At 43.6% G+C, this 140446-nt stretch overlaps 7 protein-coding genes and 1 pseudogene across 16 annotated transcripts; 7 read left to right on the plus strand and 1 right to left on the minus strand.

Annotated features, from left to right (window-relative positions):
- Positions 1-23643: 23643 nt before the first annotated feature.
- LOC146760461 (obscurin-like) lies at positions 23644-27776 on the plus strand. The gene is made up of 6 exons (XM_085551451.1): positions 23644-23750; positions 24734-25000; positions 25645-25914; positions 26552-26818; positions 27446-27705; positions 27762-27776. The coding sequence occupies exons 2-6, from the start codon at positions 24751-24753 to the stop codon at positions 27774-27776; spliced, it is 1062 nt and encodes a 353-aa protein (XP_085407577.1). The 5' UTR covers positions 23644-23750; positions 24734-24750.
- A 1307-nt stretch (positions 27777-29083) lies between these two features.
- Positions 29084-36304, plus strand: LOC146760462 (uncharacterized). The gene is made up of 6 exons (XM_085551604.1): positions 29084-29721; positions 30216-30277; positions 30481-30600; positions 31817-32012; positions 34462-35663; positions 36104-36304. Exons 1-5 carry the CDS (start codon positions 29529-29531, stop codon positions 35439-35441), a joined length of 1551 nt encoding a protein of 516 aa, XP_085407730.1. The 5' UTR covers positions 29084-29528; the 3' UTR covers positions 35442-35663; positions 36104-36304.
- Positions 36305-36977: 673 nt separating this feature from the next.
- Positions 36978-43102, plus strand: LOC146760463 (kinesin-like protein KIF20B). Of its 3 annotated transcripts, none has more exons than XM_085551606.1 (6): positions 36978-37094; positions 37491-37652; positions 38603-38767; positions 39402-39521; positions 41030-41230; positions 42478-43101. In XM_085551606.1, exons 1-6 carry the CDS (start codon positions 36981-36983, stop codon positions 42676-42678), a joined length of 963 nt encoding a protein of 320 aa, XP_085407732.1. In that variant the 5' UTR covers positions 36978-36980; the 3' UTR covers positions 42679-43101. The 3 variants fall into 3 exon arrangements, with proteins under 3 accessions (XP_085407732.1, XP_085407734.1, XP_085407733.1); XM_085551607.1 differs by lacking the exon at positions 41030-41230 and adding an exon at positions 41669-41749 and having other exon boundaries at positions 36979-37094; positions 42478-43102; XM_085551608.1 differs by lacking the exon at positions 38603-38767 and having other exon boundaries at positions 42478-43102.
- A 1928-nt stretch (positions 43103-45030) lies between these two features.
- On the plus strand, positions 45031-58921 carry LOC107309745 (uncharacterized). Its single transcript, XM_085551452.1, has 6 exons — positions 45031-45148; positions 46706-46856; positions 47379-47462; positions 48840-48986; positions 49730-49839; positions 52857-58921. Exons 1-5 carry the CDS (start codon positions 45031-45033, stop codon positions 49749-49751), a joined length of 522 nt encoding a protein of 173 aa, XP_085407578.1. The 3' UTR covers positions 49752-49839; positions 52857-58921.
- A 5552-nt stretch (positions 58922-64473) lies between these two features.
- LOC146760464 (zinc finger CCCH domain-containing protein 11A-like) lies at positions 64474-73289 on the minus strand. Of its 5 annotated transcripts, none has more exons than XM_085551610.1 (9): positions 70631-70850; positions 68147-69841; positions 67050-67971; positions 66683-66770; positions 66508-66570; positions 66180-66266; positions 65593-65889; positions 65187-65257; positions 64474-64734 (listed from the first exon to the last, which is right to left on the minus strand). In XM_085551610.1, the coding sequence occupies exons 3-9, from the start codon at positions 67101-67103 to the stop codon at positions 64675-64677; spliced, it is 720 nt and encodes a 239-aa protein (XP_085407736.1). In that variant the 5' UTR covers positions 67104-67971; positions 68147-69841; positions 70631-70850; the 3' UTR covers positions 64474-64674. The 5 variants fall into 5 exon arrangements, with proteins under 5 accessions (XP_085407736.1, XP_085407739.1, XP_085407738.1 ...); XM_085551613.1 differs by having other exon boundaries at positions 67050-67240; positions 67670-69841; XM_085551612.1 differs by having other exon boundaries at positions 67050-67555; positions 67670-69841.
- LOC146760465 (kinesin-like protein KIF20B) lies at positions 71955-84094 on the plus strand (annotated as a pseudogene).
- Positions 84095-84581: 487 nt separating this feature from the next.
- On the plus strand, positions 84582-91971 carry LOC146760466 (kinesin-like protein KIF20B). The gene is made up of 4 exons (XM_085551453.1): positions 84582-84674; positions 87503-87698; positions 90132-91335; positions 91776-91971. Exons 1-3 carry the CDS (start codon positions 84582-84584, stop codon positions 91112-91114), a joined length of 1272 nt encoding a protein of 423 aa, XP_085407579.1. The 3' UTR covers positions 91115-91335; positions 91776-91971.
- Positions 91972-92648: 677 nt separating this feature from the next.
- Positions 92649-98054, plus strand: LOC146760467 (uncharacterized). Of its 4 annotated transcripts, XR_014947695.1 has the most exons (6): positions 92790-93225; positions 93465-93590; positions 93854-93991; positions 95189-95609; positions 96887-97006; positions 97950-98054. XR_014947695.1 is itself a non-coding variant. In XM_085551577.1 (5 exons), exons 1-4 carry the CDS (start codon positions 92654-92656, stop codon positions 93931-93933), a joined length of 381 nt encoding a protein of 126 aa, XP_085407703.1. In that variant the 5' UTR covers positions 92649-92653; the 3' UTR covers positions 93934-93991; positions 95189-95610. The 4 variants fall into 4 exon arrangements, 3 of the variants coding, with proteins under 3 accessions (XP_085407703.1, XP_085407704.1, XP_085407705.1); XM_085551577.1 differs by lacking the exons at positions 96887-97006; positions 97950-98054 and adding an exon at positions 92649-92767 and having other exon boundaries at positions 93165-93225; positions 95189-95610; XM_085551578.1 differs by lacking the exons at positions 93854-93991; positions 96887-97006; positions 97950-98054 and adding an exon at positions 92649-92767 and having other exon boundaries at positions 93165-93225; positions 95189-95266.
- Positions 98055-140446: the final 42392 nt, after the last annotated feature.

Consider the following 140446-nt stretch of genomic DNA (forward strand, 5'->3'; position numbering starts at 1 on the left):
TACAAGTATTGCATTCATATTTAAAGTAAAAAATTCCTAAGCTACACATGTTCTAGGTTTCCATTTGTTAGATACAACATACCTTTGGAAGTAGGCACCTGAAAGGATATGCCTTCTACTTGCTTCTCTGTCTGGCTCTTCGAAAAGAAGGCCTTTGGAGCAGGAAATGCAAAGGGCATCTCATTTCTTAACGCTGACTCTGCATCAACATTCTCTGTGTTTGCACGCTTCTTAGATGCCACTTTTCTTGTCACTGGAGTTGACAGTGTGAATTCCATATCACCCAGTTGAGTATCATGCCTCGAATGGTGCCAGAGACGGAACAAAAGGTTTTCTGATCACAGCCGGAGAAGTTACTGTCAAAGAAATTCTAACAGCTGAGAAGGTCAGGCACAATGCTTATGAAAATATCATACATTATTTGGCTATTGAACAAAACAGTTGAAAACTCTGATTCTCTCCTAGAATAAGTTCGTTTCTTATAGACTGTCAAACGCCATTTTTTGATTTGTTCATCTCAATTCTCCATTGAGGATTAACCCTCACCAGCTTATCTAAACATAAATATGAATTATCACTTGGTTTAGTTAAAAATTTGAATAATATCACAGTGGATTTTTTTGTCCAACACAGTAAGATTGAATTTCTTTCGGTACCTTTCAACCTCTGCCTACCTCCAGCCTAACTCCAGAATCTTATTAACTCTGCCTTATCTCTTCCCATTCTGTTTTAAAATCCTCACTGACTCCTTTACTTGTTCCCTTGCTTGCTGTTTCTGTGCAAACCAAACACTGGAGTTAGGGATCACGTCAAACCAACCATGGCCTACAGGTAGAAGGCAACAAAATTTATGCTTAACATACTTCTTTGCTCTATCTTTATCTTCCTTTGGTCAAGGTCCACTAGATACTTAAATATGGAGTAAGCACTAGATACAATGCGAAGCAGATTTCTACATTAAGAGCTGTATTTTTTCTGTAAGAAACTAGCTGTACATCTTCACACACCTGCTTTGTTTTCTGAGTATTTAGATCTAGTGGAGATTCTTCAAACACTGAAGCTACATCAGAAAATTCCATGGATCCAAACGCATCTGGCACATGGCTGCAGTCTGGCACATCTTCATATGCCAGAGCCTTTTCAGACAGAAATGTTCCATCGAGATTCTTTTGCAGAATTAGAAGGAGGATTTCATCAGAAGATTTCATCACTAAAGTCTAAATAAGATTGCTTTGCAAGTTCCAAACTATGGCTAACAGCTAATGGAAGTCCACAGGCCAGCAGCAACAACTTTTATATTATGTTCTTAATATTCTAATTGTTGATATGACGTTCATATCAAGAGCAGAAGGGAAATTACTCTTAGAGCTCAAGTCATCTTTCACAGCCTGTGTCAACAAGAGCAGCACCTCATAGCCTTTGGTTTCAAGACCCGGACCACAAGCTAGCTAATGATTTTACACAGAATTCCAGAGTTCAAGTCACTGTTTACATTAGGGCTGAAATTGTACTGAAAGCCTTCAAGTTCATCACAATTATCACTGGCACCACACATAACTCCACGTTACATATGTGATCACATGCAACCTGGCAACTTCAGACAATTCCAAAGCACTCCACTTGCACTTGGCTACTAAAGTACAGAAAAAGGAATTAACATCAGAAATAGCTGCAGTCAAAACCATCTAAGAATCCAAGTCTCCAGGAAACAAGGAAAGCAAATCCTCTCCAGGACTATGTTCTAAAAGGAAACAGATCAGAAAGGTGAGTTCTTCCCCCCTTTGACCACCCACTCATGTAACGTCCATGTCATTTCTAAGTATGCTGCCCAGACCAAGACTGAGGATGCTTCAGAAGAAGACCTTCCCTGCTAAGCCAAACAGAACAAGTAAGGTACCAAAATATGTAGAGCCAAACGAGGAAAGGTGCTCTAAGAAGGTAAGCATCACAAGAGACCAACAGGAATACTTACACAATCCAAACAATGCACAGTTTCTGTTCCACAAGCTGCCAAGAGGAATGTGTGCAGTACTCACAGCGCACCATGTACACTGCTTACTGCAGTCATACTGCTTCGTAGGACCAGCCCAACTTACTAAAACATTTTAATGAGCAGTCCGAACTGTCTGGATCAGCACGGTTCACTTGGAAGGGACCTTCACAGATAAACCTGAAGAGGTGAGGCGACTGCACTATCTAAACCTTAAAGCATATAGGACCTTAAAGCATAAGCTTAAAGCACAGAAGCATGACCAGCAGGTCGAGGGAGGTGGTGCTGCCCCTCCACACTCCTCTCATTGAAACCCCATCTGGAGCACTGCACGCAGTTCTGGAGCCCTCAACACAAGAAGGACTTGGAGATGTTCAGGCAGGTCCAGAGGAGGGCCATGAAGGTGATCAGAGAGGGCTGAAAGCACCTCTACTATGTGCACAGGCTGAGAGAGATGGGGCTCTTCAGCCTGGAGAAGACTCCAAGGAGACCTTAGAGTGGCCTTCCAGTATCTGAAGAGGGCCTACAGGGAAGGCTGGGGAGGGACTTTTCATAAGGGCAGGTAGCAACAGAATGAGGGGAAATGGCTTTACATGGGAAGAAGGTAGATTAGGATTGGATATTAGGAAGAAATGCTTTACTGTGGGTGTGGTGAGACACTGGAGCAGGTTGCCCAGCAAGGCTCCAATATGATTGCTTTGCAAGTTCCAAACTATGGCTAACAGCTAATGGAAGTCCTCAGTCCAGCAGCACAAAATTTTATATTATCTTCTTAATATTCTAATTGTGGATTTGACGTTCATATAAAGAGCAGAAGGGAAATTACTCTTAGAGCTCAAGTCATCTTTCACAGCCTGCGTCAACAAGAGCAGCACCTCACAGCCTTTGGTTTGAAGACCCGGACCACAAGCTAGCTAATGATTTTACACAGAATTCCAGAGTTCAAGTCATTGTTTATGTTAGGGCTGCAATTCTACTGAAAGCCTTCCAGTTCATCACACTTCATTATCAATGGCACCACAGATACCTCACAAAGAAGCATTATGACATCACAAAGGGGCATTATGATGTCAGAAAGGGCATTATGACATCACAAAGGGCATTATGAATCACAAAGGAGCATTATGACATCACAAAGGAGCATTGTGACGTCTCAAAGGGCGTTATGATGTCACAAAGGGCGTTATGACACCACAAAGAAGCATTATGACATCACAAAGGGGAATTATGACGTCAAAAAGGGTCATTATGACGTCTGAAAGGGGGAATTATGACGTCAAAAAGGGTCATTATGACGTCTGAAAGGGGCATTGTGATGTCACAAAGGGGTGTTATGACATCACAAAGGGGTATTGTGACATCACAAAAGAGCATTAAGACATCACAAAGGGGAATTAAGACGTCACAAAGGGCATTATGACGTCACAAAGAGGCATTATCACGTCACAAAGAGGCATTATGAAAACAAAGGAGCCTTATGACGTCTCAAATGGCATTATGACATCACAAAGGGCATTATGACGTCACAAAGGGGCATTAAGACATCACAATGGGTCATTATGACGTCAGAAAGGGGCATTATGGCATCAGAAAGGTGCATTATGATGTCACAAAGGGTGTTATGATGTCACAAAGGGGCATTATGATATCACAAAGGGGCGCTGGGAAAAGATCTCTGTGTGGAGATTGCTTCTACTAGAGGTAGTTCTATAAGACTGTTATATAGAGCTGTGCAGGGGCTGTAAATCTGTCTGCAGAGGGTGATGATCAGTTCCAAGTGTCTGCAGTCAATGCTCATGGACAGAGCCCATCCAACCTGGCCTTGAATGCCTGCAGGCCTTGAATGGGGCATCCACAGCCTCCTTGGGCAACCTGTTCCAGTGTGTCACCACCCTCTGAGCAAAAAACATCTACCTAAGATCCAACCTATACCTCCCCAGTCTCAGTTTTAAACCATTCCCCCTTGTCCTATCATTATCCACCCTCATAAACAGCCATTCCCCCTCCTGTTTATACGCTCCCTTCAAGTACTCAAAGGCCACAATGAGGTCTCCCCACAGCCTTCCATTCTCCAGGCTAAACAAGCCCAGATCCCTCCACCTTTCCTCATAGGAGAGCTGCTCCAGCCCTCTGATCATCACAGTGGCCCTCCTCTGGACCCCCCTCAACAGCTCCACATCCTTCCCAGGCCTGGACACAGTGCTGCAAATATGGCCTCACAAGAGCTGAGCAGGAGTGGACAATCACCTCCCTCTCCTGCTGGCCACCCCTTTTTCAGTGCAGCCCAGAACACACATGGATCTATCTTTTCCATACGGATATTCCCATCTGTGTACATATATATACCACACCTACACCCCCACAATCTGCTACAACTCCATAGAATTTTCAAGGTTGGAAAAGACCTGGATGATCTTATGATCTTATGATCTCAGATCTTATGATCTGGATGATCTTATGATCATCCAGTCCAACCATCACCAATACTTCCCAGTTAAATCACATCCCTCAACACAACACCCAAACTTTTTGTGAACTTCCCAGGGTTGGTGACTCTACATGAGAGAAAAGGGCACTCAGATAAGGGATTCTGCATTTGCTATTAGCAGAGGTGGGATGAGACCGAGCACTGCCCCAGCTCCTGGGATAATGCAGAAGGGCTGAGACCTTCCAGCTGCTTCCACCCAGGGTCACACAGCAAAGCCGACCCTGCAGGAGTCTGCATCATTCTTTGCATGGCATTGCTAAGAGGAAGATCCCCCCCCTACCCTTGGCTCTACACTCCAGCTGCTGTCTGCCATCTGTAAAGCCACCACAGCTCTCCTACTGGAGTTCCCATCTGCACAGTGACAGCTTGGTTTCTTCTTACTGTCAAAGCAGCCACAGCCTCAGTGCTTCTCAAATCTCCCCTTTTCAGCTGATTTCCTCATTCTAGTGGCTGGGCTATTCCTCCCTCTCACAGTCATCCCTCTGCCCCACTCTGTGCCCACAGACCCAGAGAGGGCACACAGAGCCAGCCCTGTCCCAGCTGCTGCTGCTTCACATCTGACAGTCTCAGGAGCTGAGATCCAGGCCGAGACAGCAATGCCCAGACATGGTTTGTAGGACGTTTGTGATAGGAAATAGGGAGGTTTGTGATTAAACCTGCCCCCTAAGGAGGAAGGCAATGCTGCCTGCAGCCCCAGCAGGCATTACAAAACATCCCCATTTACAGGAGGGTTTTAAATAGCACAATTCAGGAACTACAACTGCACAAATTCCCGCATGCCCTGGAATAAGTTTGGGAATGGACATGGTTCTACCACCTGTGCAATGCCATAGAAATAACAACCATCCACCTGTAAACCTCCATCCTCTCCCCTGCTGCACAAAGGGAAGCTCAACAGCAGTGCACAAATGTCCCAGCAATGTCTGAGCACTGCTCTGTGCATCCCAACCTGCTCATCCCATCCACTCCTGGCTGGGCAGCAGGATTGGGGTGGCACATTGCAATGGGCACAGAGGAACATGGAAGCCCCACACATGTGAGGAAGGGGCTGGCTGTGCTCCACACTCACGTTATCAGACGTGATTTGCCCTTCTGTGGGGAGCCTCTGCTCTTTCCCAGCTCATCCTCCAGCGTCTGGGACTCCAGGATCTCATTCAGGCTGTTGTTGGCTGCGGGGCAGCTCCATGAAGAGCCGCCCCTCCACCGACCGGCACACAACAGCCGCTCCCGCGCACTGCGGCTCAGCCAATCGGAGCCGGCGGAGCTGCCGCTGCCCGATGGGACCCCCCCCCCACATATTGACCCCCCAGACGAGGAAGAGGAGGAGGAGAGCGACGAGGAGCTGCCGCAGGAGCTGACGTTGGGGCGGGGGGGCAACGCGGGGGGGGGGTCGGCAGTGAGGGGTGGGGGAGGGGGTGGGGCAGCATTACCCCCGGACCCCGTGGACCCCCCCCAGCCAAAGTGCTGCTCTCCGACCCCCGCGGGCTCTTTGTGCAGCCGCTGCCCTCCAGTTATAGGACCCCCCCCCCCATATTGCGCTTTGCTCACCCCCACCTCCGGAACCCCCCCCCCACTCACCACATCGCCCCCTCCTTCCCGGGTGGGGTTATGGGGGGTGGGGTGGGGTCGACGATGTGCCGTAAGCCGCGCCGGGGTCGTGTGACAAACCCCCCCCCCCATCAAGATGAATGGGGCGCTGTCGGGGGGGGGCTCAGCCGTAAGGATAAAGCGGGGGGGTTAATGACGGGGGGGGGCAGTGCTATAGGGAACGCAACTAATCTAAGCCCCCCCCCCCCACATTAACACCCCATTGTGTGTGGGGGTGGTGGGGGTGGGGCACACAATAACCCCCCCAAAGGCCAAACAGCCCCAACACCCCCCCTCAAAGCCGCTGACTTACGCTGTGCCCCCCCTGCATGAAGGGCCCCCCCCCATCGATTGAGCCCCCCCCAATCCCATCTATAGTTGAGAGCTATGCTTTTTGTAACCTCCCCCTTTTAAAGCCCCCCCCCCCACAATGTTGTGCACGATGTGCTGCCCCCCATGAGCCCCTGACCCCCCCCCTTAAAAGATGGGGTGGGGGGGGTGGTCTCGGACCCCCCCTCCTTTAAACGATGGGGTGGGGGGGCGGATTGTCACTGCCCCCCAACACCAAAATGGACACCCCCCTTTTAAAGGATGGGGTGGGGATGGGGGGGTGGGGGGTGAAGGTGATCTCGCCCCCCCCCCCATTAAAATGGACCCCCCACCCCTTTAAAGGATGGGTGGGGGTCGGTTACGGGCCCCCCCGGCGCTGTGTGTGTATGTGCCCCCCCCCCCGTTTTGCTCCCCCCGTGGCGCAGTGTGCTGGGAAAGGATCTCTGTGTGGAGATTGCTTCTACTAGAGGTAGTTCTATAAGACTGTTATATAGAGCTGTGCAGGGCCTGTAAAGAGAGTTGAGGGGGACTCTAGTGGGCATATGGGGCTGTGGTGGGCAATAGGAGGACTAGGGGCTCTAGGGGGCTCTGAGGGTGTGTAGGGGTTGTGGATCAGGTTGGATCTTAGGAAGATGTTTTTCACTCAGAGGGTGGTGACGCACTGGAACAGGTTGCCCAAGGAGGCTGTGGATGCCCCATCCCTGCAGGCATTCAAGGCCAGGCTGGATGTGGCTCTGGGCAGCCTGGTCTGGTGGATGGCGTCCCTGCACATAGCAGGGGGTTGGAACTGGATGATTTTTGGGATCCTTTTCAACCCAGGCCATTCTATGACTGTACAGTTCCATAGTGGAACAAATATAATATGCTAACTATGTAAAACATGGAGTCAGACCTGTGTGATTTGTCCACACCAGGAGGTGATTAGAAAACAATTTGTAAGCTACAAAGCTGCTTGCTGGAAAGGAAAAGAAAATAAAACTACAAGAAAAAGGGAAATCATTTCTTCCTGAAAATAGGAAGAATTATAGATCTGACATGAAATTTGAGTGAAGCTCCTGATTTTATGAAGCTATTCCCATTATTTTCTTGGTGCTGTGTTTCCCAAATGAGTGGTTTCTGGCTCTGCTGCAGCACCAGTCTGCATGTGAACATCAACTCTGTTCACCATCTGGGAAGATTAGGACTTCCCTTCTCCTACCAGCACCACTGAATTACAGTTACTCAGTGGTTAAACAAAGGAATCCTTAAAGAAGGGTTTACAGCTGTCCTGTTGTCTGAAGTGCTTGGGGCATTCTGATGCTATTAAGCTCTATGTATTAACAAGTTAAAAAAGAAAAGGTAGGCATCTGATTGTTGTGACAGTTTCTAAGCGATTTGGAAAGCTGTACCACCCAACCACTCCTTCTATTTGATGGAGGTGACAAAGCTCAGTTTAATTTCTGACTGCTGTTTAAATTCTGAAGCTCGAGCTGGTTCCTGGAGCAGAAAAAGCTCGGAAGCTGTCCCTCCTACAAGCAGGCACCTCTGAGCAAAATATGACATCTCAGTTTCTGATGGTAAGGTCAGGAGATCTGATTCCAGCATCTAGCTTTTGGCTTAATACTGTGTTAGTGGGACCTTTGGCATCTAGCACTTAATGATCTTGAAGGTTTCTTCCAACCCAAGCCCTCCCATGATCCTATGATTCTGTGATTTCATTCAGGTTTATTGAGATGAGTTCTCCTGAATGTGCTGTTCTCCATATGATTATAATTGGAGTCCAGATGGGTGACTGAAACCAGACACCAAACTTTCTGATGGCCAAAATTAAATGAAATCAATCCTTTACTGTGTCAGTAGTCTGTAACTAGAGCCCATCAGGTAATTCCCAGCCTCCTGCCTGTATCAGTGGCTGCACACAGTGAAAAAGTCTGATGGGATTTTAACCTCTAAAATGTTCCAAAGCAACCAGAGGGTGAATATATTCACTATGTAAATACCTGCAGGAATAAGCTTGTCATGTATGTCCTCAGGTACCACAGTAGTTAATGGTGGGACTCAGTAGGTCATGCTGAAAGTTGAGTCTGCTGATTTTGAAGGTCTTTTGAAGGTCTTTTCCAGCCTACATGACCTTATGCTAATATTTCTGAAATTTATTTCTGTTCAGCTCCCAGAAAACCTCCCACCCAGCCCCCAACTGACCCCGTGGTGAAAAATAAAACAGAAACCTCAGTGACGCTGGCATGGTCCCCTCCGAAGATGCACCGCCCCATTCCAGTCGATGGCTACATTGTGGAATGCAAGAAACTAACTGGCTTCACCTGGGTGAGGTGCCACGAGTCTCATGTCCCCGTCCCAGAGTTCACGGTGAGCAATCTGTCTGAAGAGGCTGATGATCAGTTCCGAGTGTCTGCAGTCAATGCGCATGGACAGAGCCCGTCTCTGGAATTCCCAGGGAGCGTGCACCTTGGTAAGCACAAAAACCCCAATGGAAATGGGTCAGTGTGTGCTGAGCAGCTGTGTTGGTTCCCTAAAGATGCTTCCTTTGACTTTAAGGTTAGCAGTGCATTAACACACCAAAGGCTTTCCTTTATTCCTAGTTCTCCTATCTCCTATCAACCTCCAGCTACCACTAAAGTGATACGAGTTGTTTCTGTGACAGAGACATGAATATCCTTATCTTTTGATATCTCACATGTGCAAGAGGCAGAACTTTCTGTAACAGATCTTAAGCACAGAAGTGCTTCTTCTAGCACTCATGCAAAGGGAGAAGTAGAAATGTACCTATGATTTAATCTTCCATCTCTAAATGAGATACCAGACTTGCATCTAAAGAGCATTAAGACATACATGTTCTTCCTCAGACCCAGTCCTGGCTGTGAAATCCCCCCTAACAACTGGTGAAGCTGTACCTGGAGGGGATGCCATGTTTACTATTGACCTTACAACAACGTGCAAGCATGCCAGCTGATGAATGTCTGCAGTTCACAGCTATTGGCCAGTGCATTCAGTCACCAGGTTTACCACTGCATGACCATAGAGCAGTACTTTCAGCTGCAGGTTCAGACAGCCTTTCTGATTGCACTGGAATAGTTTAGAAGTAGGGGAGCAATCATTCCAATAATATCTCTATCAATCAGCTTTGCATGACAAAGTAGAACAAATAAACATTCATGATGGGAGGACCTGTTTGTCATTGGGTGGAAACCTCTGCAGAAGCATGTTTAGAGCATTATTAATCAGTAGAAGGAGATGTTTGGTTGATTTTTACTTAGTAAATCCAGCAAGAAGACCAAATGAAATATCGTGAATTGCTCAGCACTGACACAATGATGAGTGCAGGAACAGAAGGTGATACTTTTTCAGAGATGTTGCAGCAAACATTGACCACGTTAGCCTGATATAAATTGAAATAACGAGGCCTTTGCTCCTGACAGGTGCTGCAGTGAGATTTACCAAGAAGAGCAAAGATGTAGAAAAGATCTGCGCTTGGCTGCGTGAGGAAGCCAAACTGCAGGCTGAGCTTTCAGACACAGGCGCTACTGTGGAGTGGATGAAGGATGGGAAGGAGCTCAAGGCCAGTGAAAATTATGAACTGCAAATTGTGGGGAAGAAACACACCCTGAAAATTCACAGCGTCTCAATGGATGATGCTGCAAGTTATCAGTGCATCTGTGAGGGGGATAAAATGCTCTATCAGCTTTCAGTGAAAGGTATGTGACAGTCTGGGCTGTCCTCTTCCTGCCCAGGGCCAGCAGACTGCATTCACCTGACTCCCCGACAGTCCAGCTGTTGTCAGACAGCATCTGGGGTGTTTTCAGTGGCTGTTTTGACTTGAACTGGCCAATCTGCTTTGTAGAGCCATTTGATTTCTGTGTTCTGTCCTGTGATTCGTCCCTAAGATATAGAGGAAATCAAGGGAAAGACAGGAAAAAGAGCATCCCAGCCTTCCTGCTCTTCTGTCAGGGTGGCCACAAGAGATGATGTCAACATCTCTTTTTGTAGCAGTGATCCCAAATGTAGAAAACACCTGTGAAGAGTCACAGGGACTAAATTGATGGAGAGCAGAACTTCCTGCCAAGGCTTGTCAGCTAGTCTTAATTTTGCTTTTCTTCTCTCTCTTTGTCATGTTAGCATAATATTTCATACTGGCAGGTCTGCCCATAGAATTAACTGGCACAGGCTGCCCAGGTAGGTGGTGGGATCCCTGGAGGTGTTCAGGAGCTGTCGAGATGTGGCCCTGATGGATGTTATCAGGGGGCATGGTGGGGTGGGTTGGGGTTGGAATCAAAGGAGGACCCCCATGTATTTCATCGGGAAGCACTACTGGTAATAAGACCTTTGGAGCAAATCCTGGTAGGGCCACGCTCAGCTGGTCCAGTCTGGAGGCTGTTTCTCCTTACTGCAGTATCTGCAGTGAAAACCAGCAGCTGCTTTTGTGTGGTTGGGCTCACATCCAGCAGTGGTGACAGGACTACAATGATAAGAGACAGTTCCTGAAAAAATGAATGAAATTTGACTGTATGATAGGATGGAGTTAAATGTATTGACAGGATCTCAGTCATCCCAGTGTCCATCAGCTGGCTCTCGAGCTCCTAAATACAGGCATTCTGTAGAACGTTGTTGAATTTGTATTATACATGCGTGTTCTTGGAACTGCAGAACAAATGCATGCATAATCCAGACTTTGATTTTAGCAGCTCTGACTGCGCTGTCTCAACAGACCCAACTCAGTTGTGTGCGCTGTTTTGAAATGATATGTTAACAAGAAGTTGGAAAACAAGCTCAATTACCCTCAGTAAAATAGGACCGTGGACTTAGGCTTGAACTTTTGGCTAAGACAGTGGTGAGATTTTGAATCTTTGCAGTCAATTATTCCACTGTGTGTTAATAAGGGCCAGTTTTATCATCTAACTTTTGCACTCCAATTAATTTCCATAAAGGAATTCTTTTTTTTCTTTTTTCTTTTCAGTCCTAAGTGATATCTCTATCTTTTAGGCTTGATTTGTTTGCCAGGGGGTTACAGTGCAGTAATAGATACCCCCTCCATTGATTTCCTTCTAGTTTGCTTGTTCCAATTCTTTCCTCAGTTTTCCTATTTTAGACATTTTCTTGAAGCCTTGGGCTTCTTCCTTTGGCTCTGTCCCCTGTACAGTGTACGTCCTTCAACTTGTGGAGATAAGGTAATCTGGTACGTGGTTTATAAAAGCTGCCAATTTGCCAGCTTCTGAATTAGAATCTAGCAATTAGAACTAGGATTAAACGTGCACGTTTGATCTTATGATAAATGAATGCCTCATGGTCACCAATGTCCCTGCAGTTCTTTACCATCATATGTATTTTGTGTCTTCATATTTTGTTTCAGCACTGGCAAACTTCGTAATCAAAGAGACAAGTGGAGGAGTAATCAGGGCCGTTGCTGGAAAACAAGCTGAATTTGTTTCTGAGACCTCTGAAGCCAATGTCATGGTGAAGTGGTACAAAAATGGCAAAGAAATCAAGACCAGTAAGAAATTCACAATGGAAGATAAAGGGAAACTGCATAAGCTTGTGGCTTCAGCTGTAACGAAAGAAGACGAGGGAACATACATCTACACAATTGGAGATGACACTCTGATTTTTGATTGGAAAGTCTCAGGTAAGTTTGTGAGGCAAACATAGGATCACAATCCATGTAAAGCACTTCAGACTTAATTCATTTTATTTGTCCAGCCCTGTGGGTTTCCAGTATTTAGGACAAAGATTGCATAGCTCTATTGAAGCAATTCTGACCTTCCTGTTGTCCCTATGCAAATCCACAGTATGAGCAAATAATGTAACTGTGTTGTGATGAATTCAAGACAGCCTTAGCTCCAGCTGGGGCTGGAGTCACGACTTGAGCCCTGACATCTGGGCTTCATTCATCTAGTTCATGTATTGCCTCAGCACTTACATCATCTTTAAACCTATGACTGAAATGGTCCTAAGTTATTAGCATGGGAATCCTGTCTCCTCTTTGGACAAATTAAACTCCACATTTGGAGAGTTGAGTGTCTCCTGCTGTACCCGAAGGACATTGTGATCTCTGAGGTGTCTCCCTGAGGTGCTGTAAGCACAGCCATTAGCTCATAGTGCAAGTAAAGCACTGTTAGGTCAAGCCTGGAGGAGTAATGCTTGTCACTGACATGTTCCTGTTCAGGGTGGAGCTGGAGGGTAAAATAACACAAGAAATTGTCATTGAAATTCAATATCTGTGAAATTCAGCTGGTTGCATTCACAGAACCTGGCGTTAAGATCTGTTTTCTGTTTTATATCTTGAGCCTATTTTCCATAACCCAGTCCTCATTTATGAACTGAAGCTCTACTGAAAGCCTTTCGCTGTGTATGCTCATGCTGCAGTGCAGCGCTTGTGACCTTTAACAGCACATTCACGTTCCTCTGATCACAGGATCCTTACGGTTGATTAAGACCCTCTAGTCTGACTGCTCACCCATCACCACCGTGATGCTCACCATCAGCTTAGCTAAAAACTCAGCAGAGATGATAGATCAAGCACAACACTGGATTTGGGATGGCTAGAGATTCCTAAGATATTGAAGGATTGCTTGCAGGTGGTGTTGGTTCAGGTATTCACCCTGCATCCCACCTGCTGTTCTGTTTGGTTGAGAATCATGCATTCTGCAATTTCACTTTGTAATTCAAAGACCCTGGCTTTATCTGTTGAAAAACTGATCTAAAACAAGCCAAGAAGACTCCGTTGGAACTGGTTGATGCAGAACAAAGGCATCCCCAAAGGACAAGTTGCACTGTTTGATGAACATTATTGGATGAGAGCTAAGCTAAGATTTAAAAAGTTCTGGGGCTGTCTCTGAGCATCAAATACAGAGGAAGCCTGCATGATTCCCTGAGAATGGATGCCTCCTACTTTGGTGTAGGGTTAAGGGAACACTAGCAGTAACTCCTATCACAAAATGTCGCATGGCTCAGACAAAATGCCATCAAGAGGGCTTAATTAGGAGCACCAAATGGTCGCAAGATGGTCTTAGGGCAGGGAAGTAATCTATCTATGTGATATTGATTGATGCTATTAGTTCTTAACAGCTTGACTCTAGAAGGACTGTTGTTCTTTGGTCACCTAGTTATAAAAGAATAGATGTCTCCTGTCTATTACAATTTTTAACGCATTATTTGTTCACTGATGCCATAAATGTGCCTGTCATAGCAATTGGCCTTGGTGTATTCAGTGACTGAAAGCAACAGTTGTTGCTCTAAGAAATGCAGTACTAAGCTAGGTCTGCCTGTAGCTGACAGCCATCAGCTTGCTCCTCAGGCAGGTTCTGTCTGGATGGAATGAAGGGCATGAAATACTGATGTGCTCATCAAACGCTGCTTGTTAGCTTAGAGACAAGCTGTTGAATTGGTTTGTTCATGTATTGCAAACACGTTACTTAGCTGCCTTCATTTTAGCTTCAGAAGAACATGTGCAGAATACAGAATTGATTAAAAGAAATAAGAACTGTCTGCATAGAACTTACTCTTTCCTTACACAGGAGAATCAAGCACACGTTTGTATGTGAGTACCTCCAGAGGTGATACTCGATCACCCAAATGTAATGAGCAGAGACATTACAATCAGTTCTAACTGTATCTTAATGCTGCGCTGAATAAACCTGAGTCAGGATGTAAACCACTTTCTCTTTTTTTCTTCAGATGAAGCCATTAATTTTGTCAGGAAGTCCAAAACGACTCCAGAAATATCAGTCAGTCCTTCTGAAGACCTGGAGCTGGTGTGTGAGGTGTCAGCTGCAAGCGGAGCTGTCGTATGGAAGAAAGATCAAACAGAGGTGAAGCAGGACCAGAGGACAACCATCATCTCCCAGGGGACGCACTGCAAGCTCATGGTCAAAAATGTGACCCTGAAAGACCAAGGGAGCTATAGCTGTGAAACAAAAGATGACAAAGCAACATTCCAAGTGAAAGTCAGAGGAGAGAAAATGCTTGGAAACCCAGAGACATTTTGGCTATAGGACTTTCTTTGTCATCTATTGTCATAGCTACACTTTTCTACATGTGCTTTTCCATCCAGGAATGAATTACTGCAACAAACAATAGGCAAGGAGGGTAACTTGTGCAGCTCTTGTAGTCAGCTGGTGTCTGCAGGGTTACAGTGCAAGAGCACACCAGGCATGCAAGGAGTGAGAAAAGGGGAGGTGTTTGAAGAGATCTGGTTACAAAATTTGAATGACACAATTAGGTGGAAAATGCCACTAATCAGACTCATAAATGGCCTGGGTTGCAAAGGCCCACAGTGCTCATCCAGTTCCAACCCCCTTCTTCCTATGTGCAGGGTTGCCAAGCAGCAGCCCAGGCTGCCCAGAACCACATCCAGCCTGGCCTTGAATGCCTGCAGGGATGGAGCATCCACAGTCTCCTTGGGCAACCTGTTCTAGAGGGCCATTCCCTTCTGATTTACTGGAAATGTAGAGAGACATCAGAAGAAAAAAAAAGAAGGGAGGAGGTTCAGCAGTGCATGCAGGTGTTCTAAATCTCATGTCCAAATCTGCTATCAGACTGAGAAATGTTTAGCTTTGTGATATGATATGATATGATATGATATGAAAATTAATGAAATGAAATGATATGCCTATCATTTCCCAAGGCAAAATAGAGGGGAATGCATTTTCCTGTCTTAATGAGGCATCACAATGCTCCCTGTGAAGGGCAAGTATAGTGAAAATGGTGAACTGGAGTAATCTCTGCAGCAGACTACAGCAAAACGGTGTGACTGTTGTGATGTCCCTGCAGAGAAAGAAGACGTGTTTACAAACAAGGACAAGGTACAAAAGGAGGTGAAGGCTGTACTGACTCAAAATGCCACGCTGAGCTGCGAGGTGGCCCAGGAGAAGACGGAGGTAAAGTGGTACAAGGAGGGGAAACTGATCACCTCGAGCAAAAAGTTCAAGGTGGAGTCAGAGGGCAAACAGCGTCGGCTGGTGGTGAGCCAGGTGGAGAAGAAAGATGCAGGGGAGTACAGCTGCGAGGCTGCTGGCCAGAAACTCACCTTCAAGATTGATGTCACAGGTGAGAGAAATTGTTTTGACTGTATTGAACCCCCCAACAAAGAAGGAGGGGAAATTTAAGTGGTTTGACACATTCAACCCCAGCATTCAGTGATGTAGACGGTGCTTAAATTCTGTTTAATTCGTGTGCTTTTCTGTTTGCCTTCTGAAGCTATGAACACTTAGGACTTGGGTAGCCTCAGCTTAAGACAGGCTGGAAATAATTGGGGAATTTCCCTGGGGATCTCAAGTAGATGCAATGATAGCAAAATGAGAAGTCAATAATTACAGGGGAAATTAAAGGTTATTAATGATATCTTCAGGGCACAAGCACACCCCTGCAAATGCTTCTTCCTAAATAGTCTTAGAGACAGCATTTGGTCACAATGCTAGAAGGTGGCATTGGTGGTTTCTATTACATTAAAGAAACCTGCAACATAAAAGGTTTTCCCGTATTTTCTTTTGTTTTCTTCTCTATAGCAGGTACAAAAGAAATGCTTAAAAATAGAAAGGCTTCAAGCTGGTGCTTTTCTTTCCAGAAATGGAGGAAGGCAGGTGTTCTATTTATTAGGAGAGTCTGATAAGAAAGTGGAAAAAGGCTTTTTACCAGGGTCTATAGCAACATAAGAAGGGGCAATGGTTTCAAAAGTGAAGAGGGTAGACTCAGTTTGGACATGAGAAAAGTTCTTTATGATGAGGGTGGTGATACACTGGAACAGATTGTCCAGTGAAGGTTGTGGGTGACTCATCATTGGAGTGTCCAAGGCCAGGCTGGATGGGGACCCTGGGCAGCCTCATTTAGTGAATGATGTCCCTGACCACGGCAAGAGGTTGGACTGGATGATCTTTAAAGCTTCCTTCTATACCCAAATCGTTCTATGATTCCATAGGGGAAACCATTTTATTACTGCCTCTGAAAACTCAGGAGATATTAGAATTGTTTTCAGAAATATGTAGGTGAGAAAAATACATTTCCTCACTATGACTTAATTACAAACAGAATTTAACCTTGACCCTCACCTGGCTTTTGCTGGCAAAGCAACTTACAGCTGTCAGCTTGTTTGGACAATTTAATGCCTGTCCCCTTGTATGAAACAGACTTTTCAATGACTGCGTATGCTGGTGTGCTGCTGGACAGTGGGGAAAGGGGTGTTTTTTAATTTTTGAAGATTTTGGAACATGATACTGGTGGAAATGAAAACAAGTTTAGGGCTATCTAAGCTGTTTTGGTCTGGCAGGGAGGAAGTTCTTCACTGGCAATTGATATAGTTCAGATGTTGGCATTCAGTTCATAGCACTGTCAGGAAATGTGAGTGGGAAAGCTGTCCTCAACGGTACAGTCCAAAGACTAATTTGGGCATTTGGGGAAGGCTGTGTAGAAAAGATTCATGTCTTAAATGTGCCCGTTTGCCTTAAATTCCAGAAGCAGAAGATGCTTTTATCAACAAGGAGAAGGTGCAGAAGGAGGTGAAGGCTGCACCAACAGAAAATGCCACGCTGAGCTGCGAGGTGGCCCAGGAGAAGACGGAGGTGAAGTGGTACAAGGAGGGGAAACTGATCACCTCGAGCAAGAAGTTCAGGGTGGAGTCAGAGGGCAAACAGCGTCGGCTGGTGGTGAGCCAGGTGGAGAAGAAAGATGCAGGGGAGTACAGCTGCGAGGCTGCTGGCCAGAAACTCACCTTCAAGATTCATGTCACAGGTAAGACAGGTGTTGTCTGAAATACAGCAGAGAACAGTAAAGTAAAATCTAGTTTCTATTATACAGTGCTCCAGGTGCAGTAGTCTGTGCTGAGGTTTTTCCCCTATACTTGATTGCCTGGGTTTGTAGCAAGTATTTGGTTTTAGTATGGCACAAAGACCTGTTTCAGTCTGTCTGTAGAATAATAATTACTGATATATGTACAATGGAAGCAGTGTTCAAGATATTATTCAAATCTCTCCTGTGCCTGAGATCCCAAACTGTAATTCTTGTTCACCGAAACATTTGACTAAGATAAGTATGTGCAGTGAGGCTGGAGTGCATGTTCTACGTGCAGCCTTTCATGGCAGGAGAAGCAGGAACTTCTCCTAGTAGTACACTGCCTTTTTACTATGCCTTTATGTTGGAGGCTGCATCTGGATAGGTGAGTCTGCTACTCACAGTAAGAGACCTGGTAGAGCTGACTATTCCCAGAGCTCAAAGTAAGATAGATATCTGCAAATCACACACAAAGAACAAAGGACTGCGTTGGTGAGCATATTTCCTTTGTGCCTTTGACAGTCACAGTTGTGGCAGTGGTAGAGGCCATGAGGAGTCTGTTCAGGAAGCCAGGAGTACTGTTCTGGGTCATGAAAAGGCAGCCAGTGGTTTGACTATCACATGTTTATGTGTTTTGATGTTTCACAGTGGGTCTTAAGTAAAAGGAACTCAGGTTTTGGTTGCCTGCAGGTCAGATGTTCTTTTGGGTTCAATATGTTTGCATAGTGACTTGCAACCATGGGATGGTGTTCAAGGACCCTCTTGGTTCCTTCAGTTCCTAGGTTCTTTCTTGCCTAGATTTGACACTTTGTTTCAACAGAAGAGCTGATATTCTCTATGAAGGCTATTAGTTTGGGCACAAGTGGTAACCTAAACCTGTTCCAACCTGTACATACAAACCTGCAAGATGGTCTCATTTCAGTCCTTCTGTTTTTCTTTTCTTCCCTCAGAGCCAAAACCTGTGTTTATAAACCAGGAGCAGGTGCAGAAAGAGGTGAGTGCTGCCCTGGCAGCAAGTGCCTCCCTCAGCTGTGAAGTAGCACAGGATCCAACCAAAGTAAAATGGTACAAGGATGGAAGACTGCTTGCCTCCTCCAGAAGGTTCAAACTGGAATCTGTGGGCAAAACACGGCGTCTGGTTGTGGAGCAGCTGGAGAAGAAAGATGCTGGAGAATACATCTGCGAGGCTGCTGGCCAGAAGATGACCTTCGAGCTGGAAACAACTGGTGAGCATTCAGAAATTCTCAGCCAGGATTTTGTAGCCTTGTTGTGAACTGGGTTTTAGGGTGAAATCTCAGTTTTCTTTGCACCTGACAGTGTGAGAATTTGCTCTGGCACTTTGTGTACCTCCCCGGTGCTCAGCTGTTCCTTCCCTTACTTGGGGATAACGTCATTTATTCAAGGTGATGTCCAAACGGGCTTGTTAACAGTCCTCTGCAGTGCTTTAAGCTGTCATAGGTCAGCCAGAATTTATGCATGTTCTATAGCTATTCCTACATGTTGAAAACACTGCACTGTGCTTAAGCTTCAGCATATGTTCCAGTAAGCACAGTTCCATTAATTCTAGGGAATTGGGTGAATTAAGCATAGATCTGAAGGCTGCCTTTGCTGAGTGCAGAGATGGAAGGACTAATGTAGATTTGACTTGATATTTTCCCTTCTATGATGGGAAGGAGCTCCGTCAAAGTAAAAAAGTGGGCATTACTTCCCAGGGAAATAAGAGAAGTCTCATTATTCACAGGCGGTGAACTCTCATTTTCTCTCTCAGTCTGCAACCAGGTTGGGTTGCTGTTTCAGTACAGGCTGTTTTATGCAGGAACTCTGCTCCTCTGGTTAATCCAAGTTGTATCCAGGCCCTTCAGAAGGAAAGGGAAATAGCAGCACAGAAATATGGTCTGATTCTGACACAAATAAGTGCAGACCTGGAGAGTTAAAAGGGATTGTGTGATGTTCAAGGGATTTTGAAGCAAAGATGTCCCCTAGGTAAGATTTGTGGCTGACATTCCCTATACACTGTGGGCACACAAGCTAAGGAGAGACTAGTGATGAGCATGCAGAGAAGCCAATGATTCAGACAGGTTTGTAGTGACATGACATTGTAGAGTTCTGTCTAGTTCTCCTTGGCATAGTTTGGAAAATGAAGATGAGGAGATTGGTGGTAACCAATATGGGTTCCTCAAAGTCAAGCCATGCCTGACAAACTTGGTGGCCTTTCATGATGGAGTAACAGCATCAGTGGATAATGGGAGAGCAACTGACATCATCTACTTGGACCTGTGCAGAGCATTTGATCCTGTCCTGCATGACATCCTGGTCACCAAACTGGAGAAAAATGGTTTTGATGGATGGACCAGTTGCAGGATAGGGAACTGTCTGGATGGTCAGACTTAGAGAGCTGCAGTCAATAGCTCAGTGTCCAGGTGGAGGGTGGTGTTGGGACCAGTGTTATTTAACATTTTTGTAGGCAACAAGGACAGTGGAATCAAATGCAGCCTCAGCAAGTTTGCAGATGACACCAAGCTGAGCGGTACTGTTGATGTGCTAGAGGGAAGGGATGCTACCCAGAGGGACCTGGACAGGCTGGAGAGGTGGGCCCTTGGCAGCCTCATGAACTTGAGTGTGGCCACGTACAAGGCCCTGCACCTGGGTCAGGGCAATCCCAAGCACAGGCACAGGCTTAGAGGAGAATGATTTGAGAGAAGCCTTGACCCTGAGGAGAAGAGTTGGTCTGGAGGGAGGTGTCCCTGCCTATAGCAGGGGGATTGGAACTAAATGACCTTAAAGATTCATTCAGTTCTATTGTTTTTCTACCCTTAATTTTGCTTGAAAGGTTTTAGAATAAATGAGATTCTGGTTTCCATGAAAACTGTTTGCAGGGAGCTCCATTGTAGCTAGTAAGTCTATCTTTTAGTTCAATGGCAATAATGCATTGACTGTGTTGAAGAGAGAAATGACTCAGGAATGGATGATGGTTTAGAATAAAACATAATCCTACTTATTTTCTATGCAAATATGTGTAAGGAAAAGATGCTGCACTCAGTTCTGGAAATACCCTGACAAATATATCTCTACTGTTTCACAGCTGGAGATATCAAGATTGTTAAAGCACTGGAAGATGTGGAAGTGAATGAATATGGGAGTACATCTTTTGTCTGTGAGATTTCACACGATGAGGTTCAGAGCCAGTGGTACAAAGATGACAACAAGCTGAAGGCTGATGACAACATCAGTATGCGGCAAGATGGTAGGGTGTAAGAGGGGGATCTTTCTCCTGAGTGGGGGGTGGGTTGGAGATCAAGCATATAAGACATCTGAAATGAAGAAGGTTCAGAAGGGAGTTCCCCTTTTGTTTTGGGACTGAGGTTAGGGTGGAACAAGTGACATGGTGGGATGCTTAGTGTGGGAAGTGTGATGCTATCCCACCATCCCACACTGCCGGGAGCAGGTAGGAAATGAGTGCAGTTCTTTCCAAAGTGGGGGTGAACAGGGCAGTCAGTTCACCTCTCCAGAGAGGTTTTGTCTGACAGTGAGTGTGATCCTTCTGTATCAGGTACTTTGAAGGTGACGGTGGCCACATTTGGTCAGTCCTTGTAGAAGCCATGTTTAGATTACGCTTTGGTGGGGATGTGGACGTGGAGGAATGTGTGGTTTCATTGACATGAGAGAACAGGCAGTGATGCTGTGAAACCAGATGGATGATGCTCAGCCTGGCCACGTGCCTCAGAGCTCTTTGCTCAAGGAAGCCAAGTGTAGTTGTGGGTTTGCTCTCAAGAGCACAGTTTGGTAGGGATGAGTTGGTGGCTGGACTAGATGACCTTAGTGGTCTTTTCCAGCCTTAGTGACTCTGTGGTTCTCTGCTTCAGGAAAGAGCTACTTGCTGACTTACACACGTGTCCAAGTCAAGGATGCAGCAGAAATAAAATCTCTAGCAGAAAAGGCAGAATCTCGTGCCCATCTTTCAGTTAAAGGTAATTATGCTTCTCATGACAATTTTGATTAAATTATGTTATAAATGAGCTAACATCCTTTGCTTTAATGTCAAGGAAGTTAAACACCACCAGGACCTTTCACAGAAATAAAAACTTCTACCTACCTACCTTTCTGACCACAAAATATCCAGCTTCTCTTTTGCAATTTACTTTCGCTAAGTAAAACAGATTATTTTCTTAGGAGGTTGATTTTCTACGTTTAGACTTCAGATTTGTGTTTGAACGTTGAGGGATAAAAAACATAGCTTGACTTTTTCTTCATTTTCTCTTGCTGTTTGAAAAGAGCACAGGGTTGTTTTGTTTTTTTTAATATATACAATGTTAGGGTATATATATGATGTTAAGTGTGATAAAGAAAACGGAGACATTTGAGTTAGCACACTACTCAAGAGTTCAGTCCCCACCTTTGCCACTGTTAACATTATAAGGGCAAGAACTTCCTGGAAAATGAATTTCTCCTAAGTAGAGTCATTACATTTGAGCTACAGAGACCTTTACTAGGTGAAAACTTGTTGTTCAGAGCTAAGTTGCTGTATTTAACCAAAGTAATTATCAATGTCCGTGTTTCATTGAACCTCTTTTCCATTTCGTAATGCGAGGAGTTTGATATCGGGATGGGAAGGTCATGGTTTGATTTGGATGTTGGACTGGGAATCAGAAGATCTGGGCTCTCTTCAGGTTGTCAGTCTTATTCTCTGACTTCTTAACAACATTCTTTTCTTTCTATTATTTTTTAATGATGTTTTAAGGCATTCTGAGCTGATAGGTGTAGTTTTCATGTGCAGTAATGCTGACGTGAGTAAGTGGGGTGATAATGTAAGGGTTTTTTACATTCCTTCTAAATCTCTGCTTTCTCTTGTTCCATCCTTCTTAAAGAGCAATCCATTAATCTAGTGAAGGAGCTGTGTGATGACTATGTGACTGAGCCTGAAGAAGCCAAATTTGAATGCGAGATATCCATTCCTTCTGTGAAACCTCCCAAGTGGTATTCCTACGTGGGGAAGTCTTACAGGCTGGCAGAAACTTGATTATGCAGCAAGAAGGCACCATCCACCAGCTGACCATACCAAAAACCACCACTGATATGACAAGCACCATTCAGTTCTCAATTGGCAAATCAAAATCCACAGCCAATCTGCTTGTCAGAGGTAACATATCCAGGCTTGGTTTACATCATGAAGATGAAGAATTAATTAACGTACAGCCTTCCTTCACTGGGGTCTTTGAAATATTGTGTGTGTGTCTGGAGGGTCTGCTCCATTTCCAGTTCAAAGCCGTTGGACAATCAATGAGACAGCTGCATCTCAGTAAAAGATCTGTTTGAATAGCTGTGATGTGCTTACTATTCAGATCTACAGAGCTGAGGTTTTGTCCTTGGCTATACCAAAGAAGTCAGATCAGGTGAAATTAATTGTATTTCTGAACTAGACAAGTTTAAGTTTGGTAGCACCTAAATTTGAAGCAGTTTGTCATTGATTTCATCTGAAAGAAACTTGCAGGCTTTTTATCTGCTGTTGTCCCCAGCGTAAGAGTCTCCATTCACATCCTAAAGTACTTGTTATATTTTCAACTCACTCTTATTCAACTCAACTCACTCTTATTTGAATAAAAGCCTCAACAATTGGGAGCAATTTGTTTTGTGGGAGCACAGAACAAGAGCTGGACCTTGCATTTGGTAGATAATATACAGTATTACTTTATAGAAATGTAGTCAATGGCATTCCCTATAGACAATCGTTTGTTTTATCTTTAGAGTGGTTCAAAGAACCATTGTGAACATGACATTAATTGGAATGGAATACACACAAGAGACTTTCCTCTTCTTCCAATTGTCCTCATCCTTTCTTCTCTTCCACCCCTGCTTTGCAGATTACCATATAGAAATCACCAGGAAGTTGGAGGACAAGACAGCTTTGGAACGTCATTCTGTCATCCTGTCCTGTGACTTCAGGCCTTCTCCAAAGGTTGTGAAATGGTTCAAGGGCCACACACTCATCAAGCCCTCTGAGAAGTACAAGATCAAGAGGGATAAGCATTCAGCAGAGCTCAAGATTCTGAAGCTGAAGCCCGATGATGCTGGTGTGTACAAGTGCAAGGCAGGAATTGCAGAGACTGAGGCCACGCTGACAGCTGAAGGTATGAGCAGGGAGGGTGACCTCTTCCATGTCCTATTTCACCTCAGATTTCTCTTCTTGGGGTTGATTTCTGCCATTCTCTCCTGCTAAATTTATAAACGTATAATGTTCACTGAGAAGATTACACAAAGATCATCTAGTCCAACCATTCTACCACATCCCAGTATGATTTATAGTAACAGTGGTAACAGTTCACCTTGTTTCCCCACAGCCCGCAATGTAGAAGTAACGAAGCACCTGCAGGATGTGGAAATTGAAGAAGAGAGCTCTGCTGTCTTCTCCTGCGAGCTGTCCCATGATGACGAGGACGTGGAATGGTTCCTGAATGGCAACCTCCTTTACACCAACAATTACAATGACATCAAGAACGTTGGCAATTGCTGCACACTGACAATGAAGCAGGTTAAGCCTGAGGATGCTGGCACAGTGACAGTGAAGTCAGACAAGGTGTCAGAAAGCGCGCCTGAAGGTGATAGGTGGGTCTGATCACACCCCTCCTGGATGTAAGAGATGCTAAGGAGCTCCAGTTCATTCTATTGTGCAGCAGTCCTGCTTCTAAAGCTGACCTCTCTGGGGTGACAAGTCATCAGAGGCTTTCTTCCAGTGGAAGGTTCCATTGCAGCAGATATCAAGGAAGGAGGATGGTTTTGGTGTCCTGCCAAAGCATTCCATTGCTTTTTATCATCATTTTATTTAGCACAAGGAGAGTTACAAGAGCAGTTTCTTTTACTGCTTCAGTAACATGCAGTGTCAATGCTGTTGTCTCCAAGGATTTATGACTGAAGGAGAGATCATTCAATGTGTGTTTTGCCTCTGGGATGACTAATGACCAGGCTGTGAGCAACCTGATCTAGCTGTGAATGTCCCTTTTTATTGCAGGGGATCTGGGCTAGATGGCCTTTAAGGGTCTCCTCCAATTCTAAGGGTACTGTGATTCTAATCTGCTCTCCCCAGCAATTAAGCTCTTTTACTCTATGCGCTCAGAGTTTGAAGGATTTCCTCTTTCTCCTTTCTTTTGCATTTGGTGGAAGTTTTTTCCCCAGTATAAACATCTGATGTGTGAAATAGAAGATAGATAAAAGGAGTCAATAAAACAGGAAAATCAAAAGTGTTCAGCAGCTTATCCTCTTAATCCTGAGGCCTGCTGTATGAGCTCTGCTCCATGTGAGGGCAATGCCAGCTCTCCAGCTTTAGAAGAGCTGCATCCCAATTACTTCATATGATATCAGTCCCACCCAAGGCAATGCAGGCTGTCCCTCCTGTTCCCTGTATTCTCCTACTGATTAGTTCAGAATTCCATAAAGTGCATTCAGTCAACAGACATGAAACCACTTTAGGTTCTATATTGATGTCATCAGTACTGGTAAAGATTTATTTATCCCTCTTTAAAAATCTGAAAGCAACTGGAAATGTCTCAACTTCTGTATCACATTGTTCTGTTTTGGCTGTTTAATTGCAGAGAAGCCTGCTGTCTTCATGAAGTCCTTGGATGATGTTTTTGGTGAGGAGCGGGGTGTGATTAAATTGGAATGCGAAGTCTCTAAAGAGAAGGTCAAACCAGTGTGGAAGAAGGATGGTGTTGTGCTCACTTCTGGCAACAAGTATGAGCTGGTACAGTCTGGGAAGACCCTATGTCCCCTTATCCATGACCTTGAGAAGTCAGATGCAGGTTTCTATACCTGTGATATTGGCAGTGATGTTGCCAAATCAAAGGTCGGCATTCAGGGTAAGTACTGTGGAAAGTAAAGGAGTGCTAAAAGCACATTCAGTGTGGTCACTATGTCTTACACCTATTCCCCCACGAGCCTTAATAGTTTCTACAATAGAAGTGTATTACTGCAATTTAGCACAGTGATGTCTGGAAAATTCCCATTGCTTTTGATGTAAATTTATCTCATTTTGCCATGAAAATCACCAAACATGTCAAGAATGTCCTGGAAATATTTCCTTTCTAAACATCCCTAAAATGGAGAAATCGTTTGAACACCAGTAGGGGTAGGATGGTAACAAATTAGCTAATAGAAACATTTAATTTCTTGTCATAGGCAAAACCCTTTTTCTCACGCAGCATCCTAGAGTTGTCCTCTCTGTTAGGTTGTTCCCTCTGTAGCTCATTGAATCTTCATTCTGCTCCATGGACTGAGCTGCTCGCCTTGTAGTTCTTCCAGAGCAAAGACAAGTGATTTACGTCTCTTTTTTTTTATAGCTTTCTGGTAATTCTGAGTGGAGAATGTCTTAGAGAATACATCAGTAAGGAACGCAGCCATGTTCTACAAATCCTGAGTTAAAACACCAGTACTGCTACTCATGTCAGTCACAAATGCCTTTTCTCCATATAAACCTCATACTAACCTATCTCTTACCTTCCAGAGCTGAATAGTGGCATTACCAAATGGCTGAAAAACACTGAAATCCAGGAGGGAGAAGATTGTACTTTTGAATGCATTCTGTCCCATGAAAGCATTGATGAGTTCAAGTGGACACTGACTGGAAGCAGAGTGGAAAGTGGTGGGCGATTTAAAGCTTCTAACGTGAGTCGGAAATATACTCTCATTATCAAAAGTGTGACTCCTACGGACACTGAGGAAGTCGTTTTTACTGCCCGTGGTCTAACCTCCAAAGCCTCTCTGTCTGTGAAAGGTAATGAGATGGGAGAGATTCTGGGGCCTGATTCCTTCAACTGTCTTCTGATAAGATTGTCGTGAGAGCTAACTCATAATATGGTTAAAGTGAATAGCAACCTTCTACTTGAACCTCAAAGCACTGAGAATTTCTCTTAAAAATAAGTAAAAGGAGGAAACATTTTACACAAATGTGAGAACTACCCAAAGCACTGGGGTAGTGTTGGAAATGGGCATCTCACTACAGCTTGTTCCATTAACAGTAAATCAGGAATGATCTGTTGAGGGAACTGTGGGAGCAAATATCCTCTAAGTATAAGCTGAAGGGATGGCCTTCACATCATCTAGCTGTACAACAAATTCCTATCTAGAGCATGTGCATCTGAGAGCATCATCCGAGGCTCCCAGTGTGATGAGTGGAGAGAAGAAAGAGGCAGTTTTCAGACATGGTTCATCATCCTCAATTGGGTAGATTTAAGAGAGAATAAATGGTGCTTTGAATTCTATTGTCTGTACTTTGCAGATTACTGCTGGCTGTAGGATGGCGTCTGTTGCAAGTGCCTCTCTAACTTATCTCCAGCATGTAGATGTATGTATTTTGAGAGAGGCATCCTACCCTAAGTGTATGTTACTCAAAAAGCAATGTTTTCTTCCAGGAAAACCTACTGAGGTTTCAAAACAGCTGGAGGATAAGACAGCAGCAGCAGGGCAGGACATCAGCCTGAGCTGTGAGCTGTCAAAACCGGATTTGAACATCAGGTGGTACAAGGATGGCAAAGCAATCAGAAAAAGCCAGAAGTACGACTTGCAGCAGGAGGGAACTGGGGCCATTCTGATCATCCATGACTCTACTGCCAAGGACAGTGGGGAGTACCCCTGTGAGACAGAGGACTCCATAACAAAAGCCAGGGTCACTGTGCAAGGTGAGTTGAAAAGCACATGGGGATGGCATGTAGAGAAGTCGAGGTAAATATCTGCAGCCTGTGGGTGATGTTTTTCTCTTCTGTTTCCTTGAGCAGGATCAATTCTTAGTTTTCAGAAAATATGATGGATTAAAATCTTTTCCTTAAAATAATCTGGAAACTGAATGATTCTCCAGTGTGATGTGGATCTGGGCAGCCTGGTCTGGTGGTTGGTGACCCCTTGGAGGGGGTTTGAAACTAGATGATCTTTGAGGTCCTTTTCTACTCAGGCCACTCTATGATTCTGTGATCATTCTATGATTCTATGATCTTGGGTGTTAGTGAGCCAAGAAAAGATGGCAATCTGAATTAGTCTATATTGAATATGTGTAATCAAAACTATATGCAGTTTATCAGATGAGATCCTAACAGCACATGTATAATGGTATTGAACTTTCCAGATATCTACTGGAATTATCAAACCTATGTAAATGGGTGGACTCTGTGGTCTTCTTAGACTCTTTGCATCTCTATGTGATATTCTGAAATGAGGGCAAAGGAGATTCAGGACACCTCTGTATGCTTGGGACTTGTTGGGGTAACAAATCCCTTTGTCCTACACCCTCATCCTTTTTTTTTTCCTTCCAGAAAAACCTAATTACTTTATCAAGGAACTTTCAGATGTGAAAACTGAAGAAAGTGGAAGTGCACTTTTTACATGTCAGAGCGAGAAAGCTGCATCCTTCGTCATATGGAGGAAAGGCATTGCTGAGCTCAGGCCTGGCAGGAAATACGAGATGGCACAGAAAGGACGAGACCTGCAGCTGAGCATAAAAAATCTGGAGAAAAGTGACAGTGACGTGTACACCTGTGACATTGGTGATGCCCAGTCCAGAGCCAAGCTGGTTGTACAAGGTATGTGTGAGAGCCATATGACTGTGCATCCTGTTTCTCCACTACCAAGACATTATCCTGGTAGAATTTGTACATTTATGGCAGGTCTTTGGGGCTGCAGCTGTCTGGCCTGAATAGCGGTTCACAAGCCATGCACAGAGCAAGCTGCACAGAAAGGGAAAGAACTACCGACTAGAGCAGTGCCATTGAGAACTTTATGTATCATTTAAAAACCAAAAATGCTGATGTACGGTGAGGCTGGTGACCCAGAAATCAGTGTGAACTTTCTATCTCTGACCTTTCTGAGTTAAAAATAGTCCTCCAGAGTTCTAGGCAAAAATTCCCTGATGCTGCATTCTGGGTAGTTGTCACGGTTTAAACAAAAATCTACCTGTGTCCGTGACAGGGGGGCCACAGGCAAGCGAGGTGCTAGAAGGAGCTGAACCTCTGTCCCAACTACTTCAGAAGCAGCCCAAACCCCCTCGTACACGGCTAAGATCTCCTTCTCAATTGGAGTGTAGCACTCCTCAGACCCTTTATATGCTCGACTCCAGAGTCCCGGGGGTTGGCCTTGGGTTTCTCCTAAAGCTCTTTGCCACAAACTCCAAGTGGGACCTTTCTCTCCAGCAGCAGTGTAGAGGATGTTCTTTACATCCTGTCCCGTCCGTACTGGCCCCAAGGCCACGGCACGGGCTATCTCTTGTTTTCTTTGCTCAAAAGCCTGCTGCTGCTCAGGACCCCATGAGAAATTATTCTTCTTCCGTGTTACCTGATAGAGGGGGCTCACTATGTGGCTGTAGTTTGGGACATGCATTCTCCAGAAGCCCACTACTCCCAGAAAAGATTGGGTCTCTGTCTTGTTGGTGGGCGGAGACATAGCAGTGATTTTGTCAATCACATCTGCTGGGATGTGTCGATGCCCATCTTGCCATTTTACACCTAAGAACTGGATTTCCTGGGCAGACCCCTTCACCTTGCTGCGCTTAATGGCAAAACCAGCTTGCAAAAGAATTTGGATTATCTGTTTTCTTTTCTTGAAAATCTCTGCTGCTGTATGGCCCCACACGACAATATCATCAATATACTGCAAGTGTTCGGGAGCAGTAAAATTATTCATGCTTTATATGATGTTATGATGTGGAATACTGATAGCAAAATTACAAAATTATTAAACCATGACACCCTGGTATTTTTCTTTTTTTTTTTCTTAAATATTTTCCTTTTTACTATTTAAATGTTATGGGCACATCTTATAGAAACACAAGGCTGTTTACAAAGAAGTGCATGCTGTGTTGCTGTATGATGAGCAAGATACATCTATTCTTCATCTAGCAGGAATAGTTGCTGAGCCTTAAGAACAGTTTCAGAAAGCTTTGGGAATTTGGGCGTTTTCCTTGTTTCTGCAACACAAAATGAAAATTTACGCTGTATACAAAGAAAAGGGGAGTCCGAACTTGTACGTTAAATTTGAAGGAGAACAATCTGGGGTAATATTTAAAAAAAAAAAAAAAAAAAAAAAAAAAGGGAGCGTGGTCATCAAATACTATAAAATATATTAGCTGTTACTAGAATGCCACTTATCTTCCCCCCATACGAATCACTGTCATGTTGTATGTGAATTTGTGAGGTGGGTTTTGAAGCTGAAATTAAAAACTTCTTGTATGGCTGTCTTCATAGTGGCTATCCAGACTATCTGAAGAAATAACAGCTATTATGTAGTCAGCTATTCACCAGTTTTAACTGATTATAAATTACGTTTCAGGGTGGAGAACATAGCATAGTGCCTGACACCTGTGTTGATCCTGAGGGCATTCTTGATTCTGTGCATTATGATGTCATGGATATTAAAGAGCAAGCTGAGGCAGCACATAGTTCCATTGTATCCCTGGGGGACCCGAAGGAAGATACTGGCTGGTTTGAAAAGCAGCTGGAGAAAACTAACTTTGAACTGATGGAGACCAAAGAAGAGCTAACAGAGGAAAACACCAAACTACTTAAAATTGAAGAAGAGCTAATGCAGAAGAACAAAGGTGAGTTATGCGATGTGAAAGGTAGAAGACAGAAATAGTTCATTAATATAAAATAGAAATAACCAGTTTGAGTAGGAATTAGAGGAGATGTTCTACCTTTGGAACCATAGCCTGTAGATAAGTGATAGTTTGTTCCTTGTGTATATTCAGGTTCAGCAATTCCACGGTTTTTGGTTATTTCTTTTCTTTTTTCCCCCTCTCCTTTAAACTGCAACTAGCAGCTTTACGCTTTCGTAAGTATGGGGTTAAATGTCTATATCTTGATTTTTACTTTTATATTGTAATCTCTACTCTTCTTTATGTCTTGTTGATGCAATGTTTTCGTTCCAAGAAATATAGAAAACTTTTGAATCACTCCCAATAAGTGAAGACCACATGCAAATTAATTAATCTGTTCAAAAGCTACCTAAACGTTAGAATATCTGGAAAAAATGATTACTTAATAAACTATCTATTGGCTACTTATGTAATACAACCTTTTCTGTGTGTTACAGACTTTGAAATGCAGATGATTAAATTGGATGAGTCTGTTGAGCAACTTAAAGAAGCAACTGAGGTAACTTTATCAAGAAGATGTTGTGTAAAATTGTTTTAATACCAACTTGTGGTAGCTTAAAATGCTATTCCAGTAGGCTCCATTAATAGATTTCTTACCAAGCTTAGCTTAACTGAATTTGCCTTTAATGCATTGTGTAATTCAGCTACTTAACACTACATTAGAAACTGATGACTGAATTTTTTTTATTTTTTATTTCTAAGAAAATGAATGCACAAAATGAAAGGGTTCGAGAGCTAATGGACATCGTGGTGCAGAAAGATGACATTATTACAGAGCTACAAGACTTAAAATCTCATTTAGAGGAAAAAGTAAAAGATTATGTGAGTTTTACACATCTCCGTATCCTTATACAAAAAAAGAAAAACACTAATTCTATGCTTGTAATCAACACATTTTTGGAAAACTGATTTTCTGTATGTAGCTGGTACTCGCTTGAAATTGTAAACAATTCAAATTTATCTGAAGGTAGTTGTTAACACAAACAACAAAAATATCAGCGTGTTCCATTAACTCCTGCCTCACACTCCTACATCAGAGGAAGAGCAACAGTAAAAGTATGTTGAGTAGAGTTGGAAGTACGAGTATGAATGGTCAGGATATCTCCACGTTCTATGCAGTCCATAAAACTTTATCCTGACTAATGTACTGCGAGCTACTGAATATGTGAAGACTAGCTTGATTAAGTATGTGTGCATACCACTTCTGGTGGTTTTTGTTCATTTTTTGATGTTTGGTAGCCTGAAGTAGCTCTGAAAACATTTATAGTTAATTCTGTCACTCAGATCTCTAACCTTGTAAGCTTAGCAACTTGACCCTTCTTAGTCTTTGACTGTCTGCATCACTGCAACTTAGTATTTCCATGGTATTAAAGCTGACTGTGATGAGTAGTCATGTCCTCACCTATTACTTCTTCCAAGAACAAGGCTCCAACTCTATCTGTGAGATTGTGTGGCCTGAACACTTCTGAGGCTTTTCTTTTCATAAGCTACTAAAGATGAATAATCAGTCCTTGGCAGTGCCAGCATGGCTTAACAATCGTCATCTTGTAAGTAAGGAAGCTTCACTTGTGGTCAAGGACACAATCTAAAATATGCGTGACAGAGCTGACTAAGCTTTAAGGTTGGATTATATCTGTCACGATGAAAGTGATTTTAGCAGCTTAGCAGAAGTGTGATGTGATGAACTTGTATGAGAGCTGACCATTTGCTCTTTGACCATGTTTGTAATTTTGTTAACTTCTTGGAAACAGGAAATTCTTTGATAAACTGGTAAACGCTTGATTGTGTGCAAGTCTTTTACTTTGTAACCTGCTAGGCTCTTGCTTTCCCTTGTATACTCTACTGAGTATTGCACTTGTCATTATCTGAAGGTGTACTTGTTCTGTCTGCTATTGAGATTTGTAACTGATGTCTATAGAGTCACTGGGTAAATATTTTAGCTGTATGGTTTTGTGTAAATATTTGCCTACAGAAGATTACTGAGACTTAAGTGCTCCTTTTGTTAAGCTTCAATGTAACTGATCTTATATCAATACAGGAAAAGACTACCTACCATTTAACTACCATTAAAGCAGAACCGGCAGAAGAGAACACTAATAAAGGAACTGAAAGCAGCCAATTTTCAGTGCTTTCAGTTAAAGCACTGAAACAAGAGAAAACTGAGTTGGAAGTGGGAAGAAAGCGCAGTACTGATGAAGATAAGCCTACTGTGGAAGAGCCACCTCCAAAGAAAGGTACAGTTTCTTCCATCGTTGAACAGGGTGTCTTCCAAAACAATAAATTGCTTCCTATTCCGGATAGGAAGCAAAAGGCTGTGAAGCACGTTACCTTATGGTATAAGGAGAAAAGCCACTGTGTTAAACTGTAAATAGAAGTAACTGTTATGTAAATATCCCTTTTTCAGAAGGTCCTATGCTGTTCATTTTTGAATGCTTAAGAATAAAAGTTTTTTGCACTATTTTTTTCCTTTTTGCTGCTTTTTCCTCATCTGTTGATGCACTTGCAGATTTGGTAATAGTTTTAAAGCAGTTTCTTTAGGATTGTTTCAACTGCTGTTGCTGATCTTCTGAGTAGCATCAGCTGCTCAAGTGCTTTTTTTTGTTTGTTTGTTTTGTTTTTCCTGAAGCAACTATCAAAATTGTTGACGACCTGCTAATTGCTCGCTCATGGGCAATATTTGAGCAAAATGGTTTGGATAAGCTCTGATGCATTTAACTTCACTTCTGGGCACAGCTGAGCATCAGTGTTCCTAGAATTACGGAAGGCATATACAATGTAGAAGGGAAAATCTAAAACTTAGCTGTATTCCCTTCCTTTCTTGTATTCCTCTTGCAAAATATGTGCAAGGGAGAAAGTCAAGGCCTTCTTTGGATGAGATGCTGTTCTTGGATGATTTGTCCCTGCTGCCTTTATTTGGCATAAATATTGAATCCTAATGTGACCACTGAATGGCATCACGTATAAGCATCTTACCAGAGACTGAGGGAGGGATGTGGACTCCTCCATACTCCAAATAGTAGTGGGTTTGTTATAATCATATGACCAAAGCTCTCATTTAAAAATTAATGACAGCAATGCTCCACATAGGAATTAAAATGGGTAGCTGATAGTCACAATGTCAGCATGAAGTTTTCTGTTAAGAAGTACTGAGTATTCAATCATTTTAAAAGTTTCTTCTATTTGTGAGTATTAATAGCGTCCAATTTCAAAAAACTCTTAATATATATTCTTTAGCTATGTTAAATATACACAGTAGAACAATGAGCACAGGTATGTTGTGCTGGTTCTTTTGTAGAATTAGTTATATAAGTAGCACGAGCAAAAGTGTTTTAGGAGATGCTAGGTTATCTCAGCTTCAAGTTCAGGGTATTTACACCATTCTCTGAGCTTTTAGGTCTTGTTTCCTATGCTCTGTAATAATGCTTTTTCTCTACTTCCTGTGTAAGGAGCTTCTAGACTGAACATTACACATCTTCTCCCTAGTCTTATTTATCTTGCTTTAGTGCTTGCTTGTTGTTTTCAGCATAAAGTGTTTAGATTACTTATAAATCATATTCCCCTCACTAGTGTTGCTGGGAGCAGCAGTCAAAACCCAAAACCTGGTTTGGGGTGGAATATGCCACTGCTGTTTCTTCAGTATGACTTTTAAATCAGTTGAGGGCTGTATATAAAACTCCTTAGATGAGTTAAGAGGCTGTTTCCATGCAGTACATGTGAATCTGTATGTAATGCAGCCTGCACGTGGGCGCTATAAAATTCTGCATTTCTGTAGTTGTAGTAATAAAAGGACTGTACAAGAATCACCATGGAATATATTGTTGTGGTGACACAATCCCTAGTAAGTCTTGACTTATATTTATTTTTTTTAATACTTAAAGTATGCATATTATGGAATGGACATAACTGGATTCTAAAGCAATGATGAAATACAGCAGAAGTCGCTTTTGATAGAAAGAAAATGCATGTGATTTTAGCTAATTGCTCACCAGTTAAAGAAAAAAACAGCCCCAAGCTAATGGAATATTTATGGAAACTTGAATCTGCAAATTTGTACAACTTTATGAGTGAACTTTATATGCAAAAGAGTAAGTGTGGACAGAAGTAGGAATCCTCATATTTTGTTTAGAGATGAACTGAATAAGAGAGACAGATATCAACACTTAAGTGATCAACTTGTCCAGGATTTTATCTTTCTTTTGAAAGTAAGAGGACTGTGAGTTGGAATGAAATTTCTTAGAGAACTGTTTATCTACCATTTAGATGTAGATGGAGTGATTCCTGGCTGCCTTATAGGGATTGCTGAAGCACGGAAGATAGAAAGAATATAGCTGTGAATTATCTATCTCGTTCCCATGTTTCTTAAATCTAATTAGATTTTCTACTGGTGTGGAGTTGAAGGTTTGAGTAGTGCCATGGTAAACGTGTTCTTCCAGCCTGAAAACCTTTTGCTCTTAATTCTGTATAGAAATCTGAGGCACCTGATTACGTGTTCAGAGGACTTTAATTCCTTCACTAGTATCAAATACTATGTGATGTGAGGGCATGGCTTGCATATTACGACAGTGTTTCACTTAGAAGTTGCTACTTGGTGTTGTGAACTGCTATGTAATAATTATTTTAATCAATCTGAGCTACATTCCTTTTCCCCTTTTTTTTTGGTTTGTTTGTTTGTTTGTTTTACAGTAGTTGTAAATGAGAGAAAGAAAAAGAACACTGTAGAGCAAAGGACAATTGAACACATGAAACAAAAGTGCTCCGCGTACCGAAAGGAAGTACTAGCACTGAGGGAAAGAACTGAAATCTTGGAACATCATTTAACTGTGCTTGAAGAACAATGCAGAAGAGAACAAAATAAAAAAGAAGATTTCAGTAAGCAGGTAACAAGCCTGCGTATTGAGCTTTCTTTTTCTGAAGAAACAGCTGATGTCCTCCGTGAACAAATTCTGCAGGGTCAAGCTGACTATCGGGAAATTGCTTCTGAACTGGATGAACAGAAATCTATAAATATGACACTTGAAAACAAAAATGCCCAACTAACTAACAACATAGAAGTTGCCAAAGAATATATAATTGATAAAGTGTCACAAGTAAAAGAAATGCGGACCAAATTAGATGAATTATACAAATGTCACTTAGAGTTTCACGCCATCGGTACTGACTTTGTCAGTGTAAAGGATTCCTCAGACTGTGAAAAAGATGAGCCAGGGACATCTCAAATTAGTTCTGGATGCATTCAGTCACAGACTTCTTCCATCTCAGATCTTGTGCAGGACCTCTCCTTTAACTATAGTCTTGAAAGGATTTGGGAAGTATGCAGAAGTATTGTTGATGTTTCCTCACAAAAATGTCAGCACATCAAAGCACTGCTTCAAGACAATGAAAACCTAAAGGCGGGACTGAATAATGCTGAAAATCATAATCGTCAACTTGTAATGAAGCTATGTGAGATTACAACTCACACTAGTCAGGAAGATGATCTTGTGAATCAGTTACATGAGCAAATAGAAAAGAAAACTCTGGAGTTTGAAGAAAAGACTGCAGAAGATCAGAGAGTGATTGCACAATTTCAGGAGGAAGTTGCCAACTGTGAGGTAAAAATAAGAGAGCTTGAATCGCCTGGAGGCTTCCAAGACAATGGAAGACAATGTGTCAAAACTCAATGAATTACTTAAAGAAAAAGAATCTATTATTGTTAATCTGGAGACAGTTACAGCAACTCTGCAGGAGAAGTCTGCAAATGCAGACAAAAAGTTTGAAGAGTTAAGTAGCAAAAAAGCAAATCTGATTCAAGAAGTTATGCAGCTGAAAAACAGCTTGGAGCAGATGAAACATTCTCTTCGGGAAAAGGAAAAGAGTGAAATGGAGAAAGTGCAACGTATAGAATCGTAAGTAACCACTGAGTTAACTTAGAGCCCTTTGAGAATGAACTAGAGTTAAAAATAGTTAATGGGAACATCCCTTCGACTTAATGCATTTGCATGCTTATCAATGGCCAAACTACTACTTTAGGATGCTTTGGTATGCTACTTGAGTTCCAAGGGAAAACAGGAGTGTGCAAGGAAATAAAGAATAATATGGGGATTTCTGGTGGTTTTGTTGTCCATCCCTCAGAATAGCATCTGAATAATTTATTGCTTCAGAATCTGATTATGAGAAGCAAGCTGAAATTCAAAAGTAATTGTTTAAATCTTGTCACTGGTCTAGATAGATTTAAGAGTCTATTTACAAATAGAAACCAACAGGCAGGGCATGGATTAAGCTGTAATTGCTGTTTCCATGAGATGTGTAACAGTAATGTTCTTTGTCTCTTTATTTTTAACATAAGGCTAGAAAATATTCTTTCTGAGAGTTCTGCCCTTGTACTGAATTTGAAAAAAGATTTGCAGAGGAAAGAAGAAGAGTATGCAGATCTAAAAGACAAACATTCTGATGCCGAGAAACAAATTCAGCAAGTACAAAGCGAGGTTTGTAGTCAACTGAGCTATTTTTTTCTGTAAGATTATGCTTGGCTTTCTGCTGTTAAAACTTCTCAAACTTTAACTATGAAGCTGGAAATTTCACACTAGTGTGGCTAGCAGCAAATCTTAGGTAAAGTTGCCATTGAAGCTCTAGAGGGGACCAGAAGTTAAAACATGGTTTCGCATAGATAATGAACAGAGGAAAGTAAAGTTGGTTAGTAGTCTGGAATAAGGTTTGTGAAGAGAATAGCTAATCTGCCTCTGGAGGGGACTTGTTATTATCTCTAAGTTACTGGTGACTTGCCATTGGTATCCGTGGTAACTCCAAAGCCTAAAACCTAAGTCTTGTGAAAAAACACTGATAACTGGGAAGAAGAATGCTATTTACTTGAAGAGAAATAGACTAATTTCCAGAGGCTCTTTAATATAAGCATGTATATTTTTTTTCTTCAATTTCAGCTTCAGTGATGTTAATAGTTAAAATTTAATTATTAAACAAGTAGATATTTTAAAACCCATTTTGCAGGATCTTAGTCTGAAAGTTTATTGGGTGTGCTTGGGGTGGAAAATTGAAGCTTAAAAATGAATTCATGTCTTCCTTGGTAACCTTGCACTTGCTGTCGTTTTCCTACTCAGCACTTGTTTGTGAATTCCTCTTTATTTAACAAAGAAGTATTTGGCCAGGTTGGATTACAGAAGTCTTTTAATGAACCGTGAGCTGTGCTTACATTACAGGTGTCCACGATGCGTTCTGTGGAGGAATCCCTCAGGAACAAGATGGAAGAACTTGAAAGGATTAATAACCAGTTTAAGGATGAGCTGGATTATAAAGACTATACTATCCAACAACTTAAACAGGTATTTTTCTTGCATCATTCATTTAATAAAAATTAAGAGCACCTTTTCCAAGCAACAGGAAAAAGGTCAAAAAAAAAAAAAATTGGAGCAAAATGAAAGTGGCCAACTGAAATTAGCGGTAGACCATGAAAGATATTCAAATAATTAGTCACTACAGAGCACTGGCAGATTGCTTTAAATACAATAATCTGCATAGTAAATACATATATAATACATGCATATAACCTGATCTTGTTGAGTGACATCACGATATGTTAATTGAAATGTCTTACCATAAACTCTTTTTATCAGCTTGAGTCCTTATTTATGCTATATGAAAAACTTATTAATTCTAGGCTGTCTTAAAGATTCTGCTTGTTTCTACTGTGTATGCTTTTCTTTCAACATGAAATATAGGAGCTGGAGGAAAAGGACCATAATCTTCAAAAGTGGCGTGAGGAGAGAGATCAGTTAGTAGAAGATTTGGAAGAACAGCTCAAAACTTTGGCTTCTAATGCCATACAAAAAGAGACAGAAATAGCAGAACTGAGACAATCTGCCTTAAAGGATTCAAGCAAGGTCAGCTCTCCTTTCCTCCTACCTGATTAGCTACCCATAAATTCTGTAAGACTCCTGTACCTGCTCTTTGTATTCTGGGTGTGCTTCTGTTCTTGAACACTGTCGTATTGACATCATGTGCAACTAACCAAAAAAAGCACCAGCTTTTATTTTTGTTCTTCAGAAACAGAATTTCTGTTAATTACTAAAATTTCAATTTTTTCAGTAGTTCAGATAAGCAGATGTCAGTTTGATGCTTATGATCCTACAATCATACTGGACATCTGTAGCTTTTTCTGATAATTCACAGCATTTCCGGATCCCAAGCTAGGCTCAATACTCAGACAGTAGTTCTGTCTCAGGTTTCTTACTTTCTTTGCTTTCTCTGAGGTAGTATCTACAATGGCATGAAAAGACAGAAGGGGACGTGGAGAGAGATTAAGGGAAGCATCAAAAAGCAGAGGGGGGATGATCTCTGGAAGTTGCATTTCTTATTTCAACATCCAGCTTTTAATCAGGATAGCCAATCTAAGCCGTAGCATAGAATTTCAGAAGCTAAACAGAAGACTAAATGAGTTGTGCTCTTTTGAGAATGTTTGGATTCACTTTCTCTGAGAAGAAAGATGTTCTCATAGCAAAACTTCCCCTACAACTGCCGACTTTCTCACAGTACCGAAGATTTGGGAACAAATAAATGCTCGGGTTATTATATCTTAAGGGAGATGAAGGCTGAAGCACATAAGTAAAATAGAAGAATCAAAATATATTGTATTACAACTTCCCAGGCAATTCTGTGACTACTGCACTTGTAACAGTGACCGTACAAATCCGTGAAATGTTACTGTTCTTGAATAGTTAAGTGTTCTAGCCTGCAATTCTAAAACTGATGCTACTAAGTAATTGCAATACTGCTTGTGTGTGTTAATTCCTTTTGCCAATCCCACAACTCAGCAGTTTTTACTGTTTATTAGGATAATGCAACTGTGATAGAAGAGTTAAGAAAAGAACTGGCTGACAAAGATGACTTTATAAAGGAATTAAAACAACACATTAACCACAGTAGCCCTCAGTGTTTGCCAGAAATACCTTTACTTGAAGAAAGACAAAGTAGAAGGAATGACTCTGTAAATGAAAAGGTATGATTATATTTAGAGAAAGTCAGTACTTAACATCTTGTTAACCCCTTTTTGTTCTTCTGTTTTCCTAGGAGATACTGGAGCTGGAATCATTTTTCTTAGCATATAGTCCTTTAACTACATATTCAGTGATGAGTACTTGTTGGTTCTTTTTGTCTTCCACTCAAGCATGAGCTCTCATCTTCTCAAAAATATTTTATTTACTAGAACACCATCTCTCTGTGTACATTATGGAACTTTTCCATGCAGTTTTCCATGTATTCGTATGTGGATGCTGAAGATTAGGCAGAGGTTTAGCCTTTGGTGTTCTAACATAGCAGCTGTGAGCGTGCAGAGTATGGGGGGAATGGATGACAAAACGACCAGCGTTACAGATTTTGTCCCTAAATAATGTCTCGCTTTCTCTCTTTTGGAGGCAGAATACTGCCTGAGACTGTTAGTGAGACCCAGTAGGGTGTATCTGAAGATCACACAATGAATAGATGTTACTACCTTCCCACACTTGTGCTGTGTTTCAGCTTACGTGTTCATGTGGCGTCTGAGCTTGAGGTTTTACACTGTAACTTCAGAAAACTCGAGATATTTTGGAGGTCTAATGCATAGCCTAATCTTTACTCCTTTTAAATATTTACAGCCTAGGAAACAACAAAGCAAAACTAAAACTGGAGAAAGTATTCCATTAAGATGCAAAGCTGAAGACAATTATTTGTCACCTCCATGTACTAGGAGCCTCACTTCATTAAATGAATCTGAGGTTAGTATGAAACTTCAGATCTGAAAATGTTGTGATTGTATTGCTTTTGATAAGGAATGAGTAGGAAAAGATCTCATGTTCTCTAAACAATTCCCAAGTTTTAATTTATTTATCCCTTTCAAGGTGATCAGATCACCTGTTTTTATAGCCTTTGATAGGAATAAAAGCTGTTGAAACAATTGTGTGATGAATTTTTGTCACGTGCTGTTGAAAACTCTCCTCATGTTAATGCTTATGAAGTGGCTCATGATTAGATAAGTTACTTGGAAAAAATTCATGGAGCCACTGAAACGGGCACAGCAAATTGAACTTATTTTCTTCCTCTGCAGGATTTCTGGATATTGTTTTGTTAGCAGATGATGTTAATCATTCCTATATAAGTTTTTAATTGCTAACTTTCATAAAATAGCAGTTACATATATTTTAAAAACAAAGTATTTATTAACCAACTTAATTCTTGGAAATACAGTGGGTGGTGATACTCCATTCAGATTCCTAGCAGAGCCTGATAAAGTGGCTCTGACTACTTTTTGTCTTTCTACAATCTTTGGTAACTTTTTGAGAGGAAGAAGACTCCCCTCAGGGGGTCGGAACAGTGTAAGTAGTAAAAGCTGCTAGTCTGTGTTTGGGACACTGGAGTTTGCTAGTTACTAGCAGCAGTAGAAGCAGCCATCTACCATTTTCTGATGTCCCCAGCAGCCTGTCTTCCATGTGTTCAACCAGCATCTGAACTCATTTTTGATATGCTAGCTGAATTCCTGCCATAGAGAAGGAGGAGTCCAGGTGATCTCAGTTCTGACTTTGTTGTTCCTGTTGAAAAAAACAGGATTGGGTGGATTGTGGACAGTAAGTGCTGCTGGGGAAATGCATACTGACATTTCCCTGTCACTTAGCTGTGCATTTGCTGCCATTTGACCATGAGCAGGTACATGATAGCCTTCAGCTTAAGTACGGTGTCATTGCTTGAATGTCTGTATTCTCTCCAGGGAAAAGATAGCAATGGAGTTCTTTAATGACTTGTACTGGGCTTGCACCTTGCCAGCTGGACCTTACTTATGTAAATAACATCTCTAGTGTAGAAGAGGAAGGGCAAATTCCCTAAGATTAAGCTGGAAGTTAATCGAACACTTGAATCAAATGCTCCTGTTCCTGCCCAGTTCTGACACAGCAGAGTTGAGATGAAGAAAATCGTGTCAGTTCTACCACCATTCTCTATTTAAAAAAAGTGTAGTTGTCTGTGCCCTTGAGAAAAAATGACTTGTAAAGTATCAGGCTCAGTTTAACATGGAGAACTTTTTTTGTGATCATAGATTGGAAATAATTTTAAATGTAACAAGTTCTAGGAAAGAAGGGTAAAACTCTGCTGTAACTGAAATAGACTCCTTCTGTTACAAGTGTTCTTACAGCAGGAAAATTGAATGCTTACATATCCTTTTCCAGATGCTTTATAGCTTTTTAATCTCATGGCTACCTTAACACTTGCACTTAAAATTCTTCTGTGCTATCAGGAGCATTTGGAAACTGTCCTCGACTCTTCTGGAGTGTCCGCAGAAAATGGCAAAACTAGTCGGTTCCCAAAACCGGAGCTGGAAATCCCACTGACACCTCTGCAACCTGATAAGATGGAGATAAAGCAGCACGGCAGCATGATACCTTTAGGAGTGAAAATGCCTAAGGCAAAAAAGAAAAGAAGTGATGACATGGATGAGGTATGACCTAGACCCAACAGAAAACAAAATATCTGATGCCTTTTTACCATTCTCATTTAAGCATTAAAAAAATGCTATTTCTACCTCAGTAAAGTAGTTGAAGAATTTAATCAATGAACTGCTTTAATGAACAAAACTAATAGCCAAGCTCAGTGATAATGGTTTAAGAGAAGGGAATTTCTCTTAACTCCATTGTGTATTTTCTTTGAAACCTGTAGACATAAATCAGCTTTTTAGACATCATGAGATGTCTAATACTGATATCTTAATGTCCTGTTTTTATAATTGAATGCTTATTTATTATTTGATTTACAGTGGAATAGTTACCACTAGCAGATACTTCCCTACTATTAGCAAAAGTGTTTAAAGTGTTCACTTTTGTGACATCAATTGTTCTTTCCAAAAGAATCATGGCTGAAACTTGTCTTATTTTCCCAGGATTTTGTGAAAAGTGAGAACACGAAAAATACAAAATCTGTCATGGCTTTTAATTCACCCTCTGCAAGTGACGAGAAAATGGTTGGTTTTTGTTCTAGTTTTGAAGCTAGCTTGGGACTTCCTGTAATTGTGTGGTCACACGAAAGAAGCAGTGTCTTATCCTTATGTGTATACCTGAATGGGAATCTTACATGCTTATGAGCTCTTCCTATTAAATTCCATAAGCTAACCAAAGGGCAAGTCAGTCTGTCCCCAGAGCGTGTCATGGCTGTACTGTGTAATGATTTGGAGGGAAGGATATTGCACATTGAATAGTTGAGAAGAGAAGCTTTAGTGTATTATCGTGTGCTTTTGTAAGTGAAGCCCTTGTATTAAACTAAGGTTCATATCATTAATATGCATGGCAGTTATTAAAAACAGATGTTCACATGTGATAGCAGTATCCTTGGCATGGTCAGAGTATGAGTAGTAGATTTTTCCCATCTGTTGTCTTCTGTTTTGTATGTTTGTTTGTTTTATGTAATTAGAACAGCTTATGTAAGAAACAACTCCACCGCTTGGGAGCTACTTTTAAAGAAACTACTGCCTTATTAAGAAACTTTAAGAAACGTATGCCTTGAAATAGCTGAGATTTTGACAACTCCCTAAAGGGTATAAAATTGTCTACATTACTTGCCGTTGTGGTATCATCAGCATAATGAACAGAGGTGTCAGTAGTAAAGCTCAAAATGTCAACTTAAAATAACGTTGAACTAAAATGAAGTTTAAACAATGCTCTTGTTTCACATGTTCACATCTCTGTTGAACAGAAATCTGGAAAAGACTACTTCCTGAGAAAGCGAGTACATGCTTCAAGACTGACTAAAAAGAAGGATGAAACACTGCAAAAAGTTGGAGATTTTATTCAAAGCTCTCCTTCTATTATACACTCTAAAGATTGGTGTAGAATAAGTTTTATTCCATGTTTTCTAGACATTGTAGAATGGCTTGTTTCTGCTGTAGGCTATTAATGTATGTGTTCTTAGACTTGTCTGCCATGTTAAGTTGTCCTTTGATTTATGAAGTAAATGCATTCATTCGTCTCTTCAGAGATTCATTATTACATTTGTGAAAACCTACAAGTATACAGAGAAAGTTGGTTCTGTCTTGTGCTTCTGTCAGCACGAAAGTTAGGCCTGTTGTTTAACTCCTGCTGAAGTTTCTGACTTCCAACGACTTCTGAGCCATGATTGTCTTTCATACTCCATTTTAATGCGTGCTTTAAGCTGCCATACCTGAAGCTATAAACAGTTTCAGCTATAGAAGCAATAAAGAACCTCGATGAACAAATACAATTTCTGAGTATTTTCACTTAAATTTTATGTGTCATTTATAAACCAAGTTTGTTACGAAGCTTTTTTTGCATTCAGTGATTTAAAGACTCACAAAACCAGTAAGTTGATTGGTTTATGTATCAAAACAAATTTCTTCTAGCCAAGAAGCTGATGTCAGCAGTAAGTTCTCCTAAATCAAACGAACCTGAAAGTCTCGAAGAAGGAGAGACCAAGCCAAAACGATCCAAAAGGAAGCTGTATTCCACTGTCGTTTCTGGCCCTCTAGATATACCTGCTTCTTCGGTAAGCGATTATACTGTAGTCTTGGCTTAAAATAAACTACTAAGGAGTCCAAACAGACTGGAGGTTTCATCTATTTGCAGGAGGAGGTTGAAAGTACTGAGGTATTTCTTTATTCTACCAAGTCATTCTTGTTGGTCTTCCTGCTGTTCTGTTTTAGTTTGTCCTCAAAGATCTCTGTGTTTGGCTGGCTTACAGTTTACTAAGTAGGTGATGTAGCAATCACGGAGATGTCTTCTAATTTGGAATCATAGATAATTTCAGTGTGTCGAAGTGGGATTATTCTACTACACGCTTTTCTAGAGCACAACTTAGACAGCTTTTTAGGTATGCTTAAACTATGATCTCCTGTCTAAGCCAACTTGCAAGGATCTGATGTGCCAGTTTCATGACTCTGTCGGCAGCTATTGTGCTAAGAACATTCTTGCTCTGTTGGAACTGCATCTTTTAATTATATTAGAGTCCTTTTTCTGTTCAGCATAGTGATCATTTGCCCATACTGTAATATCCCTCTGAATTTTTTGATGATTTGACGAATGATAGGGGCAGAAAAAATGTTATTTTTTTTTGTTAGAGGATGAAGAAGATGAGACAATTTCTTCTCTCACTGTAGTTCTGAGAACATGGAACTGAACCGAGAACTGAAATTCTGGGCAAGTCATAGCTACAGGGATTGAGGCTAAAAATGTTTTCTGAACGCTTCATGTTTCACAAAACAAGTATTATAATACTCTTTTGAAAACAAGTATTTCAAAATGAAAGCTGCCTTCAGGCTTTCCTCAGATGTGTGTGCTTTTTTAAGATAAACAGGATTTTGTACATTCTCCATATTTGTTCCTTGTGATTATGCTGCATTAAAATGATCTCGGTATCCCATAGTTTTCTGAATAAAATATAATAAGCAAATGCCATTCTGAAATCCATTTAGGGGAAGAAATATGTTTGCGTGGGTCAAGAAGAGCTTGTCAGTCTTGTGTGAAAAGATGAGTAACTTTTGAAATGTTTTCTTCAGGAATCTGAGGAACAAAAGAAGGAAAGTGATCATCTGATCATCAAGCGACGGCTGAGATCCAGAACAGCTAAAAAACCTTGAAGAAGCGTGTTTGTTCCCCTTTCTCAGGACATACTTTTATCGTAGTATTAAAACTGGTTGTTAATAAACAGTAACAGTTACTCCGTTGTGTTCTTAAATTTGTATATAGGTGTTTGTTGCAGAACGGCGGGAGAAAAGCAGACGACCACACCTGTCATTGACATATGATCAGCGAATCTCATTTATTCCTTGGCTGCGTGTACCTTTATAATACGGATAATTAGCTCATACATATTGCAACATATCTCTGTTTCGTTCGATTTGTTGGCCTCAATTATATTATATTGTGTTATCTTGTATTTCGATATCATATTTAGTAAAGTAAGTTTTTCCTCCTTAGATTGCCGCTGTTTTATCCCATTCCCCTTTTCCCCCTCCTTTCCGGGCCCCGGGGGGGGGGGCCCACGGGGTGGCTTCCCCTGTCACAGGCATAGGTAAATCTAAGTAACCCGTGACACCATCCAAAGCCAATCTTCCCTCTTTCTGCCTGAAACTGTTTCCCCTCCTCCTATCCCAAGTGACCCTGCTAACAGCTTTAGAAAGCCTTCATGCAGCATGAAAACGTGCCTGTGAGCAAACAAGCAGAGAGAGCAGCAAGGATTGCTGTTGCACTGCGTCACGCCGCTCACTGCCCTCTCCTCCCTTACAGGTTTCAAATGGAATTGGTCCCCAAACTGCCGCCCCTGATACACCGCAAGTCCTCCGGGAGCTTCTCTGGGGCACGGAAGCCAAAAAAAGATGAGACTTTGCCACCTCTTTCCAAGGGCAGGAAAGGTAAAGTGGCTTCCAGCTCCTTTCCACGGCACAGGCAACCAACTGGAGGTGGGCAGTCTCTTGCTGACCATCATCCCAGGGCTCTCACTTGTTTCAAACCTTCCTGCCGGCTCAGCATGGCTTCTTCCCCTTAGATAATGGTTGGCCTGTCCAAAAGGGAAGTGCTGGGTGTGACGTACCCCCATCCCTGGCTATGGCAGGAGGATGTGGGGATCTCAGGCCCTGCCCTCCCCCAGTGGAAGGGCAGGGACCCCAAAAGTCATTCTGCTGCCTTCTTGTCACCAGCCAGGTCCTCTTTCCCATAGCCAACGTCCCTCCTGCAGCCCCAAAACAGAGCTGAGCTGCAGAAAGGAGGCCCTCCTGTTCATATGCTCCCTTCAAATACTACAAGGCCGCAGTGAGGTCTCCCTGAAGCCTTCTTTTCTCCAAGCAAAACAAGCCCAGTTCCCTCAACCTGTCCTCGTAGGAAAGGTGCTCCAGCCCTCTGATCATCTTCGTTGCCGCCCTTAGCATTATTTGCATTTCTCTTTTGCCTTCCTAAAAAACACACCTGCTTCCGGGCACATTTCATCCCACTGTTAGGCCTTGTAAGAAGCACTATGGCAAGTCCACATGCAGAAAACACTGTCATTCCATTCAGTAACAGAGAAACCATTCTGCCCTTGCTCATGACTCTCGTCCCTGTTTCCTCCTGAACTGGGCAGTGTTTGTGGGCAATGAAAGAAATCCCCATATTCCAGAAAATAAAGACAAATAAGAAATAGGCAGAAAAGCGGCACTAATACTTTGTCACTGGTGGGAATCTCCACAGAATGTGTTGTGCTGAAGGTGTGAGGTTAAGGGATCATCACTCTCAAGATAAAAGTCATAGCATGGAAGATTTAGGGATGGCGTGCTGACTAGAAGGAATAAACAACACTTACCTTGTATCTTATTCATTTTCTCTCTCTTATCATCGGATATCTTATCCTCATCTACAAAGCTCTGAGGTTGTCCAAAGCCTGTTGCCATGAGCTTTGCTAAACGCAGCAGTGCTGTGGCTCAGAGGTATTACACTGGCACATCGCAAAGGAGAACTCCATAACCCAAGTGTAGAGGGAAGAAGAAAGGGGAACTGTTACAATTAATTACCTCCTCTAAATTGGTAACTGTAGGCTTCTTGTCACACACTCGTGCCTTAAAGCAGAACACCACAGATGTTGACAACCATGACAGGGATTTCTGCATACAAGCAACCACACGAGGCTGGGCACACTCTCCTGTCTCTTTGCCATTCCTAGAAAGACCCAAAAGAGCTCAGTGTTCTCTTGCTGTTAGTTTACATCCTCCAAGCACTTCCAAAGGCACGCTGCTCTGTAGAAAAAGCTGAGCTGTCCAGAAAGTTTGTTCAGGAAGAAGGCAGCAGTGTCAGTGCATGTCATCCTGGGGGACCTGAATGCATTTGTGAAGAGAACAGGGAAAGTAGAGCTAAGAGAGCAAAAAACCAGGCACTAGCAGTGCTGCCCACAGGGGGCGGGGCTTGAGGCAGGGCCTGTGCCAGAGGGGGGCCTGGCACAGTTAGGGCCAGCTCAGGGCCCAGAGCAGAGGGGGAGCAGGCAGAGGCAGGGCCTTGGGGCCCAGGATGGAGGAGGACCAGGCACAGCTGGGGCCAGCTCAGGGCCCAGACTGGAGAGGGACCCAGCACAGTTGAGGCCACTGCAGGGCCCAGGTGAGAGGGGAACCCAGCACAGTCGGGGCTGCTTTGGGGCCCAGGCTGGAAAGGGGCCGGGCACAGCCAGGGCCTTGTGGCAGCACTCAGACTCTCCAGTTCAACCGTTAACCATAACCTCAAATGGTAACTGTAGTGGAAGGCAGGAGCTGATACAGCTGCTTTACTCTGTTTTAATTTTCCAAAGAATGGTGAAGGACTCGAGCTAGTATCCAAAAAAAGGAATTTCTGAAAAAAAAACCCAACACAAATCTAAACAAAAAATCCCAAATACACTTTTCTGAAGAACAGGATTCACAAAATGTTGCTATGGAGCAGATCTCCAAATAGAGACTCTTTCTCTTAGACAGCCAGCTCTAACATGAGATTAGGGAGGGCAGCAACCAGGCTCTCCCCCTTTTTTGCACATATGAAGTGCTTCCAGCTGTGCTGCACAGCAGAACATCTTTCAATGAAGATTAAAGCCTGTGAAATGAAAGAATCCATTCCTATTTCTTTCACATTTGTGTTCATTGACTTCAGTTCCAACCAGGTGGACTCGCAGTGTCTTGCAAGTGACACCTGGAAGCAGGTACAGAGTGGAGACCCAGCACCCTCAATCTCCAGGTGAGTAACAGCAGCCAAGGAGGCCTTTGGGCTCTGCAGGGTCCAAGTGTGGAGCATTACACACAGGAACACCTGAGTATAAAGACAGTGGCAGAGCTGTAGAGCTAGCCATAACAGAGAGGCACAGTGGCTCAGTTAATTTCCTGCAGTAACACAGAAAAAAAGAGCCATGAGGGAAATGCAGATGCTTTCTGCCTTCCTCTTTTGTCTCATGCCTTCTGCCCCCATCAGAGGGGAGGAATGAGCTGCACTTCCACAGAGACATTCCCCTCACAGCCACTCACACCTCAGGTGTGGAGGAGCTAGCTGGGGCTGCTGGTGGCAGCTGTGGAACACTGCCATCTGTGGTGCCCCATCCTACCTTTGACACTGTGCAAATGACTGCAAGCAGAGATGTAGCAGAGGGAACACAAAGCATTTAATAGCTTATCAAACAAAGCAATGAGTAATAGAAATGACAGTATTTCCAAAGAAGTGGCAGGGAACTGGGGTTCTGTAGCAGGCTTTAGAGGCTCTGCATGGAACACAGCCCCAGGACACAACCCATCAGCTGCTGGGGCAGCAGCATCCTTGTCAGTGGGGGATGTCGCCAGTGGTGGACAGGGACAGAGTGAAGCCACACCTTGATGTAGCTCTGCATCTGCTCCTTTCCTGCTCATGTCCAGTCCTTTCATCTATTGCACTTTCGATCTTCTGTCCTTCTTTCTTACCTTTATCCTTTCTTCTTTTCTGCTCTTTTCCTCTTCTTAAGTTGTTTTACCTGTATCTGCTTTTCCCCTCTTCTGTTGTTTTACTGCTCTGGTCTGCATCCGGTGTCTGCACCACAGCTCTAGGTTGGACTTTGTGTTGGGATGGAGAAAGGTTCACAGGGCATAGATTTGTACAAGAAGAGCTCTCGTGCTGTGCCCAACAGGTGATGAAAAGGAGCCCTCAGGACCCAGGACCACAAAGGCAGCTTTTTTTCCCAAAGGCCACAGCGTAAGCTCGTGTAACTGGGAAGGATTCTGTTGTATATCTCCTGGAAGTGCCTTTGAATGAATAATTTTCTGATTTGTTCCCAATTGTTGCTCAGAGGAAATGAGGCTTTTATCCTTGTATCTTTGCAGGAAGACAGAGAGGAGGGAACCTGTCTGGTGAAATGCTCAGGTGCCATTTCCTTCCTTGCACCAACAGCCTGTTTGTGTCCACGCGATGCCAGTTGTCCTCCTGACAGTTTCTACTGATGTTTCCCTGAGACCTTCTGCTAAGCTCTACTGTTTCTGTTTTCTCAAAGCTTTGTTAGGACTAAAAGAGGAGTGGATAACAGATGGAAGGATCTGGCCTTCTGCTGGATGATAGCCACCTGCATGTCATGTTCCTGCTTTCTCTTTTCCACAGGTGGCATTGTGCTTCCCAAGGAGCATATGGACCTTTTAGATGGGAGTGCACAGCAATGATCCAACAGGGTCTCAGCTTCCTTCCTGCTCTGCACCTGAGTGAGGGACACCGTGACCTGCTTAGGAGGCAAGATGTCATGTCAGGGAGGTGCGTTTTCCTTGTTTTTTTTTTGTCATCTGTGCTTTGCTGTGCTGTGATATTTTTTTGCGTTGCAGTGCTATGGTTTTCTTTCCTATTTGGTGTTTTCTATGTCTTATTCATTTATTTATTTTTATAATTTTTTTCTTGTCTTTCCTTCTTTTGACTTGAAGGGGTGGAGCCTGGCTGCACCTCTCTTACAGCTCATTTCAGGGGGCTGACTGCCCTTGGGTGGGATTTTTTTCTGTTGATTTCTCCTCTGTGGAGTTTGTTCTGTGCACTTCCATCCTCAGAGGTGGGTGAGCCATTCTTTCCTTGCCTTTGTAATATTGTGCTAGTCTTTCTGCTGCTACAGATAGTATGTGGTTGTTTTTTCTGGGTTTTTTTTTTTTTTTCTGGGTTTTTTTATACTTAGATTCCCTGGTCTTTGGCTTGCTTTTTTCTTTATTTTTCTTTGTATTGCTTTTTTTTTTTTTTTTTTTTTTTCCTTAATTTGCTGTGTCATGTTCTCCTTTATGGTGACATTTGCAAGAGACTGTGAATTCTCCTGGTTCAAACTGCAGTCGGCTTCATCAAATGTGTAAGAAATATATAAGGGCTGCTGAGGCCAGGCTAGATTTCCATTTCTTTATGAACTGGGGTGTTGCTGCGGATGCGTTTATCTCCTGTTTTGTCTCTTGTGCTTGTTCAAGAATTTTAGAACATACTATGTCAGTGTTTGTTTCTATCCTGCTTTCTCTTCTCTCTGGCAGGTCAGCTCATGCTAGAAGTTGATGGCATCACTGTATGAATCGAGGTCAGTTTAGGAGCAGCTGCTGGTGGAAGGAATCAAGTCCAGGCTAATAAATGGAAGCATCTCCTGGTAAGGTGTCAGAGGTGGCAGTAATGATGTCTGTCATCGTAAAAACCAGAGGGCAGGCTCATCCAAGTTCTTGCTGGCTGATGTTTGGGAGTATCTTGTTTTCCAGCTGAAAGATAAGAAAGCTAAACATGCTGAGCCGTTACAGCTTGAGCTGAAGTTGTGAATGTGCTCCCGGATGTTTCCTTTAGTGGTAAATCATGTTCTGGCACTGTGGTAGTCCTATCTCTGTCATGATTTGGAGCACAGTGTCTGGTTGCGAGCCTTGTGTGCCTGTTTCCATGAACCTTGCTTTCTTTCTGTCTTCAGAGTAAGTGCAGGGTGCTTCCTTGCTTTTGGTGGATTCATCCAGGAGGCTTTCAGAAGGCCAATTGCAGTATTCATAACACAGAGGGACACAATGGGAATGGACTGTTGTTACCACCAGGCAAAAGTTTCTTATGTCATGAACAATATAAACAAAATTCTTACTTCTGGCCTGGCCCTGAGCTGCTGCAGCTTAAAGGCTGTTTGCTTTTGGGTTGCCCTTCGTGGAATTACCTGATGAATTTTCCCCCAATTTTTTAATGGCATTTTTAATGGCACTCATAGCTACTAAATTTGGGAGAGGAGTTAGATAAGGTTAGGGTAAGCTGCTTCTTTTTTTTTCTATTCTCCTAGGTGACTGTATTTTCTGCCAGTGCTGTGCTAGCTCTGTAACCGGGGATGGTCCTAATGCTCATGAAAAGGCTCTACTGGCAGCACAGAATTTGACCATTGGGCTGCCTGCTGGATTAATTTCTGTAGACTGAACAAACCATCTCAAAAAGCATACAATCAGTTTATTTTTTGAAAGGCTGTCAGCTTTTGAGGTCGCTGAGAAGTCTTGGTTTATCAGTCACTAGCAGCTTGCTGGAGCTTGAAGTAGTTGAATCATCCCTTACAGAGCTGTTAAATAAAACCTTCTAATTACTTTGGCATTGTAGCTCTGAGCTAGGCTATACCGCTGGTGTGTGTGCCTGTGCTGCAGATGCCATCCTTCCTCATCCTTCTCCTCCTCCTTGGCAGAAGGTATCACCATCAGCTTTCTACCTCACCCAGCAGTTGTTCTCTGAGCAGAGACTTGGTCGCTTCCCAGTTTCTCTGTGGCACCCCCCTAGGCTGTTAGTTCTCTCTTTTTCTATTGGTGTTCTGTGTAGTCTTCAGTTTGCCCTTAGATGCCAGGCCACTTGAAAAGAGTTTTCAAATCATATCCATCCTGATTTCTTTACGTGTTGTCCTTTTTAAAAACAAACAAACAAACAAAAAATCAGCAACAACAACAACAAAAACCAAGAGGAATACTCTGGAATTTTCTATAGCAATCACCATTTCAGACTTGTCCATTATTCCTTTTGAGGCTGTTCTCTAATTTATTTAGTTCAAGATCAGTCCCCGTCCTTTGTTCTCCCTGCTTTTCTGTCCTGTCTGTATTTATTTGTTTTTCTCTTCAGCCTGCTTTCCTTCCAGTGCTGACAGTCATGGGGAACTCCTAGTTGTGTCAAGGAAAATGAATGCCACAGCACACATTCCTTCTTGATGTATAGCGGGTGCTGGTGATAGCAGAGCCCCTGTTCTCTGTGAGCAACTTGTGCTTAGCCTGCATTCGTTGATCTCTGATCTGCTAACCTTGTGAGAAGATGAAACAGAGCATCCAGCTACTTCACTGGGATTGTGGTTTGCACTGCTTTGACTTTAGTCCTGCAGGCCAGTGATGGACAAGGCAGAGGTGTTGGGATACTGAGAGAAGTGTTTGTGTTTGGAACTCTGCATTTTTTTATTTTTATTTTTTTCTTAACCATCACTGGGGACTGCTTCAGTTTAGCAGAGGAGCCTTAGTGGCGTGGTTGCCTCAGGTGTACCTGATCTCATGATGGTATGTGGCCTTTTGGCAGAGTTTGGGAACTGACCCCTCAAAACAGTGTTTAGAACTAGTTGCAGGTGATAGCAAGGCTAATCCAGTAAGGTTTTGATGAATCTGTCACAGAAGAGTTACCTGTCCTTATGAGCATGGCTGGTGTGTGGTATGTTGCTGCGACCTTCCTCCTTCTGTGTTTGATGAAGTAGATGCTTTTTGGTAGGGACGTTAAGGCTTTGGATGTGATAAGTTGGAATCCTATTGTGAGCCCAAATTCAGCAAACAGTTACTGCTTAACAGGGGCCTCAGGCATATGTTTTAAGTTTCTCTGTTTCCTGTAGGACTTAAAAACATGTTTATAGCTTTGCGGAGTATATATGGCACAAGGTGTGCTTGAGTATCTTGTGTTCTCTTTGGCAAGGACGTAATAAAAACCAGTCCTGGATGTTTGGTGAGGGAGCAGTGTTGAGAGGGGCGAGCCAAGTGGTGGTAGGAGTCCTGAGCCACCTAGTTTCTGTGCCTCTGTGTGGAGCTTTGTGCTTTGGAAATGCCCAGATTAGCTTTGGCTAAGCCTCTGAGCTTCTGGATGCTTCTCATAACCAGCTCAAACCTCTCAAAAGCTTGAGGATTGTCCATCGCTAATTTTCAAATGAATTGCATGGGGAAATGAAGATAAAAACCAAAACCCTCAAGTAGAAGTACTTGTTATTTTAAGAATAGAAAGGATAATGAATATGCCAGTAGTGTTTGATTGTTATGGAGGAGCACAAAGTAGTGGCCAGGAGATAGGAGAAATAAGGAGGAATGTCTCTTGGTTCTTTTCTCTAGGATCTTCAGGAACTGTTGATAAACGTAAAGATGGGTAATACACACATAAAGAATGATAGTGGTTTTAAGGGTTGGAAAAATATTGTGAAGCACCCGTGTTTCGCCCCAGATTAAAAGATTTGGAACTCTCCCAGAGTAGAGAACAGTTTGTCTGATTTCCATTTTGCTGAGCAGTTCAGGCCATCAGAGAGGACTTGCTGGCCTCTGGACAAAGGGAGAGTGTGAAGGAGAGGAGGAAATAAAGATGTTAAGATCTGTGAAGAAGGATGAATGGCAATGGTTGTTTGTCACCTTACTGCCCTTCTTGTCTCCCTAGAGCCCAGCTGACTTCCTGGGATTGCTGAATAGCTGCCTCTCGCTGCCTTTTGCTGCCTCCTACCTATCAGACTAAAAACCAGTGGTGTAAAACTGAGTGTGAATTTAGTGGGGTAAGTCCTTGAGTAATCGTTATTTCCGTAAAAGGCATTGGATGTCTCAGGATGGAAGTCCAGGTACCTGCCCAAGTGTATTACAGCAGTCATGGAATTTCTATTTCAGAGACTTTTTCAAAGCCCTTCAGATGGAAAGGCAAAGGGATGTGCAACTTTGGAGTAGTAAATGGTGCATATCAAAATGTAAAGAGGGCTAATTAATGTAAACAGACTCCAGTCATGTCGGTGTATAGCTTTCTTTAGGAGGGTACTCAGGAATTCTTTTCTGACAATGAGTGATAGTGTCCCAACTCCAGGTGCGTGCTCAGCTTGGAAATGCATGCACATAGCTTTTGCTTGGCCAGCTGCTTTGAATGCATCGCACTACATCATCTTGTCTTGACCTCTTTGCTCCCTCCATCAAAAGTTTTGCTCGGTCTAGACTCGTTGCAGGTGCTCACTGTGTTATCTTGACCCACGTGAGATCAATACAGAGATGAATACAGAAAATTAAGTAGGGTTGTGCAGCACTAATTTGAACGTCTTAGGGGAATGATCGTGCTTAGGATAGGGTATCTTCCACACTGCTGATTGTCATCGTCGCCCACCCTTTGTGGGACTCAGACTTGTAGAACTAGCTCTTTGAAGAGAGGGCTCCCAAGGTATTAACCCATGTAAACTTCAGAGTACCAGGTTGTGTGATGGCATTTATGGGGCAGAGCCCACAGGGAATATGCCTCTGTGTCACTCAGTCTTGTGATGACACAGCGCCCGCTGCAGCCTGGGGTCAGTGGGACTGCAGGCACAGCGGCATGGAAGCTGAGCCAGCCACAGCCTGGTGCGTGCTGTGCAAGTTGCCCTGCCTGGTGCTGGGCTTAGTGCTGCCCTGTGCTGATGAAGGCAGCCTCGGAGTGGTGTGGGGCAGCACTTTTTGCAGCTCCCTGCCAATCAGGACCCCGACCAGCAGCAGGTTACTTGTGTGAGCAGGGGCGTGGGGGGGAGCCCATTTCACTTGCTGTTACAGCCTCAGAGAAATGTGGTTATTTTTAAAATGAAGCTTCTGACTGCCGGAGGACTCGTGTCATTCTCGCATCCCACTTTAGTGGATCCTGTCATGTGACTTGAAAGCACAGGCTGAGAGTGCAGGCTTATTGGATTTCATTTGATCTTTCCTGACGACAGGAACCAATGGGTGGCTTCCAGAATAGTTCAAGATGTCTCTGTTAAGAGCGAGTTTTACTACACGTAACTGGAACACCAAGCTCTTGATATTGTGCTGGTGATTAAAGCATTCTTTCCAATCAGCTGAAGAAATAGGCTTAGGAACACAGAGCATAATTCCTAGCTGCAGTAGATGATAGTGTAGCTTGAAGAAGTGTTCCCGTGGCGGCTCAGGTAGTTTAGATCTTAGTAGCATCTGGTAGTCTAAAGTGTGACTAATTCAGCTGATGTACTTCTCTTTGTATTTTTGGCTCTTCATTGTTGGTGGGTAATTTCAGCAACCAGCCCAGCAAAGACTACTGGTTGGCAGATAGGCTTCTGTACTTAGCCTTGGAAGGCAGAAGGATGCAGAGAGTAACATTTTGCAGAGTGCAGAGTGATTATAGAAACTGCAGAAGGTCAGCTTTGATAGGGATCATAGAGTCATAGAATTGCTCAGGTTGGAAAAGACCTTAAAGATGGTCAAGTCCAACCATAACCTGACCAAACGTACCCTAAACCTGACAACCTGCTGCCAAATCATGTCCCTGAGCACCACATCCAAATGGTTCTTAAACACATGCAGGGGTGGTGACTCAACCACCTGCTTGGTTTTTCCTTTGAGGAGCAAGCTGTCAGAGATGTCACTGCAGGAGCTGGTGCGGAAGCTGGACAGAGGTGTGTACTTGGTTTTCAAGAAGTTGCAGGGCCTAAGAATCTGCCTGGAGAAAGTGATTGTGGGGAAGCCAGAGACACTGCAAGTTCCATCACAGCTGCCACAAGGACTGTGGTGTTAAATCTCATAGAATCATAGAATTGCTCAGGTTGGAAAAGGCATTAAGGATCATCAAGTCCACCCACAACCTAACCGTACTAGCCTAACTCTAACAGCCCTCCACTACACTTTGTCTCTGAGCACCCCATCAAAATGATTTTGATGATACCTTTTGCATACCCCTTTTACCTTTGCCTTTTCTTCTATGTCACTTACCTTTTGCCTTTCCTCTGTTGAATTTGCCCTCAGGTTTTTGCTTTTCGCACTGCCATTTGCTTTTGCCCTTTGCCTTTGAATTTTGCATTTTGCTTTTGGTGTTTTCCTTTTGTCCTATGTCATTTGCCATTTTCCTTTACCTTTGGCATTAGCTTTTTCACTTTACCTTTTGCATTTCCCTTTTGCCTTTGTCTTTTGTCCTCTGCAATTTTCCTTTTGCCTTTGCCTTTTGCTTTTTCTTTTGCCTTTGTTGTTATGCACTGTCTTTAGCCATAGCCATTTGCATTGACAAGTTGCCTTTGCATTTTCAGTTTTCCTTTTGGCTTTTGCCTTTGCCTTCTCTCCTGTGCCATTTGCCTTTTTCCTTTGCTTTGTCATTTTGCCATTTTCAGTTCCCTTTTGCCTTTGCCTTTTGTACTAACTGTCCCACTTAGCTTTTGCCTTTGCCTTTTGGAATCTGCCACTTACCTTTTGTCTGTGCATTTTTCTTTTGCCTTTCGCCTTTTCCTTTATGCTTTGTCTTTTGCTCTTTCCATTAGCTTTTACCCGTTGTCTTTGCATTTTCAGTTTTTATTTTGTCATTTCCCGTTGCCTTCTGTCGTATGCAATTTGCCTTTTCCTTTACTCTTTCAATTTTCCTTTTTCATTTCCCTATTGCCTTGGCCTTTTGATCTATGCCACGTACCATTTTCCTTTTGTTTATTGCCTTTTACCTATTGCATTTTACATTTGTCTTTGCCTTTTGCATACATATTACATTTTCCCGTTGGCCTTGGTGGGTGCATCTGCCCTTGTGTTTTGTATTTTCCCTTTGCCTTTTGCCTCAGCCCTTGGCTTTTGACCTTCCGTTTGCCCGTTGCCTTTTTCTTTTGCCCTTGCCTTATAGCTTTGCCGTTGCATTTTGTCTTTTCCCTCTGCCATTTGCTTTGGCCTGTTGCATTTGCCTGTTGCCTTTGCCTTTGGCAGTTTGCTTTTGCTTTTGCCTTTGCCTTTGCCTTGTGTCCTATGCCATTTTGTTTTGCCATTGCCTTTACCGTTGCCTTTTGCCCTTTTTATTTTTCATGTCTTGCTTTGCTGCTCCGTCTATGTTGCCATGGATTGCTTTTGAGTTTTGGTTTTTTTTTTTCATATCTGTGGATTCCTTTATTTTTTTTTCCTTTTCCAGTCTTGGCATTCTTTTATCCTTCACTATGCGGTATTCCTTTTTGTTACTCAGTATTTCAAGCCATTTTGCTTTCTTTACCTTGGCTTCTTAGTTCTTCAGCTTTCATTTCTCTTTTTTGTTTTATCTTTGCTCTTTAGTTTTTCTTTTGAATCTTTACCTGCCCTTGTTTTTGAGTGTTCTTTGTTTCTTTCCAGTGCTCAGCACTGGTGAGCTTTTTTATTGTTTCTTTGATATGGACTCTTTGCTTTGACATGATCTTGTGTTCAGGTGATTTGCTTTACTCTTGCATTTCTAGACCTTTTTTTGCTTTGCTCTGTTTTCCTTCCATGTTTCGTTTTCCCCTGTTTGATTTTTTATAGTGCTCCTTTTACTTTACTTTCCATGGTCCTTGTTTCATTATTGTTGCCTCTTTGTCTTTCCTGTTCCTTTATTTTCCTTAGTGATTTTTGATATTGTTTTTCTTTCGTTTCCTCTTTGTGTGTCCTGCCATTCTGTCTCCTGCCAGTATGTGTTTCCTGCTATTGCGTGTTTGTCTCCTGCCAGTGTGTTTTTTCTTTCTGTCTTATAATACTTCTCTGTTTACTCTCATGGCTGCTTAAATCCATCCCTTACCTCCTTCTTGGCATGACTGCAGATGCTTTGCATTCCTACAAAGATATGTTTTGTTCTAAATGTCATCCGGAGACCCAATCTGGGCTTGTCACCCTGATGTAGCATCTCTGGTTGAGGCAGCAGCATGCCCTGTAGCTACCCATTCCTCCTCCCTGGCATGGATGTATTACTTTTTGTGTCCTCGAGACTCTGTTTGCATGTCTGCATTCTGTCTTTGATACTACTTTTCCCTAGTGCTTTCCCTTCGTACATTTCCTCAGAGTTTTTCCTCATTGATTTTTCTTAGTGTTGTTGCTTATTGTTTTTCCGTACTGTTGTGTTTTTTTTATTTTATTTTTTCTTTTTTTTTTTGTTTGTGTTTGTTACCTGCCAGTGTATGCCTCCGGTCAGTTCGTGTCTCCTGCCAGTGCTTGTGTCCTGCTACTTTATGTTTCCTGCCTGTGTTCCTCTCCTTCCAGTCTGTTTTTTTTTTTTCTTTCTTTCTTTCTCTCTTTTCTTTTTCTTTTCCTCTTGTCACTTCTGAGATTCATTTCCCAGTATCTAGCCTTACCTTCTCTGGTGGAGGTAGCAGCATGCCCTGTAGCTACTTATTCCTCTTCCCTTGTATTGTTGGTGATATCTTAGCCTTTTTCTGGCTCTGTTGTCATCTCTGCATCACCATGGGAGTGCATTCTTTTCCTTATCCTTTGTTTGATCTGTATTCCTTTGTTTGTTTCAGTTGTTGTTGAATTGTTATTTTGTTGTTGTTGTTTTTTACTTATGCTGTTTTTTTCATTTCTCTTAATCTCTGAATTTTATCTCGTTATCACTTAGCCTAATTTATAGCCTGCAGTTCTTTTCCCCGTGTCACGTTCAGGTTTGGAACCAGTCAGCCTGGGGTTACACCTCCCCATGTTGCATCTTTGTTGTTGCTAGGGAAAAGGAGTGGTTCCTTTTCTACAAGATACTCTGAAAACATCTGTACTAAATGCGCGGGGTTTGATTTTGGTTGGGGAAAACAAACTGCTTCCCGTCTTACTCCCCCGTCACTTCCTTGGAGCCTTTCCTACTGCTTGCATTTGCAGTTCGTCTTGTAGACATGTAGTTAGATAAGAGCATCTCTGCTTTCCTCGTCCCTTTCCAGCTTGCCCTGATTCTTCTGCTGCTGTCCTGCCTCTTCTGCTTCTTTCTCTGGTTCTCCTTGTTAAATAAATTGCAGCCCAACCTTCAAAAAGGAAAGAAGAATTTAACTGCAGTGACCCATGTCCTTATCCCACTGTGGTCTGTGCTGAAATGGCTATTGACTGAATTGGGAACAAGGCTGCCTTCCCCCTGCTTTCACATAGCCTCTCTATGGCATACAATAAGTGGGGTTTCACAGGTTGCGTGAGGAGCAGCCAGGTCCAAACCTTCCCTCCTTGTCAATGCAGTGGCTGGGGAGGTTTCAAAGCTCCTTGGAGCCAGGGAGCTCTTTGGTGGAGCTGACGGAGGAAGGTCCCACCTCCATCAGGGGAAATAAGAAGGAACTCTGCCATGCAAAATAAGGAATAACATACCAAGTGGGGATTGTACAGTGAAGCAGGAAACTGATGCTCTGTTGGAATATGGAATAAAGGGGGACTAAAAGAGGGAAACTTAAAGCTAGTTTATAGAAACAAGTAAAGGATAGTTAAATTTTACAAGTAAAAGAAACAAGGGGCATAGGAGAGCAAAGAGGATGCAGCTAAGGAGTGAGACCTCACGGACGACATCAGGCAAGGAGGAGAATAACTACTTGTAAACTACCAGAAGAGGAGTTTCATCCCCCTGATAAGAACAAGAGGGGGTCTTCATGCTAAAGACCTACTGAATATGTATCAGAATTCCGAGAACTACTGACTATGTATTAGAATTCTGAGAAATCATTGACTATGTATTAGATGTACCTATATCTGTGTCACGATTTTACAAGTTGGTGTGCAAGTTTGGTGGAGCTATCCCCCTTGCACCCGGCACTGGAATAAACATACCTGCTTTATAACCCATCTCTGGATTATAGAGTTTTATTCCGCAAGTCAGGATGAAATGCATTCATTTGGCTATGGCTTTTTGGATGCAGCACTGCTCAGTAGCCCTGGGCTGTGGGAGCACTGACATGATGCAGCGGGATGCCACTGGGATGCAGGGACAATTCCTGCTTTTCCGCAACCCAAACTCAGGTCTTGTGGAGGCCCCGGAAGGAAGAGTGCAGTGCTGTGCAGTGTTACTGGGCTGGGGATGAAGGCTGAGGATGACTCATCCCCACTCAAGGGAAGTGCTGTGTGTGGCTGGTCTCATGCGTGTGCCATGGACTCTTTCCTTACCGGAACACACAGGAGTTTTGAGGCACAGCACTGAATGACTGTGCTGGGTTTTCCAGAGCCCCCAGGGCTTTGGGGACATTACTGCCACCATGTTGCTGTGCCCTGGCTGCTGGTGGGTCTCAGTTCATTGCTGTCCCTTTACCCCCCACCGCTGCCATCCCTAGAATTGATCCCTAGCTTGATGCCTTGTTCCATCCTCTTCCTGGTGACTCTTTAGGACAAATAGGGACAGAGCCACTGGTGTCTCCCCGCCTTGTAGGCCTGGGGATTGTCCTGAGTACCCAGTATCACTCTGCTGATGAGAACCAGTTTCTAGGGTCTGTCCCCTGTCCTCAGCTTGGCTGGGGTCCACCCGTATGGAATCACCTGTAAATAAGGGATAATAGGGACAGCAGCAGGACTGGGGGCTGCTGCAGCACCCATGTGCATCCAACCCCTCAGCATCACATAGGAGACCCCCTCTACTTGCTCAGTGAAGAAATAGCCCCCCCCCCCCCCCCAAAAAAAAAATCCCCGAGTGACTCATTTGGGGCTAAAAAGGCAGCAAAAAGCAGAAGCTTGGGAAGTGTGGGAGGGGCATGGGAGGCCTTTGCTCCTGTCCCCATTTGGGGTAAGAAAAGGGGCTAAAGGGTTGCAGAGTGGGACCCCCTCAGCTGTCTGCCCCCAGAAGCTGGAGGGGGAGGAAAGGAGAGGGAGAAGTGGAAGATGAGGGGGGAAATGAGGACACTTTGAGTTTGACAAAAAGCCTTTCATTCCAGGAAAGAAACGCTTGGCTTTGACTCAGCAGCACTCAGAGCAAAAGCCATCCCCGTGCCCGCTGTGACATCCTGCCAAACTTCTGCCCTGCAGCGCTTGGCTCACCTTGTTGCCTCTGTTTCCCCTCGTGCGACGTGCAGTGGTGCCACCCCCAGCCATCCTCAGGACCCACAGTGAGTCTGTTGGTGGCCAGTGTGTCACTGAGTGACAGCATCAGGTGGGAATGCATCAACATAGAGCCAGGGGAGAGCAGAGCAGCGCTGGGGTGGGGGGAAGTCAGCCCCAAGGGGAAAGTCTCCCCCGTGAAAAAAGTGGGTCATTTAATACCTTGCGTGAGATGCTGGAGAACAGGAAATGAATGAGCTTAATATGTGCCACCTGGGTACTTCCTGAACATCCTCCAACACCACAAGTGCTGTCCAGAGCTCTCCAGTGTCCGCTCGTGCTCCTTGCAGTTCCCCAGTAAGCTCCCATTGCTTCCCAGTATTGTCTAGACTCTCTTTGTGCAAACTCTGTATCCCCCAGTACTGCCTGGAGCCACCACAGTGCTGTCTGCGTCCTTCAATAGCCTCCCAGTGGCACCAGTACTGCCCAGTGCCCCCAGTTAACACAGCCATTGTACAGTACATGACCATCTCCTTCCACGAGAACAACACAAGGCCACAGAGACGTTGACAGCAACGATGGTGCTGGAGACATTCAGTCTGGAGGAGCTGCAGCTCTTGGTTCACTGCAACCACTCCAGCATCCCCAGAGGTGGGCATGGAGGTCTGGGTGGCCTTTGGTGCTGCAGGAATGACTGCAGGCAGAGATGTACCCAAGTGAGCACCAAACATTTAACACATTAACAGTCTAAACAGTAAAGAAATGACAATATTCCCAACCATTTCCAGGTAAAGGCAGAAATCTTCCTTTTACACTTTGTACCTATTAAACAAAGAAACAAACACGTGCTGAAATCACAAGTGATAACCTTGCTGCCAGTACTGGTTGACCTGAGTGATCTCTCCAGAGGTGCTTTGAAGTGGTTGTTCCCTTGGCAGAGGAGAGAAGTAAGCTTCGTGCTTGGGTACTTAAAATAAAGTTCAGTGTTCTGGGTCTTCCAGTGCGCCTGCCTGGGGAAGCAAGCAATTCTTTGGGAGAAACCATCACATTTCTCTTTCATTTGACAGAACTCGGTGCAGTATCAGCTTAATGTGAACACTGAGGTCCATCTGCAATTATTTTAGAGAGTTTTGTGCCACACAACCCGACTGTTTGTTTCATCTTGCTTCAGATGGAATGGCTGACTTCCTGACTGGCATCCTCACTCGAGCAGAGAGCCACTTGGGCTCCTGTCCCCGTGACCTGGATGCTGAAAAGAAGCTGTGGGACTCAGCCAGGAGGGATCTGTCATTTCATTTGCTGGGAGGAACCAGCAGGCCTACCTTGCCAGTGTCCAGAGTGCCTGCCTCATTTTTGGCCAAAGTCAGCAGTAGATGGACTCAGAGCTCTGTGCATGTGCCTCTTCACTGTCCTGCTTGGCTGGTGGCACTCAGGGGGGATTTTGTGAGGTGAGGTCTCTGCTGGGCGATTCAAGCCCAACACATTTGAAGTTGAGTGGCAGACAGTATGTATTTTGATTTCCAGGCTTGTGACTTGGTCACAGGGACTGGCAAGTAGGATGGAGAGGGCTCTCTGGAGATTTTGCCCTGTTGCTGCACATTGCTGCCAGCACCACAGCAGGAGGCAGATGGCCATACATCAGTGGTGGGATGCACAGAGAATGAACACCTGCCTGCCCATCAATAATTCCCCAGAGACCACAGTCTGCAACTAAGGAGACAGAGTGACAGAAAGCATGCTGTAGGTTTGCAGTCCACTTTATGTCTAGCACTTAGAGGTATGTTTTGTCTGAACTGTCTGATACTTTGGTCAGTTAGTGCTACAGAACAGAAGCAGACAGTGACTTCTGTATGGGCAATTGATTCTAACAAAGAGAAAAGCACTGCAGGAAGCCTTACCTCCACCTGCAGAGAAATCAGTTCCCAGCCCTATGTCAGTTCAGTTAAGCATCACTGCTCCTTCCCCAAGGAGGATCCTCTATGAAATGCAACAGGACAAAATGTGAACCTTTCACAATGTATCAATCCTTTCAAACCAAGGCATCTAGCATCTCAAAATGACTACTGCTCGACTACCAGGTCGTTTCAGATCACATAGGCTTCAACATCTGGGAAGCCTCTGTTATTAAAGGAGAAAAGGGCTCATGCACTTGAATAAGGGCCACAACTTTGGGGACAGCAGCTACTCCCATTCTTTTCCATCTAAGGCTGTAATTTAGCTTTCACTGCATCTACTTCATGCAGCCATTCATTAGTTCTGCAGTGCACTGAATGGTGCAAAGACTGTGGATCAAGGGAACCAATCTAACCAGTCCTTAATTTCCTGATGAGAAATCTCTCTCAGTCTCTTGGAATAGCACTGATCACTTGGAGCACATTAAAGTAAAGCACCCAGGAAAAAGGTGGCAAAAGTTGAATCACAGCGCCGCCTGCTGGAGACCGACATCTCGAGGGAAGCAGGATGGATGTTGCAGCCAAATGTGCTCCTCCACCACTGGTTTGCTGAGACGTACCCGTGAGCACCACACATTTGTACGGTCTGTCTGTCCGTAGAGCTACAAAGGCAGAAGCAGAACATCTATATGGTTTGTTGCAGCTGTGGGTTGTGACTGATATCAGTCCTTGGATCTGTTACACTTCACAATTGCGTTCAGAGTTTTTTCAGGTCATCCTGGCTTTCTGGTGCTCCCTGCACAGTGACACCATCTCTTCTGTCACCCCATTTAGTCAAACTGACTGTGATTTGCATGTAGCTCCTCCACGGTGCTTCCAAATTCCTAACAAAGTGGGAAATGAGCCAAGGGACCCATCTGATATCTGATAGATGCTGACACAAAAGCAATCTGTCATAAAGCCCTTTGCACTGATGCGATTCAGTGTAATACCTAGCATGGGTTTGTTTACCTTTCCTTGAGACTGCAGGTCATTTCTAGCAGTAACAATGCTTACTGCAGGTCACTCAACACCACGTTATGACTATGAGTCTTACTTGAAATCCATTCCTAGCCATGAGAGCTGGGCAGTATTTAAATAGCGCTTCTTTGGAGCTCAGGATTGGTTCATCCCTAAAGGTAGGAAATAGGGAAGGGGGGTGTCCTGGAAATGGGTGATGCTGAGATGGTGGAGATGCTGAACGCCTTCTTTACTTTGGTTTTCACTTCAAAGACTGCCCCTTGGGACTCCTGGACCCTGGAGGGAAGAGAGAAAGCCTGGGAAATGGAGAGCTTTCCTCTGGGTGAGGACGGGGTGATCTGGGAGCATCTGGGTGGGATCAGTGTGCACAAATCCATAGACTCTGATGGGATGCATCCACATGTGCGGAGGGAGCTGGCAGAGGTAATTGCCAAACTCTGTCATCTTTGACAGGTCTTGGAGAAGAGAAGTGCCTGAAAGCTGGAGGAGAGCCTGTGACTCTGCAGTCTTCAGAAAGGAGCAGGAGGAGGATCTGGTAAACTGCACGGCAGTCAGTTTCACCTCTGTCCCTGGAAAGGTGCTGGAACAGTTTGGTCTGGATGCCTTCTGCGAGCAATTGGAAAGGAAGAAGTTTATCAGCAGTATGCAGCTTGGATTCACCGAGGAAAAGTCATGCTCAACCAACCCTGCAGCCTTCTATAATGGCATCACAGCACAGAGTCCATTTGGAGACCTGTGGCCTGCAGTGTTCCCCAGGGCTTGGTGCTGTGTCTGATCTTGTTCAGTATCTTCACTGATGACCTTGAGGAGGGGATAGTGTCCATGCTCTGTAAGTACGCCTATGATACAAAGCTGGGAAGAATGGCTGGCACACCTGAAGTCTGTGCTGCCATTCAGCAAGACCTGGACAGACTGGAGAGCTGGGCACCAATAAACGTGAAGAGGTTTAACAAAAGCAAGTGCAGAATCTTCAGCCTGGGAAGGAGTAGCAGCAAGTATCAGTACAAGGGCATGGAATGTTGTGTGGGCACCTGGGTGTGCAAAGGAGGCATGGTGGCACACATAGATGCCCATGCACATGGGTAGACAGAAGGACAGGGTTGCACATCAATGTGTGTGCACAGTGTTATTCAAATGGCTGGGGTCATACAAGTATGAGCAGGCATGTGGCTGTGTGCAAGAGAGGAGCTGCCCATGTTTGTGTGCAGGGCTGTGCAATGGAGTGGGGTTGTACAGCTGTGTGCGGGGGCCAGGTCCTGTGTGCCATGGAGCTCCATGGGAAACCTCTATGAGTGCTAGCAACAGCAGGAGCACTTGGAGCACTGCCTGGAAGAACGGTGCTGGGATGGGCTGTGGTGGGCCGAAGATGCATAGTGGACCGAAGATGCGTAGATGCTACTCTGGACCAAATGTCGGGCAGCTGCTCATGGAATGCCACTGGACAAATCAGGCTGTGCAGTCTTTGTGAATATGTAATTATGATAGTTTATTGATTGAATGCATTAAAGAAAAAAAAAAAGGAAAAAAAAATAAAAAAATAAAAATAAATAAATAAATAAATAAATAAAAGAAATCCCAGAATGTAGTAAAACATGGAATGCTGAGTTGGGCTGCAACTGAAATGCTGTGCACTGCAGCCGCTGCCTTGTGACGCTTTTCCTCTCAGTCCTTCATGTGCACCTTCTGCATCATCTCTGCAAGGCTGTTCATCTCTGCGAAGAACTGGAAAGAAACAAAGCAAGCGTAGAAGTAGGACAGAAACAATCTAGGGAGATCTCATGAAGAAAGCCTGACCAGTAAACATCCAGAATGGCCCCGTGTGGAACAGCATGTTCCTTTCATTCAGGTCACTGACACTACTTCCCATGACACGTTGTCTATGGTAAGATTCATGCTCTGTCATGGGAAGGTCGTTTCAAAGGTTGCAGTGCCCAACATGGCAAGCTTCTTTATCACAGCAAAACCTTCTGGCTGTTACCAACCACATTGTTCTCAAGCCAGAGGAAGGCGTCCAAGCTCCCCATGGCAGCTCTCACTGACAGTGTCATTTCCTCAAACACACAATTTTTCTATTCCATCGCTTCTCTCAGGATTTTGCCATCTCTTTTATGTCTGACAGATGTAGGCACTGAGACCAACAAGAGAATGCGTGTCTGTGTTCACCAAGGACTCACCTCTGCACGTGCAGCTCTCAAAGAAGCCTTTCTCATTTCCCTTTTCCTTTCTTTTTGTTGTTGTCTTCTTGCTGGAAAGCAAGAATACCAATGAATTCATTTTGTCTACAGCAAAGCTGCAGAAATATGGGTGCCGAGAAAACAAATGGCAGTCCAAAGACAAAGCAAATGGGACTAGGAAGCCTCTCAGTGAGTAACATTTCCAGGGGGAAATACGGAAGAGCATAATGATGTTAATGGAAAGAGATGCGTTTAGGTATTCTGGCACCTCGCTGCCTTTGGACTTTGTAGCCTTCAACTCCTTTCCCCTCCACAGAGAAGGAAAAGGTAAAGCAAGCCCTAAGCAAACTCAATGTGTTTGATAAGGACAGCACTTCACCGGGACGGTGCCACAGCACCTTCTTACCTCTTTGCTTGGAGCTCCGTGGTGGGGTTGGGGCCGGCATACTGCCGGTGCTCTGGCCCCTGGCTCTTTTGTTAGCAGGCAACTGCGCTGCTGCCTGTTGCTCTTCGTCCAAGCCCTTGCGTTTCCCTCCAGCCAGGGTCTTGGAGACAGAGCGGGGGCACACAGCCAGGGAAGGTCTTCTCCCTGAGCTGGGACCTGCTGTTACTGGAAGCCCTCCAGCCTGGAGATGATCTCTCCCAGAAAGCACTTCCTGCACTGCTTTCACGTAGATCATTCCATTTGGCTCACATTGTACATCTGTTATAATCAAGAAAGGAGAAGCAGTTAGACTTCAAGGGAGCCCAAGGCTACTTTCAGTCTGCAGAATGGGCCACAATACTAGGAAATCTCATCTTGAGTGTTCACAGCAGCAGATCTTGGGTGAAGTGTGGGTTTGCATTTCAAATCTGGACAGGGAAGGTACTTGTAAATCCCAGGGACAAAGACCTCAAGCAACATGCAGCAACAACACTCCCAGGAAAGAACAGACAGAAAGCCTGACTAGAACGACATTGAATCAAACCCCGATGCCTGTTGTGCCTCTGTACCTCTCTTGGGTGCCACGTCACAGGCTGCAGTCCTACCCAGACCTGCCGCAAGGCTGCGCTTTGCTGGAAGGCCGCTTGCGTCATCTTCTGGCAGAAAGAAACAAGAAATACTTGAAGAGCATCTCTTGGGAGGAAGATTTGAGCACAGCCAACCACCAACTTCAACTCTCCAAGTGTAGTTCCTACCATTTTCCTTTTTGCTGCTACAGCATGGTGCCATTTCTGCAGTCAGCACAGATCTGCAGTGGGCTTTCTTCACTCTTCCATCACACATGCACCCCTTCATGCAGCCCTATTTAGTGGCAGGTACCCACACCACAGCTCTTACCTGCATGGGCTTTCCGTTTCCCACCTTGCCCAGCACCATTGCATGGACGCACGGGCTCTGTCCCTAAAAGATCGTGTGTTGATTTCACAGATGACAGTAGCAGTATTGTCCTGTTAGCCCGTGTCCACCCCCCACTAAAGAAAGACCCTGTTTTACAGACAGAAGAGAAACTCACTTTTGCGTGGCAGTAAAGACAGTCCATCCCCATTGTGTCCCTCTGCGCGCTGAAAGGTGCAGCTGGATGTCTGGCAGCTGCGCCGCCTCTGAAGAGAGAAAGGAAGAAACTCAGGTCGGAACGGGCAGCTGAGAGCTTCCAGATCGTGCCAGAGATGGGATATCAGAGTGCTGAGACATCATTGATCTCTAAGGGAAAATACAGCCTGAGCCCTGCCCGTGCCATTAGCCCAGGCTGTCAGCAGTGAGCTCAGGATCCAACCGCTTACTGAGGTCCCAAAGGACCAGCAGGGCTCCCCCTGCTCCACTCCTTCCCTTTACAAATGGGAACAAAGAAGAAAAGTCAAGCCAAAGGAACCCAGCCATACCTTTCCGCTCACAGAGCAGGCATTGGATCCGCACTTGTCTCCTTGCTGAGACATGATCGCTCAAGTGTCAGAGGAAGCACAAGTTCTCTCACAAGCTCTCTCCACAGGAACTTTCCCTGCTCTTGGAAAGAGCTGGCTTCACTCTTCCTAAGACTGCCTCGATCCTCCAAATCTCCCTGCAAACAGGAACCCTGCAGAAATCATCCACAAGAGAAAAGTCAATGGGAGAAGTATATTCCCAGCTTTGTTCTGCCATGCAATTGAGTCTCTTGTGGAGGAAAAGGTCTGGGAATCAGCTGGCTGCAAGAACGTCCCAACGCTAGCTGCAGCTTGTGTCTGACTGCCATGGCTTGTGTCAGCAAGTGCTCTTCTCCATCTCCTCAGGAGCTCTGCACCCAGCCATCCGTGTGGTAGTGAGGCACAAGTTGCGCTCTGTTTCCTTATGAATGGTGTTTCATCATCCTCACCAAAACACGGGTTGGAATCTCCACAAGAACCTCTTTCCCCTGGGAACAGCCATGTGGAGGGGCACTGCTGGAGCTGGGGACTTCTCCCCGGCCTAGCATTTCATGTCTGTAGAGACACCTCCCAGCAGCCAGCCAGCACCAAACCCAGCTCACCTGTTGGGCCTGTTCAGCCTAAGCTGCGCTCAGCTCACCAACACAGCACAGCAGTCCTTCGGACAGGCTCTGCCAGGGTGATCTGTTCCACGAAATGCACAGAGCTCAGTCTCCGCGTGCAGCACGCTCGCCAGAGCACCAGCTCTGCTCACCACCTGTGGGACACGTGCTCCTCCCACCGTGCCAACCATTGAGACCTCAGCAATGCTCGCATGACTTCTGCGCTTTCATCATAATGGAAGTGGACGCCTCCTAGATCCGAATTTAAGGAAACCAACGCCAGGGTCAGCCCATGGGGTGATCTGAAGTCAAACAACAGGGAAGTGAAGGTGACTCTTGCGCAGCTGTCATGGTTTTGTAATTTTCATTAAAAACCAGTCAAGACTAATGTGGCCTCATAGTGCTCAATGGAGTCCCAGGGGAGATCGTGGGAAGGAATAGGGGTGCACATCTGTATGCCCCGAGGCTGGTGCTCACCTCTCTGATTGTGGCTTTAGGCTCCAGAGCCGATGTTGACTTCCCTTACTGTGGCTTTATGGCCCAGGGCCAGTGCCGGCCTCATGGGCTGGGGTTTGAGGCCCTTGGACCATTGCTGGCCTCACTGAGTGGGGCTTCTGCCAGTTGGATACAGCTGCTGGCTGAACTGGCCAGGATGGAGCCTTCCCTGTGCAGCCTCCCATGTGCATATCCACCCCAAGAATGGAAGTCCTCCTTCTATATGTACTCCTTTCAACCACAATGTGGAAAGCAAACCATTTAGGCACCTGAAATGCTTCTGCTCCTGCAGTCTGGCAGAAAGCAATGCCCTCTGTTTCATGCCACCTCTGCACAAACTGGAAGGGAATGGGGAGACGTATGTCAGAACCAATGGGACAGGACTTCACTGGATGCAGTTTAAAAGCAAATCACCCCAGCTCTTGGTTGGGCTGTTGCCCTCTATTGCTGGGGATCCCTGACCCCTGGCCACTGGCTTTCCACCCATGCATCCTTCCTTGGAGCCAAGTGTGCCTTTCCCAGCAGCAAGCACCAGGCTGGAGTCAGCACCAAAACCAAAACCTCCTTGCACCTTTCCCGTCCTTCTTTCACACATCGTCTTTTAGTTTCAGAAAATAGGGCCAGACCCCAGTGAAACAAGAGCTCTAGGACAAAGCAGCTGCTTTATTTTCCTCTTTCCCTTTCCTCATCTACACCCCACAGAAAGACCATTTGCCAAGTAAGGGATGCAGTGATCAGGTGTATGAGGGGCAAAGCAAATCAAGCTTAATTTCAAAGGCTTGCCTCTTCCATGTGACTTCCCTGAGGTCTGATACAATCATAGACTCATCTGATACAGTCATAGATTCATAGAATAGCCTGGGTTGAAAAGGACCACAGCGTGCAGGGTCATAAACCACCAGACCAGGCTGCTCAGAGTCACATCCTCCCTGGCCTGGTCCTATCACTATCCACCCTCAGGAGTGGGGACAGAGATGGTTTCAGGGCTGGCTCTGGGAACAGGCCTGATTGCTGCTAGTGAGCGAGCCAAAGGCTTGATGGCGAATCTCCTCTTCCTTCCCAACTGCAGTGAGATTTGACATGACTCCAACCTACACCAGAAGCCTGAGCACTGCAAGTGTTGACAGCGGGCAGTTGCGAAGGAGACGGAGCTCTCTGCAGAGGGAGAGCATTGCCTACAGGTGAGGCTGGAGGCTGTGGGCTGGGATGTGCATGGGGGTGACCCAACGAGAGCCCATTCCCTAACGCCAAAGGGTCGCTGCTTGTTTGTGGCTGCCCGAGAGAGGGATGGGGAGGCCAGGAGCCCCCCAGTTCACAGGGCTGGTCCCTCTCCACGTCTCCAGAGAGCCATGGGACAGCCCATCAGCTGTCTGTGGGGAAGGCTGCATTACAGCCCAGGCTCCTGGCTCAGGCTGGCGGGATGCGGCCCCAAAGCCATCAGCCACTCAGGCAGACCCCTCCCGCTCTGTCCTTTCAGTCTTCTGCCACCCATCGGGGCTGTGCTTGAAGCCCCAAAGCAGCCGATGAGCTGCCAGCTGCAAGGCCAGGAGGGAACAGAGAGCCAAGAAAAGCTGGGCCCAACAGGATGGGTGGACGTATCCAATCTGTTCAATCTGTTCAGACGTGTCCAATCTGTTGATGTTGTTGCTGCAGCCCCTTTGCTGTGTCTGCGGCGGTCTGTAGGGAAAAGGGGGATCAGGTCAGATGAAAGCCCCTTTAGGGCTCATGGCGGGGGCAGTCCCGCTTTGGGTTGGGGGTTGTTGTTGATTATGGGACGGGGGTCTGCTCACATCCCCTGTGAGCCCCTCCCCCCCAACCCCATCCCATAACCCCTGTGACCCCCCCAACCCCATCCCATTCCAGCTCCCTGCAGGTCACACAATGGAGCTGCTGCTGCTGGTCCTGTAGGAGGATGGTCCTATGCCCACATCCCCAACATCCTCAGCTTCACCCCGTGAGGTTTTTGGGGTCCACATCCTCAGCTTCACCCCAAGGTTTTGGGGTCCACATCCCCACCGGGTGTCCCCAATGTGTCCACAAGGATTTGGGGTCTCATGTCCCCATAGAACCCCAAGTGTCCCCCCAAGGTTTTGGGGCTCACAACCCTGTTGGATATTGGGGAGGTGGTGCCTGCATGCAGCAGGGCTGGAGTCAGGGAGGTCACAAGTGTCTGACAGGGGTGGTCACCTGTAGCACAATATAGGGTTATACACCCCCCATAACCCCCCACCCTTCTTTTGTGTATATGTTGATGTTATTTAATGGGGGGGTGGGGGTCTTCACTCACCACTCCCCCCCCCCACCCCCCCGAGCAGCACTTCCTCCAGCTCCGCTTTGAATCGCACTTTGGCCGCCCGTTTCCCCACACGCTGCAGCCGTTTCCACACCGAAGCCATCGCAAACCCCCCAAAATAAAGCCCCCCCCCCCCTTCAATATATACTCATTAATAACACACACACACACACCCTTTATATAGAAACTCAGAACGCAGCGTTGGGTGCGGCACAGCCCCGGGGCAGGAAGCGCTGATGATGGGAGGGGGCTGGGCCATATACACTCATATGGGCCCACCCCTAAGCTCTGCCCCCCTGCACGGAAGGACACGAAGTTCCCCTGTCGTGGCTGTGGGTGACCACTAGGGGGAGCCGTAGGCATAAAGATTGCCCCCCACGCCCCTTCCCCTTCAACCCAATTTGGTTCCAAAGAGACCCCCCCGCCCCCCGCATTAAACTGGGGTCTTAGAGTGCCCCCACTGACTCCAAATACCTCCCCCAACCCACCCTATAGACCCCAAACCCACCCCACTGCACCCTAATCCCACCCCACAGCCCCCAAAAACCCCCCCAAGCCCACCTTAAAACCCCCAAAGGCCACCCCATAACCCTCAGATACCCCCCAAACCCACCCTATGGACCCCAAATCCACCCCTCAGCCCCCAAATACACCCAAAACCCACCCTATGGACCCCAAATCCACCCCTTAGCCCCAAAATACCCCCTTAAACCATGCTGGGGCCTTGGGGGCGGCTGTTGGCGGCCCTCAGCCCACAAACCTCTTCCGCTCCCTCTGCCGTTCCCCCCCCCTCCGCCCCACGCAACCAGGTCAGGCCTCTCCGGTCTCCACTCCCCCTTCCCCCCATTATCCCCAATGGGTCCGTGCCGTAACCCGCTCCCCCGGAGGGAACGCGTGCTCTGCGGAAATGAGTCCCCTGGGAAACGCGATCTGCTTCACTGGCGTTCCGCCTTCGCTTTGGTTCCTACGGTCTACAGAGCCGGAGGAAGGCGATCCCGGGGAGGGGGGGGGGGTGTCCTCAGAGGGGTGGGGACGTGTCAGCTGTGTCTCCACGGAGGGCTGTGTGTCCCCCCCCTACAGGTGGAGCTGCTGCTGCTGCTGCTCGTGTACCCCCGTGGGCGCCCCCACCACCACCACCCAAAACGAAGGGGGGCTGCGGGGATACCTGAGAGTATTGGCTCAGGCGCCCGGCCCCCCCCGGCCCAAAGCGTGCAGCCGCTACCTGCGGCGTTTGGCCGCCCGGAGCCTGGGGGGGTTACGGGAGGGCTTTGGCACGATGGGGAGCCCCGGAGGGGGGTTACGGCTTTGCCTCCGTTTGGAGCCCGACGACGCGACCCCCCCTCATCGCCTCCACATCCTGGCGCTGCTGCTGCAGGTGGGGGGGGGGGGGCTCAGGGCTGATCGGTGCGGTTGGAGTCGGGGGGAGCAGAATTAAGGCTCACCCTGCGCCCCTCCCGCTTTCCCCCCCCCCCCCCCCCCCCCCCCCCCCCACTCACCATGTGGGAAACGCTGGGGGTGGGACCTGAAAGCCGGTTGGTGTGGGAAGGGGCTCGGCCCCCCACCGCCATCACCCCCTTCGTGTTGGATGAAGGGGAAGGAGATGGGGGGTGGGTGGCGGCCACCTCGTTGCCCCCCCGCGGTCTGGCCATAGGAAATAATTCATCTCGATGGTTTTCTTATGGATTCATTTGCTTCCTCGAGGTTGTCCTGACATTCGGCAATTTCCTTCAGTAGCGTTTCGAGCCTTTTCACTTCTGCATCCTTCTGCTGTAGAAATATCACATTCAAAACAGGACGAACCAGATCATTTTAGAAACAATTACAAGCCAAGTTGCATTTTGGTGTTAAAAACAGCCATAGACTCATAGAATAGCCTGGGTTGAAAAGGACCACAGTGTGCAGGGTTTCCAACCAGCAGACCAGGCTGCCCAGAGCCACATCCAGCCTGGCCTGAAATGCCTCCAGGGATGGAGCATCCACAACCTCCCTGGGCAACCTGTTCCAGTGCGTCACCACCCTCTGTGTGAAAAACATCAACCTAATATCCAACCTAAACTTCCCCGTATCACTTTAAAACCATTCCCCTTGTCCTATCACTATCCACCCTTGTAAACAGCCATTCCCCTGCCTGTTTATATGCTCCTTTCAAATACTAGAAGCCAACAGTGAGGTTTCCCTGGAACCTTCTCTTCTCCAAGCACAAGCCCAGTTCCCTCAACCTGTCCTCATAGGAAAGGTGCTCCAGCCCTCTGATCATCTTACTGGCCCCCCTTAGCAATATTTGCAATTCTCTTTTGCCTTCCTGCAAGCACACCTGCTTCAGGGCACATTTCATCCCACTGTTAGGCCTTGTAAGAAGCACTATGGCAAGTCCATATGCAGAAAACACTGGCATTCCATTCACTAACTGAGAAACTATTCTGCCCTTGCTCCTGACTCTTGTCCCTGCCTCCTCCTGCACTGGGCAGTGTTTGTGGGCAATGAAAGAAATACCCACATTCTGGAAAATACAGACAAAAAAGAAACAGGCAGAAAAGCGGCACTAATACTTTGTCACTGGTGGGAATCTCCACAGAAAGTGCTGCGCTAAAGGTGTGAGGTTAAGGGATCATCACTGTCACGATAAAAGTCACAGCATGGAAGATTTAGCGATGGCGTGCTGACTAGAAGGAAAAAACAACACTTACCTTGGAGCTTGTTCATTTTCTCTCCTATCATCGGATATCTTATCATCATCTACGTAGCTCTGAGGTTGGCCAAAGCCTGTTGCCATGAGCTTTGCTAAACGCAACAGTGCTGTGGCTCAGAGGTATTACACCGGCACACAGCATAGGAGAACTCCATAACCCAAGTGTCAAGGGAAGAAGAAAGGGGAACTGTTACAATTAATTACGTTCACTAAATTGATAATTGTAGGCTTCTTGTCACACACTACTGCCTACAGCAAAACAGCACAGATGTTGACAACTGTGATTTCTGCATACAAGCAACCACTCAAGGCTGAGCACTCTCTCCTGTCTCTTTGCCATTCCTAGAAAGACCCAGAAGAGCTCAGTGTTCTCTTGCTGTTAGTTTACATCCTCCAAGCACTTCCAAAGGCACGCTGCTCTGTAGAAAAAGCTGAGCTGCCCAGAAAGTTTGTGCAGGAAGAAGGCAGCAGTGTCAGTGCACGTCATCCTGGGGGATCTGAAAGCATTTGTGAAGAGAACAGGGAAAGAAGAGGGAAGAGAGCAAAACCAACAGGCACTAGCACTGCTGCCCGCAGGGGGCGGGGCTTGAGGCAGGGCCTGTGCCAGAGGGGGGCCTGGCACAGTTAGGGCCAGCTCAGGGCCCAGAGCAGAGGGGGAGCAGGCAGAGGCAGGGCCTTGGGGCCCAGGATGGAGGAGGACCAGGCACAGCTGGGGCCAGCTCAGGGCCCAGAGCAGAGGGGGACCAGGCACAGCTGAGGCCACTGCAGGGCCCAGGTGAGAGGGGAACCCAGCACAGTCGGGGCTGCTTTGGGGCCTGGGCCGGAAGGGGGCCGGGCACAGCCAGGGCCTATCCCCCTTTTTTGCACATATGAAATGCTCCCAGCTGTGCTGCACAGCAGAACATCTTTCAATGGAGATGAAAGCCTGTGAAATGAGAGAATCCTTTCTTATTTCTTTCACATTTGTGTTTGTTGACTGCAGTTCCAACCAGGTGGAATCGCAGTGTCTTGCAAGTGACACCTGGAAGCAGGTACAGACTGGAGACACAGCACCCTCAATGTCCAGGTGAGTAACAGCAGCCAAGGAGGCCTTTGGGCTCTGCAGGGTCCAAGTGTGGAGCATTACACACAGGAACAGCTGAGTATAAAGACAGTGGCAGAGCTGCAGAGCTTGCCATAGTAGGGAGGCACAGTGGCTCAGCTCATTTCCCACAGTAACACAGGAAATAAGAGCCATGAGGGAAATGCAGATGCCTTCTGCCCCCATCAGAGGGGAGGAATGAGCTGCACTTCCACAGAGACATTCCTCTCACAGCCACTCACACCTCAGGTGTGGAGGGATGAGCTGGGGCTGCTGGTGGCAGCTGTGGAACACTGCCATCTGTGGTGCTCCATCCTACCTTGGAGGTGGGCATGTAGAGCTGAGGACCTTTGTCACTGCACAAATGACTGCAAGCAGAGATGTAGCAGAGGGAACATAAAGCATTTAATAACTTATACAAAGCAATGAGTAATAGAAATGACAATATTTCCAACCAAATATCCCCCATCCTAGCAGTCATATCTGATCTCTACAATCCCACCCAAACAATTTCCCAGCCCCCTCCAATTCCTCCTCACTATCCCACCCCTGAATTTCCTTCCCCCAATTCCCACACAGTAATTGCCCACACTAATTACCAGCATGCAGGGCATAGAGAACACCTGTTCCTTGTGTGCAGACACCTGAAAAAAAGAAGTGGCAGGGAACTGGAGGTCTGTAGCAGGTTCTGGAGGCTCTGCATAGAACGTAACCCCAGACCACAACCCCATCAGCTGCTGGGGCAGCATCATCCCTGTCATTGGGGGATGTTGCCAGTGGTGGACAGGGACACAGGGAGAAGCCACACCTTGGTGTAGCTCTGATCTGCTCATGTCCAGTCCAATCCTCTATAGCACTTTCCATCTTCTGTCCTTTGTTCTTAACCGTATCCTTCCTTCTCTTCTGCTCTTTTCCTTTCTTTTAGGTGTCTTACCTGTATCTGCTTTTCCCCTCTTCTGTTCTTTTACTGCTCTGGTCAGCATCCAGTGTCTGCACCACAACTCTAGGTTTTGGGATGGAGAAAGGTACACGGGGCATAGATTTGTACAAGAAAAGCTCTCTTGCTATGCCCAACAGGTGACAAAAAGGGGCCCTCAGGACCACAAAGGCAGCTTGTTTCTCCAAAAATAAATAAACTTAATTCTTTTCTTTATAAGAAGCATTAGAATCTTACAGAGGAGATGAAAATCATCTTCACTATGCTTTTAGACTGTACATAGACTAGACCAAGATTTGTGGTGTTGCTTTGATACCTTATGAGGAGCACCGGTATCAGTGGATGAAGCTAACATTGTCTCAGAAGCACAATAATGGAGTACTTTTGTTCATAGTTGGCCTGAATGCAGTACAGGAGTGTGTTGCAGTAGTACTTGTTCTGAAATTCTAGGCTCTGACAAAGAAGTTTAGCAGGGTCCAAAGCACTTGTGAAAACAGTAAAATATTATTACTTCCTGTGTTAACAAATGAGTCTGTTACAATAGGATGATGAAAATAATACTGCTTTAATGTGCTAATCATCAAACAGAGGATCTAGTCAGATTTCTAACTTCCAGCTCTTTAATTTTAGAGGTCTAGTTTGGAGCCTAGGGGACGCATACAAGTTTGCCTGCGTATTAAACCCTTTACGGCACGGGAGAGAGCAAATGGATCGCAGGTAAGGCATTTATTTAATCATAAACAAAAAAACAACCCTTAAAGTATATATGTTTTCTTTCCTGTAAGATGACCTTTTAAAACTTTTTTCATGCCTGCATTACTTGTGCTTCCCTGTAATAGGGATGTGTTTCACTTGAGGACTCAACAAGCATCATACTGAAGTCCCCTAAGAGCTCATTGGGAAGAATGAGCAATAAAACTTTAGGACAGACAACACAGAAGTTCACCTTTTCACGGGTAAATTAATTGTCTTTAAATGATATTAAGTTATTTGTGGAAAAAGTTGCTTGTCTTCTGTTACTTCATATAAAGCAAACAAGTTTTTCTTAACTGTCTTTAGAATTATCAACGTGTATCTGACTCCTTACAAGTACTTAAATATTGCTTAAACAAAATAAAGAGATTAACCAGCTTCTTGGTAACATTCAGGTGTTTGGACCTGAAGCAACTCAAGAAGAATTCTTTGAAGGTACTGTGAAGCAACCAGTGAAAGAGTTCTTAGAAGGATGTAATCGCCTTGTTTTTACGTATGGCGTTACAAATGCTGGGAAAACTTACACATTCCAAGGTATGAGCAGAAATGCTTTTTCCTTGAATTAATTTCTTAAAGTGAGAACTACTTCTAGAAGAGAGAGATGTTATGACTTCTTACCTAGTTACTCAACAGGCCTTGTACGTTGCCTTCTTTTGAATACTAGTAGCCTTGAAAAGTCGTCTTCTTCCATAACAAATATTACTAAATTTACAAGTGTGTAAGACAGCATACACTACAATAACTTTGGTTTTTGTTCCTACCATAAATGCGTGCATCTTAAATGCTGTTCTTTATTTGAAGGCAAAGTATGTCTGAGTTTGTTTGATTTATTGTAGGCAGAAATTAAACATTCTGAAACATTTGATCAAGGTATTTCAATCTTTTTTCAAATTTCTGATTTTAGTAATAACAGCAGCATAGAAGATTGTGTTCCCTGAGCTTTAGTAGTACAGAAATAATACATCAATCTCCTTTCTGGCTGGGAGCAGTTGTTTTTTATGTTTAATATTGTCATAACAAATGAAACGATTGGGTTCACAGGAAACAAATTCCCCTTATTTCTGTTATTTAGTGTTCTGTTACTATGTATTTCCAATAGTTTTATATGCGTGGAGCTGAAGACTTTCCCATAGTAATACCTTTTTAGGACTTAAATATTAAGAATCAACAGGGTAGTATGTTCAAAAATTATCTTTCTATGCACCTTCCATACAGCACTATAGAAATTCTTCTGCGTATTGTCCTCTCTTGTGTTCATGACTGACTTTAAAACACTGAAGCTTGCTTGGTATTTAGTGACAGTGGAAAAACTAAGGCATGAAGTAGGCAAGATGTGGAGGTAGTTGTGTGCTCCAAGAAAAGGCAATGGGAAAGGAGCTGAGTTACTTTAACAGTTTTTATGAGACTTGTAGATATTTCTAAATAGGGTTTGTGGGACGAACGGGATGTTGTAGCAGAGACATCACTCTGGTTGTTATTTCAGGGTTGTTTCAGAGCGGGAAGGGAGCCTGGTAAACAGTTGAAAATCTGCACGTCTGTTAAATGTGGGAGTTTGCTGTGGGTTATTTTTTCTTCTTAAGGCTAAGCTTATGCAGAATATTCTGGCTGTTTTAAAGTGATGCCCTGTAATGTCTAAGGAATGGGATGTGAGCTGTTGCTTAAAGCCAGTATTTTTCAGGGAACAGTCTAGTAACACTGCAAACATTGCTTCAGACTGTAACTGGCCTCTAAATTCTTTGTGTATACTTTGAGATTAGAATCAGTTATCTTTGTCTTCATTTATGTTTATATGTTGCTTACAATAGTAACCTGGCCCTTCTTTTGTGTATTGCTTACAGGGACAGAAGATGATGTTGGTATTTTGCCAAGGACGATGGATATGTTGTTTAAAACTGTTGGAGGAAGGCTATACACAAAAATGGATCTGAAACCTATTCGGTGGAGAGATTACGTAAAACTGACTAATGACAAAGTGAGAGAAGAAATTGCTCTTAAAAATTTGTTGCTTCATCTGACAAAAGAGGTAGGAAACTACTTTATAAAGAAATGATGAGTACATGCATCTTGTGATAGTTCAGTGTTATCCTTTCCATTCTGTAATGAAAGAGGGTTCTGTATTTACACACAGTTTTCTATTTGTCTTTCTGTTCTTGCTGAAAAAGAATGAAGCATCTTATTAGTGGTGTGCTACACCACACTGGGGTATTTTAGTTGTGGAGTATGTTAACTTGATCTTACTGATGAGGTGGTTAAGTGTGGACTTCACAGTGTGAAAGGCAGGTGGCAGTAAAATTCCTTCTGAATTATTTCAAGAGCACAGCTGAGTATGAAGTCTGGCTCCAATGATCTTTAAGTATTTCGGGGAAAAACAACACCTGTCTTCTACATGAACCAAAGATGTGTAAAACTGTTTTAGGTTTAGTGAGTATGTGGAAAGAAAATGCAGTGGACAGCTATATGCTGATCTCATCCTACTCCATTAGAGAGTTAAGATGCGATCGTGCGATATAGGTGCCTCCTCTAGTTTAAAGAACCGTGTTCCTAGGTAAAATACTTGACCTTATAAGCTAAGTAGGTACAAGCTTTGCTGACTATACAAAGCCAGATCTGGGTGAGTGTCATGTAGATGAAAACTTCTATGTTAGAAGTTTTACTTCTAAGCATACTGTATCTGGTAGGTGAGATTCCTCCTCTTCAGTAGATGAGAATTTCTTTCTACTTTTGTGCTCTATAAAAAAGCAACACAACCTGAAGCCTGGGAACTGAGTATACATCTATGAACATCATGAGATCTACATGTTGGGAGCTATTCTGTATTTTCTATGACCAAACTACTTAAAAATATTATATTTACAAAATTTAGTCATAACTTCATTTGTGTAACACTTTGATAGCCTGAGTTAAGAAATAATAAGCTGCTTATCTACATTAAGTGATCGAGTATTCTACCTTAACTTCCTTTTCTGAGAGTTGACCTAATAAGCCATAGGATATGGAAGTCCTGAATTAAGAAAATCCCAATAAGAAAAATATTTCAGGAGTCCAAGATTCTTGAAGGGTAAAATGCAGATTATAAATGGGCTATTGAAAATCATCTTATTAAATAACTCCTTTTCCTGTTGGGGATTCTCTCCCTATTTGTTCTTTTTCTTTCTGAATCAGGAAGCTGAAGTGCATCAGATCTTATAGTAAAGGAATTGTCAGAAATGAGTAGTAAGGTGAAACCAGTCAAAATGTGTAGCCAGGATTTTTGTGTTGGCACCTTGGAACTATACTGTATTGTTTTGTGGTAGAGCAATACAGCTGCTTTAAAAAATAAATAAATAAATAAATAAAAGCAACCAGTGGTGTATTGGTGCTGTACATCAATAATAAATCCTAAAGTCTCTGTTTTCTTTCATATGTAGACCATCACAACAGCACTAATGACAAATCCCCAGCTGATTCTAAGGGTATGTTTTATATTAAACAGTAGCAATTAGAAAAGCTTCTGTAAGGTAAACGACTGGCTTTTTGGCTAATGCTGATAATAAAAGGATTATTTAGCTTTTATTTGTAACAGAACGGAATAATGGGCAGGACATCTGGGCAGAAAACAGAAGGAATAAAATGGCTAGGAGACTACTGGGACATCTATCATAACCTGGTTTTATGAGGTGAAAGTAAAACAAAGAAAAAGAGTATGATTTCTGATAAGATCCCTAGTGGTTTTCCGACAGGCCTTTAGGGCACTTAAGAACTCACTAAATACTTTTTTTTCCCTAAAAAGTCAGAACGAAGTGTCCTTACTAGTTCAGTTCTCTATATTGTAAAGACTGAAGAGTTCTGAATATTTCTAACCCAACTATAGATGTTAGATTGGGTTTTGGAAGTGAAAAAGCAAGCTTTATAGCAGGCGTGTCTTTGCAAATGTGTAGGGCAAGCGTCTTGACTTCCAGATACTTGGTGTTTGTATGAGAGGTGGGGGTTCTCTGTGTTTATGTTCTGGGAAAAGTTTTAAGCTGTAAGCTTAACTATTACTTATTTTTAAATGCAGCTAGTTTTACTGTCTCTACATTGACTTGTAATATTTTCTACTTTGCAGGTGCAGAAAATCTCTCAGAAGGATCAGACCAACTTAGCAGATTATCTATAGATGATTTTGTGAAGTTCTCTGGGTTTCATTTTTTGAGATTTACAATGAATGTTTTTATGATTTACTGGCTCCTTTATCAAATGACAGAAAAAAAAGGACACTTTGCCTTGCTCAAGACATCAAGGGATATTCTTACGTAAAAGGTAACTAGAATACTTTGCAAACTGCCAAGCTTGTCATGGAATAGTGTAACAACATTTCTTCTGAGTTAGAAAACTCTTAAATGTGTTCAGTGTAGCTCTAGAAGTGTCTGCTTGAATGTGAAGGCAACAAGCTACATGTACGTATCTGCATCTTCAACAGTATTCTCCTTATTCCTGTACTTTGCCCATAAAGCCTGTGTGAACTCCACTGCCTTCATCATCCTTGAAAATGAGAGCCATACAGTCGTTATAATGCAGACAAAATCCAGATAACCCATCCCCAATAACAACTACAAGCTAAAACAAAAAACTTCTCAGATTGACTTCTGCACCAATGAATACAAACTTTCGGCTTCTGTAGTTTAAGAACTTAGCTTTTGTACTTTCAGTACTAAGGCTGCTCGCTTAATTTGGATGGAACATACTTTAGTATACTGGTAGGATAAACTGTTGTGCTATACTATACCTTGCCCTTTTCTGTGGGAGGAAGAATCTTAGTCTTATCTGCCATCAGCTTGTCGTATGTTTGAGGCAGAGTTAATGAAGTATTTTATTGTCTTAACTAAATGTTCTTAGTTTGTATACCTTATTTCTTGTTCACTTTCTCTTTTGCTAGTGAAGCTTGCAAAAATCACTTTTCCTTCTTTTGAAAGGTTTGCAGTGGGTTCAGATTTCTGATTCTAAAGAAGCTTTCAGACTTTTTAAACTGGGACAGAAACACCAGAGTTTTGCAAGCACAAAGCTAAATACTTGCTCCAGCTGAAGGTGGGAAACTTTCACTAACATTGGGTGTAACATAGTGTGGGGAAGAGGGATGAATGAAAATATTGTTTATGGCTTTTTTTCGGGGAAGAGGCTTTAAAAAGGCTTGATATCTAGTGTTCCATGTGATATTTTGTGACAGTTTGTGATTCTAGTGCTTTGAACTAGAAGGATTAGTCCTTCAAGCAGATAAGTGCATACAAAAGCTAAGTGTTTTATCAAAAACTCTCAACAAAACAACTAAGCCTTCTTCCATGTAAGTAATGGTGGTTCATGAGGGGGAAGAAAAGCAAAATAAACCAAGACAGAATGTCTCTTTAAAAGGTTTAATGCATCTAGTAGAATTATTGTTAATTGAATCTGGAATAAATCCAGCAGTGTTTTGAACAGATGTTACAGATTTTAGAAAATGTGTGTATTTCTGGCTATTGACCTTGCTTCATTTCTCCTTTTAGCCACAGTATATTTACAATTAAGGTACTAAGAATTGAAGACCTTGAAATGCCACGAGTGACACGAGTCAATGAGTAAGTTCAGAGCAGAGTTCCCTTCTTCTTTTAGGATGAAATTGTCAGTTACTTTCAGTATTGATGTATTGATATTGGGCTACGGACACTAGGTTCCCTGATACAGCCCCCTGTATGAGTGGTGGTTCCCCATTTCCTGTCATTATGCAGTACTAAACCATCAAGTTGTAATGCTGTTCTATATCTTGTGCCCACTGTTCCACACAGTGTTCCTTTATCCTTCTCACTCAACTTCTGAACTAATGTAAATCCTCAGAAGGAAGAATATGGCAGAAAAATGGAAGCTGTGTTGGAAAAGAGTTTGGCAGGAAGTAGTGTGCAACTTCACTAGGAAACCAACATTAAAAAGCATGAAAGGGTTCAAGAAATTGTTCCTCTAGGAGGAGTGGTTGTGTTGGAAATGATAAATAATCAATGTACATTCAAAGGCAAGAAAACTTAATTTTCCTTATCTGCCTTCAGATTATCACTGTGTGATCTTGCTGGTTCAGAAAGGAATACCAAGACGTGCAATGAAGGTGACAGACTGAAAGAGAGTGGAAATATCAATGCATCTCTCCTAACTCTAAGCAAGTGTATTAGTGCACTCAAGATCAGTCAGCAGTCAAAGTAAGTCCTTGTACAAACTGTAAACTAGTTGTAGATTTCAGATATCATGTACAATGTTTAAACTATTGTTTAAAGTGCAGTGTACGAAACTATGTTATGAGTGAAAACTATCTGTAGGCTTCTGCAGATGTGTGAAGACTTAATGATCTAAGAAAGTGATCTATAAACTTGCCTTCTTTTTGTTGTTGTTTTTTGTTTGTTTGTTTGTTTGTTTTTTCAAATAAAACCATTCCAGTTCTAAATTTCTGAATGTGTTATCATAGACTTAAGCAAATTAGCGTTGTGGTTTTTTTGTTTTTTTTTTTCTGGCCTTGCCTTCTCAAACAAGTCCTGGGGCAGATTATAAAATTTGTTTTCACTATTTTCACTTTAAATGTGTGAAATGTTAGACCTTTTCCTCCTTTGTTAGTTAGTTGCATTTATCATTTAGTTCTGCTGTAACAGTTTTCCTCAGGGATATTGCTGTGCTTTGTCCTAGCCAAGAGACATGGTCAGAATATATATATTATATATATATAATTTGGAAAAGAAAAATTATATATAGATATATATAATTACATATATACATATAGATATATATAATTACATATATACATATATATATATATTTCCAAACCTTGATGCAACTTCATCATTCTTTCTGATCTAGCTAACCAAATTCAGAGAGAAGAAAGCCTGCTTGCTACTTCTGTCTGAGGTTGTGCTCTAAATGAGTGCAGACAGAGCTTTCTGTATTTTAAACAATGTAGTATTTATTTACAGTCACAGCTGGATATAATTGCAGAATTCTCTGCTGATTCTCATTTGAAGGTGTCTTTCTGTCCCAAAGATGAGGTGAGCTCTGTGTTCATGAAATGCCACACTGTGCCTGGTAGCCTATTCAAATTCTGTTATGCTTAAAAGTAGATGAAAATAGGCCTTGCTACTGGATTAGTCTCTTGTCTGTCTGTCCTTTCTAGGGAAGAAGGATTCCTTAAAATTAGCTGCTGCTTAAAGTGCTTTGATTTATTCAGAACTGTTTTATTTGTTGGTCCTGATCACTTGAAATTTTAACAATATGGGGGAAATGTAGTGATGACTTTGATAGTAATTTTCTTTAAAATAAGAACTCATTTACCACTCCTGCACTAAAGCTACTTATGGGTCACGTGTGTTGTGACAGGAGCGTAGCTATGTGAAGCTTTTAGCTCTGTTTGCAGAATTCAGTAGCTGTAAAGAGTCCAGCAGGTAACCTCACTAGAGAACAGTGTGTTTAGTCACGCTTTAGGAGTTCTCTCCTAATTTTCTGTACATCACCAGCTGTTTGATTCAGTGACTTAACCTTGGTTTAGGAAACACCAGAGATGTTGTGATAAGTATATGCTTCTTTATTTCCAAAGTATTTACTATTGTCCTTTCCTAGAGACAATATACTGAGAGAGTGGTTATCTCTGATTTTGTTGGGTACTGTTTTCTTAGAAGTAGATAGGTCAGTTTGCCAGATGTGGTAAGGGAAAGAGAAAGGTGAGAGAGAATTTAAGCTAACGTGAGGCTGTATGACCTATCTTAGGCTGGATGTTGAATGTACTTTTTGTTTTAAATGTTCTCGTGGGTTGTCTAAGAAGATAATGGCTGCATAGTAGCTGGAACAATCATACAACCTGTCTGCAAACTAGCAAAAAGATTAAATTCAAAACAACCCACAACTCAAAATGATTTAAAGACTAGTGCAGTTATTAATGTGTTGTCTTCCACTTGGATAGCTCTCACATTGAAATGAAGCTGTTAACTTCTGCTAATGGGATTTGCTGTGGTTTTTGTCTTCAAAGGGTGCAGCAGCACATACCGTTTCGTGAAAGTAAGTTAACACACTTTCTTCAGGGATTCTTCAGTGGAAAAGGGAAGATACACATGTTAGCAAACATCAGCCAGTGTGCTTCAACCTATGAAGAAACACTCAATGTGCTAAGATTCTCAGCTATTGCACAAAAAGTGAGTATGTTGTAGTCTATTTTGTTGATCAGTACTTACGATTTGCATTTAAAGAAAAAGTTCTGTTCTTCTAAGAATATGAATCTATTTGTGTAGTATCTGTAGTGAATCTGGGTGTTTGTCTCCATACAGCAGTCAGGTTTTTTAATTTAGTGTTTTAGTTGAGCTTAATTTTCCTACAGAGTTTTCTAAAAATCTCTACTGGGGTCTTTGTGTTTCTTTGGGGCGTGAGGGCAGAAGCATCTTCTGAGAATCTCATTCCTAAAAAGTATTCAACCTAACAAGAAGGAACTTGTTACATCTGGAGGAGATTTTATGCTATTTACTTAATTTTTCTCTCTTCTCAAAATATGATCCCATGTAGGAAAGCAAATCCAGCTACACCATATGTTGCTGCTGTTGTAATTTTGAATATTGTCCAGTTCAAGTGTTGACAAAAGAAGTGGAGCAGCAAAGAGTTTGAAAAGCTGTGTTATGGCCATCAGATGCTTCAGTGGGAAAGTGGGGGTTAAGCGGAATGGGTAGGAGTGAGTGCTATGATATAACACTGAAGAAGTTAAGCTGTCAGATCAGTGCTACAGTCTTGATGGAAAATTTTGAAGTGCTGAGAGTTTGTGTTTGAAGCACAATTGATGGATGTGTGCCCTTGGATTGTGGCCTTATCTGAAAGTGGTTAAGTGTGAAAGTAGAGGGAGCAGCCTATGAGGGTGATGTGGCGCTGCAAGACAAAGAACTGAAAAGATGATGATCAGTTGCACTGAATGCAACTGGAAAGTCAAAACATAAAAAAAGCAGAAATCTATGGCTGCATGAAGTGGCAGTTCTTGTACATTGTTTGCCTAGTGAAACTCTTGAGGTTAAAAGCAGGATTGGAGTCTGCAATAACTCTTTTGTACTTTCTTGAAAACTGGTTTAAGTAGTGACCAAACATCAAATACTATAAAATATATTAGCTGTTACTAGAATGCCACTTATCTTCCCCCCATATGAATCACTGTCATGTTGTATGTGAATTTGTGAGGTGGGTTTTGAAGCTGAAATTAAAAACTTCTTGTATGGCTGTCTTCATAGTGGCTATCCAGACTATCTGTAGAAATAACAGCTATTATGTAGTCAGCTATTCACCAGTGTTGATCCTGAGGGCATTCTTGATTCTGTGCATTATGATGTCATGGATATTAAAGAGCAAGCTGAGGCAGCACATAGTTCCATTGTATCCCTGGAGGACCCGAAGGAAGATATTGGCTGGTTTGAAAAGCAGCTGGAGAAAACTAACTTTGAACTGATGGAGACCAAAGAAGACCTAACAGAGAAAAACACCAAACTACTTAAAACTGAAGAAGAGCTGATGCAGAAGAACAAAGGTGAGTTATGCAATGTGAAAGGTAGAAGACAGAAATAGTTCATTAATCTAAAAGAGAAATAACCAGTTTGAGTAGGAATTAGAGGAGATGTTCTACCTTTGGAACCATAGCCTGTAGATAAATGATAGTTTGTTCCTTGTGTATATTCAGGTTCAGCAATTCCACGGTTTTTGGTTATTTCTTTTTTTTTTTTTCCCCTCTCCTTTAAACTGCAACTAGCAGCTTTACGCTTTCGTAAGTATGGGGTTAAATGTCTATATCTTGATTTTTACTTTTATATTGTAATCTCTACTCTTCTTTATGTCTTGTTGATGCAATGTTTTCATTCCAAGAAATATAGAAAACTTTTGAATCACTCCCAATAAGTGAAGACCACATGCAAATTAATTAATCTGTTCAAAAGCTACCTAAACATTAGAATATCTGGAAAAATTGATTACTTAATAAACTATCTATTGGCTACTTATGTAATACAACCTTTTCTGTGTGTTACAGACTTTGAAATGCAGATGATTAAATTGGATGAGTCTGTTGAGCAACTTAAAGAAGCAACTGAGGTAACTTTATCAAGATGTTGTGTAAAATTGTTTTAATTAATTAATTAATTAATACCAACTTGTGGTAGCTTAAAATGCTATTCCAGTAGGCTCAATTAATAGATTTCTTACTGAGCTTAGCTTAACTGAATTTGCCTTTAATGCATTGTGTAATTCAGCTACTTAACACTACATTAGAAACTGATGACTGAATTTTTTTTATTTTTTATTTCCAATCTCAATCAAGGTGCAGAAAGATGACATTATTACAGAGCTATAAGACTTAAAATCTCATTTAGAAGAAAAAGTAAAAGATTATGTGAGTTTTACACATCTCCGTATCCTTATACAAAAAAAGAAAAACACTTATTCTATGCTTGTAATCAACACATTTTTGGAAAACTGATTTTCTGTATGTAGCTGGTACTCGCTTGAAATTGTAAACAATTCAAATTTATCTGAAGGTAGTTGTTGTTAACACAAACAACAAAAATATCAGCGTGTTCCACTAACTCCTGCCTCACACTCCTACATCAGAGGAAGAGCAACAGTAAAAGTATGTTGAGTAGAGTTGGAAGTACGAGTATGAATGGTCAGGATATCTCCACGTTCTATGCAGTCCATAAAACTTTATCCTGACTAATGTACTGCGAGCTACTGAATATGTGAAGACTAGCTTGATTAAGTACGTGTGCATACCACTTCTGGTGGGTTTTGTTCATTTTTTGATGTTTGGTAGCCTGAAGTAGCTCTGAAAACATTTATAGTTAATTCTGTCACTCAGATCTCTAACCTTGTAAGCTTAGCAACTTGACCCTTCTTAATCTTTGACTGTCTGCATCACTGCAACTTAGTATTTCCATGGTATTAAAGCTGACTGTGATGAGTAGTCATGTCCTCACCTATTACTTCTTCCAAGAACAAGGCTCCAACTCTATCTGTGAGATTGTGTGGCCTGAACACTTCTGAGGCTTTTCTTTTTATAAGCTACTAAAGATGAATAATCAGTCCTTGGCAGTGCCAGCATGGCTTAACAATCATCATCTTGTAAGTAAGGAAGCTTCACTTGTGGTCAAGGACACAATCTAAAATATGCGTGACAGAGCTGACTAAGCTTTAAGGTTGGATTCTATCTGTCACGATGAAAGTGATTTTAGCAGCTTAGCAGAAGTGTGATGTGATGAACTTGTATGAGAGCTGACCATTTGCTCTTTGACCATGTTTGTAATTTTGTTGACTTCTTGGAAACAGGAAATTCTTTGATAAACTGCTAAACTCTTGATTGTGTGCAAGTCTTTTACTTTGTAACCTGCTAGGCTCTTGCTTTCCCTTGTATACTCTACCGAGTATTGCACTTGTCATTATCTGAAGGTGTACTTGTTCTGTCTGCTATTGAGATTTGTAACTGATGTCTATAGAGTCACCGGGTAAATATTTTAGCTGTATGGTTTTGTGTAAATATTTGCCTACAGAAGATTACTGAGACTTAAGTGCTCCTTTTGTTAAGCTTCAATGTAACTGATCTTATATCAATACAGGAAAAGACTACCTACCATTTAACTACCATTAAAGCAGAACCGGCAGAAGAGAACACTAATAAAGGAACTGAAAGCAGCCAATTTTCAGTGCTTTCAGTTAAAGCACTGAAACAAGAGAAAACTGAGTTGGAAGTGGGAAGAAAGCACATTACTGACGAGGATAAGCCTACTGTGGAAGAGCCACCTCCAAAGAAAGGTACAGTTTCTTCCATCGTTGAACAGGGTGTCTTCCAAAACAATAAATTGCTTCCTATTCCGGATAGGAAGCAAAAGGCTGTGAAGCGCGTTACCTTATGGTATAAGGAGAAAAGCCGCTGTGTTAAACTGTAAATAGAAGTAACTGTTATGTAAATATCCCTTTTTCAGAAGGTCCTATGCTGTTCATTTTTGAATGCTTAAGAATAAAAGTTTTTTGCACTATTTTTTTCCTTTTTGCTGCTTTTTCCTCATCTGTTGATGCACTTGCAGATTTGGTAATAGTTTTAAAGCAGTTTCTTTAGGATTGTTTCAACTGCTGTTGCTGATCTTCTGAGTAGCATCAGCTGCTCAAGTGCTTTTTTTTGTTTGTTTGTTTTGTTTTTCCTGAAGCAACTATCAAAATTGTTGACGACCTGCTAATTGCTCGCTCATGGGCAATATTTGAGCAAAATGGTTTGGATAAGCTCTGATGCATTTAACTTCACTTCTGGGCACAGCTGAGTATCAGTGTTCCTAGAATTACGGAAGGCATATACAATGTAGAAGGGAAAATCTAAAACTTAGCTGTATTCCCTTCCTTTCTTGTATTCCTCTTGCAAAATATGTGCAAGGGAGAAAGTCAAGGCCTTCTTTGGATGAGATGCTGTTCTTGGATGATTTGTCCCTGCTGCCTTTATTTGGCATAAATATTGAATCCTAATGTGACCACTGAATGGCATCACATATAAGCATCTTACCAGAGACTGAGGGAGGGATGTGGACTCCTCCATACTCCAAATAGTAGTGGGTTTGTTCTAATCATATGACCAAAGCTCTCATTTAAAAATTAATGACAGCAATGCTCCACATAGGAATTAAAATGGGTAGCTGATAGTCACAATGTCAGCATGAAGTTTTCGGTTAAGAAGTACTGAGTATTCAATCATGTTAAAATTTTCTTCTATTTGTGAGTATTAATAGCGTCCAATTTCAAAAAACTCTTAATATATATTCTTTAGCTATGTTAAATATACACAGTAGAACAATGAGCACAGGTATGTTGTGCTGGTTCTTTTGTAGAATTAGTTATATAAGTAGCACGAGCAAAAGTGTTTTAGGAGATGCTAGGTTATCTCAGCTTCAAGTTCAGGGTATTTACACCATTCTCTGAGCTTTTAGGTCTTGTTTCCTATGCTCTGTAATAATGCTTTTTCCCTACTTCCTCTGTAAGGAGCTTCTAGACTGAACATTACACATCTTCTCCCTAGTCTTATTTATCTTGCTTTAGTGCTTGCTTGTTGTTTTCAGCATAAAGTGTTTAGATTACTTATAAATCATATTCCCCTCACTAGTGTTGCTGGGTGAGCAGTCAAAACCCAAAACCTGGTTTGGGGTGGAATATGCCACTGCTGTTTCTTCAGTATGACTTTTAAATCAGTTGAGGGCTGTATATAAAACTCCTTAGATAAGAGGCTGTTTCCATGCAGTACATGTGAATCTGTATGTAATGCAGGCTGCACGTGGGCACTATAAAATTCTGCATTGTAGTAATAAAAGGACTGTACAAGAATCACCATTGAATATATTGTTGTGGTGACCCAATCCCTAGTAAGTCTTGACTTATATTTATTTTTTTTAATACTTAAAGTATGCATATTATGGAATGGACATAACTGGATTCTAAAGCAATGATGAAATACAGCAGAAGTTGCTTTTGATAGAAAGAAAATGCATGTGATTTTAGCTAATTGCTCACCAGTTAAAGAAAAAAACAGCCCCAAGCTAATGGAATATTTATGGAAACTTGAATCTGCAAATTTGTACAACTTTATGAGTGAACTTTATATGCAAAAGAGTAAGTGTGGACAGAAGTAGGAATCCTCATATTTTGTTTAGAGATGAACTGAATAAGAGAGACAGATATCAACACTTAAGTGATCAACTTGTCCAGGGTTTTATCTTTCTTTTGAAAGTAAGAGGACTGTGAGTTGGAATGAAATTTCTTAGAGAACTGTTTATCTACCATTTAGATGTAGATGGAGTGATTCCTGGCTGCCTTATAGGGATTGCTGAAGCACGGAAGATAGAAAGAATATAGCTGTGAATTATCTATCTCGTTCCCATGTTTTTTAAATCTAATTAGATTTTCTACTGGTGTGGAGTGGAAGGTTTGAGTAGTGCCATGGTAAAAGTGATCTTCCAGACTGAAAACCTTTTGCTGTTAATTCTGTATAGAAATCTGAGGCACCTGATTACGTGTTCAGAGGACTTTAATTCCTTCACTAGTATCAAATACTATGTGATGTGAGGGTATGGCTTGCATATTACGACAGTGTTTCACTTAGAAGTTGCTACTTGGTGTTGTGAACTGCTATGTAATAATTATTTTAATCAATCTGAGCTACATTCCTTTTCCCTTTTTTGTTTGTTTGTTTGTTTGTTTGTTTTACAGTAGTTGTAAATGAGAGAAAGAAAAAGAACACTGTAGAGCAAAGGACAATTGAACACATGAAACAAAAGTGCTCCACGTACCGAAAGGAAGTACTAGCACTGAGGGAAAGAACTGAAATCTTGGAACATCATTTAACTGTGCTTGAAGAACAATGCAGAAGAGAAAAAAATAAAAAAGAAGATTTCAGTAAGCAGGTAACAAGCCTGCGTATTGAGCTTTCTTTTTCTGAAGAAACAGCTGATGCCCTCCGTGAACAAATTCTGCAGGGTCAAGCTGACTATCGGGAAATTGCTTCTGAACTGGATGAACAGAAATCTATAAATATGACACTAGAAGACAAAAATGCCCAACTAACTAACAACATAGAAGTTGCCAAAGAATATATAATTGATAAAGTGTCACAAGTAAAAGAAATGCGGACCAAATTAGATGAATTATACAAATGTCACTTAGAGTTTCACGCCATCGGTACTGACTTTGTCAGTGCAAAGGATTCCTCAGACTGTGAAAAAGATGAGCCAGGGACATCTCAAATTAGTTCTGCATGCATTCAGTCACAGACTTCTTCGATCTCAGATCTTGTGCAGGACCTCTCCTTTAAATATAGTCTTGAAAGGATTTGGGAAGTATGCAGAAATATTGTTGATGTTTCCTCACAAAAAAGTCAGCACATCAAAGCACTGCTTCAAGACAATGAAAACCTAAAGGCGGGACTGAATAATGCTGAAAATCATAATCGTCAACTTGTAATGAAGCTATGTGAGATTACAACTCACACTAGTCAGGAAGAAGATCTTGTGAATCAGTTACATGAGCAAATAGAAAAGAAAACTCAGGACTTTGAAGAAAAGACTGCAGAAGATCAGAGAGTGATTGCACAATTTCAGGAGGAAGTTGCCAACTGTGAGGTAAAAATAAGAGAGCTTGAATATCGCCTGGAGGCTTCCAAGACAATGGAAGACAATGTGTCAAAACTCAATTAATTACTTAAAGAAAAAGAATCTATTACTGTTAATCTAGAGACAGTTACAGCAACTCTGCAGGAGAAATCTGCAAATGCAGACAAAAAGGTTGAAGAGTTAAGTAGTAAAGAAGCAAATCTGATTCAAGAAGTTATGCAGCTTAAAAACAGCTTGGAGCAGATGAAACACTCTCTTCGGGAAAAGGAAAAGAGTGAAATGGAGAAAGTGCAACGTATAGAATCGTAAGTAACCACTGAGTTAACTTAGAGCCCTTTGAGAATGAACTAGAGTTAAAAATAGTTAATGGGAACATCCCTTTGACTTAATGCATCTGCATGCTTATCAATGGCCAAACTACTACTTTAGGATGCTTTGGTATGCTACTTGAGTTCCAAGGGAAAACAGGAGTGTGCAAGGAAATGAAGAATAATATGGGGATTTCTGGTGGTTTTGTTGTATATCCCTCAGAATAGCATCTGAATAATTTATTGCTTCAGCATCTGATTATGAGAAGCAAGCTGAAATTCAAAAGTAATTGTTTAAATCTTGTCACTGGTCTAGATAGATTTAAGAGTCTATTTACAAATAGAAACCAACAGGCAGGGCATGGATTAAGCTGTAATTGCTGTTTCCATGAGATGTGTAACAATAATGTTCTTTGTCTCTTTATTTTTAACATAAGGCTAGAAAATATTCTTTCTGAGAGTTCTGCCCTTGTACTGAATTTGAAAAAAAGATTTGCAGAGGAAAGAAGAAGAGTATGCAGATCTAAAAGACAAACATTCTGATGCCGAGAAACAAATTCAGCAAGTACAAAGCGAGGTTTGTAGTCAACTGAGCTATTTTTTTCTGTAAGATTATGCTTGGCTTTCTGCTGTTAAAACTTCTCAAACTTTAACTATGAAGCTGGAAATTTCACACTAGTGTGGCTAGCAGCAAATCTTAGGTAAAGTTGCCATTGAAGCTCTAGAGGGGACCAGAAGTTAAAACATGGTTTCACATAGATAATGAACAGAGGAAAGTAAAGTTGGTTGGTTGTCTGGAATAAGGTTTGTGAAGAGAATAGCTAATCTGCCTCTGGAGGGGACTTGTTATTATCTCTACGTTACTGGTGACTTGCCATTGGTATCCGTGGTAACTCCAAAGCCTAAAACCTAAGTCTTGTGAAAAAACGCTGATAACTGGGAAGAAGAATGCTATTTACTTGAAGAGAAATAGACTAATTTCCAGAGGCTCTTTAATATAAGCATGTATATTTTTTTTCTTCAATTTCAGCTTCAGTGATGTTAATAGTTAAAATTTAATTATTAAACAAGAAGATATCTTAAAACCCGTTTTGCAGGATCTTAGTCTGAAAGTTTATTGGGTGTGCTTGGGGTGGAAAATTGAAGCTTAAAAATGAATTCATGTCTTCCTTGGTAACCTTGCACTTGCTGTCGTTTTCCTACTCAGCACTTGTTTGTGAATTCCTCTTTATTTAACAAAGAAGTATTTGGCCAGGTTGGATTACAGAAGTCTTTTAATTAACCGTGAGCTGTGCTTACATTACAGGTGTCCACGATGCGTTCTGTGGAGGAATCCCTCAGGAACAGGATGGATGAACTTGAAAGGATTAATAACCAGTTTAAGGATGAGCTGGATTATAAAGACTTCTATATCCAACAAATTAAGCAGGTATTTTACTTGCTCTTAATTTTTATTAAATGAATGATGCAGGTTTTCCAAGCAACAGGAAAAAGGTCAAAAAAAAAAAAAAATTGGAGCAAAATGAAAGTGGCCAACTGAAATTAGTGGTAGACCATGAAAGATATTCAAATAATTAGTCACTACAGAGCACTGGCAGATTGCTTTAAATACAATAATCTGCATAGTAAATACATACGTAATACATGCATATAACCTGATCTTGTTGAGTGACATCATGATATGTTAATTGAAATGTCTTACCATAAATTCTTTTTATCAGCTTGAGTCCTTATTTATGCTTTATGAAAAGCTTATTAATTCTAGGCTGTCTTAAAGATTCTGCTTGTTTTTACTGTGTATGCTTTTCTTTCAACATGAAATATAGGAGCTGGTGGAAACTGAGAGGATGGAAGATATCTCCAAAGACTATGACCAACTATGTGACGGTCAGCCATTATTTGTGTGTGTGTGTGTGTGTGGAATATCCGTGTAAATGTTGTCACATTGCTAATGACTTTGAGTCTTCTGTGTTTCGATTTTGAAACATATCTGCATGTATTTGTATGTAAATATTTCAATGGAGATGCTCTATTTCTTTTAAAAGAGCTTTTGGTCATGGGAGAATCTTGATTTGAGAATAATGGGAGCTAGTAGGGAGTTCATCTGTAAATTTTCAAACCTTCAGATCTGTGTGCAAGGGATAGAACAATTGAAGTTATGTGGATGGCATTAGAAGAACAAGAGGTAACGCAGCTTGAACAAGATGAAATGCTTCAAGCTCAGTTAGAAGAGAACCAAAAATTAGCTTCAGGTAATCTTTCCAGGGAAAGGGAGCAGGGATGCAAAAGGGGTGTAGACGTACTGTGATAGCCACTTCCATTTTCATGTGACTGTTACTTAGGCATTAACGTTCCATAGTAAACAACAAATCTCTTGTAGTTAAAGGCTTCTGTTATTTCTTTATGTCTGTAGCAGATAAAACCGAAGCAGCTTTAGTAAAAAGTCATTGGTGTGGTATTTCAAATATATATTTGAAATGATATGCTATCTAACCTCATTTTGTGTATTGAGTAGAACTGATTGCATGGAAACACAAATACAGTGAACTGGAATACCAGAGCAATGGTGACGCAGCAAAAGAACAACGAAAGTGATGAGGCAAATTTGAATGAAAACAGTACAGAATTAATAAAGCTGCAAAAAGAGCTGGAGGTAACTTAACTTCAAAGTTGTAACTTGATAAAGTAAACTGTTATATTGATTACAGAAACTTCCTGTAAAAGCTGCAGTGCAACATGCAATAGGGACCAGGTGCAGCTTTTTTGTGGTACGTTAAGAATGGCATCACTGATGCCCCCATAGTATAGGAAGTGCAGCCTTCCCTACATTATGCTGCCATGAGCAGTGCTTCTTTTGCTGGCCTCTGAACAGTTAGTTGTCTTATCCCATCTGATGTTATTTTTTGTTGTTGTTGTTTGTTTGTTTTTTTAAATAAAAGTAATGGGCTGGCAGTGGGAGTTTTCTAAGTGAGTTTACAATAGGTTACATCCACTCTGTTAGTGGAATGGTTCTGAGCTTCTTTCCTCCTTCACCTTGAGTAGGCTTATTCATGATATATTTTTTTAATGCGCAGAACCAATTCACTTTTTCAAGAAGAGGGGAAAGTTGAACATTCATTGCTTCATTCTATACCACATCAATGTGCTATAAGCAGAGTATACTTATACAATTGTTGTTTGCAAGAAAGGAATACTAACTCAAAGCAAATTGTAACTTACGGTGTATTTGTCAAAACTGTTTTCTGTTAGTTGCTTGGGCAACTAATATAAGCTATCGAAATCATCATCTATCTTTATCACCAGGAAGCCTTTTTTGTTGGGCTGCGGGTCTACTAATTTTCCTTGGTTAAAAGACTTTTATTTTTTCCAAGCAGTTTCTCAGGTGCTCTGTCCTATATATGAGAATGTCTGCCAGTAGGTTTGATAGGAAAGGAGACTACTCCTACAGTGTAAACTATGTTGCTTTTCTTTGTCTTTCAACCCTAAAGGAGCTGCAAGTTTTTCTGCAACTGCTGCAAGGCAGCATAAAGTGTTAGAAGTTTTTAAGTTAAAAGAGTTATTCTTATACTGACTTTTGGTGTAAGTTCTGTAAAGCTTGTGTGAACATTTATAAAGAAAAAGAGATGTTTTATGGAGGCTCTGCAGTCTGAATAAGAAATACTGGAAATGATTATTTTTTAATGGAAAAGAACTAATGATTATCCAATACCTGCCTTTGGGAATATTCTGTAGTAAAAACTGCTAATGTTTCTGTTATCTTGCAGAAACAAGTCTATTTAATGATGACCTGGCTTTTAAGACTTTTATTCCTTAATGACTCACTATTTCATTTTTGGTTTCTTTGAAACAGGAAAGTGAGACTAAGTATCAAACTGATAGAAAAAAGTGGCTGGAGGAGAAAGAAAAGCTCCTAAATCAGATAAAAGAAGCTGAGAATCTTCGCAACAAAGAAATGAAACAATTTGCTGAGGACCGACAACATATATCATAGATCATACATTTACTAAGACTGTAAAACGGTGCTAACTACCGAAGTGTTAGAACAGTTCAGTGTGTAGTAGGTGATGTTCACTGTTCATCTGTTCTTCTTTTAGGAAAGACTTGTTGCCCAGCTGGAGGAAAAGGACCGTAATCTTCAAAAGTGGCGTGAGGAGAGAGATCTGTTAGTAGAAGCTTTGGAAAAACAGCTCAAAACTTTGGCTTCTAATGTCATACAAAAAGAGACAGAAATAGCAGAACTGAGACAATCTGCCTTAAAGGATTCAAGCAAGGTCAGCTCTCCTTTCCTCCTACCTGATTAGCTACCCATAAATTCTGTAAGACTCCTGTACCTGCTCTTTGTATTCTGGGTGTGCTTCTGTTCTTGAACACTGTCGTATTGACATCATGTGCAACTAACCAAAAAAAGCACCAGCTTTTATTTTTGTTCTTCAGAAACAGAATTTCTGTTAATTACTAAAATTTCAATTTTTTCAGTAGTTCAGATAAGCAGATGTCAGTTTGATGCTTATGATCCTACAGTCAGACTGGACATCTGTAGCTTTTTCTGATAATTCACAGCATTTCCGGATCCCAAGCTAGGTTCAATACTCAGACAGTAGTTCTGTCTCAGGTTTCTTACTTTCTTTGCTTTCTCTGAGGTAGTATCTACAATGGCTTGAAAAGACAGAAGGGGACGTGGAGAGAGATTAAGGGAAGCATCAAAAAGCAGAGGGGGGATGATCTCTGGAAGTTGCATTTCTTATTTCAACATCCAGCTTTTAATCAGGATAGCCAATCTAAGCCGTAGCATAGAATTTCAGAAGCTAAACAGAAGACTAAATGAGTTGTGCTGTTTTGAGAATGTTTGGATTCACTTTCTCTGAGAAGAAAGATGTTCTCATAGCAAAACTTCCCCTACAACTGCCGACTTTCTCACAGTACCGAGGATTTGGGAACAAATAAAAGCTCGGGTTATTATATCTTAAGGGAGATGAAGGCTGAAGCACATAAGTAAAATAGAAGAATCAAAATATATTTTATTACAACTTACTACATATTCAGTGATGAGTACTTGTTGGTTCTTTTTGTCTTCCACTCAAACATGAGCTCTCATCTTCTCAAAAATATTTTATTTACTAGAACACCATCTCTCTGTGTACATTATGGAACTTTTCCATGCAGATTTCCATGTATTCGTATGTGGATGCTGAAGATTAGGCAGAGGTTTAGCCTTTGGTGTTCTAACATAGCAGCTGTGAGCGTGCAGAGTATGGGGGGAATGGATGACAAAACGACCAGCGTTACAGATTTTGTCCCTAAATAATGTCTCGCTTTCTCTCTTTTGGAGGCAGAATACTGCCTGAGACTGTTAGTGAGACCCAGTAGGGTGTATCTGAAGATCACACAATGAATAGATGTTACTACCTTCCCACACTTGTGCTGTGTTTCAGCTTACGTGTTCATGTGGCGTCTGAGCTTGAGGTTTTACACTGTAACTTTAGAAAACTTGAGATATTTTGGAGGTCTAATGCATAGCCTAATCTTTACTCCTTTTAAATATTTACAGCCTAGGAAACAACAAAGCAAAACTAAAACTGGAGAAAGTATTCCATTAAGATGCAAAGCTGAAGACAATTATTTGTCACGTCGATGTACTAGGAGCCTCACTTCATTAAATGAATCTGAGGTTAGTATGAAACTTCAGATCTGAAAATGTTGTGATTGTATTGCTTTTGATAAGGAATGAGTAGGAAAAGATCTCATGTTCTCTAAACAATTCCCAAGTTTTAATTTATTTATCCCTTTCAAGGTGATCAGATCACCTGTTTTTATAGCCTTTGATAGGAATAAAAGCTGTTGAAACAATTGTGTGATGAATTTTTGTCAGGTGCTGTTGAAAACTCTCCTCATGTTAATGCTTATGAAGTGGCACATGATTAGATAAGTTACTTGGAAAAAATCCATGGAGCCACTGAAACGGGCACAGCAAACTGAACTTATTTTCTTCCTCTGCGGGATTTCTGGATATTGTTTTGTTAGCAGATGATGTTAATCATTCCTATATAAGTTTTTAATTGCTAACTTTCATAAAATAGCAGTTACATATATTTTAAAAACAAAGTATTTATTAACCAACTTAATTCTTGGAAATACAGTGGGTGCTGATACTCCATTCAGATTCTTAGCAGAGCCTGATAAAGTGGCTCTGACTACTTTTTGTCTTTCTACAATTAAAAAAAGCATTAAAAACAAGCATTAAAAAATGCTATTTCTACCTCAGTAAAGTAGTTGAAGAATTTAATTAATGAACTGCTTTAATGAACAAAACTAATAGCCAAGCTCAGTGATAATGGTTTAAGAGAAGGGAATTTCTCTTAACTCCATTGTGTATTTTCTTTGAAACCTGTAGACATAAATCAGCTTTTTAGACATCAAGAGATGTCTAATACTGATATCTTAATGTCCTGTTTTTATAATTGAATGCTTATTTATTATTTGATTTACAGTGGAATAGTTACCACTAGCAAATACTTCCCTACTATTAGCAAAGGTGTTTAAAGTGTTCACTTTTGTGACATCAATTGTTCTTTCCAAAAGAATCATGGCTGAAACTTGTCTTATTTTCCCAGGATTTTGTGAAAAGGGAGAACACGAAAAATACAAAATCTGTCATGGCTTTTAATTCACCCTCTGCAAGTGACGAGAAAATGGTTGGTTTTTGTTCTAGTTTTGAAGCTAGCTTGGGACTTCCTGTAATTGTGTGGTCACACGAAAGAAGCAGTGTCTTATCCTTATGTGTATACCTGAATGGGAATCTTACATGCTTATGAGCTCTTCCTATTAAATTCCATAAGCTAACCAAAGGGCAAGTCAGTCTGTCCCCAGAGCGTGTAATGGCTGTACTGTGTAATGATTTGGAGGGAAGGATATTGCACACTGAATAGTTGGGAAGAGAAGCTTTAGTGTATTATCGTGTGCTTTTGTAAGTGAAGCCCTTGTATTAAACTAAGGTTCATATCATTAATATGCATGGCAGTTATTAAAAACAGATGTTCACATGTGATAGCAGTATCCTTGGCATGGTCAGAGTATGAGTAGTAGATTTTTCCCATCTGTTGTCTTCTGTTTTGTATGTTTGTTTATTTTATGTAATTAGAACAGCTTATGTAAGAAACAACTCCACAGCTTGGGAGCTACTTTTAAAGAAACTACTGCCTTATTAAGAAACTTTAAGAAACGTATGCCTTGAAATAGCTGAGATTTTGACAACTCCCTAAAGGGTATAAAATTGTCTACATTACTTGCCGTTGTGGTATCATCAGCATAATGAACAGAGGTGTCAGTAGTGAAGCTCAAAATGTCAACTTAAAATAACGTTGAACTAAAATGAAGTTTTCCTTCTCTCCAGGTGTCCAGTGCTAACACTGGGATTTCAGGTTTCCTACATCTCTGCACATGAAGGCTATTCTCACTTCCATTGCCCCCTCCTCCCCACCTCCCCCCTTTGCTGCTTACAGCAACAGTCTCCGTACCCGGCTCTCTCTCACTCCAAGAGTTCTTGTAAGGGGGCGGAAACAATACAGGGGGTTGCTCTCATACCAGCACACATAAACTTACTTTCTCTTTAACTCTTTTTCCTTTCTACACGATTTCACTATTTGTACCTTCAGTTACACTTCCACACACCCTCAATTATACTTCTGTATACCAATAGCAATTACACTTTCTTATACCATCAAAGCAGTTTGTCCCATTCCCTTCAAAACCCACGTATCAAACAGTACAATTTTTCAGTTTCCACAAACTAAAATTCCACAATCTTCCACAAACTAAACAATTACCCTTCAGGTATTGAAAGGCTGCAATGAGGTCACCCCGCAACCTTCTCTTCTCCAGGCTGAACAAACCCAACTCCCTCAGCCTGTCCTCATAGGGGAGGTGCTCCAGCCCCCTGATCATCTTCCTGTCCCTCCTCTGGACCCTTTCCAAAATCTCCATGTCTTTCTTGTACTGAGGGCTCCACACCTGGACACAGTACAACAGATGGGGCCTCACAAGAGCAGAGTAGAGAGGGACGATCACCTCCCTATCCCTGCTGACCACCCCTCTCCTGATGGAGCCCAGGATCCCATTTGCTTTCCGGGCTGCCACAGTGTACTGCTGGCTCATGTTGAGTCTGTCGTTTATCAGGACCCCCAGGTCCTTCTCTGCCGAGCTGCTCTCAAGGACCACTCCTCCCAGCCTGTACAGGTGCCTGGGGTTCTTCCGGCCCAAGTGCAAAACCTTGCACTTTGCCATGTTGAACCTCATTAGGTTCACCCGAGCCCAGCTTTCCAGCCTGTCAAGGTCCCTCTGAATGGCATCCGTTCCCTCCACCGTATCGACCGCACCACTCAGCTTGGTGTCATCAGCAAACTTGCTGAGGGTGCACTCCATTCCCTCATCGATGTCATTAATAAAGATGTTAAGGAGCACCAGTCCCAAGACAGACCCTTGAGGGACACCGCTCGTTACCGGCCTCCACCTGGACATAGAGCCATTGACCACCACCCTCTGTCTGCGGTCTTTCAACCAATTGCTTATCCATCTAGTTGTCCACCCATCAAATCCACTTCCCTCCAATTTGGAGATGAGGATGTGGTGGGAGACCATGTCAAAGGCCTTGCTCAGATCAGGTAACTGACATCAGTCACCTTCCCTTTGTCCACCAACATTGTCACTCTTTCATAGAAGGCCACAATATTAGGTAAGTATGACCTTCCCCTGCTGAAGCCGTGCTGGCTGTCTCGGATCACATGCTCATTCTTTATGTGAATTTTATGTGAATCCATGCATGTTGTCCAGCAGGATCTGTTTCATGATCTTCCCAGGCACAGAGGTGAGACTCACCAGCCTGTAGTTCCTTGGGTCCTCCCTGCTCCCCTTCTTATATATGGGAGTGACGTGACCCATCCAGCTGCAGCTCAGCACAATGCTGCCATGCCATGTGCAGGGTGCCTTCCATCCAGCTGCAGCTCAGCCCAGTGCTGCCATGACTAGTGCAGGGTGCCCTCATTCTGCAGATCAACCCAATGCTGCCTTGCCATTTGTCACGTTCCCACCCTCTACAGCCCAGCCAATGCTGCCATGCCATGTGCAGGATGCCCCCCATTCAGCTGCATCTAGACCGAATGCAGCCATAACTTGTGCAAGGTGACTTCGGTCTGCAGCTCAGACAAATGCTGCCATACCATATTCAATGTACCATCCAGATGCAGCTGAACCCAATGCTGCCATGACTTGTGCAGGATGCCCTCCATCCATCTGCATCTCAGTCCAATGCTGTCAAACCATGCGTAGGGCACACTCCAGATGCAGCTCAACTCAATGCTGCCATGCCATGTGCAAGGTGCATTGCAGCTGCAGCTCAACAAAAATGTGCCATGTCATGTGAAGGGTACCCTCCAGATACAGGTCAACCCAATGCTGCCATGCCATGTGTAGGGTGCACTCCAGCTGCAGCTCAAACCAATGCTGCCATGCCATTGGCATGGTGCCCTCCTTCCAGCTGCAGATCAACCCAATAGTGCCATGTCATGTGCAGGGTGATCTCCATCCAGATGCAGCAAAACCCAATGCTGCCATGCCATATGCCGGGTGCCCTCCAGATGCTGCTCAACCCAATATTGTCATGCCATGGACATTGTGAACTCCATCCAGATGCAGCTCAAACTAAGGCTGCCATGACATGTGCAAGGTGCCTTCCATCAAACTGCAGGTCAGTCCAATGCTGCCATGCCATTTGCAAAATGCTCTCCAGATGCAGATCGACCCAATGCTGTCTTGCCTTGTTCAGGGTGTCATCCAGATGCAGCTCAAGCCAATGCTGCCATGCCATGTTCAGGGTGCCCTCCAGATTCAGGTCAACACAATGCTGCCATAAATAGTGCAGGGTGCCATGCACATGCAGCTCAATCCAATGCTGCCATGCCATGCGCAGGGTGCCCTCCATCCAGCTGCAGCTCGGCGTAATGCTACCATGCTGTGTGCAGGGTACCCGCCCTTTGCAGCTCAACCCAATGCTGCCGTGCCATGTGTATGGTGCCATCAAGCTGCAGCTCAATCCAATGCTGCTATGCCATGTGCAGGGTGCCCTCCGGATGTTGCTCAACCTACTGTTGCCATGCCATGGACATTATGAACTCCACCCAGATGCAGCTCAAACCAGGGCTTTTATGCCATGTGCAAGTTGCCCTCCATCCAGCAGTTCTTCCTAAAGCTGCCGTGCCATGTTCAGGGTGCCATCGATGCAACTCAAGCTCAACCCAATGCTGCCATGTGATGGGCAGGGTGCCCTCCAGGTGCAGCTCAATCCAATGCTGCTATGCCATGTGCAGGGTGCCCTCCATCCAGATGCAGCTCAACCCAATGCTGCCATGCGATGGGCACTGTGCCTTCCAGCTGCAGCTCAACCCAATGCTGCCATGCCATGTGCATGGTAACCTCCATCAACATGCAGCTCAACCCAATGCTGCCATGCCATTTTCAGGGTGCCCTCCAGATGCAGGTCAACCCAATGCTGCCATAACTAGTGCAGGATGTCATGCACATGCAGCTCAATCCAATGCTGCCATGCCATTGGTAGGGTGCCATCCTTCGAGTGGCAACTCAGCCTAATACTGCCATGCCATGGGCAGGGTGCCCTCCCATCGCAGCTCAACCCAATGCTGCCATGCCATGTGCAGGGTACCTTCCATCCAGCTGCAGCTCGTCATAATGCTGCCATGCCGTGTGCAGGGTGCCTGCCTTCTGCACCTCAACCCAGTGCTGTCATGCCATGTGCAGGTTGCCGTCCATCAACATGCAGCTCAACCCAAAGCTGCCATGCCATGTGCAGGGTGCCCTCCAGATGCTGCTCAACCTACTGTTGCCATGCCATGGACATCATGAACTTCATCCAGATGCAGCTCAAACCAAGGCTTTTATGCCATGTGCAGGGTGCCTTCCATCAAGCTGCAGGTCAGTCTAATGCTGCCATACCATGTGCAGTGTGCCCTCCCTTCTGCAGCTCAACTCAATGTTGCCATGCCATATTCAGGGTGCTTTCCAGCTGCAGCTCAACTCAAAACTGCCATGCTGTGGGTAGGCTGCCCTCCTGAAGCTCAACAAAATGCTGCCATGCCATGTGCAGGGTGCCCTCCATCCAGCTACATCTCAGCCCAATGATGCTGTTACAGTGTGCTTTAAATAGTAGTAGCTATCTAGTACAAAGACTACTTTGGTCTCTTGTGTGTGTGATAAAAGCAGAGATGAGACAAACGTCCCATTTCTTCTGCAAAGGCTCAAGATAGAAAGGGATAAAAAAAAAATTGTATAAAAATATAACTGCAGATTTCCCCTTCTTAGAAGGACCTCCCACTGACTATATCATTATCCGTCTCATGTAGGATATTGGATTCAGGATCTATAGCAGTGAGCTGTGTTAGTATTGAATCTCATTTGATGTAATAAACCTTCCTTCTCCCTTACCCGCTTGGTCTTTCCAGTCCTTTTCATATGGTTGTAGCCCCCCCATAGTTCTGACCATAGAAGGATGCATAATTCACTGCCCTCTCTGTGGCAACATGGGGACCTACATGTGCTATAGGAAATGCAGATGTTTGTTTTGCAAATACAGCTCCTTCTTCCCCCCCATTATGCACGTATGTCATATGGCCCATTTTATATGTTTGCTATTTGCTTGCTGTTGTTCTCCATAGGTGGACCCATTTACAGTGAACTTTTTCATCAATAAATATTTCTATTGAGCAGACTTAAGATCTGGAATTATTTCAGGGTTTTTTTTAGTGTACGAAATACAGGTTTGGAAATAAGCTCTCTCAAAATGGGAGGGAAGAAAACGGGGGAAAGGATTTAATCTGTAGTGGAAAAGTGGACATTTTCAAGGCTGTAGGAAAAGGAGGACGTTAAAGCAGAGAGTAGAGTTTCAAATCTTGCAGAATTAACTGTGTAGCAAAATCAGTGCTTCAGGAAGAGGGAGCTTTCAGAACCTGTCTTTAATTTTCACATGGGAGCTTTTCTTGCAGGATGCGATGAGGGCTGGCGTGTCTCTTGGAATGTATACGGATAGCAAACTCGGTGTCTATGGGCTCCAATTTCCCCAAAAGAATTTAAATAAACCTTTCTCAAGCCAATCCGAGCTAACAGTACAGTAAGAAAATGTGCTCTGTGTCTATATGGAGCTTGGAAAAAATGGAATTTTTCTCTGATGTGTCAGGCAAAGCTGGCTTCAGTGAGTGTGCATATGTGAGATTTTGCTTCAAGAACTGGAAAAGACTGAGGCTTGACTGCAGGCAGTAGGCAAACCAGCAACCCTTTTCAGTTTGTTTTAAGCATATGATGTGTGTAGGTCTGAAGGATTTTAAGTTGATAAGAATTTTATGGCAATGGGGTGCCTGGTGAGTTCTGGGTTCTAGCTGCAGAAAGAGCTGTATTGTGAATGCAACTCCCAGTTTTACAGCAGAGGCTCCATGAGATCAAGCCAAAAGGAATGTCCTCACCAGAAGCCAATTAAAGCCTGTTGTAACGAGGAGATCCAAAGATATTATATTAATCTGTAAAGTATGGTAACTAATGGAGCAACTTGAAGATAATATGCCGTGGCCATGGGAATTAGGGTAGCCAAATCCTCTACATCAATGCCATCAATATACACCAAGAGAGGTTCTAAAATTCACCTGCCTCTGCTGTAGGTTACCGACTCAAAGGAAGCAATGAAAACTTGGATCCCAGTAATTTCCAGCACAGTTTTTCAGACCATTGAAGTACTATTATTCCTACTCGAGGAGGTTTGTGGACAAAAGCACCAAATCCTATCCCCAAACACAGTAATTGTATTTTGAGTGCCTCCTTCAGTCTCTTATCAATCCCTTTGCCTTCATAAGGGGTGTGCATTTCTTGATCCTGAAAGATGCAGTGTCTCCTAAAGCACTGCCCAGCTGTGCCAGGCAGTGGGAAAGGTGAGAACTGTTGTTTTGAATTGTAAAATCACCCTATTCATAATGCATGAAAGGACCTGTGCCACCGCACAGTGTTTCAGTCCTCCTGCAACTCTGGAAAATTGGACAACTTCATAGTCTTTTATGAAAATATAATGTATCTTTGCTGCCTTTTGAGTAGTAAATTATGAATTTGAAAGTGACAAATATTAGCAAGCTGCCTTTATTGCTAACAAAACCAAAAGAGAAAAGGAGTCTGCAGAGCCTTTGGCAGAATGTTTAATAACTTTTGTGATTACTGTTTCCCAGAGGTGATGTGTATAATATGTACTTTTCCTCTTTCATTTTATCAAAACACTTATGCTGGAGACCACTGCTGTGTCTCTGCATTCCTGAACTTCTTTGTCAATTAGGGGTTATAGAGGTTTGAGCAAGCACAGTAAAAGCAAAGCTGTGAAGGCTTCAGCATCCTTTAAAAGAGAATTGCACTACTTCAGCTTGGCCCAAAATTATGTAAATAAGCAGTAAGGTGCTGAAAGTCTGCAGTAGTAGAGCAGCTGTGACAGAAACATTTTGTAGATGGATGGTGAATAATAGTAGATCATGCCAAAACAGAGACTATCTTCGGGGTATTCAGGTAGAAGAAAATTCATTTTCGCTGATGGCTTTGGTATCTTGACATAGAGACATTCATAGGATTTTATATACAAATTGATTGTTGAATAAAATTTCAAGAGATAGCATTCTTAACTTCAAGTATAAAAGCAATATTTTTGGACTTAGCACACAGAGTGCAGTTGTAGTTGATGTGAAGGAAGAACAGAGGATGGGCAGCAGCATGTGTGCTCCTGGGACAAGCACTCAAGGAGCTCGCCAAGGCTGTGGTTCTCAAGTCAGTGATAACAGGATGAGGTTGCAAGATACATTTAGGATGATATCATGCAAACAAGGAACATTTCTTTTGAATGAAAACACCAGAGCTGGAGTGAAAGCTGAGTTCCCACTGAACTAAGGAATGGGTCCCACAGCTTCTAGACTGAATTACATCTATTTCTTTGCATCTGTTTTTGTAAATGCAGAAAGAACTGCTCAGAATGGTTTAACATCAAGGAACCAATGCTGCAGACTGTTATCCATGCTTGGATGAATGCTGGTCAAGGATGCGGATCAAATCACCAGCAACCATCTACTCTGCAAGGCCAAAGCCAACCATAAAGAACAGCTGCGCTATGGAGAAAAGGAGGAGTTTTCATCCTTTCATCAAGCTATCGGTTACAGAACACAAATGCAATTAAAGTAAGTATTAAAAGAGTGATCCTAACTTTTGGCATTGGTAAATAGCTCAGCTAAAGCAGTGCACATTTGCTGTTATTACGTAGGTTTGCCGCGAGGTGGGTTCTAGACAGCATCTGGATCCAAAACTGGTTGGTTCCTTGTAACAAAGCTCAAGCTACAGTCAGACAAACGTATTGAAACCTAGTATGAGCTTTGCTGCCTGCAGTTTGGGGTGGGCTGTCTCCAGTTTCACTTTAATATATGGAAAAGTATTCAAACTCTGAGTGTTGCTTTGAGGGTAATCTTCACCATTCCTAAAGACATCTCAAGTGCATTGAAGCACCTACACTTCCTGGTCTCCAGCTTGCTCCCTCTTTACTCTCATCTTGGCTTCTCTCCAGTCATGGCCTTGTACTGCACTTCATAGCCCCTCCGAGTGAGAAAATGTATTCTAGCTTCCATCCTAAATCTGACTTCATCACCCTTTTTTTCCCCCTAAACTTCAGTTTTTTTCTGTTTTGGTTCTTGGGTTCCCTTAAACATATAGGAAGATAAGTGGAACATGTTGTCAGTCTAAATGTTTTCTGCTCTTGGGTAGTAAGGTGATACAGTTTTGCCCACTGACAACTTTTCTTATTGGTAACCTCATAGTTTGTGTAATCAGAAAGCATAGTATTAGCTTCACAGACTCAAAGCAGAGAACAGATGCCTGAGAAAGGGAGGTGGAAAGTCACTTGAACTGTTTTTATTACCGGCTGTAGAAAGCCCAGGAAGGTTCCAAATTTGGAGATGGAAAGTAAGATATGATGCTATTTTTATTTGCCTGCTGTCCTGAGAATAGAACAACCAGTGGAATGATGCCCCAAAGTCATTTCTGGTACAGATGTATTTATGTTGTTAAGATCTACTAAAAGCCTGGATTTTCAGTGCTTAAATTCAATTGAAAATATGCCTAGGGACTCAAACTGCACAGACTTGCTGAGAAGTTTGTTTTGAGGGAACTTCTTCGTGGGATGCTCTCTCATGGAGCAACCCCCAAAATATCTCATAATTTTAGGGCAAGGAATTGCTCTAAGTCATCACAGAAGTTCTTCGGCAGCACAGTTTGGTGCTGGTGATAAAATACACGTAGCTTTTTCATCTTGAAATATTTGGTATTTTAAAAAAGAAGACAGTGTTATTTACTTCCCCCTTTGTCCCCCCCAATGGATGGTGTTGCTTATGTGCTGTTGGTAGATGGGATGTGGATCATTTTAATTAGATTTTATTGGACTGTTATACGGCCCATAACTGTGATCATTACTCATTTTCATGTGGTTCAGACAGATCCTCTATTTAGACATGATGATATTTTGATGAGACAAGCCCCATGTAACTTGTTATGTTCGGGGCCAGTAGCCAAAGCAGTGGAATTGGGTGTTTTCACACCATAAAAATTAGAGTAGATTAATAAAGGACATAATGGTCAATTTGTGTTTCTAATTGTGCTCAGACTGCGTATGCTATGAGCAGAGTGTCTCCTTGGGCTGCTGGGTTCTGCTGCAGGCTTTTGCAGCCAAAGGAAGGGAGATGTGGCAAGGGGACAGGGGTTAGAAGCAAGGTCTGAGCTGCGAATGGATCCATGATCCAACAGATGCTTTTGTGAGGCTGTGTCCTTTTCTCTGATAGGACTGTCTGCTTACCTCCACCCCATGGTCTCCTTATTGCTTGGTGATCAGAATCAGCTTTCGTCTCCTGGCTATCCAGAAGCACAACTGGCATTTTGGATGTAATACTTCTGGAGTATGGAGCTGCCTCTCCTTTTGTGCCCTAAGGAACGCTGGTCATACATTGGCAGGGATCATGGTTCAAGGATGTTGCCAGAAATACTTGGAAGAAAGATGTAGGTTTTGACATCTTCTGACCTCAACTACACTGTGTTTGCAGATGTTTGTGTTGGAGAGTTGAAAGTATTGGGGACTGTGGGCTTTGGGGTGCAATATTAGCAGCTGCTGATGCACAGATGTTAACTGAACTGCAAATATCTCCATCCCAGTAACAAAATGGTGAATATAGTTCAGTAAAGCAATCAGCCACCTCCCTCCAGCTGCCTGGTTTGTGTGTAGAGCCTTTCTCTACTTTTACTTTATCTGTCTCCTCCTCCTTTTAAACAGGGGATGAAACAAAGCAGAATATTCCAACAAATGGATACAGCTGACTTAAAGATCACTTTATTAGCCATTATGCTCTTGTTTATGGTCAATGATTGTCTTACGCTTGAAAAATAAGTAGTGCTCCAAATAAAATGCTTCCTGTGAAGAATCAGTTAGAAACTCAGTCGCTTCGTTCTGCCTAGTGGTAAATATTCTAATTTATTAATAAAATGCCTTTTTTTTCCTTCTTGGAATTGGATGAGCTCACCCTAGAACACTGTTTTTCTCTTTCGTTTAGTTCTAATAGACTCCAAATCAATGTTACTGCATAGGATGAGAGAACCTTTCCTAACAAGAGAATAATAGTCACTAAATTCTGGTGTGAATTTTCACAGAATGAAAGCGTACTAAAATGGATGAAACATCATGTTTCATTTTCTCATGCTGATTTTTCAAGTGAATAATTGCGAGCCATGATTAATGTCACCCCAGAAATCTGGCATGCTTATTTGTGAACATATTAATGAGTCTAGTTTTATTATTATTCAACCAACTCTAATGCCTCAGTGTGAGCCTTACATTTCCCAGTGTTTCTATCCTTATCCTTACAGAACTTTTTTTCTTCTCATTGGTTTTGCAATCCAGATTTTAAAGGCAGTAACTTTTGGCTTTTCAGGACGTTTAACAGTCCCCTTTGTGCTGATGGTGCTATGGCAGAAACTGCTTTCCTTGTGCCATTTAATCTTAATGTAGATATGTGGGATAGGCAAAATAATTACACTAAGAGCGCTGGATGAATCTTTTATTTGGTTCTTAAATGCTCGGATAAAGAACATTACTCATTAAAACTGAATCTGTTGGGTGGAAAATTCATGCACATTTTCGCTGCAAACCAACCAGGAAGCCTTTCCGAGTTGAATGTTTTAGGGAGTGAAACATGCATTGGTTTTGCCCTTTGGTGTGTATACAGTTTGAATAGACAGTGATGTTTTTGTCCTCTTATCTCAAATACATGTTGGGAATCGGAAAGGTAGAGCAAAGGGGAACAAAGGTGATGTAAAAATACAAAATAATTAGTCACACTCTATGGAGATGCGAACTTTGGATTCTTCAGCTTGGAAAAGGAATCTCTGCTGTTATAGAAGTGAATAAAAGCCTGAGCTGCCAGGAGGAAACACGTAGGGAGAACCTGATCATTGCGTTTCTCACAAGAGAAAATGAAAGACATCATAATGATTTATCAGGTTGCAAATTTAATATAAACAAAAGATGATACTTTTTCATATGACATATGGTTACATTAAGGAGCTGTTTGCCATGCAGTAATGGGAGATGGAAGTTTGCCTGGGTTCCGGTATCCTGATACATGGGAATAATGTTATCACTAGATACTGAATATGTTGTTACGTATCTTGCTAAGGCTGCTTGACTTGCTCCTACTTTTTGTTTTTCCCAGGCTGGCTGCTGGTTGGAGGAAGGTCACAGAATCAGATGGGCTTTTAGCTGCCCCATTTCTGTCATTAATTGTAATGATTTCAGGAGGGATGTGAAAAGGATCCCCCAAGGCCTGACATCTCATTGATTTCCCCATCAGTGTACCAGAGGGTCCAAGAAGCAGTTATCTTGGAGGTTAACACCTTCAGGACTGCACTTGCTGCCACCTGGATGAGTTTGTTCCAGCAAAGCCCCGCTGAGGTCTTTGAGAAATACTTGCATGCAAGTCACTGCAAAATCTGAGTTCATTTCTGCATTGCCAAGGATGAAAAGGGGAGCATGTCTCAGAATGGCAGAGAGGAAGGTAAGGAAGAGGGGACTGTCAGCAGCAAGAAAAGTCCTGCTTTACCTACCGAGAACAAATCGGACTAGGAAATATCTGGCAGAGTTCACAATAATTCAGACATTGTCCCAGACCTTAATTGCTGGCACAGGCAACCGTGTCCCTGGTAGGAGGGAGGTGGATCATGTCTGTGTGCTCCATCTGCTGCCTGCAGAGACGGGAACATTCCAGGCCAGGTGTTGCTGAGCATTGCTCTTGTCTAGCAGCAAGATAAGTTTAATTAAAGGGCTAATTATTCCCATTCTGGAACGGACCTATTCGTTGTACTTGCAATTGCTTTCTAACTCTCTTCCTCTGGTGTTCATGAATTATACATTTATCTTCCATTGTCACATTACTGACTTGTTTTGCTTAAGTCTTTGGTGTGTGTGAAAATTGGAAACAAAGGGAATTGGCGAGACTTGAATTTAGGTGATACTTCATTGTAATGGCATTTGTCAGCACAAAAAGGCACTTCATGCTGGCTTTCTAACTTTCTTGTGAAATAGGTATTTTACAGTTGTGGTAACGAAGGGCTCCTATCAGTGGGGAATTGGACCCAGATGTTTGTGTTCTGCTACAACTGTTAAGAGCATCAGGCAAAACTTTTCTTCCAGTGCAACAAGGAGTAACCCACTGATGTCCAAAGAGCTGCTGGATTTACTTCAGGAAGGCAGTCCACTGGAATATGTCTGATTTGAAGTGTTATTCTTTTACATTCAGTTTAAAGTCTTTAATGTAACCTATGCTTGCTTTCTTTGGCTCCGTGGGTCATGCAGAGCTTTGAATCTTTGCACTACTAGTAGCAGATTATAGTTTTCTCTGCCAAAATGTTACAGACTTGCTCATTAAGATGCTGTGTTCTTGTGGGTTACCTTCCTTTTGATCTTTTTGGACCTTACTCAAAAACAGCCAGTCTGGGTGAAACATTGGTTTAGAGCCGTACCTTCCTCCTCACTCTTTGGAAACCTGCTGTCCTTTTGTAGGGTCCACAGAAAGGATGGTCATAGATCACCCTGTTGACAGTGCAGAGCTATTTGTTGGAAACAGGAGTAATTCAAGTCAAATCTATTCTGAAAAATGAGCAGCTTAATTGCATTTTCACTCTTCTCTTTTCTACCATACAGTGAGGACTTTGGTTTCTGCACATGTCCTGGAGGACTGGAAAGAGAGAGGGAATCTTCCTGTGCCTAGTTTTGTACCTATGACATCTTACATTAAACATAAATGACTACTTTTATCTAGAGCAGGAATTTTATTTCATGTCTTCTTAGGCTTTTTGTCAGTTAAAGCTTTGAACCAGGTCAAACCTACATGTGAGATTTTTCTCCCTCCACGTAGCCAAACTTCAAAAGACATGTTACTCACCCCATTTTAGTGTTCAAGGCTTGCATTAATTAACCACGAGCGGTAATGAGCGGCGTCCCTCAAGGGTCTGTCTTGGGACCGGTGCTCTTTAACATCTTTATTAATGACATCGATGAGGGAATGGAGTGCACCCTCAGCAAGTTTGCTGATGACACCAAGCTGAGTGGTGCAGTCGATACGGTGGAGGGAACAGATGCCATTCAGAGGGACCTTGACAGGCTGGAAAGCTGGGCTCGGGTGAACCTAATGAGGTTCAACATGGCAAAGTGCAAGGTTTTGCACTTGGGCCGGAAGAACCCCAGGCACCTGTACAGGCTGGGAGGAGTTGTCCTTGAGAGCAGCTCGGCTGAAAAAGACCTAGGGGTCCTGATAGATGAGAAACTTAACATGAGCCAGCAGTGCGCTCTGGCAGCCCGGAAAGCAAATGGGATCCTGGGCTCCATCAGGAGAGGGGTGGTCAGCAGGGATAGGGAGGTGATCGTCCCTCTCTACTCTGCTCTTGTGAGGCCCCATCTGGAGTACTGTGTCCAGGTGTGGAGCCCTCAGTACAAAAAAGATATGGAGATTTTGGAAAGGGTCCAGAGGAGGGCCACAAAGATGATCAGGGGGCTGGAGCACCTCCCCTATGAGGACAGGCTGAGGGAGTTGGGTTTGTTCAGCCTGGAGAAGAGAAGGTTGCGGGGTGACCTCATTGCAGCCTTTCAGTACCTGAAGGGAACTTACTCCCAGGAGGGGAGTAAACTCTTCGAAAGGGCTGATAATAGCAGGACTAGGGGAAATGGTTTTAAGTTGAAGGAGGGAAGATTTAGGTTGGATGTTAGGGGAAAGTTCTTTACTAGAAGGGTGGTTAGGTCCTGGAACAGGCTGCCCAGTGAGGTTGTGGATGCCCCGTCCTTGGAGGTGTTCAAGACCAGGTTGGACGGGGCCCTGGGCAACCTGATCTAGTAAATGTGTATGTTTGGTGGCCCTGCTAGGCAGGGGGGTTGGAACTACATGATCCTTGAGGTCCCTTCCAACCCGGGTAATTCTGTGAAATTCTGTGAAATTCTGTGTGGAGTTCATCTCAGTCTTTTCTCTTCCCAGGGCCCAACTGGGCATCTGTCTGTTGGTGCTGAGCAAGTGCTTGTTTATCCGCTGTTACATACTATTCCATATCAACGGATATATAGTGATAACTATTACTCCTCTCCTTTTATCTCTCTTAGTAAATTGCTTTGTTACAACCCACAAGTTGTACTTTTTTTCCCAGTTCTCTTCCCCATCCCATTAGGAATGAGGCAGTGCACCAAGCACTGTGTGCTGCTGAGCCACATGTTGGGTTCAACAACCACCGTCATTTTGGTGCCAGATGTGAGGCTCCAAGGGTTGAGATAACAGCACATTTGTCCAGATCGAGTTAACACAGGGCTTTGTGGGAGTTGGAGAACTGCTGGCCATGATGCCGATAGTTTCCCTATGTGTGGAGCTTGCTGAGTCTTCTCATGAAGCTGCATTGCACAGCTCCTTGCTTGCTGCTTGTTTTCCCTGCTGCATTATTTGTCAACTCTGGATTCTGGATTAGGGTATTTATTTTGCTATGCTCTTTGACCTTGATTTGTATGATGATAAAATTGGCAGCTGACAAAGTGAAGTTTTGTGCACATTCATCTCTGTGGTCATCTTTGGGTTTTGGAAGTAATATTGTTGGTATGATTAGGAATTACACATTTTACACCGTCTTCTCTGGGAGCCCAGGTGTATTCAAGGAGTGACTGGTTATTGTATTGAGGGACATGGTTTAGTGGGAGCTATTGGTAATAGGTGAACGGTTGGACTGGATGATCTTTTAGGCCTTTTCCAACCTTGGTGATTCTAGAATTCTAGGACTGAGGTTAAACATTATTCAGGAATATCAGTGAGAGATCTGTTTCAAGGTGAGAAGGCTCTGCATGGCAGGGGGTGTGGGATGGTCTGAGCAGCTGCCTGGAGCGGTGGGAACCCCCAGGGCTTAGGAACTTCATCTCTGGGCAACCACATGATCCTGAGAAACTGGTAGAATATTGGGGGAAGGTCTGATGAAACCCTGGAGATCTCAAACAGGCACAAATAACTGGAGTTTGCCAGGGCCTGGCCCACACCTACTGAGCTGTGTTTAACATTCTTCAGCATCATCAATGGGAAGAGAGCTGGATCTGCTGACAGATCCGTCTGCCACTCCACCCCTCATAATGAGCTCTGCAGTCACTCCTGCTACAGGTCCTGTAGCTGTTCCAAGTATTGCTATAAGAAAATGAAACAAATGCTTCCCAAGGGAGGTGCACTGTGCCAGGAGGTACGGTCCTGTAACCCTCTAACCCCTCCAATGAGCACAGTGGCTGCTCCAACTTCAGTCACAGGTCCTACGGTGATTCCAGCTCTGGCAATGAGCTCTGCAGTTGCTCCAACTCCTGCAGTAGGAAAAGAGCCTCTCCAGTTCCTACAGTGAACCTTGAGGCTGTTAAAACCCCTGCAACGGGTCCTAGACTTGCAAACAGATATGCATATAAACTTCTATCATCTATGTATGATATGTATATGTATTAGTACATGCACATATGTTAGCAACTGCCTATATTATATATATATGAAAATATACTATATATATAAGATATGTATATATGCATTTATCATATTTATAATCGTTTTCTTTTTATCTTGACCTTAGACCACAGATTCTAATCCTCAGCACTGCCTTGAGTCCCTTACAGATCTCCTTGGGACTTCTGAAACTATCCCTGGCAGTCAGTGAAATGCACCAGAATATCTTGAAGTCTTCTCAGAGAGCAGCTCCTGAGGTACATTCCTTAAACCAGATTTGGAAGAGGCCTCCAGTTCTCTGGACCTGCTCTGAAGGGGCCCTCTTGTTATGGCAGTGACAGCAAGGAGACCAGCACTGATGCAGTCGTTCTTATTGCTGGCTACTGACTGCTGTCCCGGAGTGCTGCTGTAGAGACAACAGGACTGTCATGAGACACAGAAGACATTCAGCCTGCACAAATGAGAGGACTTGAGAGCACTGTGGCAGTGTAAAGAGATCAGAAATGAAAATCACAGAATCACAGAATCACAGAATTGTAGGGGTTGGAAGGGACCTCCAGAGATCATCGAGTCCAACCCCCCTGCCAAAGCAGGCTCCCTACACCATGTCACACAGCTCGGCGTCCAGGCGGGTCTTGAATATCTCCAGAGAAGGAGACTCCACCACCTCCCTGGGCAGCCTGTTCCAGTGCTCCGTTACCATCACTGTAAAGAAGTTCTTCTGCACATTCGTGCGGAACTTCCTATGCTGTACGTTGAGCTGCTGTCTGTGGCTGCACCTCCCCAAATCCAGACAAAGTAGGAAGAAAGAAAAGCTAAGCAAATATCTTTTTTGAAACCTTTTTAGGTATCTTATAACATATTCAGGGAATCTGGTTACATGTTTACATTAGCTCCTAAAGTGACAAAATGAAATTAGGTAGGAAAGAATTTAAATTCATTTTTATTTATAAGTTCAATAACATTATTTTCTTTTGCACATTCCTATATCTCACATAATCAAACAACCAAAGATACATAAAACATGAAGAACCACCACTGGGAATCCTATGAGGAAGTTGTGCATTTTATGGAAGCTGGAATAGTGCGTATTGCAACACCTTCCTGAAAGCGTGCTTGATCTCCCTGTTCCTCATGCTGTAGATAACAGGGTTCAGGGTTGGAGGAACCACTGAGTACAGAAGTGCCACTGTCAGATCAAGGAGTGGGGAGGAGATGGAGGGGGGCTTCAGGTAGGCAAAAAAGCCAGTGCTGAGAAGCAGGGAGACCACAGCCAGGTGAGGGAGGCACATGGAGAAGGCTTTGTGCCGTCCCTGCTCAGAGGGCATCCTCAGCACAGCCATGAAGATGTGCACATAGGACACAACTATGAAAACAAAGCAACAAAGCCTAAACTGACACCAAAAAAGAGAAATACAAATTCCATGAGGTAGGAGCCAGAGCAGGAGAGCTTGAGGATCTGTGGGATTTCACAGAAAAACTGGTTGACAACATTGCCTTGGCAGAGAGGCAGTGAAAACGTACTGGCAGTGTGCAGCAGGGAATAGAGAACACCAGCACCCCAGGCAGCTGCTGCCATGGTGGCACAAGCTCTGCTGTCCATCAAGGTCCCGTAGTGCAGGGGCTTGCAGATGGCAACGTAGCGGTCATAGCACATGATGGTGAGAAGGGAAAACTCTGCTGAGATGAAGAAGGTAAAGAAAAAGAGCTGTACAGCACATCCTGTGTAGGAGATGGCCCTGGTGTCCAAGAGGGTGTTGGCCATGGCTTTGGGGAGAGTGGTGGAGATGCTGCCCAGGTCGAGGAGGGCCAGGTTGAGGAGGAAGAAGTACATGGGGGTGTGCAGGCGGCGGTCGCAGGCTACGGCTGTGCTGATGAGGCCGTTGCCCAGGAGGGCAGCCAGGTAGATGCCCAGGAAGAGCCAGAAGTGCAGGAGCTGCAGCTGCCGCGTGTCTGCCAATGGCAGCAGGAGGAACTCGCTGATGGAGCTGCTGTTGGGCATCTGCTGTTGTTGGGCTTGGAGTCCTGCTCAGAGTGCAGAAGATAATGACAAGTCCAGACCATTCTCAGAGACACTCCTCCTGCTATAATATGAAATGTTTTAATTCTCCTACAACAGTGTACATTTAGCCCCATTACTTGCATTTAATTTCATGTATTTTAGCATTCCTAAAGCAGAAGCAGCATATGGAGCTCTGACCTTCCTCTTCTTTTCTTATCCCTTCTCCCTGGATATTTCCTTCTGTTTCTTGTCTTATCTTTACCCCAAGTGCTCTTAGAGCCCCCTACCCCAGCTTCAGTGACATACAGTTTCAGTTAGATAATGCTGCCTGTTTTTATGATAAGCAAATTATTCATGCCTGCAGAAACTGAAGATAATTACAATTGGTTCCATTCTTAGAGAAGGCGTAGACTGAGAGCACATCATGTGTGACTGTTCACAAAACAAGCAAATGACTGAAAAAAATTCTCAGATCTCTGACAGCCCCTTTTAGGTTTCTGACTCCAATCCTTTTTGCCCCAGAATAGGAAATGGAAACCTCCTGCCTTTGTTCTCCTCTTGCCAAGGGCCTTCACAAACATGCTATTGTGCAGTGGAGCTGTGATCCCCCTGCCCCAGGCAGCAGCTGTGGCAGCACAAGCCCTGCCGGGGGCTCCTTCCCCCCACCCGTCTCCCCGCAGCACCCTGGGCAGCTCCCCGGGCAGGCTGAGTGCTGGGCCTGGCAGGCGGCAGAGTCCCATACCCGGCACACAGCCCCTGGGGCACAGCAGGGACCCTGCTCTGCAGGACAACCCTGGTTACCCACCTGCAGCCCCGGCTGCACAGCCTGCAGCCGTGCTGGGACATGCAGCCCTCAGGGCTGTGCTCTGGTGCTGCAGCACCGAAGCCCTCAGCTGTAGCAGAAGGCTATTAACACAGTAAAGGAATATGCAGTGCCTGCAGCCAGATCTGCTACGGGATGTCACAGATTAAGTTAACCCTCTATGAAAAGCATCTGCATGGTCTGTAGTGAGACTTACCCTGTCATGGTCTGTGAGCAAACCTCCTGCAGTGAGCCCGAAGCCCTCTCACACCACACACATCCTGTAAGCTCTCTCCAGTTTCTCTCCTCTTCTTCTGTCACCTGCAGGCTGTGCTGTGCACAAGAGCTGCTCCTGGGCACAGCTGTCTCTCTGCAGCTCGGCTCAATTTTATGAGCTCCCTGTGTCCTTGGAGCCTGGACAAGCAAGCAGCAGATGATGTCATTTTTATCCTTCCCACTCATCTCACCAGACATGTCCCTGGGTCCTCATGGCCAACAGCTCCTGAAAGACAACAGCATCATGACTGTGCTTTGAAATCCGCTCAATTAACCACCACATGTCCAGTGGTCAGTGAGTGACTGGAAACATATAGCAAGTACTACCAGAGTTCATTTGATGAAGCAAAAAGGGCACCCAGACAAGGACGGGGAGGTTTGGACTTTCCCTGTGCAGGACAGTGATCCAGCTGAGGCAGTGCAGGAGTCTCATCCGTTGACAGAAATCCTGGAGCTGAAATGGGATTCAGCTCCCCACAGAACCATAGGAGCTGGACTTCCTCTGGTTTATCTCAGAAGTGCACAAGGAGTTGCCTGCATGTGAGCTCCTGCTCTGAGTCCTCGGTTCTTCAGCAGGGAGGCAGTTGCTCACACACAGACACTGGGTGATGCCCAAGTGCCTGGGCTGCTCCTGATGTGTGCCAGTGCTTGTAAACCATGTGGGAAGTCCCTGTTCTCTGCTGGGCATCATACTCTCTGTCAATGAATGTCTGGTAGGAACTGTGAAGGTCAAAGGGGCATCAGGCCAAGTGCAAGATGCAAATGGATCTTTTTTTTTTAATGTATTTATGTATTTATTTATTTATGTATTTATGTATTTATGTATTTTGAGGCCGTAAGCTTAAAAGATGCTCATTAACGTCAATCAAATTGACACAAAAAATATAAAACAGAGATCAAAATCAATGAAAATGTGTTAACTCTTCTCAACATGAGAAAATCTCATGAGTCTTGTTCCATTTTAAGTTGTAAATATGAATGTTTGCGGTGATATTATGACTGTTATTTATTTATTCATTTATTTATTTTTAATTATTTTTCTGAAACTATGATGTTTTCTAGAACTGTGTTTGCTGGACACAAATGCCTTCAGGTTCAGGGACACAGACAGCGGTGCCAGTGCCAATGCCCTGAGACTAAATCCCGGCACCCGCTGCTTCTCTTCCTTGCTGCCTATTTGATGTCCCTCAACCTCCAGGTGTCTCCAGCTCTCCTAATAAATGGACTTGGTTAAGGGCATATTTTCAGCAGGCCATTTAGACACACGCTCATGCCACAGCCTGCCAGATTTCCCCATCCCTTGCTCTTTGTTCAGTCAGATACCTCCCAATTATCTGTCTGATTTCTGACTTTTAGGGGGATGACTCAAATTTGCTCTATCTTGCCAAAGACTGATGGATTGTGCAGTCAAATCCTTTACCGTGATTCTATCTAGCCCTTCCTATATTTTCTTTTTCTCTTTCTTTTTTTTTTCTATGTTGTTTTCTTCTCCTTTTTCTTTTCTTTTCCTCTCCTTTTCTTTTTCCTTTTTCTCTTTCTTTTTTTTCCCTTTTTCTCTTTCTTTTTCTCTCTTTTTTATTTTTCATGCTTTTTAAAAAAGCATGAATTCTGTAAGATGTTCATTAATGTCAGTAAAAGTAACAAAAAAGTTGAAGACAAAGATAGAAATCAAGAAGAATGTGTTAACCCATCTCAATTTTTGTAATACTCGTAAGTCCTGTTCAGTTTTAAGTTGATACCTCCCAACTCCCTGGCTTATCTATCCCAGGCAGATTACTGGAATTTGCTCCATTCCTCAAAAGTCTGTTGTCAACTCCTTCACCGTGATTCTGTCTATTCCATCCTATCTGTGTCTAACTCATTTCTTGTGCAAATATTCCCTATGAAAGACAAAACTCAATAGAAGCAGCTTGCACATGGCATGCAGTTGATCACTGTGTTTTACTGTTCATTCAATTGCATCACCTTTCTTTCTGTTTGTTGGACATAACTAAAGAGAATTCTTTCTTTTTCTGCGTGCAGCTGGTTCTCTGTGGAAAGCCAGTGGGAGTTGGTACAAAGTAGGTTTAACACTGAGCGAGTGACTGCAGAGAAGAGTGATGTGAGGAAAAGTGATGCAAGTCCCATGAGGCCAATGTGACTAGATGTGGGGTGGGGAGGTTGAGGAGGAACTTTATCCACACAGAAACAGCATATAACTCATTGGGGACATCCCGGATTGACAAAGTGCTTATTTAACATCTTTTATAAACCCAACTATAAATAAATTGACAATAAATGCATTTTGGATTCTTCCTCTTTGAGCACTCTCCAGATGTCTTATCATTTTCCTGAACATGTTCTGAAAACCTGAAGAAGATGACAGGAAGGCACAAGGCACAGGAGGCTCTTTAAGCTATAATGGGCCCCAGGGCGCATTTGATGCTGAGTCCATCCTCCAGTGCAGAGAGAAGTTTGCACAAAGTGCTCAAGAAGACAAAGTCAGAAGTAACAGTGAAGTTTCTTGGAGTATTAATGGGTCTACTGAGGTCCATTATCAAGCAAGCTTCCCAAGAGACTTATTAGAGAAGATAATTGGAAGCCATGTTTACAGGCAGGGAAAGGCACTGGCATGGTGTCTCTTATGCTGAAAAACTTATCTTTTGTCTTATGAAGCAGAAAGACCAAGCCCTGAACTCCAGACCCTTGGCAGGGAGGCCCTCATGATAACTAAGGATTCTTCCTGGGGCAGTAGCATTGAGGTCTGTATGATGTTAAATGAAAGACATGGGGACAGAAGATCCCAGGCTCCGCATGTGGTGCAAGGATGCTGTCAAGTTCATGTCCCATGTGTGCCCTGTGTCTCATCACAGGATGTGGGATGTGAGAAGGGCCCCGTCTGAACAAGCAGTCAATCACAGTGAAACTCTGAACTTCAGATCTCTGAGTTCCAGTGTCCTCCTGTGCACACTCTACCATCATTTGATGTCTGTTATGTTCTGCATTGCCCAGAAGTGCACCCAGCGCTCCTGGTGAGGCTGTAGCAATGCAGAGCAGACAGGGACGACCCTTTCCCTCACCCAGCTGGCAATAACTTTCTTGATGCACTCCAGGGGAGCATCGGCCTTCCTGTCAACTGTCATGACCCTTAACTTACTTAGATGCAATTGAAATGAGAGCCAAGAGCATACTAATATGTCATCATTGAAAGAACGTAGGTGTGCCATAGCTTTGAAATGCCTTGAACTCCAGAGTATGCCAGAGATGGAGCAGAGCAGAAGATTTGCCTCTTCTGTGGTGATCTCATCCATTTCGTAAGCAGAATAACACTACATGCTACATCGGGACAGTGTCTCTGCTCTGCTCTGCTCTACTCTGCTCTGCTCTGCTTGCAGGGGATTGGAGTGGGGAGTTGCTCTTATGTCAGTGCAGATAAACTCACTTTCTCTTTAATCCTTTTTCCTCTGTAAAAGATTCCACTATTTGTACTCAAAGACACACTTCCACGTTCCCTCAACTACACTTCCATATGCCATTAACAGTTACGCTTTCTTATACCATCAAAACAGTTTGTCAAACAATACAGTGCTTCAGTTCCCACAAACACCCTTAATACCATATATCTTTCCATTAACAGTTTGTATTCTTCAGTGATAAACACCTTGCCACAGAACCAGCACTGATTGCTCCCCCTCACTCTCACACTTCCTCACAGGTAGAACATAGTATTACATAAATAGGTTGACACTCATTAAATAGGATAATAAAAAAGGCTTTTGAAATTATGTTAAGAATAAAATGAAGACTAGTGAGACTGTGGGTCCCTACTAAGTGAGGGGGGTGTTCTGGTAATGGGGGATGTTGAAACGGTGGAGATACTGAAGGCCTACTTTGCTTCTGTCTTCAGTGTAAAAGCTCTCCCTCAGGAATCCCAGACCCTGGAGCTTATTGAGAGGATCTGGGGAATGGAGGACTTGCCTTTAGTCAAGGTAGAGTTGGTCCATGAGCGCCTAGGCCACAACAATTTTCAGAAATCCATGGGACCTGATGGGGTGCATCCATGCGTGCTGAGGGAGCTGGCAGAGTTGACTGCAGAACCACTCTCTATCATCTTTGAGAGGTCTTGGAGAATGGGAGAGGTGCCTGAAGACTGGGGGATAGCCAGTGTCAATCCTGCCTTCAGAAAAGTGCATGAAGGAAGATCTGGGTAATTACAGGCCAGGGAGCCTCAGCTTTGTCCCTGGAAAGGAGATGGAACAGCTTGTGCTGAATGCTATCTTCAGACAGTTGGAAGAAAAGGAAGTTATCAGGAGTTGTCAGCATGGGTTTACCAAGTGCAGGTCACTTCTATAACACTGTCGCTGGCTGGGTGGATGGGGGGAGAGCGGTAGATTTTGTCTACCTTGATTTCAGGAAGGCTTTTGATACTGTCTCCCACAGTATCCTTACAACAAAGATAAGGAAATGTGGGAAAGATGAGTGAACAGTGAGGTGGGTTGAGAACTGTCTGACTGACAGAGCACAGAGGGTTGTCGATGTCAAAGCAGAGTCCAGTTGGAGACCTGGAAGTAGCTGTGTTCCCCAGGGGTTGGTGCTGAGTCTGGTCTTGTTCAGCTTCTTCATCAGTGACCTTGACAAGGGGATAGTGGCCACCCTCAGCAAGTTTGCTGATTATACAAAGTTGGTAGGATTGGCTGACACGCCTGAAGGCTGTGCTGCCATTCAGCGAGACCACACACCAGGATTGTACACACCAGGACAGTTTGGGGAATGAGCTGCTGGAGAGGAGCTCTGCAGAGAGGGGACCTGGGTGTCCTGATGTCAGAATGTGGAAACATGAGTAGGGGAAATGAACAGAAACTGGAGCATAGGAAGTTCCACAAGAATTTGTGCAAGAACTTCTTTATGGTGAGGGTGATGGAGCACTGGAACAGGCTGCCCAAGGGGGTTGTGTTGTCTCCTTCTTTGGAGATATTCAAGACCCTTGTCATGGTTTAATAATTTTGTAATTTTACTATCAGTATTCCACATTATAACATCATATAAAGCATGAATAATTTTACTGAATCTTCAACTTACAGAAGAAGACTGCATCTCCCAGTGAACAACATGGTCAGAGATTTGTCACGGGACCTGGACACTATATTATCTCACTCCCAGGCTGGACTGACATCTTTCAAGTTCTGGCGTTCAGAGAAGCATGTGGGAGCCTTCACCGTTTCGACTAGAGTTAACAGTTGGCCTCTTGGTTTTGGGACTCATTCTCTCTCCTATTTTGCTTGATTCGTTAGCTTAATTTCAATTATATTATTTTATATTGTGTTATCCTGTATTTCATATAGTATTTAGTAAATAAGTGTGCCTCCTTAGATCGTTGCCACTGTTTTCTTTTCCTAATTAACTTTTCCTTTCGGCCTAGGGCCCTTGTGGGGCCCACAGCCCCCTGTCATGGACGCAGGTAGATTTTGTTTAAACCATGACAGATTTTGGTGGAGATGCTGGGCAAGTTGAGTTGCTGTTTTTCTGTTTTATTCTTCTGTTGCTCTTTTAGCTTTTAACAGAGCTATGAGGTTTTTTTTCCCCCGTTAAGGAGCTATCTTAGGTTTGTGTTTCTGCACCTGTGAGTTTGACCTTGAAAGTCCCGTCAGACTGCCAATACTATGGGATTTTTGTAAATTTTAAATTCCTGAAATCTGGGCAGACTGCCAGTACCCCACATTATTTATAAACACTGTTGAGCTTTGCCTTTTTTTTTTTTTTTTTTTTTTTTTTTTTCTCTCTATCACGGGGAAAAAAAAAAATGTTTTCTAATTTGTTTTACAAGGTACTGCGTGTCATTAGTTTTAAGCAGTCTTCGAATGACCAGTTGACCCAGTTGAACACACTGTCAATCTCCCTTAACTTACTGCTGACTTTTTTACTTGCCGGTTCTTGGATTTATTACATTTGTTACATCCGGAGGAAGTCCTCCCTAGAACCAGAGAATACTGAGTGGCAGGGAGTGTGGAGAGACTTTGGAGAGACTTTTAATAGACAGATGTCTTTAGTGTCATGGAGCTTTACTCCTGAACACTTAAAGAATCCTGAGAGTTTGACCGCATATTTGAGACAGGAGTGTTGTGGCTCAGGCAGATCTAAGGAGGCACAAATGACTTGGGGCCTAGCTAATGCTTATCGGGCTTTATTCAATACCATTCCTGAGAGGGAAGTTTTTGAGGTTGAGAGAGTGAGTCTCAGGGCCGAGAATGAGAGTATGCAATCCAAACTCGACACTCTCCAGTCTGAGCATAACGCCCTCCAGTCAGAGCACAGTGCCCTTTGGTCTGAGTGTAACATCCTCCGGTCAGAGCACAACGCCCTCCGGTCCAAGTATAACACTCTCCAGTCCAAGTACGACACCCTCCAGTCTGAGCATGACATCCTCCAACCCAAGCACAATGCCTTCCAATCCAAGTGCGACACCCTCCAGTCCGAGCACAACACTCTCCAGACTGAGCACAACGCCCTCCGGGCTGAGCGCAATGCCCTCCAGTCCGAGCACAACGCCTTCCGGTCAGAGCATAACGCCCTCCAGTCTGGGTACAACACTCTCCAGTCCAAGTACGATGCCCTCCAGTCTGAGCGCAACACCCTCCAGCCCAAACACGACGCATTCCAATCCGAGCGCGACACCTTCCAGTCCAAGTATGACACTCTCCAGTCAGAGCACAATGCCCTCCAGACAAAGCACAACACTCTCTGGACTGAGCACAACGCCCTCCAGTCTAAGAATAACATTCTCCAGTTCGAGTGTAACACCCTCCGATCCGAGCGCAACACCCTCCAGTGGAAGTACGACAGCCTCCAGACTGAGTTTGGCGCTGTCCAGTTCGATCGGAACACTCTCTGATCCCAGCTATGCACCCTCTGGGGTGAACTGAATGTATCTGAGCAACTACCGGGGGCACATGTAGTCCGATTTGACCAACCACTGGGGGCACATGTAGTCCAATTTGACCAGCCACCAGAGGCACATGTAGTCCAATTTGACCAACCACTGGGGGCACATGTAGTCCAATTTGACCAACCACCGGGGGCACCAGATACAATGTTGGTTGCCCCTGTAAGAAGGTGAAAAACAAAACGAGTTTCAACTCAGTTAGAGAAAATGCAGAAGGAGTTAGAAGTGTGGAGGGAGTTAGGAGAGCAGGGGCAGTCAGAAGAGCAGGGGGAGTCAGAAGAGCAGAGGAAGTTAGAACAGCAGAGGAAGTTAGAAGGGAGGAAAAAAAGAAAGTAAAGTGGAGGAAATAGAAGAGTCTGAGTCAGAAGAAGAGGAGCCAAAAGCTAGATTTTCTTTACGAGAATTTCTTGAGTCCAAAATTCTAGATGGGGTGACCTCATCAACACAGTTGCCACCATCAATACCTGGGACTCTTGATAGAGCAAAAGGCGAGCAAAGTATTACGACCATTATTGATAGATCTTTAAAACTGAGTGAAATTCGGGATCTAAGAAAGGATTTCACACGTCAGCCAAAAGAACATATGGTCACTTGGTTACTTCGATGCTGGGACAATGGTGCCAACAGTGCGTGGCTCGATGGCAGTGAAGCTCGCCAACTGGGTGGCATTTCCAGGGACTCACGTGTGGACAAAGGTATTGGCACATGCCAGGATCAGTCCTACACCCTCTGGAAGCGGATGTCGATAGCGGTAAAAGATAGATTCCCCTTTAAACGGGACTTGGAGCCTGAGAAAATGAAATGGACTGATATAGAGAAAGGTATCCAAACTTTGAGAGAAAGTGCTCTGGTGGAAATGCTATACAGCTCCCACTTCAACCGTCATGACCCGAACCAATTACATGATCCTGAGACAGTCCGTGTTCCATGACAAATGTGGCGTGACTTTACAAGAGCTGCTCCGGAAAAGCATGCCAGTGCACTTGCATTAGTATATGACCAGGGGGAAAGGAAACCCCTTGCGAATGAACTAAATGCTAAACTTCAGGAGCTTGAATTATTTATAAGAACTACAGAAGTTAATCGTTATACTTCAGCCATTGTCAAAATAGCTGAAAGGTTAAACAGAATAGAGGGAACACAAAATGATATTATTGACTTGTTGACTAACATGCCTGATGTAGATGAATCCATGGTGGTACCAGATGATGGGGACCAGGATTCCCACGATCGCCTATTGAAAAAGCTAAACAACTTGAGTTCCTCTCGACCCGTATCATCGAAAATCTCAACCATAAAAAAGAGACGTCCTCGTATTCAAGCAAATGACAACAACAAGACACCTCGTATTCAAGCAAATGACAACAATAAGACTATAAGTTTTGTTTTGTTTTATTTCTTGAGTAATCATGGGGAGAATATAAAGAAGTGGTATAATTCATCCACTTCTGCACTTCAGGCACGAGTGAAAGAATTACAATGCAAAACAACCACCAAGGTGAACTCTTCCAAAAGGGGGAAAGTTCCAGTTGCTGCAAGCCACCGAGGTAAACAATAGAGGGGCCCTGCCCCCAGCCAGGGGGGGGGAAAGGGACAATAGAGTATACTGGACTGTGTGGATTAGGTGGCCTGGCACATCTCAACCACAGAAATATAAAGCCTTGGTGGACACTGGTGCACAACGCACCCTAATGCCCTCAAGTCACCAAGGGACACAACCAATATATATCCATGGAGTGACTGGGGGTTCCCAAGAATTGACTATGTTGGAGGCCGAAATAAGCCTCACTGGTAAAAACTGGCAGAGACACCCTATTGTGACTGGTCCAGAGGCTCCATGTATACTGGGAATCGATTACCTTAGGATGGGATATTTTAAGGATCCCAAGGGGTATCGATGGGCCTTTGGGATAGCTGCTGTAAACACAAACGGTGTTAAGCAGCTGTCAACTTTACCTGGTCTGTCAGATGATCCTTCTGCTGTGGGGTTGCTCCAGGTAAAAGACCAAGAGGTACCGATTGCCACCAGAGTGGTTCACAGACGGCAGTACCGCACCAATAGGGACTCATTGCTCCCCATTCACAAGCTAATTTGCCAATTAGAGAATCAGGGAGTGATTAGCAAAACTCACTCACCTTTTAACAGCCCCATATGGCCAGTGCGTAAAACCAGTGGGGAATGGAGGCTGACGGTAGATTACCGTGGCCTGAATGAAGTCACACCTCCATTAAGTGCTGCTGTACCAGACATGCTAGAACTCCAGTACGAACTGGAGTCAAAAGAAGCTAGGTGGTACGCCACCATTGACATTGCCTTCTTTTCCATCCCATTGGCTGCAAAATGTAGGCCACAGTTTGCTTTTACCTGGAGAGGTATTCAGTATACCTGGAACCATTTACCTCAAGGGTGGAAGCACAGCCCAACAACTTGCCATGAATTGATCCAAGCTGTCTTGGAACAGGGTGATGCTCCCGAACACTTGCAGTATATTGATGATATTGTAGTGTGGGGCCATACAGCAGCAGAGGTTTCCAAGAAAGGGAAACAGATAATCCAAATTCTTTTGCAAGCTGGTTTGGCCATTAAGCGCAGCAAGGTGAAGGGGCCTGCCCAGGAAATCCAGTTCTTAGGTATAAAATGGCAAGATGGACGTCATCACATCCCAGCAGATGTGATTGACAAAATCACTGCTATGTCTCCGCCCACAAATAAAACAGAGACCCAATCTTTTCTGGGAGTAGTGGGCTTTTGGAGAATGCATGTCCCAAACTACAGCCACATAGTGAGCCCCCTCTATCAGGTAACACGGAAGAAGAATAATTTCTCATGGGGTCCTGAGCAGTAGCAGGCTTTTGAGCAGATAAAACAAGAAATAGCCCGTGCCGTGGCCTTGGGGCCAGTACGGACGGGACAGAATGTGAAGAACATCCTCTACACTGCTGCTGGAGATAAAGGTCCCACCTGGAGTTTGTGGCAAAGAGCCTCAGGAGAGACCCGAGGCCGACCCCTAGGATTTTGGAGTCGAGCATATAAAGGGTCTGAGGAGCGCTACACTCTGACTGAGAAGGAGATCTTAGCCGTGTATGAGGGGGTTCGGGCTGCTTCTGAAGTAGTTGGGACAGAGGTTCAGCTTCTTCTAGCACCTCGCTTGCCAGTAATAAACTGGATGTTTAAAGGACAGGTTCCCTCCACCCATCATGCTACTGATGCCACTTGGAGTAAGTGGATTTCATTAATTACTCAACGAGCTCGAATGGGAAAACTCAGCCGTCCTGGAATTCTAGAAGTGATCATGGACTGACCTGAGAGTAAAAAAATTGAAACACCATCTACAGAAGAGGTATCACCTTCTAAAGAGGCACCACCATACAATGAGCTACCAGAAAACAAAAAGAAATTTGCCCTATTCACAGACGGATCATGTCGTATTGTAGGGAAGCATCGCAGATGGAAAGCTGCTGTATGGAGCTCCACACGACAAGTTGCAGAGGCCAATGAAGGTAAAGGAGAATCAAGTCAATTTGCAGAGGTAAAGGCTGTTCAGCTGGCTTTAGATGTGGCTGAACGGGAGAGGTGGCCAATGCTTCATCCTTATACTGATTCATGGATGGTGGCCAATGCCTATGGGGGTGGTTGCAACAGTGGGAGGATGATAATTGGCAACGAAAGGGTAAACCTGTTTGGGCTGCTGAACTGTGGAAAGACATTGCTGCCCGAATAAGGAACATTGTTGTAAAGGTGCGTCATGTAGATGCTCATGTGCCTAAAAGTAAGGCTACTGAAGAACATAAAAATAACCATCAGGTTGATCGAGCTGCCAAAATTGAGGTGGCTCAAATAGACTTGGACTGGCAGAACAAGGGTGAATTATTCCTAGCTTGGTGGGCCCATGAGACTTCAGGTCATCAAGGAAGGGATGCAACATATAAGTGGGCCAGAGAACGAGGGGTGGAATTAACTATGGACGCTATTGCTCAGGTTATTCATGACTGTGAAACATGTGCCGTAATTAAACAAGCCAAGAGGACGAAACCTTTTCGAGGGGAAGGGCGATGGCAAAAGTATAAATATGGAGAGGCATGGCAGGTTGATTATATCACCTTGCCACGATCTTGCAATGGTAAGCGTTATGTACTCACCATGGTGGAGGCAACCACTGGGTGGCTCAAAACATACGCAGTACCCCATGCTACCGCCTGAAACACCGTATTAGGGCTGGAAAAGCAAATCCTGTGGCGGCATGGCACTCCGGAAAGAATTGAATCAGATAATTGGACCCATTTTAAAAATTCTCTTGTAACCACTTGGGCCAAAAATCATGGCATTGAGTGGATTTACCATATTCCCTATCATGCACCAGCTTCTGGTAAGATTGAACGATTCAATGGGTTGTTGAAAACTATGTTGAAAGCAATGGGTGGTGGAACGTATAAAAATTGGTAGAACCATTTAGCAGAAGCCACCTGGTTGGTCAACACTTGAGGATCTAGTAATCGTAATGGTCCTAACCAATCCAGCTCCCTACGTACCGTGGAGGGAGATAAGGTTCCTGTAGTACACATAAAGAGTGTGTTGGGAAAGACGGTTTGGGTCCTTCCAGCATCTGGAAAGGGCAAACCTCTCCAGGGTACTGTCTTTGCCCAGGGACCTGGGTGCACGTGGTGGGTGATGGACAAAAATGGGAATGTCCAATGTGTACCACAAGGGAATTTGATGTTGGGGGAATGCAGCCAATGATTTCTTGTAGATATATAGGTAGAGTCTCAGAAAATATTTGACAAACGTCCAATTAGGTACAGGACTTAAGATAGAGTGGATTAATGTTAAGGAAACACTTTTTTTCTATATACCTTAATTAGGCATTCTGTAAGCAAAGTTTTCCATCTGGACTCTATATCGTGCACTGGCCATGCATGTGTAGAGCACACATGGAAAGAAGTATAGAACAAAAGGAAATCTGCTGTGGTGGCTGGGAAAGGATGAGTGCACCTTGATGTGGGGGACGCCCTACTGGCGCTGCCTTTCTCCTCCACTGCTGACATGTTCTCCTTTTTCTGGAAGTTTTGCCATTTTCTCAAAATTAATAGATAGTAGTTTAGGTTATAGAGTTTTGTTCTCAACTTAGGGATTTGTATGGAATAAATATAAATTGTTGAGAAAATAAGGTTGCTGATTATTCAAAACTCTACGTATGTATGTATAAGCATCATGTAATGATGTAGAATAAGGGGTGGAATGTCATGGTTTAATAATTTTGTAATTTTGCTATCAGTATTCCACATCATAACATCATATAAAGCATGAATAATTTTACTGAATCTTCAACTTACAGAAGAAGACTACATCTCCCAGAGAACAACATGGTAGGTCATGGGACCTGGACTCTATATTAACTTGGTCACAGAATACACTGATGTCTTTCGAGTTCTGGCGTTCAGGGGAGTGTGTGGGAGCCTTTGCCATTTTGCCTAGATTTCACAGTAGGCCTCTCGGTTACGGGACGCATTCTCTCTCCTATTTTGCTTGATTTGTTAACTCAATTTTCAATTATATTGTATTATATTGTGTTATCCTGTATTTCGATATAGTATTTAGTAAATAAGTGTGCCTCCTTAGATTGTTGCCACTGTTTTCTTTTCCTAATTAACTTTTTTCCTTTCGGCCTAGGGCCCCTGCAGGGCCCACGGCCCCTGTCACGGACGCAGGTGGATTTTTCTTTCAAACCGTGACAGGCCATCTTGTTATGGCATTGCCAGCAAGGAGACCAGCTCTGACACAGCCGTCCATATTGCTGGCTACTGACTGCAGCCCCAGAGTGCTGCTGTAGAGACAACAAGACTGTCATGAGACACACAAGACCTTCAGGCTTCCATAAATGGGAGGACCTGAAAGCATTGTGGCAGTGTAAAAAGAGCAGGAACAAAAAGAGTATGTTGTGTGATACTGTCTGAGGCTGAACCTCTCCCAGACCCAGAAAAGGAAGGAAGACAGAAGAGCTAAGGAAAAGTCTATGTTGAAAGCTTTTTAGGTATCTTTTAACCAACTCAGGGAATCTGGTTCCATGTTTACATTAGCTCCTGGAGTGAGAAAGATAGGAAAGAAGCAGTGAAATAAACTGCAACTTATCTATCTATTTATTTATTTATTTATTTATTTATTTCCACATTGCAGTATCACACACAGTCAAACAATCAAAATTGCATAAAACATAAGGAAACATCACTGGGAATCGTAGCAATGATGTGCACTTTATGGAAGCTGGAATAGTGCGTATTGCAACACCTTCCTGAAAGCGTGCTTGATCTCCCTGTTCCTCATGCTGTAGATAACAGGGTTCAGAGCTGGAGTAACCAAGGCATACAGAAGTGCCACTGTCAGATCTAGGAGTCGGGAGGAAATGGAGGGGGGCTTCAGGTAGGCATAAAGGACAGTGCTGAGAAACAGGGAGACCACAGCCAGATGAGGAAGGCACGTGGAGAAGGCTTTGTGCCTTCCCTGATCAGAGGGCATCCTCAGCACAGCCATGAAGATCTGCACATAGGACACCACTATGAAAACAAAGCACCCAAAGATTAAACTAATACTAAAAAAGATAAACACAACTTCCCTGAGGTAGGATTCTGAGCAGGAGAGTTTGAGGATCTGGGGGATTTCACAGAAAAACTGGTTGACAACATTGCAGAGAGGCAGTGAAAACGTACTGGCAGTGTGCAGCAGGGAATTGAGAACACCAGTGCCCCAGGCAGCTGCTGCCATGGTGGCACAAGCTCTGCTGCCCATCAAGGTCCCGTAGTGCAGGGGCTTGCAGATGGCAACGTAGCGGTCATAGGACATGATGGTGAGAAGGGAATACTCTGCTGAGATGAAGAAGAGAAAGAAAAAGAGCTGTGCAGCACATCCTGTGTAGGAGATGGCCCTGGTGTCCCAGAGGGCGTTGGCCATGGCTTTGGGGAGAGTGGTGGAGATGCAGCCCAGGTCGAGGAGGGCCAGGTTGAGGAGGAAGAAGTACATGGGGGTGTGCAGGCGGCGGTCGCAGGCTACGGCTGTGCTGATGAGGCCGTTGCCAAGGAGGGCAGCCAGGTAGATGCCCAGGAAGAGCCAGAAGTGCAGGAGCTGCAGCTGCCGCGTGTCTGCCAATGGCAGCAGGAGGAACTCGCTGATGGAGCTGCTGTTGGGCATCTGCTGTTGTTCCTGGGTTTGGAGTCCTGTTCAGAGTGCAGAAGATAATGACAAGTCCAGACCATTCTCAGAGACAGTTCTTCTTCTGTACTGTGAAATGTATTCATTTACCTTTGGATAATTTTCATTTAAATCCATAACTTCAATTTATTTTCATTTCATAATCATATCCCAGACTCCTGAATACTTTCCTGTTAGGTGCTCTTTACTCATCACATATTTACTCCAGCTTCTTTTAGACCCCCAGCCCCAGCCTCTTTGCACTGCAATATGTCTTAGACAAATATGCCTGTTTGCAGGGTAAGTGCAATATTAAAGTCTTCAGATAACAACAAACTGATTCTTTCCTTTCAGAAATGAGAGGTTGAAAGCACAACCTGTGTCACTGTTCACAAAACAAGCTATTGATTGAAGAAATACTTGTGAGTAACATAGCTGTGTTTTAAATTTTACAGCCCCTATTCTATTTCTGCCTCCAGTCCTTTCTGCTTTCCCTCAGAAAAATAATTGCAAAATCCCTGCCTTGGCTCTCCTCTTGCCAAGACCGTTCATAAACATTCTGTTGAGCAGTGGAGCTGTGATCCCCTGCCCCAGGCAGCAGCTGTGGCAGCACAAGACATGCCGGGGGGCTCCTTCCCCCCACCCGTCTCCCCGCAGCGCCCTGGGCAGCTCCCCGGGCAGGCTGAGTGCTGAGCCTGGCAGGCGGCAGAGTCCCATACCCGGCACACAGCCCCTGGGGCACAGCAGGGACCCTGCTCTGCAGGACAGCCCTGGGCACCCGCCTGCAGCCCCGGCTGCACAGCCTGCAGCCGTGCTGGGACATGCAGCCCTCATGGCTGTGGTCTGATACTGCAGCACAGAAGCCCTCAGTTGGAGCAGAAGGCTTTTAACATAGTAAAGAATCATGCGGTGCCTGCAGCCAGATCAGCTATGGGGTGTCCCAGATTGGTGATCCCTCCAGGAAAAGTAGCACCATTGCCTACTGCTAGACACTTACCATGCTGTGGTCTGTTATCAATGCTCCAGCAGTCAGCTCACAGCAGGCTCACACTGTGTGAACTCTGTACGCTCTCTCTCCCTTCTCTTCTATCCTCATGTCAACTGCTGATGAAGCCCCAGCCTTGCTGTGCTGCGCACAAGAGATGCACCTTGGCACATCTAAAACATTGCCCACATTTATGAGCTCCCTGTATCTGAGGAGCCCAGTGCATATCAGTAACAGATGATGTCATTTTTTATCCTTCCCACTCATCTCCCCTGTGGTGTCCCAGGGTCCTCATGGCCAACCGCTCCTGAAAGACAACAGCATCATGACAGTACATTAAAATCTGTTGAATTAAACACCAAATTTCTAGTGGTCAGTGACTAATTCCAGACATGTGCTGAGTCCTCCCAGAGAGTGTTTGCTCAAAGAGGGCACTCATACAAGTACAGGATATCATAGAATCATAGAATCACCAAGGTTGGAAAAGACCTAAAAGATCATCCACTCCAGCTGGTCACCTATCACGAATAGCTCCCACTAATCCATGTCCCTCAACACAACATCCAGTCATTCCTTGAACTCCTCCAGGGTCAGTGAATCCACCACCCCCACACTGGGAAGTCCATTCCAGGTCCCAAAGTTCAGGACGTGACACTTGGTCTTGATGAACCTCATCCCATTAGCTTCAGCCCAGCTCTCCAGCCTGTCCAGATTCCTAAGCAAGGCCTTGCTAACTTCAGGCACATCCACACTCCCAGCAGAGCAGAGACCCCATGTATCATGTAGTGTTATTCTGCTAACCAACAGAAGAGGCCGGTCTTTCTCTATGCTCCATCTGTTTCATACTCTAGAGTTCAAGGCACTGCAAAGCTCTGGCACATCTATGTCCTTACAATGATGACACCTTAGTATGCTCTGGGCTCGCATTTCAATGGCATCTAATAAATCTAGGGTCATACTAGTTGACGGGAAGCTGGCAAATGTTGTCTCATTGTAAGGAAGAGCAACAAAGATGACAGGGGCAACTATGGACTTGTCAGTCTCACTCCAGTGCCTGGTAAAATTATGGAGAAAGTGATGGTGGGAGTGATTGAAAATCACCTGAAGGACAATTGTGTCATTGGTCACAGCCAACACAAGTTCCCGAGGGGAAGGTCCTGTTTAACTATAGATCTTTTTATGACAGTGTTAGTGAATTGGTTGACCAAGGGTTGACAGTTGATGTGATCCTTCAGAATTTTAGTAGAGCTTTTGAGACTATTTCTCACAGCACCCTTCTGGACAGAACGTCCTGCATACGGCTAGACAGAAACAGAATGTGGTGGGTGAGATGTTGGCTGGTAGGTCAGGCCCAAAGGATTAGAGTCAATGGGTTCCAACAGGCTGGTAGATGGTCACTATCAGGGTTCCCCAGAGATCCATTTTAGGGTCACTTCTCTGTCATGTTTTTGCGAATGACTTGCATGCAAGACTTTCTGTTGATGTTCGCTGATGATACCAGATGAGGAGGTGCTGCTGCCTCCACTGAGGGTGGAGAGGACTTGCAGAGAGATGTGGACAAGTCAGAGAAGTGGGTATCAGTTGGTACTAAGCACCAAGTGCATAAAGTATAACAAGAACAAGTGCCTGATTTTGCACCTGGGTATGGGCAACCCTGGACATACACACTGACTGGATATGGGACACATAAGAGAGGTCTGACTGAAAAGCACTGGGGGTCCTTCTCAACATAAAATTGGAAGTGAGTCAGCAGTGTGCCCAGGCAGCCAGGAAGGCCAACGGTACCCTGGAGCGCATCAAGCAATTTATTGCCAGCTGGGTGAGAGAAAGGATCATCCCTCTCTGCTCTGCATTGCTACAGCCTCACCTGGAGCACTGGGTGCACTTCTGGGCACCGCATAACATAAAGGACATAAAACTATGGGAGAGTGTGCACTGGAGGGCATTGGAACTGAGAGATATGAAGTTCAGAGTTTCACTGGGATTGACTGCTTGTTCAGACTGGGCCCTTCTCACATCCCACATCCTGCAATGAGACACAGGGCACATGTGGGATAGGAACTTAACAGCATCCTTGCACCACATGCAGAGCCTGGGATCTTCCGTTCCTATGTCTTTCACTTAACATCATATAGACTTCCAACTCACTGCCACAGGAAGTGCCCTGAGCCAACATGAGATACAGGATCTCCCTACTTCTGGTCTTGCAATCAGGGCTTGACCTGTCTGCTTCGTAAGGCAAAGGAGAGGTTTCTTAGCATGCCAGTGCCTTTGCCTGCCTGTAGTCATGGCTTCCAGTTATCTTCTCTAACTAGTCTGTTGGGAAGCTTACTTGGTAATGGCCCTCAGTGGGACCATTAATATTCCAAGAAACTTCACTGTTACTTCTGACTTTGTCTTGTTGAGCACTTTGTGCAAACTTCTCTCTGCACTGGAGGTTGATGGACTCAGCACCAAATGCTCACTGGGGCCCATTATAACCTAAAGAGCCTCTTGTGCCTTGTACCTTCCTGTTCTCTTCTTCAGGTTTTCAGAATGTGTTCAGCAAAATGGAGAGAGCTTAAAGAGCAAGAATCCAAAATGCATTTATTGTCTATTTATTTATAGTTTGTTTTATACAAGAAGTTAAAGAAGCACTTTGCAACTGATGTCAATCCAGGATGTCCCAATGAGTTCTGTACTGTTACTGTGTTGACAAAGTTCCTCCTCAACCTCCCCATCCCACTCCTACTCACACTGGCCCCATGGGACTTGCATCACTTTTCCTCACATCACTCCTCCTCTACCGTCACCTGCTCAGTGTTAAACCTCCTTTGTACCAACTCCCACTGGCTTTCCACAGAGAACCAGCTGCACACAGAAAAAGAAAGAATTCTCTTTATTTACGGCCAACAAACAGAAGGAAAGGTGATGCAATTGAATGAACAGTAAAACACAGTGATCAACTGCATGCCATGTCCAAGCAGCTTCTATTGAGGTTTATTTTTCATAGGGAATATTTGCACAAGAAATGAGTAAGAAACAGATAGGATGGGATAGATAGAATCACGGTGAAGGATTTGACAACAGACTTTTGAGGAATGGAGCAAATTTCAGTAATCTCCCTTGGATAGATCAGCCAAAGAGTTGGGAGGTATCAACTTAGAATTGAACAGGACTCGTGAGTATTTCACACAGTGAGACGGGTTAACACTTTCTTCTTGATTTCTATCTTTGTCTTCAACTCTTTTTTTCACTTTTACTGACATTAATGAACATCTTTCAGAATTCATGCTTTCTTTAAAGCATGAAAAAATGAAAGAGAGAAAGAGAAAAAAAAAGAAATAGAAATAGAAAAATGAAAAAAAAAGGATATGGAAAGGGAAAAGGAAAAAGAAAAGGAAAAGGAGAAGAAAACGACATAGAAAAAGAAAAAGTAAGAGAAAAAGAAAAAGTAAGAGAAAAAGAAAAAGTAAGAGAAAAAGAAAAGATAGGAAGGGATAGATAGAATCACAGTGAAGGAGTTGACAACACAGTCCAACAGTCTTTGGCGAGATGGAGCAAATTTTAGTCATCCCCCTAAAAGTCAGAAATCAGACAGATAACTGGGAAGTATCTGACTGAACAATAAGAAAGGGATGGGGAAATCTGGCAGGCTGTGGCAGGAGCATGTGTCTAAATGGCCTGCTGAAAACATGCCTTTAACCACGACCATTTATTTAGGACAGCTGGAGACACCTGGAGGATGAGGGATCAAATAGGCAGCAGGGAAGAGCAGCTGCGGGCGCCGGGATTTAGTCACAGGGCAATGATGGCACTGGCATCGCTGTCTGTGTCTCTGTACCTGAAAGCATCTGAATTAAAGGAAAAAAAAAAAAAAAAAAAAAAAAAAAGACACAAAATCCCTACAAAGACTCATATTTACAACTAAAAATGGAACAAGACTCATGAGAATTTCTCATGTTGAAAAGGGTTAACACATTTTCATTGATTTCCATCTTTGTCTTCAATTATTTGTTTCAATTTTATTGACATTTATGATCAACTATTAAGCTTACAGCCTCAAAATAAATAAATAAATTAAAAGAGATACATTTGCATCTTGCACATGGCCTGATGCCCCTTTGACCTTCACAGTTCCCACAAGTCCTTCCATGCCGGTGAGTATGAGATCCTCTGCTCTTTGGTTCCTCCATGGCTTGGTCAAGAAGCTGCCATCTGTGCTCTCCACGGATCTGCTGGATGCCACATGCCCTGCTGTGCTGTCCCTGCTGCAGATAATGGAGTGACAAAGGCCACCAAAGGGGACAATGGCCACACAACATGAGACTCCCATCTGTCTGCAGAGGGCACCTTCCACTTGCTCTCCCTGATCAGGAAGACAGGTACAGACACTGATGGTCTCCTCTGTTGGCCATTTCCATTAGCTCTGACCTGTCTGCTCTGCCATCCCCAGGCAGAGCTCAGTGCACTCTCACAGAGGGCAGTCGCTCTTCCTTGTCTCCTCACCCATCCATCCTAAAGACTCTGTATCCCCCTTGTGCTACAGTGCAGTTGTGGAAGCCATTCAACTGTGTCCCTGTGGTCCAAACAGGAGCTCAGGCCAGCAGCTCTACCAAGATTTCTAGCTTCTTGTGCGTTGGTGTTTGCATTAGTGCAAAAATACAGGAGTAAACATCCTCACTGGAAAGCATCACTGGACTTAGCCGGACTGGAGAGCTCATCCATGGTATTAGTGCGCAGAAGGTGGCACACAGGCAATAGACCGATTGTGGGCCTTGGAGTTGACATAGCAACATGGTCACACCATGGGCATGGCTTTGCTGAAGGCCCTGTGCTGCACTTGCAGCTGCATGTGAATTCACCAGACAGCCGGTGCTATCCCCTCTCTGGCCCTCAGCTGAGGCCCAGAAAGGAGGTGTCTATCTCAGGGATTTCCCACACGGTTTACAAGCACTGGCACACATCAGGAGCAGCCCAGCAACAGTCTTGAGGAGTCTGTGAGCCTGAGATGCTCAACCAATGAAAGCCATGAGAGCATCACCTGCATTGGGTTTAGGGCATAGAACAGAATTGATTTCACTGACTGGTGTGCATTTTCTCCCTTGCCAACAGGGGATGTGCGCGCAGTATTGCAATAATGAATAAGCACTGCTGCTATCGCTGCCAGCTTTGCCTAACTAGAAATCGTTGACTTTGAGAGTTTCTCACACAATGGGAGAGGGTAAGAAAGTAAAGAGGCACAGAAAACTAAGGAAAACTGTTCTTCTTATCTATAAAAATTGATACAATTGATGCTGTCATGCATTTATTTATTTATTTTTAATTTTTTGCTAATGTCAGTTAGATTGTTTTAAAATATCCACACACCAAAATCTGACTACCAAGCAAATTTAATGAAAATGAAATGAAGGTGAGTTAGCGGAAAGCACAAGGCCATATTATATTAGGCTCTAGCAAATTTACAGGCAGTCACTGCACGAAGAGGTAGATCTGAGTTGCACATTATATGATTCCCACAAAGATTAAGGAAATCTGAAGCTTTCAAATATTTTTTTTTATTCTTTTTTCATTTCATTTTTTAAACACCTGACCCAGACCCCAACCCTCACAGGAGCTGTAAAGATAACAGCATTAACCAGCAATGTAACTCTAATCCTAACCCTTACCCTGATTCTAAAATCGTCCCTAACTCCAAATGCAACAACAAAAATGATGCTAGAAGTTTGTAGCAAAAGGAACCTTAACCCTGATCATAATCCAAAAAAAAAAAATCATTATGGTAACAATAATCTTTACCTTAAGAGTAATATTAATCGGAGCCCAGATGATGCCTGCATCCAATCAGAAGCATGCTTTGTATTATTTAAGAGTTGTATTTTTTCCAATGAACTCTCTCTATTATCATGTTTATAAAGTAACAGAGTCTGTTCTTTTTCTCCTGACACTGTGCCTTACTCCTGACATCCCCTGGAAATGACCCAGATAGGGCACCATCAAAGTAATGCTAATAGTAATGTCAATCCTAAGGGTATCTCTAGCCTCAGTGTTAATGGGACGCTAACAACAATCCCAACAGCCTTAAACATTCTGGTGGTGTGAAAGAGGTGCTGCCTTGCACATGCTGGGCAGTCCCATTGCCTGTTAAATGCAGGCGGCAGCGTAGAAACATGATGCCCGTGGTCAGAATGCCCTGTGGCAGATCCTGGCACCGGAGAACTGACCGGAGAACCATGAGAGAACTGACAACAAATCACGCGACATCAGAACCGACCCAGTGGTTATTTACAAGCCTTGGGTGACCCAGACAGGATCTCAGAGTGGTGAATGTAGGTACAGAAGTTGTTACTACTCTGTTTTCTTCTAAAAGCTGCTCAGCTGCTTTGCGTTTCAGACCATCCCTGGCTTCACTGTGTGCATCTGTCCAATTGATACCAGGTGTTTTTTCATCTCGGAAGTTGAAGGGGGGCAGGGGGGAGGGGAAATGGACATCAATTCAATTACTCATTTATTTATTGACAGACATTCACATTTGCTACGTTTGGAGAAGTTTTTATTTGTTTGCTGTGGTTTGATTTTTTCTTTTTTTCTTTTATTTTTTTCCCCCTTCCCTCCTCTTCCATCTTTGTGTTCTTCCCCTATAATCAAAAGAGAACAGATCCCCAGGGTCTGTCCCGCAGACGTTCTTTCCGTGGTCTCTGCTGCCACCTGCTGGCCAATACACGGAACTGCCACTGTTGGGCTTTTGGTGCCGCAGGAAGCACAACGCAGATCTGAGTTCTGACCGGTCTACGCAGCAAATCCGCCAATCTTTATTGTGATAAGCCCTCCACATGGCATTGCGCATGCACTCGAACACGCAACAGGCATAGATTTCTCCTAACTCTTTGAGGAGCAGGCAAGCAGAACAACTGAGCGCAGCACTGCTTGTGATTGGGCCACCCCCATCATAGAGATGTGTGTTAGATCTTTTACCCACCCCTGGACTGGCCTTGTTGTTTAACGATAACCTCTGAAATCTGAGTTACTGGTTCTACCACCTGTAGTGTAGAATAGGTAGCCAATAAATGCTTTTCAACTGTGATGTATCTTTATTCTGCTCCATGCCAAACCTGTGGCCAAAACCTCATAGGGGTTCACAAAGAACTCTGGCTCTGCCAGAGCCCCCATCCAGACCCTTCTTGAGTTACATTCACATCTAGTTTGGCTGAAAAGGTTGGACTATAAATACTCAGTGCTTGGGCCTGTTTAACAGATATTTTTTCCTGATTATGCTGTCCATCGATCTTTTTAAACTGAACTCCTGCTCTAATCTGGTCTTTAAACATTTGTTGTCTCAAGACCCTAATGGGTCCAGACTGGATTACCTTAGGGGCTGGACGCCTAAGTCATGGCAGCAGATGGTTCTCTGCCTTTCTCAGACCTTTCCACCACCATTCAGAGCCTGCATCTGGCCGTAGGCACTCTTGTCTCCCCATCAATTGGGCAGCCTGTTGTATTACAGCACCTGAGGGCCACTGGGGGGTTCAGTATGGATAACATAGACCCATACTGATGTAAAGGTGATGGCTGTAGGATGAGATCCCTCATTCCTGATGAAAAATTTATTGACTGGGCTCTCAAAATCATCTTCATAGATTGCCTCTTTCATGCCTAATTCTCTAATATAATTTTGTTAGTCCTCCATAGAGGACCACAGGCTCATATTTAATGGTATGTCATTCTTATTTGGCCATGTTATATGACACACAGCCATAAATCATTCACTGATCAAATGGCTATCCTCATTATGTTGGACAGAGCATACAGTCTTTGCCTGAGGGCAGGGTGAGTAGTAATGGATGTCAGTTTTGAAATTTCCAGTCCATTCACCACAGCGCTTTCTGCCTCCATGTCCCATAACCAGAGCAGCTATGCTGGCATGCTCTCTTGGTTTCTGTCTAAACCACTGTACTATATCCATCAGTTCAGCTGCTGTATTATGGGCAGCAGGGTTTGGGGGGTTGGACACTGGTCAGGGCACTCCCACCAGCCTATCCTGCATTTTTTTTTTTTTTTTTTTCATTTTTTGGTTACAATCAGTCAGATCTCAAATAGATCTAGTCCAAATGAAACCTCAAAATCTGACCTTTTAGTGCCTTCATTTACAGAGTCCATTTTATACAGATTCCCTTGTACAGGTTCCCCATGGTCTTCCAGAGAGATGTTCCTGATCTTCCATAGGAGAATAATTGAATTAGGTTTTTTCCCCATCAAAACTGCCACCTGTCTTTCCAGTTTTTCAACACTGTCATTCAATAGCTGATTTGCATCAGCCTGAGCCTCTTCAGTTATGTTCAGACAGTTCAAGGCCATCAGCAGTGGCCATGCCACCATGAACACAGCTAACTGTCATTCTCAAGTTGTAAGTATGTCTTTGCTAAGACCATGGAAATACTCAGTCAGGTGGGCCAGGGACTCATGGACCCTCCCTCCGTCCCACACAGGGCCCCATTTTTCAGTGACAGAAGCAATGCTGCATTTTGAGGATCCTAGGAATCCCAGGACATGCCCTGACAAAAGGTCATTCAAAGGGGTAGTCTTTCCCCATCCAAACCACCCCATTATATTCACAGAATCACAGAATTGTAGGGGTTGGAAGGGACCTCCAGAGACCATTGAGTCCAACCCCCCTGCCAAAGCAGGTTCCCTACACCACGTCGCACAGCTCGGCATCCAGGCAGGTCTTGAATATCTCCAGAGAAGGAGATTCCACAACCACCCTGGGCAGCCTGTTCCAGTGCTCTGTCACTCTCACCATAAAGAAGTTATTGCACACATTAGTGCAGAACTTCCTATGGTCCAGTTTCTGTCTGTTTC

The sequence above is a fragment of the Coturnix japonica genome, chromosome 6, assembly GCF_054131305.1.
Source record: "Coturnix japonica strain WE chromosome 6, WE-NBRP24, whole genome shotgun sequence".
Taxonomy (NCBI): domain Eukaryota; kingdom Metazoa; phylum Chordata; class Aves; order Galliformes; family Phasianidae; genus Coturnix; species Coturnix japonica.

Bases quoted from the DNA above. Each gene is read 5' to 3' on its own strand.
- LOC146760463 (XM_085551606.1), top strand. From the start codon at position 36,981: ATGCGTTCTGTGGAGGAATCCCTCAGGAACAAGATGGAAGAACTTGAA. The intron at 37,653-38,602 runs GTCAGCTCTCCT...ACTGTTTATTAG, and splicing joins CCTTAAAGGATTCAAGCAAG to GATAATGCAACTGTGATAGA. The intron at 41,231-42,477 runs GTATGACCTAGA...TCTGTTGAACAG, and splicing joins GAAGTGATGACATGGATGAG to AAATCTGGAAAAGACTACTT.
- LOC146760467 (XM_085551577.1), top strand. From the start codon at position 92,654: ATGCGTTCTGTGGAGGAATCCCTCAGGAACAGGATGGATGAACTTGAA. The intron at 92,768-93,164 runs GTATTTTACTTG...CATGAAATATAG, and splicing joins ATATCCAACAAATTAAGCAG to GAGCTGGTGGAAACTGAGAG. The intron at 93,226-93,464 runs GTCAGCCATTAT...TCAAACCTTCAG, and splicing joins CTATGACCAACTATGTGACG to ATCTGTGTGCAAGGGATAGA.
- LOC146760464 (XM_085551609.1), bottom strand. From the start codon at position 67,103: ATGTCTCAGCAAGGAGACAAGTGCGGATCCAATGCCTGCTCTGTGAGC. The intron at 66,267-66,507 runs GTAAGAGCTGTG...TCTTTCTGCCAG, and splicing joins GAAACGGAAAGCCCATGCAG to AAGATGACGCAAGCGGCCTT. The intron at 65,890-66,179 runs GTACAGAGGCAC...TGATTATAACAG, and splicing joins TGACGTGGCACCCAAGAGAG to ATGTACAATGTGAGCCAAAT.
- LOC146760466 (XM_085551453.1), top strand. From the start codon at position 84,582: ATGGGTAGGAGTGAGTGCTATGATATAACACTGAAGAAGTTAAGCTGT. The intron at 84,675-87,502 runs GTTTGTGTTTGA...ATATCAATACAG, and splicing joins AAAATTTTGAAGTGCTGAGA to GAAAAGACTACCTACCATTT. The intron at 87,699-90,131 runs GTACAGTTTCTT...TTTGTTTTACAG, and splicing joins AGAGCCACCTCCAAAGAAAG to TAGTTGTAAATGAGAGAAAG.
- LOC146760462 (XM_085551604.1), top strand. From the start codon at position 29,529: ATGGATATTAAAGAGCAAGCTGAGGCAGCACATAGTTCCATTGTATCC. The intron at 29,722-30,215 runs GTGAGTTATGCG...TGTGTGTTACAG, and splicing joins GCTAATGCAGAAGAACAAAG to ACTTTGAAATGCAGATGATT. The intron at 30,601-31,816 runs GTGAGTTTTACA...ATATCAATACAG, and splicing joins AGGAAAAAGTAAAAGATTAT to GAAAAGACTACCTACCATTT.
- LOC107309745 (XM_085551452.1), top strand. From the start codon at position 45,031: ATGGAATTGGTCCCCAAACTGCCGCCCCTGATACACCGCAAGTCCTCC. The intron at 47,463-48,839 runs GTGAGTAACAGC...TCTTTTCCACAG, and splicing joins CCAGCACCCTCAATCTCCAG to GTGGCATTGTGCTTCCCAAG. The intron at 48,987-49,729 runs GTGCGTTTTCCT...TCTCTCTGGCAG, and splicing joins CAAGATGTCATGTCAGGGAG to GTCAGCTCATGCTAGAAGTT.
- LOC146760461 (XM_085551451.1), top strand. From the start codon at position 24,751: ATGAAGTCCTTGGATGATGTTTTTGGTGAGGAGCGGGGTGTGATTAAA. The intron at 25,915-26,551 runs GTAATGAGATGG...GTTTTCTTCCAG, and splicing joins AGCCTCTCTGTCTGTGAAAG to GAAAACCTACTGAGGTTTCA. The intron at 26,819-27,445 runs GTGAGTTGAAAA...TTTTCCTTCCAG, and splicing joins AGCCAGGGTCACTGTGCAAG to AAAAACCTAATTACTTTATC.